We start from the raw sequence: 144,179 nt of genomic DNA on the forward strand, positions 1-144,179 counted from the left end.
ATACGCAATTCCCTTGATTCAATTCAGGACCCTGACTCTCCATGTGACCTTGAGAAAGCAGCTGAGTCTGTGAGGGGGCCCATTGGCTAGCTTTATCCAAATGCTGATTATTTCCCACGGCATTGAGTTCATGGTGTCAGACAGAACTGGATTCGAATCACTAGCTTTGGACATATTACCACTTTTTGAGACTTGGCTTCCTCCCCTGTACAATGGGGATAATGCCATTTACTTCACAAGTTTTTTGTCAAGTGAAGGACAATTTAAATCAGGTTCCTCAGAAGCAGAATGAAAGCCTAGGATTCATGGACAAGTGACTTATGAAGAAAATGCTCCCAGAGAGTCCAGCAAGGGAGTGGAGGAAGCAGGACAGGAGGGGGAGGAAGTCAAGTGAGATGCCATCTTGGGGAGAGACCTGCTAAAGGTTACCTCAGCCTGACTCCACAGAGAAGATCTGGAATATGAGTTATGTGCCAGAGTTTGTCCCCACTGGAGGCAAGGGAGCGGGACATTCCTGTTCCTGGTTCTGTCAGTCACCAGCTAAGAGCCACCACAGGGCTGGAAGGGAACCCTACACTTTCAGGCACTTCCAACTCTGCACACTCGGGCCAAGCAGGTCCCACACGGGGCACAGTCTTCCAAAGACCAGTCTGAGGGGCCCCCTGTTGGGAAGAAAACCCCCACTGAAGCTGGGGGATAGACACACGAACATGGCGGAAGGTACCCAAGGAGCCTGGGTGCAGAGCCAGTAACATCCACTTCAGTCTGTTCTTCCAGACACAATAGTTATTCAGTAAACGGCCCTTTCCCTTTTTCCCTCGAATGAGAGGGAACCATCTCCACTTTTTGCACATTGCAGTCAAGGTAAGTCCATGGCTTTCTCTTATTTGCAGCTCAGAATCATGTTTTAAGGCAATAAACGGAGATTTCCAGGGGATTTTGCAGGCCAATCCACCCAGGTCCAAGGAGAGAAAGGGAGCGTGAATCAGTGACACACTCTCGTGGGCTCTTGCCCTTCAATCCCTCAGTTTCTTCTCTGGAAATTCGCTAGTAGAACCAAAGAGTCTCTTCCATGGCTGTTTTGCCTGCAGGACAGAAAGTAGCTAATGAGGAGAGAGGGGAGGCAGCGTGGGCACAACCCAGGCACTCATGGGTTCCCTGCCCCAGGGAGAGGCGCTGGTTTGGGTTCAGCATCCTGCAGTGGCTGGGCTTCCACACGGCCAGGTGCCCTTTATCTCCCACTCCGTCCAGAGCCACTGGCTGGCCCCATCTACTTCTCGTAGGGGTAACTGCTTCCCCAAAGCGAGGCCAGACCTCTCATAACTTGGGAGGGGTTGGTGCCCAAAGGAAGGATGGCACATAGTTAGTTCAAAGGAGCCCTGTGTCCTAAACAAGGAAGGGAAGGAGGGGTCAACACAGATCAGGCTTCAGCAAAGGGGCCTGAGGAGAACCGAGGTCTACTGAGAGTCCAGATTGGGCCAGGATCTCTATTGCTTGGGGTTTGAAAACTCGTGTTAATAGCTGCAACCAAACATCTTACAAGAGAACAATTTTTGTTAGGAAAATATTTTGATAGGACCACATTGTCAGGGGAGGTTAAGACACGAAGAGCTTGGTCCATAAGAAGGCAAGGAAATTAAGAAATCATTCAGTCATTCTACCTGGGAAGTTAAGCATTTGGAGAGAAGGGACGGGAAGGATTTGAAAAAGAGAGAGAGGGGATAAGACACAAAGCTGAGTCTACTCCTCTCCAGGACTAATGTCAGTCCCTTCAGTCTCTTAACCTTCAGGCTCCTCTCACTGGGATGGTCTTGTCCCGAAGCCTGTAAGCATGACCCCTCCCAAGACACTCCTGCCCTGCCCCACCTGCAGCCACAGCCTCCTGTGTCCGATGCATTCCCATTACAGCAATCTGAGCCCATCCTGCCTGGCCAGGGCCCAAGCTGCCGATGGCTTCTAAGCAACATCAGGAACCCCACCGTCCATGGCCCCGCACAGTCAAGCGGGCTACTAGTCTTGTTTGTCATTCTGGACACCTGATGATAAACAGGGCACCTGCCTCTTGCCATTCACATCACACATCTGTAAAGGCCTGTCTTGTCTTCCTTGCAACAGTACCTTGAGAAATGACCCATGTCCAAGGCCTCCTAAAGACAAGCATCCTGTCCCTGTCTTCCTGCTCTACTACTGATATTTATTTTCTGCTCTGCCTTTGCTTGCAAAAGAGGTGTTTATAAAATGTTTCTAATCCCCAAAACTCTAGGTAATTGAAAGCATGAACTGTATTATTTTCATCTCTGCCCTGCCACAGCCTTCATGCCATCAGCCAGTGGCACTGCTCCCAGGGCAAGCCATGGTCTCTGCCCCGTTCTGAGCAAGTGGGCTCATGGATCAAATTGACATCTTCTTAAATTATAATTCCACCTGCTGGTGAGAATGTGGGGAAACGGGCACGATCATACACAACTCGTGTCAAGTACATTAATTCACCCTCTCTAGAGGTACTTGGCAATAATTATCAAGAGCCCTAGTGTACATGCCCTTTGATCTCATCATTCCACTGTGGGAAATGCCCCTACAGGAAAGCGCAAAGTTTCATGCACGAGGAAATTCTCATAGGAAATATTTATGATAGTGAAACCTGGAAATAGCCTCCAAGTCCAATGATAGATAGATAAATAAGTTGTATTATGTACAAACGAAATATTTTATAGACATTAAGAACCAATGTTTGAAGAATAATTATTATGAGAAAGAATGAAATCCTGCCATTGGCAGCAACGTGGATGGAACTGGAGGGTATTACACTAAGTGAAATAAGTCAGTCAGAGAAGGACAGATGTGGATCTTGAGAAACTTAACAGAAGACCATGGGGGAAGGGAAGGGGGAAAAAAATAGTTACAAACAGAGAGGGAGGGAGGCAAACCACAAGAGACTCTTAAATACAGAGAACAAACTGAGGGTGGATGGGGGGTGGGGGAGAGGGGAAAGTGGGTGATGGGCGTTGAGGTGGGCACCTGTGGGGATGAGCACTGGGTGTTGTATGAAAGCGATGAACCACGGGAATCTACCCCAAAACCAAGAGCACACTATATGCACTGTATGTTAGCCAATTTGACAATGAATTATATTTTTTAAAAAAGAATAATTATTAGTGTAGAAAAATGTTCATGTATATATGTAAATATTAATATATTTGTATACATGTATAATTATAATTTTATTTCTCCAAAATGACACAAATTTATAAAGATACCAAGACATGACACTGTGAACTTTTTTATTGTTTCATAATTAGAAAAAATAAATGTTATGCATTTTTGTATCAAAAAAGTAAGCCTTTGGATCAAGGTCATCAAAAGGCGGATATAGTATTTACTTGATGGCCAATTACTGAGAAGGCCCTACTTGGTCAGGCAGTGTGCTAGAAGCTGGAAACTCTACGATTAATAGAGCTCCCTTTCTTTTTTCCCCCCAGCTTTACTGAGTATAACTGACAAATAAAAAATGTATATATTTTAAGTGTACAATGTGATGATTTGATATACATGTGAAATGATTACCACATTTAAGCTAATTACTACACCAATCACCTCACATAGTGAACTGTGTGTGTGTGCGTGCGTGTGTGTGTGTGTGTGTGTGTGTGTGTGTTGAGAACACTTAAGATTACTCTCTCAGCGAATTTCAAGTGTAAGACACAGTGTTACTAACTATGGTCACTACCCCTCCCATCAGACTCCCAGAATTTACTCACCTTCCAACTGAAAGGTTGTATCCTTTGACCAATACCTGCGCTCCTTCCTCCCACCCCACTCTCAAGACCCTGGTAACCATCATTCTACTCTCTGCTTCCGTGAGTTAAAATTTTTAGATGCCACATATAAGTGATGCCATACAGTACTTGTCTTTGGCTTATTTCACTTAGCATAATGCACTCAAGTTTCATCCAGAGTGTCACAAATGACGGAATTCCCTTCTTGTTTATAGTTATTCCATGGTGAGATATATATATCTCACATTTTCTTTATTCATTCATCCTTTGATGGAAACAGGTTGTCTCTATGTCTTGGTTAGTGTGAACAATGTGGCAATGAATGTGCGAGGGCGGATGTCTCTTTGAGATTTGGTTTTCCTTGACATACACACCCAGAAGTAGAGTCGCTGCATCATATTTTTAGTTCTATTTTTAGAATTATCCACAGTCTCACCAACACTTATGTTTTACCTTTTTTTTTTAATAGAAGTTAGTTAACATATACTGTAATAATGGTTTCAGGAGTAGAACCCAGTGATTCATGACTAACATGTAACATGGAGTGTTCATCCCAACACGTGTCCTCCTTAATGCCCATCACCCATTTAGCCCTTCCCCCACCTCCATCAACCCTCAGTTTGTTCTTGTATTTAAGAGTCTCTTATGGTTCGCCTCCCTCTCTGTTTTATCATACTTTTCCTTCCTTCCCCCTATGTTCATTTGTTTTGTTTCTTAAAGTCCACATTTGAGTGAAATCATGTGATATTTGTCTTTGTCTGACTTATTTCACTTAGAATAATACATTCTAGCCTTTTTGATAATAGCCATCCTAACAGGTCTGAGGTGGTATCTCATTGTGTTTTTGATTTGCACTTACGTGATGATAAGTTGCTATTGAGTTGTATGAGTTACTTACAAATTTTAGATATTAGCCCCTTATCAGATATATGGTTTGCAAATATCTTCTTCCACTCTGCAAGGATGAAAAGGTTGCCTGTTCATTTTGAGAATTATTTCCTTTGCTATTCAGAAGCTTTTTAGTTTGACGTATTCCCACTTGTTTTTGCTTCATAGAACCCACTCTCTACTTAATAAAGTACACTCTGTGCACCAGAGGTTGATTTGTCATCTGACAATGACCATCAGGTGTGGTCAGCATGGTGGGAGCACACATGAGGGAATTCCGACTTGCTGGGGGAAGTATTAGAAAAGCTTCACAGAGGACGGATACTCCTTCAAGTATCTTCACTCACTCCTTCATTTGTTTGATCAACAGCTATGTTTCGAACATCAACAATGTCCCAGGAACTGTGCTGGATGTTGAAATACAAAGACGAGCAAGCTCATGGCTCCTCCCCTCGAGGACGTCACTATCCAGTGTAGGACTGAAGGCCTTGAAGGGTGAAGGAGCATTTACCTCCTTGCAAGTGACCTGGTGACCACCAGTACCCCTGCCCGTCCCATGATTGCAGCTTGAGCATCCAGGCTTCCTTCTTCATGTCCAAACGTCCCCTCCCCCGTGTCCCATATAGGTAACTAGTGGCTCCTGTCAATGACAGCTCTGTTCCCTCAGGTCCCATTTAAAACCCCTCATCCCTAACTCTGAACATCCCTCTGAGTCTACTCTAGAGCTTCCAGGCACGCCTTCCCTCTACCCTCATTCTACCTTCCGTGAGAGTCACTCCTCACAGTCCTGCTGAGAGCACGGTGGGCTACAAAGCCTCACCCCCGGTTATGTCTGATGGATGGGAAAGGACCCTAGAGACGAGCTGAGCCAATCAGGTTCTCCCTTCCAGGAGTCTGGAATAGAACACGCAGGCTGTGAGCAGTCTCCTTTGACTAGTCGTGGACGGCACCATCCAGCAGGGTCTGAAATGGCCTTTTTTGGCCCGAGGCACTGGGTGTTAGAGGAATCAGGCCCAGGGGAAGAGAGCAGTTGTGCCCAGAGAGCATGGCACCTTGTAGAGAACTACACAGTGAGCTGCTATGTTGCCATCTCCTGAATTTGGATTCCGGAAAATGTCTCCCCTGTTGTCCTCTGTTTTTAAAAAGCTTGTCTGAATGTGTTTCTCCTTCCTACAAAAGATGCTCTTTGATTAAAATGATCTCCAAGGTTTCCCGAAACCCTTAGAGGACCGCAGAAACTTACTGGAGAAACCCTTTAGTTGTATCAAGGCTGGGTCAGGCTCTGAGCCTTGCACAAGGCACGTGCTTAATAAATAATTGTTAGCTGAATGACTGTAGGAATGAAGACCTGCCCCAGAGGGTCTTCTCCAGCTACCTGAGAGTCCTCATTTACCTGTCTGACATCCACAGCACTATGAGGAAAGTGGTCACATGGGCTCATGCACAGCTTGGATTCTTGCCTCGAACTTATTCCAGTAATCACTGAACACCTGCTTCTTTGGCAGTCCGGGCCGCACTGAGCCATGCCAGTGGATATTAAAGTTCTTCTCTGTTCCCAGTCTCTAGTGAATGATGGCTTTTGTGACAAGGAAAATGCTCAGTGTTCTCTTGAGTCCCATCGGCAGCCAGAACTGTAAGGACTGGAGCACAGAATCAAGCACAGAGAGCCCACAAGTGAAGATTTAGCTCCTGCTTAACAGGAACAGGCTTCACAAGTAGTTTTGGAAATGAGGTCAAACCCATTTGTTTCCAGATGGTCCCAGACTAAAAAAAAAAAAAATTCAAAGGGTAATGGAAAATTTTCAGGCATCATATGGTCATTCATCATTGCTAACCAGCACCTTGATTCCCAACATGTTGGATGTATCTGTCATGGAAGCTGGCTGTCCCATAGAAGTGGACTTTATTTTTTGAAAGGAAAGTGATACATTTCTATTCGAGGATTCATAAGCCATTATCTCCATTTCCAGAGTAATTACTCCTTCCCTGTTGTTGTCAAACAATTCATTTATATATATATTCTATATCTATATATATATATATATTGGCATCCTTTTTCTGCCTCGTATTATTCATTTACAATATTTATTGAGCACCTACTATTCATCAAGCTCTTTTTCCAGACATGAAGGTAGAGGAGTGAGCAAAAGCAAAGTCCCTTATTTTCACAGAACATATATTCTAGTTGGCATCCAGAAGAAGAAAGAAGAAACAAACAACAACAAAAGAAGTAAACGTTTATGATTAGGGAGAAAAACAATTCAGAATTATGGACAAAGTTCCCCGAGTAAGAGGGAGTTGCTACCTCATATAAGGTACTCAAGGAAGACCTCGTTGAAATTGTGACAGGTGGAGGGCATCTGAAGGAAGTGTGGAAGTCGACCCTACATGTATCTGGGTAAAGAACCTCCTGGGCAGAGGCAACAGCAAGTGAGAAGGCCCTGACGCAAGAGCTGCTTGTATGTTTCAGAAAAAGGAAGGAGTGAAGAGAAGAGGATAGAACATGGAGTCGTAGATGTGTATGCAAACACAGTACCTTCTAAAGACTGTGAATTCTAAAAATCAAGGACATGTCTTGTTCATCTTTAGACCCTCCCTAGCTCTTCCTGCAGCTACTGGCACGTAAGAGTGTTTTAATAAATGTTAGTTGTGGTTATAAATGAATGCACAGTTTACTTACGCTCCGTGTCGTGTCTAGTGCACTCCTCTAATTATTAGCAAGTAAAAACGTTTAATTTAGCTTGCATTTCCTTTAATACTGAACTAGGTTTAATTCCTGAGGCAGTAGATATAGCTCTATTTAGATGATGAGTGGCTGGCTGGCTGGCTGGCTGGTTGGATGGATAGATGGACCAACAGACTTAGATATACAGATGTCAGATTTGAGCAAAACCCTGGAACCTAGGCATGATGATACAACTGTGCACATGACCACGATCCAGTGAGCTTCTCAGTTTACCCTCGACCTGCCTATTTGCAATTTTATCCATCAAGTGAAGCAGACTGAGGAGTGTGAATTGCCAACCTAAGGAGGTGAGATTATGCTTTGCTAAAAGCACCCCTATCTCAAGCTCAAGAATGTTGTGCTGATGTCACGAATATAAGCCCAGTTCTGGGCATCTTTATCTCCCTGACCTTGAAAGGTTATCACTCCGACTCAGTAATTCTGACTTGTCTCCTGATTGTATCTCTTGTCTTTATTTTCTACCTTCCTGGATGATTTATAGGTAGCTTCAGCCTGTGTGTTCCAGCATAACACTAACAGGTAAGGCTCAGCTGACTTAATCATGCATAGACCCACTCCCCCCACCCCCGCCATAAATGCATACGGATCATTGGGACCCACCAGATTCCTGACCAAGGTTTCTTCCCTTGTTTCTTTTGTCTTTGTGCTGGTCAAGCCTAAGGCCCTCCTTAACTAATATGGGACCAAATTAAGAGCCAAATAAATAAATGAATGAGCAATCTGAGGTCCTGCCAGGTCTTGCAAGGAGAAAATAGAGACGGTTAGAAATTGTTGAGACAAAGTTGAACAAGTTTTTGTTGGTTTTCACGTTTTTATTTCAATACTTCAAGAAGAAAACAGTTGGCTCTTTGTACATAAATAAAGTCATTTCCTTCTATGAAATTGGTGAACACATTTACCCATGTAGTTATTATGACAGCTCAAAGGGCATTAATTGACATGTTGTGCTAAACTGTGAGTTCTAATAAGGACGTCAGAAATGAATACGGTACACTGTCCTTCCAAGATACTCTGGAAATACTTCATCGATTTCACATAGGATAAAATCCTAATCTATATCCTTCACCAAGCCTTCACTCACGCTATGCTGTGTATCATGGAAGCTCCTTACAAACCATGACTGGTGTCCAAATACAAGACTTAAGTAAAATTTCTCTGGACTTTGAGTGCTAGGGAAGGTGTGTGTCTTCTACCTAACTGGTCTGACATTTTGTCTGACAGTGAGAACTATACAAACTACATGAACTGGATTCCATTTGGGTTTGGTTTTTGTTTTTTTTTTTTGTCTGTTTGCCTCTTGTTTGTTCACCTTGTCTTTTAAGAAGTTCAAAGCCTGAGCATTAAACTCTATTTCATTACCTCTCATCCCAGTGTCCTGGCATAATTACCCAGTCCCTGCTGACAGTACATGATTTCTGATCTTCATTTAGCTTTATTTCAGCTTTCCCATTTTTATCAGCTTTACACTCATGTTCAGGGAAGTTTGATGGCTCCATGAGAAACAGAAAAAATATGTATTTATGGTTAGGAAGCAAAGAGTTATGCGATGCATCACGCTAAAAGTCATGGAGACGCCATGAGTCATGGAGACCGGAGTTCAAATACCAACTTTAACAATTACTCAGAGTGTGAACCTGATTGAGCAGATTGCTTAAATTTTCTGAACCTTAGTTTCTTCACCTGATAAATAGGGTGATGATAGTAAAATACTGTAAGGATTAAATAAGGTTGCACACAGAAAATGCCTAGAATCCGATCCAGTGCTTTGAAAATGTCCAATAAATGATATTCTCAGGTGAACAAATAGAAGCCATTGAGAAGCAACTCTGATTTACACAATGTATGAAAGTGTTTCTTGAATGTGGAAGAAGAGCTCAAATTTCACACTTTGTAACTACTTTATATGGCTTTAAATCCCAGCTCCGTAAGCTACTATCTACAATCTCAGGTAACTTCTTTATGCCTAGTTTCCTAACATTAAATTAAAATAGAAACAATGTCCACCTCACAGGGTTATTTTAAGGAGGGAACACAGTATGGATGCTTGAAAAAGTGTCTGGCATACACTAAGCACTCAATAAATACTACTACAAGTGTTACAACTATAATAATTGAAGAGGAAGAAGAGGAAGAAGAGGAAGAAGAGGAAGAGGAAGAAGAAGAAGAAGAAGAAGAAGAAGAAGAAGAAGAAGAAGAAGAAGAAGAAGAAGAAGAAGAAGAAATTAGTAGTAGCAGTAGCAGCTGACCCCTAGAGTCAAACTAAAATTTCAGAAACATCTACTCCATTTTGGCCCCAAGAAACACTGAAAACAATAAACATAGAAAACTGACTTGGCCTGGAAACACAGAGATATTTCTCCTGGGATTGTTTTCAGTTGCACATTGGGAGCTTTTCTGATAACAACATGAGAGACAAATATTTGTGTGGAAATCCATGTGCAACCTAAGCCCAGAAAGGTGCACACTGCAATTCCTCTATGATGATGGAGATGCCTCTCTCTTCTATCTCTTCTAGAGCCAAGAACTAAGTGAACTGAAGAAACCCAAAGCTCCTTATTATCAAATCCTCGTGTTCTCATTTCACTTTCCTCCTTGCGACATGTTTTCATATTGAGCCACCATTTCTTTTGATCCTCGGGGTGAGCCAAAAATGAGAGGTGGACGGGTGCAATTATTATCTATAATAAAGTGAGTAATACAATGAATTGACTGTCTCAGAGCCACCCACCTGGTGACTGGCATGGCTTCAAAGCCAACTATCTCCTTTCCTCAAACTATGCACATTGCCCTAAGTCGGGCATCCACACCCGAGCACTTTCATCTGTAAGAAATCATTCCACAGGGATCACCGGCACATCTATAGAGAAGACTCCAGATGCTTTAGCCTCAGCTTCCGCTTTCCTCCAGAAAGGTGCCTCACTCTGCACCTCTCAGAAAAGGGGCTCTTTGGGGGAACAGGGTGCCTCTTTCCTTCTGTTCCTTGTGCATCTTGTTTCCACACACGGCCCTGCCATCCCTAGGCTGTCCACTAAGCAGCCACCACCAGCAATAAATGAGGTACATCATCACCCCGGGTACTTAAAATGGAAAACCGAATGAATTCAAAGACAGTTGAATCTAGGTACAGCTGCTGAAAAAACCCTTTAGAAGAAGTTGCCAAATCATTTTACTTTGTTGAAATCTCTTTTCTCTCTATTTAAACCCTTCTGAGTTCTAAGAGAATGTAATTAAAACCATGACTTTCTCTGTTCTAATGAACAGCTTCTGCTGTCTAAGAAAAGAGGAGAGCCTCAATAAGATGCCTGTGGCTATTCCAGCCCTTGGGAGGAGGGAAGGGCCTCTGGCGCCATCCAGACCCAGATTGTTTGGAAACTGACCACGCACGTAGGTTGGGATCTGGGCTGGTTATTAAGCTACTGTCTCTCAGTGCCACCCACCCTTCTGTTTCCTGGTTTATCATTCTGAGCTTGACTCCACAGACAAAATCCTCCTTTGCCATCTGGCTTCCTGTGAGGGTCTGCCAATAAAGGGCGTGAAAGGGAGACTGCAAGCCTGGAGGAAGAAGAAGGGATTTGCTCCTTGCCGCTTGCTTCTTGTGCCGCCAGTCACCTCAGCGATGGCTCTCCAGCCCAGGAGCAGTAGCTGGTTCCGGATCCCTGTTTTCCATATTCCTGCACATCTGATCCAAGCTTCTGGGTTTTAATAACCCCACCTCTTCTCTTTGCTCCGCCAGCCCTAAGGGTGGTAGATGGTTTCCGCAGTCGCTTCATCTTTCTTCAGTTACAGTCCTCCAAATGCCAGTTCAGCAGTTCAATTCCCTAAGTTAAATGATCTCTGTTGAAATAACTAGTATGGTTGGCTCCTCTCTTCCTGGTGAGGCACTGCATTCTGCAATGCAGCTACAGATCAAATTGGTGAAATCTAGTACCTTCCATGATTTCACTGGGGGCATCAGTAGGTGGTCCATGAATAAAGGACTCAGTAAACAACTTGGGGAAATGCTGGACTGAACAAAGATAGCTTCACTTAACTACAGGATTTCCCAGAGCTTTTGACAACCTAATAGATTTGTGAATCCCAAAGACAGAGTGACAGAATCAGGGAATAATGTAAGTGTATAAATCCCTTTCTGAGGATACAAAAATGTCCACTAAATAGTGGTCAAACAGAAAGAATGACTAATTTTGTTAAGGCAGAATCACCAGGTAGGAAGGGATAGGTACAGACTGACAAATATCTAACAACTGGCTTTCCAGGAAACGTGGAAGAGGAGGAAAGAAGCCCTGCCATGTAGCACTTGCTGATTTTTACGATGTGAATCCTCCCACCATGCTGATTTCACATTACCAACGTGCCATCACTCAATGCAGACTTGGGAGGAGACACACAATGGGCTTTCAGTGTAGCGTGCCAGGATCTGGGTAGGAGCCAGTCCCAGATCTCTGAGCTTTTATACCCTGACCCCTGAGGGGAAAGACCAAGCCACTTAGAGGGGTGATTTGGAGTGAAGTCCGCAGCTGATCCTTGGTACCAGTCTGAAGTTTCAGAAAGTATGTAATCTGCTCTCTTTGTGATCCCATTTCTTCCTAGGAATCTCATTTCACCTTGTCCTTATGCTGAAATTCCTTCAACTTCTGCCAAAGATATGCTCTTAAGAAATAAATCAAGGAGGGGCACCTGGTGGCTCAGTTGGTTGGGCATCTGACTCTTGAGGTTGGATCAAGTCATGATCCCAGGGTCATAGGATCAAGCCCACATCAGGCTCCACACTAACCATGCAGCCTGCTTAAGATTCTCTCTCTCCCTCTGCCCCTCTTCCCTACTCCTGCTCTCTGAAAGAAAGAAAAAGTAAGAAAGAAAGAAAGAAATGGGGAGGGAGGGAAGAAGGAAGGGAGGAAGGGTGGAAGTGAGGGAGGGAGGGAGGGAGGAAAGAAGGAAGGAAGGAAGGAAGGAAGGAAGGAAGAAAGGAAGGAAGGAAGGAATCAAGAACATAAACTTATCTACCCCACTGGGCCAAATGCCTGATGTCCTGGAGTCACATTTTGTTAGGAAGTGAAAAGGGAAGAAAACCTGAGGACAGTGCTACTGGGACAGGCATCAGAAAGAAGAAAGTAGAAGGAAGGGAACTAACCTCTATCAGGTGTCTGCTTTTTGCTAGATAAGAGGTTCAGAGGTCCCTGAACTTGGAAGGAATAAAATTCACCTTTTTTTTTTTTAACTATTCCTTCCTTAACTAATATCTAGCATTTTCTTCATTTCCAAATGTAGGCTGCAAACCCACAATATGGCTTTGTCAACAACAGAGGTCACAGATATTTTCTTTTTAAATAATTTTATTTTTTTAACATTTATTTATTTTTCAGACAGACAGAGACAGAGTGTGAGCAAGGGAGAAGCAGAGAGAAAGAAGGAGACACAGAATCCAAAACAGGTTCCAGGCTCTGAGCTGTCAGCACAGAGCCTGACGTGGGGCTCGAACTCGTGAACCGTGAGATCATGACCTGAGCCGAAGTTGGACGCTCAACCGACTGAGCCACCCAGGCGCCCCGACAGATATTTTCATGTATTCATTTGGTGGATACATTAAAATACTATTTATGTGTTTCACTACTAGTTATAGTACTTATAGATCGGCTTGATATTTTCATTTTTAACATTAACAAAGAAATACGTATGGTATTCTATCACAAACTTGCTTTAAAAGTTTTTTGGTAACTGTAATATAATTGGCTTCCTTTATAGTTCTATGTATTTCGTTTTACGAATTTAAAGTGATTGTCCTGAGAAGTACAGTAGGGCTTTATGAGAGCACCAAAAGTATACACAATCACAAAAGGTTGCCAAAGTATTTTAAGTATGTTATTCCACTTAAACCCCAAAATGATGCAGATAGGTTTTCTTGTTCCCCTTCCACTGATGGGAATACTGAGTGTCAGAGAGGTTAAATGACAATCCCAAGCTTATTCTGTCATTACCTGGCAGAACCGGCAACTGAACCTCACAAAAATCAAGATGAAAAAAATAAAAACAAAAAATGTGCTGTATAGTTTCTATTTTTTAACATTTGACTAGTTCCATTTGAAAAATACAAATCAATAAGGAAAAGACAAATGTCCCAATAAAACTATTTGTGATTAAAAATGACACATCACGTTGTCCTTACCTATCTGTCTGACAATGGGCACTTAACTTCTTTCCATGTCTAGACTATTGTAAATAATGGGGCAATGAACCTAGGGGTCCAGCTCTCTCTTCCAGATACTGATTTCATTTCCTTCAGATCATACCCAGAAGTGGGTCTGCTGGATCATAGGGTAGTTCAATTTTTAATTTTTTGAGGCACCCCCATATTGTTTTCCATAGTGGCTGCACCCATTTACATTCTGAATTCTGACTATTCTGAATTCTTTGCCAGACAGTTCACAGATCTCCATTTCTTAGGGTCTGTGTGTAGATCTTTATTAGTTTCCTTTGGTTGTGTCATGTTTGGTTGTCGTCGTGATTCCTGATTCCTTGCATTGGCTTCTGTGCGCTTGAGTGAGCAGTCTCCTCGTCCAGCCTTTACAGGTTCACTTTGGCAGGGACAGTCCTTCACCATAGCTCAGCTTGGGGTCTTGGACGGGTCGGCTGGTAGTGTCTGTGTGAGGGCTGGGCTTGCTGTCAGGGTTTCTAGTTGGGTGAGGCCACTGCCTGTGCTCTGAGGTTAGCTGGGGGTTCCGCTGGCTGGGCTCCCCAGTCAGGTGGGGCCACCAGCTGGGCTCTGTGATCGCCTCTGGTCAGACGAGGTCACAGGCTGTGTTCCCTAGCAGAGCGGTGCCACAGTTGGACTATGTGTTTGGGAAGTCTACGGGCTGGGCTGCACATCACTCCGGGTCAGGTGTGGTCTCAGGGTGTGCTCCCCAACTGGATGGTGCTGTTGGCTGGACTCCACATTCAGGCAGAGCTAAAGGCAGGGCTTCACAGTTGGACGCCCCGTCCAACTAGCTGTGTTCTGCAATCAGGTGGGACGACAGACTGTGCCCTGAAGTTGGTGGGGGCCACAGGCCAGGCTTTGCGATCAGACAGACCCATATCCGTGCTCTGCTTTTGGGCAAGGTTGCTGTCCGGGTGCCCCAGTCGAGAGGTGCCTCTAGCTAAGCCTGCTATTAGGTGGGACTAGAGACTTTGCTATGTAACTGAGTGGTCACTGTCTGGGCTGTCCACCCAGGGGAGGCCTCGGGCTGTGTTCAGCAATCAGGCAAGGCCATGGGCTAGGCTCTATTGTGAGGCAGAGCTGAAGGCTGGGCTCCGTGGCCAGGTGGTACCATAGGCCATGTTCACATGTGTGACCAGAGGCTACGTTCATCAGCCGGGCAGGGCTGCTGGCTTGGCTCTCCACCCAAGTGGGATTATGGGATGAGCTCTGTGGCTACCCAGGTTCCCTGTGCAGCATTCCTGGTTGGTTGGGACTTGCGTCTATACTCAGTATTTGGATGGGGTTAAGAATCTGGTTCCTTGCCCAAGTAGGACTGTAGAGCAGATTCCTTAGATGGTCAGGCTCATTGACTGGGGACCCAAGTCAGGCAGAACTGTCAAGCAAGTTCCCTGACCAGACGGGGGCACCAGCTCAGCTCTGTAGATGGGCAGAGGCACTAGATGGGATCTCTGTTCAGGTGCCATGGCAAGCAGGAATGCAGTCTGCCAACATCTGGGCACTGGTTGCTGTAAGTCCCAGCCTCCTCCTCCATCACTATCTGATCCCCGGTGGTCAAGATTCCCCCAGTGATCCTGCAGAATCTCCCAGGGACCCCCATGAGGCGAGATCCAAGTGGGCCTCTCCAGAAGTGTCCCACAATGCTGGGGTGGCTGGATGTCCACTGGGGGTCTCGTTCCCACAAAAGCTATAGGCCTGGAGAGGCCCTCTTGGTATGTGGCTGTGCTGTCCTGGGGGACGGGCAATGCAGTCAGAGTGCAGACGCTCTTCTTGTCCTCCGAATGCAGTCATTCCCATTCCCAGTCTCTGAGATCCAGGGGTTCTGGGATTTTCACAATGGTGTCTCGCCTACGGATGATGGCTACGGAGGCTTCTCATGGAAGGGACAAAGGTCAGGAATGACCTATGTTGCCATCTTGATGGTGTCACTCCTCTACAGGAAACTAAAAATCTTCCATCATGATACTGCAGTGCATCCTTCCCTGATTTATAACTGCCCGGAGATGAGGCTGTTCAGACAGTCCGATGCATTTATTCAACAAATGAATATGGACCGTGTTGGCTCGTCAATATTCTGTAACTTGCCTGTGTTAGCTGGTTATTTTCCTCATCATCCTTAAAAGAAATATCAAGAGATTGAGTCTCAGATTATTCTTCTGTGGTTTGATAAATTTTTCCAAGGAGTTACATTCAAACATGTTTGCTACTTAACATGTTACGACGTATAGTTCACACACAAACACATGTGCTCACGTATATACGATCACGTGGAAATGCTTTATGTGGCCTCATTTGAATCATTCAAGGTATTAAGCATTATGTTACAGACAGGAAATATCCACATTGGACTCTTGGTTGTGAGACTGACATTCACTGAGTAAAAATGAATTTGGGTTTTACTAAATAAAAAAATTGCTTTATAAAGAACCATAGTTAGGACATGCTTAAGCAAGACCACAAACTATTTACCACTTAAATTAGGGTTTCAAAATGACCAGAACTGTGACAGAGAAAAGCCCGCAGGAAGAGGTCATGCCTGGAGGCTTTTTGGTTTTGTTTTATTGGTTTTTAAATGGACATTTTTAAAGAGATTTAAAATACAGATTTTAGAAACGATGCGGTTACTGACGCTGACAAGGTCCAGAGTTTTCCACAGGTGCGGTGGCTGGAAAGATGAGTAAGGACTGTAAGCTACAACAGAGGAAATGACAATCGGAAGATATCCAGAAACCCAGAGGATAAGGTGTTTGAAGTTTTGCGCAGAGACTTGCTGATGTTACACATAATATTTGGGGTTAGAAGAACGGGCTCGTGGCTCCAGCTCTGCCTTTTGGCTGCTTAACCCTTTTTCTCAGCTATAAGACAGCAACAGCGGTGGTAATGACAGTGATGTCTGACAATGAAGTTGATGATACTGGCGGTGACGGCAAGGGTGATGAGTCACTCACCTACTTACAGCCCCAGGATTTACTAAAGATCATTTATGTGAGTGCATTTGAAAACTATAAAGCTCGATATAAATGTAAGGTATTGCTTTCATAGCTTGAGAAGAAGTGACTTCTGGGTCACAGTATCAGCCAGGATTCAACCAGAGAAACAGAACCAGTGGCAAATATATACTAAGAGATTTACTGCAAGAAATCACCTCACGAAATTATGGGGAACAGCCAGGAACATCCACAGATGGGGCCAGAGGAGAGGCAGGCGGCACCCTCAGGCATGAGCTGAAGAAGCCTACAGGCAGAATTTCTTCTTCTGGAAAGACTCAGGTCTGCTCTTAAGGCTGTTCCTCTGGTTGAACCAGGCCCATCCAGGTTACTTGAGTAAAGCTCCAGAACCGTTTCTTAGTGAACAGGAACAAAACTGCCCCCTACCTATCTAGCTCACTGATAGTGCACAGGAGTTGGTCACCTCCCCTGAGGCTGTGTGTGATTATAATTGGTGTGATTACACTACAGTTCCTTAAAAATAATCCTTATTTAAACACGGTTTTAAAATGTGTCACTACCTCCAGTCCGTCATCCAAGTGGACACCTTCCCGGGATCCTGGAACTAGGTTCCTTTCCCTTGCTTTCCCCTTGGCGTTCAGAGCAGAACAACTGTGTTGAGGTCTCAGGGTTTCCTGAACCAATTCAGCTTCTTAATACTGACATTTAAATCAAACACCTTCAGTACATGGCTGAGCCGTCTCCTTCATGAAGGAGAAAAATACCCAACACATATCATGAGCGTCACATAAACGAAGATTTGAAAGATTCACATCATAGGTGAACAATTTCCAAAATAAAGATTTCTTCTGCACGTAATAACGGTGCTTTGGAATTTTGTCAAAACTGTATCTTACAAGGATGTTCTCGGGGCCAAGAAAAGTAATTGCAAATTCACCACAGCAGTTTGAGACAAATTCAGTGATTCAGCCTAAGAAAATACTTTTGCTGTTTGCAGAGGATTGCATCTGGGAGGATCCTGGGTTCAGCGGTAGTTAGAGTCAGGCATTAACAGCCCTTTATAGGCAGAGCTAAAATAATGCTACAGCTGATGATAGAGACAGCTTGGTGAATTCTCGAGAATGCCAGTCTCCCCAAATAGAACTTCATTAACCTGCCCAATTTCCATTGGGTCAGATCACATCACCTATTTTCTACTCATCAACTCCCAGCCAGCCAACCTACTGAATATCATGAAATGTTTAAATATCTCCCTTGCTTGTGTCCTATAATTTAACTCCATCTTTCCCCTCTCTCTCCTTTCCTTATATACCTCATCCCCAATGAAAGAGCAGTTGGTCTTAAATATTTTAATCAACAACAGTCTTTGGATGCCGACTGTGTGCCAGGTCCTTTAATAATAGGCTGAGATTACAGCCTATATGAAAGGTCAAATAGAGCTGAGCAGGGGGTGGGAAAGCTTCATGGAGACGATGACACTCGAATTCCTCCTTGAAGCTGAGGAGGTGCCTTCCACACACAGCTGATGGTCAATGAGTATTTACTGCGTGTCCTAAACTGGGGAAGTACTTCGTGTGTTTTGGGAAAGAAGCATAATTACCCTCACTTAGAGCGACTTGTTTTTAGGTCACATCTAGTCTGGAGTGACACCGACAGTCACTAGAGTCCACGAAAGACCTCACAGTGTGGATGTAGGTAAAAGCAGGGATGAGGAGCATCGTCCAGGCCAAGCAGCAAACAGCAACCAAGAAGAAGCAGAGCACCAAAGAGCATGGTCAACTGGCAAGCAGTGCTGAACATCTTAGGAGGCCTGTTCTCTTGAAAATCAGGAGTAAAAATTCAGCAAACCTTTCAGGCCTTTCGAAACCGTGCAATGTACCTGTGATTCAACTGAGCTGATATTTCCCATTCCTGTGGTTTTTCTCAGACCTTCCAACAGCCTGGTAATCCCAGGGTAGACATATCCATATCATTTTATGGAAGCCAGCCTCCAGGAAACAATCCTTAAGAAGAGACACAGTGTTTTATGGGTATTTTGTGTCCCTTGAGTACTAAGCCCAGAGATGGAAACATAACACACTCAATACATGCTACTTAATTGATGAACTTTTTGGCCAATACTTTGCTGCTGGGATTTAACACCATATCTGACTTCCAAGGAAATGGTCACTTGGAAACATTACCTAGCCAAATGAAGATAACCAGATATTAAGTTCAATGCATAGAATTAGGATGTAGAAGAGTTAGGCTTTGATTTTAGATAATTTGCTCTTTTCCAAAAAGTGCCCTAGTGATAAAACCAAAATTCTACCTCCCAAGTCGGATTTAAATCCAACCACTAATTAAATTGATTTTCTTTATTCTTACCCCCATTTATTCGTTGGTTCCTAGCACTAAGGAGTCATGATTTAGGGATGAGCAGAGGCCATTAAGCTGATGCAAAGTCACGAAGGTTAAAGAACATTTCGGAACTACAACAGGACCAAATCTCTTCGGAGAAGTGGAAGGCAGATGAGGTAAGTAGATACTATCAAATAAAGAATCTGCTGTGAAGCTCAGAACATGACCAGCATGAAAACAGTTAAAACATTTTTTTTCCACAGTACTTAACCTTGTACCTTAATAAAGTTCAGAAATATTAGAAAATCATTTTGGTTGTGATAGGGTCTAAATAAGGGTGTGACAAAAATTTCCCCCAGAAAAACTTAGGGAGCTATATTAGTTTGCTGGGGCCGCCGTAACAAAATACTGCACACTGGGTGACTTAAATGTATTTTCTTACAGTTCTGGAGACTAGAAGTCCAAGATCAAGGTATTGGCAGTTTTGGTTTCTCATGAGGCCTTCCTCCTTGATTTGCAGGTAGCCACCTTCTCACTGTCTTCACATGGCTTCTTCCTGTGAATTCATGTGCCCCTGGTGTCTCTTTATTTTCTTACAAGGACACTAGTGCCATAAAGTCATGCCCTTCTCGGGACAGCCTGCATCTGGTGACTGAGAGAGGGAGGTGTAAAGGCCCAGCCATTTCAGCCCAACACGGGGTATTTGTGAGTAGCACTCAATCCAGAGCATCCAGCCTGCCATGTTGGCTGAGGCTTGTCAGGCCTGCAAATCATGCAAAGCAGCTTCAATTCTCAGTCAACCTAATCCTGCCCTCCGCGGTGTTGATCTTTAATAAATATCTTGCTCTCCAAACTCCATCTCCACTTCTCAAGGACCCAACCTACCACAAGTAGCTCTGCAAGAAAATACGCTTAAATAGCGATTTTATGTCCAGCCAAATTGTCACTCAAACGTGAAGGCTGAGTATTGAATCAAGCAAGATTCATAGAGTTACCTCCTCATGTCCCCTTTCTGGGAAAGAAAAATTACTAGAAAATATGCTTTAGGAGACAAAAAAAAAAAAAAAGGCCAAGAAAATGGAAACCATGAAAACAGTAGGTCCAAAGCCACAAGCACATTAAAGAGGAAAACCAGACCAGAGATACAACTGTGCAACAGGCCGTGAAAAGTAAAAGGTCCCAACCAGAACATTAAGCTAGAGTATCAGGAGAAAACTCTTCACAAAAAGGTAGATTCATATTCAACAGGTAATGCGATCAAGTGAGAAAAATCTTTGTAAAGTGGTAATGGGATTGTGTTTCAATAAGAAAAAGAAAAGAAAATTAGAAACTTTAGACACAACATCTGTATGAATAAAATACATACATAAAGCCCATTTAAAATGTCATTGTTTTGAGAAGCTGAAGTGAAAAGAAGTTCTTATTTTAACACTTTGAAAGCTTATTTTGAAAAGCCCAAATCTACACGACACAGGATTCATGTCATTTCCTCCTCCCAGAAGGCCACTCTGCTTGATCTTGGGGTGAATAATATGTAATCATAACATTGCTAATGACCCGTAGAGATGCTTGAATTTTCAATTCAATCTACGGGCAAAGCAAGGAAGGCTTAAGCATATTTATAAAATAGAATGAAAAAGTAATAAGCCTTGACGATATTTAACGATGTAGTTGGGAGATCATGAGAATTGCAAGGAGGAAAAGTGAAAGGAAGTTCAGGCTTCTAATTTCATCTTCTATCTCTCAGAATGGTGAGTCCAATTTGTGTAAATTTGATGGATCAAGATGAAGCACTTGAAGTATACTTTTAAAAATTATTCATGTGCCCACAGAAGAACCCACCCAATAACAAAAGAGTGGGTTGAGAGGAGGGAAGGTGGCGGGGAGGGGGGCAGTGACACAGGTCTTTTTTTTCTTTTTGATCATGCAGAACAGAGAGTCTGCAGCTAATGTTTAAAATTAATCATTGGAGAAATAAAAGTGTCACATTCTATTGAGAATTTTGAAGATAACTGTTGGAAGAATCAAAAGCAAGAAGAACCTACCTGCGGACGTGAGTCAGAGGAACGCAGGGACGGGTTAAGGAACGGGTGCGTTTCACTGTATGCCTCTCTGCACCGTTCGAATTTGACTCTCCACATGCAGAAATATTTCACCTGGCTTCTGCTCTCCCTCTGCCCCCTCCGTCAGCCCCTCCCTATTCATGACTGTCTACCTGAACTCTCAGGTTTCCTTCACCTTCAAAACACAGTTTCCTCTTTACGTCTACCTGTTCCACACAGCAGAACCCTCGGACTCAGGAATAAGGTGGCTCAGCCCTCCATCGTTCCATTTTCTGGGCACTGGCCTCTGCCTGATGGGAGGGGGACAGGTGGTAAAGTCTTATCTCCCCAGCTGGCTTGACTAACTTCCTCCACGTACCTAGAAATTCCAGCAGCATTGAACATGCATGGGTCAATGCAGACTTTTTGAGTGCCCTGAGCCACTCACTAGCCATGTGACCTTAAGCAGGCCACTTTACCTCCCGCGGTCTCCATTTTCTCTTCTGTGAAATGAATGCATCCAAGGCCCAAATTCTGAAAGTCAACCAGGTTTTGGAGTCTCCAAGGTTTGGAGTCTCCAACCAAGGCTGGGATTCTAGAAGGCTGCCTGGCCCAGCTCCACATCCTAACAGCCCCCAAGCTCGTGGTCCAGCAGTGCAGCCCTGGAAATCCAGGAAGGAAACCACCCGCTTCCTCCACCCCTGGCAGGTCTGACCCAAAACACACGATGACGCCTCTGGCCAGTTCTCTCCTGATCCTCACCTCATGTCCAGATTTTCTCTTTACCTGCTTCCTAGGACTCTGTTCCCCAGGCTGTCCCTCCTTCCCCGGCCACTATGTAACAAGACGTGGGTGCCAATGCATTTTTGTCCCATGCCATGGGCCAGTAACAGGGTCACCCCTAAATTAATTAAATTAAATTAAATTAAATGTATTTTTCAAGCCATGAGAACTGTAATAAAACACCCATCGAAAGAAACCCACAAGTGATGTGCTCAATGCATAATCTGTATTATCTTTAAAGGTCAAAAATCAGTTCTCGGTGAGGAAGGAACGATCCGTGTGGAACTAAATCTCCACCAGCCAATGAGGACCAGGAAAAGGGGGCTGGCATGCCATCAAGGAGTAATTTGGCCCAGAGAGCTCATTGCCCTGGCAAATGAGAATTAGAGTCTAATTATCCCATTGGCAGGTTTTAGAAACTTTTAAAATAATACTCTCTACAACTGTCACAGTGTCAAAACAATTATTTGCCTGCTTGAGCAGGTGTCAGGCATTGTAAAGTGTATACGTCCTTGTAAAATTAAATGAGAAACTTTCAGAAATTGGTGTAAGCTGGGGCCCCTAATTATAGCCTATACAGATACCTGAAGTCAGGAAGTAAAGAGAGAAGAACTCTGATTTTCCTTTCGCTTTTTCTTATCCCTAAGGCACTGAATTCTAAGCACACACACAGTAAAGGTAGAATGTGCCACTTGAACTTCAGGGAGGGATTCCGAGCCCTTTCGCCTATCATTCTTGCCTTGGAGCCGCCGTCGGTCCTTAAACATGTATCCATTTGGTCTGCACGGTCTGTAGGCTTCACCTGCATGGTCTCCCTTGGTCCTCCACAGCAGCCCTGCACGTTTAGCCAGGCAGCGTCTTTGACCCGTTTTACAGACGCAAAGCCGAGTGGTGTTTCACGTCTCCTAATCCCAAGACACCCGTTCTTTCTCCCACACGACTCCCTGTGCGACTGCCTTTCTTCCTGGCCCAGTAAGTAAACCTTCACTAGAACTACCTCAGGGCTCACCCTCCCATTGCTGTTTCTTGGACTCTGAGACTCTTAGACAGATGGGTAGGAAAGAAAACGGGCGCCACCACCGGCACGACGCCCCTTGAGCTAGTCACAAATAACAGACGCTGAATTACTGGTGAGTGATTGGTTGACTGAAATAATAACACCAGGAAGGGTAACCCCCACCCCCCCCAAACTGAAGGAGCAGTCAACTCAACCAGTGTTCATTAGTAGTCGACTACAGACGAGGCATGTGTGCATTCAGGCTTGTTGCACGTGAAATAAAGCAAGATTTCTGCCCTAGGGACTCTGGCGCTCGAAAAGACAGGAACGGTACTTTCTAAATATAATGGCGGCTCTCGCGAAGGTACGACACGCTAAAATGTCAAAGGGGAGAGGGAAATATTCACAGCTTGTTGCCAAGGGACTCCTCCTCTTCTCCATGGCCATCGAGTACCCCCCACGTTTGCGACAACCTTCGCAATTCTACAAGAACAGAAGTGACCCCCGCCCTGGGTCGCCACAACCCTCAGAGGCATCTTTAGGTTCCAAAGGCAAGGAGTGTGGATCGATCACAGATTAGTGGGTGCAGGGGGCACCCTACCAGAGCCTCTTCACCCGGCGGTACCATTATCCCCCAGCCACCGGGAGTGTCGGCTGTCAGTGAGCTCCAGCTGGCCCCTCGCGTCAGAAAATTGCCCTTGGCAGATGAGACCTCCTGGCCTGAGGAGCCATGTCATCACCCCCAGGGACGGCCCACAACAGATGACTCAGAAGGGTTCAGTCGGCTTCTTGGCCTCAAGGTGGGGACCGCTCAGTGGCGTGGTTTATGCTCCAGACTCCCCCGTGGATCGGGCCAAGGCTGAGTTTCCTGAGACCACAAACTTATTCGCCCTTCCCTTTTCCCGCCTGCCCCCCCTGCCTCCTCCAGGCTTGTCCTAATAGCCTCCCTTTCATAAATCCCAGGTATGCAAGTCACGGTCTCGGGTTCTGCTTCTTAGATCTAAGACTCCTACCTGCTCTTTTGGAGCCCCATTTCTTCACCTGTGAAACCCTGGCAATTCATCACAAGTGGTGGCGAAAACGGGGAGGTGATGTCACTCAAGTGCCTTGCAAATTCCTGGGCTCCGTAAATCACAACAAGGATTTTTCCTCTTTAGTCACATTTAAGAGAATCTCGGGTCTCCGGGATTATAGGACAAAGAGGCCCCGGGCAGCATCGGCTGGCCACAGGGACTGAAGAACCAGAAGTAACCAGAAGTTTGTAAATGTGGGAGAAGCCGGACCGTCCAGAGTACCGGGGACGGGTCAGGACTTGCTCCAGAAAAGTGCATTTTGTCCCCAGTTCACCACAACGGGGGCGGGGGGGCGGGCAGGGCACCGGTCGAGGACCTGGCGTGGGGGGAGCAGGTGGCAGGGGCGGCAGGGTGCCCCTGGAGGAGTCTCAATTCAGCACGTTGGCAGGTTAGCTGTGCCGTTCACCTTTGAGGCAGAAGGGCAAATGGATTGCGCCCCGGATGAAACGGCTTTCTCTGAAATATTGCTTCCTGACTCCACCGTTTCATCGGCCCCGGCTGCAGCCTCCCTCCACCTTCTCCTTTCAGCCTGGCTTCCCACCATCGCTGCGGGGCGAGCCCGAGCCGAGGAGGGCACCTGGCTTTTGTGGCAGCGCTTCAAAGCTGGAGGCCAGGTGTGTTTCTAGGATTTAATTAAGCTGGAAATGAAATCCAGCCCCGGAGTGGCTCGTCGCCTCTATTATCACATTTCTTACCGCTTGTCAGGCCACGGCGGCACTGGGTCTTGAAAAGGAACGGGCGGGGCTGCTTCCCAGGCACGGGCTCGGTGAATCCATTTCACGCGGCATTTCGGGTACCTTCTCCCCTTTCGGCAGGATGGCAAAAAAATCCCAGCATCCCCGGAGCCTCCTGGGGGAAAGAATTGCCTTTAAAGGAACAAAAGGAAAACGCGGTTTGAAATCACACGTTATTTCAAATATATTGTCTTATTATACTATACTATAATATGGGTCAGCCATAAAAATGTAGAGAATTAAAAACATGGAGAATTAAAAATCACACGTAACCTTGCCAGCTACGTAGATATAGCCGCCGTGAATATCATGGTCTCCTTCCTGCCAAGTGCTGGTGCGTGTTCAGGGCTTAGTGTGGAGGCAGTGAGAGACAGAAAGGAGTCCTTTCTTGAGGATGGGAAGAATCTGATCACACAGGGGTTGCGATTCACTGTATAATCCCTTTTTATTATTTATGTATATAGTCACTAACGTTAATTCATACAGGACACAGGATTCACTGAGACGAGAGCCCCCCCCTCCTTTTGCAAGCAAACTAGAACCAAGGAAAACAAACAAGAAAACACAAGACTTCAAAGAATTTCCGGGCTCAGTAATGCCACAGACTATCGCACCGCAGTCCTGTTTTCTGTGCCTAATAAAATATTCTGTAGTCGCTCAGATTAATCAAATGAGATGAGGGGATTTGCACACTGCTGAGCACTGAGAAAGGGGCTTAACGGTCTCCCAAAGTAATATCGTTTGACATCCGGAGCTGTTAGACTGCATCAGTAGAGGGTATTCACTCCGTGGCCTGATTTGTGTTCGGCGGGTGGCAGTCCCCTTGGCGTCCCCTTAGTGCGGCGAGGGCTGGCAGCTACAGGGCACTGACCTTTCTCACTCTGGAGATGTGATTGCTTTCACACTGATCACACAGAAACACTTAGCAAATCTCAGACTGTTAACTCCATCTCACATCGGCAATGCTGGCATTTTATGATTATCATCCAGCTGAAAACTCACTAAGAGGGGGAAGCCGCACCGAATTAATGACTTCCGAGGTAGCGATGTAGTCAGTTTGCATCCAACTAGTAAGCACCACTTGGGCCGAGGGCAAAAGTCACAAAATCACGGACTGTCGAGAAAAAAATGGAACGTCAAGAGCTTCTCATCCAGCACCCTCATTTTACGAGTAAAGGAAACCAGGGACCAAAGAGGAGGAGGTATTTTTTTTTTTTGCAAGGTCACAGAGCTAGCAGGGGGTAGTGGCTTTCCACCTGCATGTTAGTAGCATCAGATCGTAAATGGAATACTGCATGTATAACTACAACATGCATGAAACATCTAAGAAAGCAGCACCATGACTGAAACGGGTTGGCATCCAAAGCTTTGCCCTTCCTTTGCCATCTCAGCTATGAGATATCTTGGAAAGCCCTGAATCTCCAAGAAGCATAAATTAAAACCACCTTCCCTTAGCATTCTGGCTCCAGGAACACTTCTTGCACCTCCAAATATTCTTTATATAAACAAATAATTTGTGTTAGACTGATAAATAATTTAAATTGTAAAAGTGTGATCTCATGGTCTCATTTGCAAAAGGAAGACATTAATGATATCTGCAACAGCAAGGGAAATATCCATCAGAAGTTGAACAGACAATGAAAATGAGTAGACACTCTAGTAACCGCTCCCAGCATCAATGCTAGCCATGGTCCACTGTAGATGCTGTGTGGTTTTGGGGGAACTAGCCTCAGCCCCAGCCCCAACCCCAGGAACGGTTCGGGATTGGCCTTAAACCAATTAGCTGTGGGTAACCACTGAACTGGTAAACGTCAATAGTTGACTCAGATCCACTGAGTAAGAACAAACACTGACTTTGACTTGGGCAAAGCAAACAAAGTTTACAAATTGAAGGATACAAAAGGAAGTCAAGGTGGTAAAAACAAACGGGTGGTTGCCAGAGGAGGGGGGGGGGGGTGGGTGAAATAGATGAAGGGAATTAAGAACTACCAATTTCCAGTTATAAAATAAATAAGTCACGGAGATGAAAAGTACAGCAGAGGAAATACAGTCAATAATGTGGTAAAAATATTGTATGGAGACAGATGGTAACTATACTTATTGTGCTGAGCATTACATAATGTATAGAATTGTTGAATCACTGTGTTGTACACCTGAAATTAATATAATATTGTATGTCAACCACGCTCCAATAAAAAAAAAAATTAAACAATACAGCAGAGAGGTCGACAATATTCTCCAAAGAACTTGTAAGCTTCCAGGTTACAATAATTCTAAACAATAGCCCCAGAGTTACAGATCATAAATTTGAGAGTAAGGTCGCATCAGACATCTAGACAGCCAACTTCGCCCTCCATAAATAAGACTGGAACTGTTCTGCAGTTCACCTAGTCTGAAGAAGTTTTGGGACTTCTTCATCTGGATCAGTTACACACCATCACTTTCAAGATTATATAACTGAAGGGTATGACCCAGAGCAATGCACTTGGACGCAAATATAACTCTATTAGTAATTCTCAGTCTTCCCAGGCTAACATAACCCCATCTGCTGGATGTCTGAACCAAGGACTGGCAAATCAAAACGGGGCTCAGTAACCCTATCCTTAGGAGTCAGGACTACTTAGGAGTCAGGCCTACTCGCCATTAAACCAGTTATATTCTTGCAGTGTAATTATACCTCATGGCCGGAATGATTGGTTCAATGATAGACATGTGCCCTAATTGGTCCAATTAGAGGAATGTTCTCCTGAAGAACATTTTGTTTGACAGTTTAGGTACAGAGAGTCTTTCCCAGGGATATTCTCCAACAAGCATTAGTTGTCTCTTATCCTGTCTGCCTTCCTAGAGCCACAAAGGGATTCACCTACTCTGTGCCATGGCCTGTGTTAGGCAGTGGGCTAAACAGAATTTCTGCTCTCTAGGAAGTCACCTCTTACCAAATATTGACAGCAGCAATGAAGTTAGAGGGGTCTGCAAGTTATTTTTCAATACTTCAAAAGGTCCAAGAGAAAAAAATAATCACATCTTTAACCAGAATAAGACTACACTGTGTGTGGGGCTCTGATTACTTGTGAATGGGGTAACACTGGTTATTCCAAAATGATAAATTCTGACTGAAAGTTAGAAATGGAAAAATGTGGTGGGCACAGCATAATATACAGAACTGTCGATTCACTATGCTGCATACCTTCTGAAACTAATGTAACATTATACATCAAGGACAGATAGATAATAAATAGATAGATGATAGAGATATATACATATGTATACATCTATATATATACATATATATTCTTTAAATATTGAAAAAAGAAATGGAAAAATAAATTTAAAGCTAATTAATTGTGTTTTTATGGTAGGAAACCCTCCAATAGAGAGAGATTTTGTAGTGAAAAAAAAAAGGATAAGGAGAAAGAGGGGGAGGAGGAGGAAGGAAGGAAGGGAGGGAGGGAGGAGGGAAGGGAGGAAGGAAGGGAGGGGAGAAGGAAGGGAGGGAGGGAGGGAGGAAGGAAGGAAGGGAGGGAGGGAGGGAGGGAGGGAGGGAGGGAGGAAGGAAGGAAGGGAGCGAGGGAGGGAGGAAGGAGGGAAGGAAGGAAGGAAGGAAGCAAGGAAGGAAGGGAGAGAGGAAGGAAGGGAGGGAGGGGGGAAGGAAGGAAGGAAGGAAGGGAAGGAAGGAAGGAAGGAAGGAAAGAAGGAAGGGAGGGAGGGAGGGAGGGAGAAAGGAAGGGAGGAAGGGAGGAAGGAAGGGAGGAAGGGAGGAAGGAAGGGAGGGAGCGAGGGAGGGAGGAGGGAAGGAAGGAAGGAAGGGAGGAAGGAAGTAAGGAAGGGAGGGAGGGAGGAAGGAGGGAAGGAAGGAAGGAAGGAAGGAAGGAAGGAAGGGAAGGAGGGAAGGAAGGAAGGAAGGAAGGAAGGAAGGAAGGAAGGGAAGGAGGGAAGGAAGGAAGGAAGAGAGGAAGGAAGGAGGGAGGGGGGAAGGAAGAAAGGAAGGAAGGAAGGAAGGAAGGAAGGGAAGGAGGGAAGGAAGGAAGGAAGGAAGGAAGGAAGGAAGGAAGGAAGGAAGGGAGGAAGGAAGGAGGGAGGGAGGAAGGAAGGAAGGAAGGAAGGAAAGAAGGAAGGAAGGAAGGAAAGAAGGAAGGGAGGGAGGGAGGGAGAAAGGAAGTGAGGAAGGAATTACATGGGACAGGGTGGTACATCAACCTATAAATCAATCACTTGTACACTTGCTCAGGTGTCCTAAACTTCACTCTTCTGAACTACTTCATTCTCACCTCTCCTGACTTGCCAGAAAAGCCACCTTGAAAATACCCAGAAACGGGATGCTAATAAACGTGAATAAATAGCTCCATTTTCCCTCTACATCACAAGAACAACATCATTTGAAATGTATATATTGAGCTCTCAGAGGAGGTGCTGCATTAGTTTCCTGGAGCTGCCATAATAAATTATCGCAAACTGGGTGACTTAAAACAACAGAAGTTTCTTCTCACGCTTCAGGAGGCCCGAAGTCTGAAATCAAGGTGTCAGTGGGGCTCACCTGCAGTGAAGGCTCCTGTGGGGAATCCTTCAGGGCCCTCCAGCTCCTGGGGGCTCCTAGAGTTCCTTGGCCCGTGGCAGCCTAACCCCACTCTCTCTATGTGTCCTCACACGGCCTTCTCTGTGTATCTCTCTGTGTCAAATCTCCCTGTCTTTTCTCTTGCAAGAATACTTGTAAGACATAATCACTCTAAATCCAGGATGGTTTCATCTGAAGGTCTTTAACTCAATTGCACCTTCAAAGATGCTTTTTCAGATAAGGTCACACCACAAGTACCAGGGCTTCGGACTTGGATATACCTTTTTAAGGGACACTACTCAAGGTACCAGGTTGGTGAACGCGTACTCCTGATGCTTTGACATCCATATTTCTGACTGCATGAGGAAATCATCACCCAAACCGACACCAGCCCCTCCACAGCAGTACAACTGAAACTAAACTCATTCTTTTTCCTCCCCCAATGTGTTTAGCTCCCTGAATCTCATTGAATCGGTTGCTATGCTCCATTTCACTCCTTCAATTTCTCTCGCATCCACTTCCTTCATCGTCCTACAGCCACCATTTCAGGTGTTGGTGTCCCTTCCGTGCACCAACCTGAGAGTTGGCCTCCCTGACTTTGGCTTCACCATCCCCTGCCCCTACTCCAACTTCCTCACCGCTAAGGATTAATTTCCTAAAATAACAACCTGTTCAAAACCCAACAGTGGCTTTCCCCATTCATCGCTTCTCAAACATCCCAGGTGCCACAAGGAGCATTTAAGCTGCTCAGATGCCACCCCACTGCAAGAAACACTCTGTAATCCCCCCATGTAGAAGTTACCTCTTCTCTGAATTCCCATAGTTGCTACTCTTCGCCTGATGTTATTTTAATAATTGGTCATTTGGGGCAGCAATCTACAGTTCTTTCCATCAGAGACTCACCTTTGCATCCCTAGCAATGGCCACATATCGAGTCATTTGTTGGCCACTTCCTGGATTTATCTCCATCCCTGCTGCTCTAAGAACTAATGCTCACTCTTGGATTGGGCCCTGGCATGATTCTGCTTTCTCCACCCCACCATAGTTGACCAGACATGGACAAAGTTGGGAGAATCAGATGTTCTTCCTTGGACTAAAAATTGAGGCTGAGACATTATAGTTCCTCCAGGAATTGCTTATTTAAACAAAAGAGGAATTTCTTTTCATTCACGTTCACACCAGTGTGGTCAGTGGACCTGTTTGTCACCGGTCCACCACAAAATGAGTACAGAAATTGAGAGTACGCATTTAAATTGTAAGAATTTGACAGTCATTGGATATCTTTGACTTTAATAACTTAAAATGTAAGAACTGTGTATTTTGCATTTATTTTTATTTTCTAATAATTGATCCTTAATGACATTGTTGAAATAAGTTGACTCACAAAAACTTACCGAAAAGTCAGTGTTTCCATATACCCTGTGTCCCGCATCCCCCAATTATAGCATCTTATTTAACCATAGTACATTGTCCAAACCAGGAAATCAACTCTACTGTTTCATTTGTATTATATTCTACAAATACCCACGTTTGACACATTAGAATGTTTAAAAAACAAAACAAAACTGGCTATTCACCACAGATAATTTGGAGGAAGCTTGTTTACATAACCTTTTACAAAAATAATTAAAGGTAGCAACAGAAAATGCCAAAAAGAGTGGAAATGCCACAGGCTTGAAACCAACCGATTTGATCAAGCCCCCACCTACCCCCAGTGTAGCTGTGGAAAAATTCCATACCTAGAAAGGGGGTTAATAATTACTAACTAGAATACGGAGATAGTAGATATTCTGTATCACAGAACTACAAGGATCAGAGGCATTTTAAAAATATTTTCAAACATAAGCCAGTGTTGTTTCTACACTACTAAAATTATATTTATGTCCAACTTATGTGTGCATCGTATTAATTCATAGATTGTGTCCCAATGTAGCACAATGATTAAGAACCCTTTATTTTACAAGTTCTAGATAATTTTCAAACCCCTTCCACATGCATTATAAACCTCTTTCATTTTTATAAAGGTGGTTTTCCCAGTTTTACCCATGAAGCTTAGGACTGTGGAGAGGCCTGTGCTGAGTCAAACAGCCAGGATGAGAGTCGAGGGAGGAACTCAGGCCCTCCTTCCCAGAACAAGCTACTTTTCACTCCACCCCTGATGCCCTCTCAACCCTTCAGTAACCCGATAACCCGAGGGAAGAAAAAGATAATTTGTGCAGATCTTACGAGTTACATTGCTAACTTCAAGAGCTAGTTACAAAAAAATACTCAGTGTTTTATGATAGTCGGCCTATGTCACATATGCTTTCTTTTCATTTATATGTAACTGTGTCCTTTCTTTCCCTTTCCCAAAAGTGGCACCATAGAGGTTGCTAAGCAATTGTCCCTGACAGGGTCTCAGCGCCTGTCAATAAAATGGAATATTCTCCCATTCTCTCTTCCATTTTAGTGCTGAGGAGGGTGTCAATCAAAGAACATCAGTAAATGCTGGCTTTTGAGAGAAGGCAGAGAGGCCCTGACAGGCAGGGAATAAAAGATGACTATTTTTAAACTAACTAACAAGTCCTTTCTTAAAGTAAGGCAGTTGAGTAAGAGGCAGACAAGTTTCACTACTCCACTTTTCTGGGAGGCGAAAGGGCTTCTTCAGGTCAGGCCACCATCTTGATTTGAGAGGGGTGTCTTGTTTGTCTGGAGAGCAATTTTCAAAAAACAAAGTGCCACCTCCCTTTGTAAGTAAATCAAAGAGAAAATACCACCCAACACCTGCGTATCTGAAAATAACATTTTTGACAAAGGCTCAGAGATTCAGAAGATTCTCAAAAGCTTGGCCATAAAATTTAACTAAAGAAGACCTTCAGAGAACAGAGAATTGAAATGTGGTGTGAGTGTGATTAAATGGGATCCCGTGTGTCAATCTATATTTGTATGCAATATATTTCTATATCCAACTCATTGTGTATATTCCCCCACAATGGCTACCATCTAGGTACACGCCATCGCACTATACAAAGACAAATACACAGAGATTAAGATAAAGGGGCACTGGCTCCCCTACAATACGTCCAACTACTCCGACACAGAATGGACACCGCAGATAGACGCGCAAGGTAGAGCATCTAGGTAAGCCAGAGAAAATGTGTCTTGTATTCAAGATTGAAATAACCAATCAAACCACCGTACTATCTGCCACCTCCCTAAAAAAGGAGCCTTCAAATGGTCTTACCCAACTGACCTAAGGTCAGAACATATAGCTCTATTACTTTAGAATGTGTCAGCTTGCTCTCGAGCCCCTACCTGAATCATCTTTCTGAACAGACTCATTAACCTTTGCTCAAACGTATGCATATGTTCCTAGCAGGTGGCAGAATTCTTTAATCCCTGGTAATATCAAGATAATTCTAGCACAAATACAGAAATGTCAGTGTTGCTAACCTTTTTAATTACACAGCCATAGTATCTTCCTGTCATGTGGGGAATGACACGCTGCAAAGTTCTACTTCAAACAGCCTGTGCTGAAAGCAAACGCATGTAAGGAAGATACTAGCAGTGAACTCAACGCAAAAGCCCATGACAGTAAAATGGTGAGATAATTGACTTGGTAAGTCCTTGAGAACAGACGTGGTAGGAAAGAGCGAACCCAGTGACAAGTGTTGAATTCCCTGCCAAAGTAGCACAGAAAAGCTTCTGATTTCCCACACTGGACCAAGCCAGGAAGTGTGACACCAGCCCCTGGGAACAAGAAGCACAGAACACACTTTTATAATCTTTCCCTTGAGATGTTTAGGAGACCTGCTGGCTTACAGATTTTTCTGAATGAGAAACAATGCGTTCTCTATAACAGTTGTGGCTGGTTATTAGTTTTTAATCTTCCTGGCAGTAAGCACACCGAAAGTGCTTAATCCCTTAAACCCCAATTCCCTTCCAGCCTATTCTCCAGGCTCTTGATTCAGAAAGAAATTCAAAGAAGAGCCATAATCTTGGGACCTAGGTTTAGATGGCACCTTGGCCTTAAATTAGGACTTAAATTGGGAACCCCGAGGCTACCCGGTTTGATTGCCAGTCCCTTCCCATCCCCTCCATGTCAGAGAATTGTAGTCATGCCTGTTCTCTCTCCTGAAATGTAATCAGTGCGAAGCAGTAGAAGAAGTCATCAATCCAAGTCTGGGCTCTATCCCTTCACTGAGCCTCAGACATCTCCTCTGTAAGACGGGGCTAATAACACCCACATACTAGAGTTGTTTAATTAAAGAAATTAATAATAAAAAGAAAAGAATAAAAAAATAAAATGCCTGGCCCTATATTTGCCACATAATAGGTATTTAACAAATGCTGGCCTACTGCCCTCCATTATCATCTTTGTATCCACAATACCGACATTTATATACCGGAAAGTGCTCTTAATTTTAAAAAATTATCTTCATATGGGGCGCCCGGGTGGCTCAGTTGGTCAAGCATCCAACTTCAGCTTGGGTCATGATCTCAGGTTCGTGAGTTTGAGCCCCATGTCGGGCCCTGTGTTGACAGCTCAGAGCCTGGAGCCTGCTTCGGATTCTATGTCTCCCTCTCTCTCTGGCCCTCCCCTGCTCTCTGTCGTGCGCTCTTTCTCTCTCTCAATAAATAATAAACGTTAAAAAATTTTTTTTAAGTTTCTTCCTATTTATTCTCATCACTATTCAACCCATCCCCCAACCATTTCTGCCTTCAGCATGGCAGACAATAACCCAGAAAATGTACTAGAGTGTTGCTAAGCAGCTAGGTGACACTGGAAGATAATAATAAAAGGAATACATAAATAACCTTGTCCTTGACATTCAAAGACGGTGAAAGTGATGGTATAATGTCATGTGAGTGAAAAATATCAAATCTCGTGGAATGCTTATACCTTCCAGGCTACCCCCAAATAAAGACGATTCTCCGTGTCGTGGCTTAGCCGTTCTCTGCAATCACCACTGACCCTGTATCATGACTTGCGGTTTTAAAAAGGGCCAGCCTATTACCCACACTTATTCACCAGCACTCCGTGGCTATGTCCATGGATAAGCAAGTGGAGACATCAAGATGGCTGAAACGGTGGGGGCAAGGCCATCCCCACATACCACGCCACACGGAATGTCAAAGCACCTGCCTCACTGTCCCTCACGGCAACTGTATCGTCTGAGCAACGTAGACTTAGAAACATAGCCCTACCTGTGTGACAGAGATGCCTAGACTTCGGGTGTCAGAAGCAGCAGCCAGAATTTAAGGTGAAGATTACGTAAGCTTTCTCACACCTCCTCACATTTTCAATTGCTCCTAAGTGTGTGGGTGAAACGGTGTATTTTAAAAATTGCAGCTCTGTTTCCCTTTGCCCCTGACCTACGCTTCTGAAGGACTGGTGTGCCTACCCTGTCTCAAAATTAAGTCAGAATTCTGGTATACATACCTCTTGTGCAAATCTTACAAAAGTGAGAATTAATGAGGCTGCACAAATTCCATCGTCAGTGCGATCAGGACACATATAATCTATAGACTCAAAAATCTACGAAAGGGCTCCCAAAGCAGTCGGGACGAGGCAGCGGCTGTGCCAGAGGTAACAGGGAGAAGCGTGCGGGGCAGTATAAAGGCCCAGCCACCAGAGCTCAGAAAACACCAGCCAAGGATAGGCTTCCTGAAGATGGGGAGCTCATCCTGAAGTAGGCCAGCTCTCTTGTTCATAAAATGAGTATAGGAACCGGGGTAAAGCGGGCAGCAGGGAAAAGTTTTCCAGGACTCAATTTGATTTGGAAAGAGGAAATAAGGTGACACTCCAAAAAAAGAAGCAACGCAGAGACGAGCTCTAATTTCCGGAAGTAGTCGGTCTCTGGGAGCAAAAGCCAGCAAGCCCCTTTGAGGGTGAAATCTGGAAGGCTTCTCTGGGCATACTGCTCCCCTTCCCACCGTCACCAAAGAACAACCCCTTAAGGAGCTCATCCAGGAGAATGAAACCGATTAAAGTACGAGCAATAAAGAGATATAGGAAAATATTGATGCAAATTTAATAGAAGAAAAACAGAAATTCTTACCAGAAAAAGGGTGCCAGGGGGGCAGATTGAAATCGAAACCAAGCGTCTTGCCAGGAATTATCTTCAATATGAATGACATAAATACCTCCTGGAATGAGGACCGCAATGCAGAAATGCAGAAGTTCAAGGGAAAGGTGGTGAAGCAACAGGAACATTGCTGTTCCTGGGAATTCTTGCTAACGACAAGAGGACCAAAAGACTAATTGCTAAGACATAAACAAACCAGGGGTCACCATATTAATACTAGGTACGTTAGAACTAAGGCTCCAAAGCATTTAATGAAACAAAGAAGGGTGCTTGGTAAGGCTAAATTTCCTGTTCAAATTGAAAATTTTCAATTTATGAACATCTACAGACCCAATAATTTATCAGCAATATTCATAAAGCAGAAATCTCATAAGCCAAAGCAGAAATCTCATCAGCCATGAAAAGAAATAGAGATACTTTAGTGATTAGAGACAAAGTCATTTTTCTTAGCCCTTGACATCAGCCATTAGACAAAACAAACAAACAAAATACAGAACAAGGGCAAGGATACAGAAGATCTAAATAACATCGGCCCAAAGCTGATGAAGTGGAAATCGTCCTGGTCCTGATTGACATATATCAAATTTATTCCTCTGACATAAAGAGCACATTTTATTTCAGTTCCCATGAAATAGTCATAAAAATTGGCCATGTATTAGGCCACAAATAAAACCTCACTAGATTCCAAAGATAAAAATGGAACACATAGCGTTTTCCCATCACAATGGAATGAAACTAGAATCGGATTACAAAAGAAGACAAAATGGCCGTTCCACCCCTAAATATTATTTCTTTTCTTAAGCAGTTCTGGAATCAAAGATTCCAGATGCATTGATGCATTGATGAGGAAAACTATAGTCATCAAAAATTAATAAAAATCGGCTAAAACAGTTTCAGACAATAAATTAATAACCTTAACCATCTATTCAGCCAAAAATAGAATAAAATCATTAATCATATATTCCATTTTTATATGATAGTAAAAAAAAGGGGAGCCTGGGTGGCTCAGTCATTTAGGCATCAGGGTCTTGGTTTCAGCTCCGGTCATGATCTTGAGGTTTATGGGACTGAGCCCCACGTCAGCTCTGTGCTGACAGCATGAAGTCTGCTTGGGATTCTCTCCCTCTTTCTCTGCCCCTCCCCTGCTTGCTCTCTGTCTCTCTCTCTGTCTCTGTCTCTGTCTCTCTCCCCAAATAAACATTAAAAAAAAAAAAGAAAAGGAAATGATAGTAAAATAAACCAAAGGAAAAAATAAGAAAGCTAATAATAGAAATCAATGAATTAAAAACTAGGAAAAATTTTGAACCAATAAAGTAAAAGATGATTCTTTGGCAGGGAGGGGAGGATAGTAAAAACATATAAATAATTCTCTATTTTATTTTTTTAAGGAGGTATAAATATAAAAAGGAAAAATGACAAGATGCATAGAAAATTAAAGAATCACAGAGAGTGCCTTATTAAATTCCATACAAACAAACTTGAAAATCTACATAAAATAATTTTCTAGGGAAATAGAATTTACCAAAACTGACCCCAGAAAAAAATCAAAAATTTAAACATATTGATTTCCATAAAGGAAATAGAAAAGTTGAACTCAGGGGCACTTGGGTGGCTCAGGTGGTTAAGCGCCGACTTTGGCTCGGGTCATGATCTCAAGGTTCTTGAGTTTGAGGCCTACATCAGGCTCTCTCCTGTGAGCACGGATTCCTCTTTGGAACCTCTGTCTGTTTCCCTCTCTCTGCCCCTCCCCCGCTCGTGCATGCGCGCTCGCTCTCTCTCTCTCTCTCTCTCTCTCTCTCTCAAAAATAAACATTAAAAAATTTTTTAAAAAAAGAAAAATTGAACTCACTCTATGGGCAAAAATCCAGAAGTTTAGTAACGTCCTCAAACACTGTTGTACATTACTGGTGGGACTGTAACCCTGGTGTTAGACAACATTACAACATATTTCAAAAATAAAAATACATATACACTTTGACCCTCATATTCCTTTTCTCAAAAATTACCTCACAGATATACCTACACAATGTTTGAATTGAAATATGCATAAGGTTAATAATGAAGGTTTGGAGACAACAAATGTCCTTCAATAGAGATTGACTGGGTAGTTCATCCTAAGGATGGAATATCCTATAGTGGTAAAAAAAAAAAAAAAAAAAAAAAAATTAGAAAGTTCTCTATGTATTGATATGGAAACATTACTTAGATATGTTGCTCAATAAGAAAATAAGATAAAGAGAAGTAGTAAAAATCTACGTGTAAAAAGGTAAGGTGTGTTTTTGTTTCCTTGCATATGGATAAGAAAATTCTTAAAGAGAACAGGAGAAACTAATAAGAGTCATAACGCATGAGTAACTGAAAAGAGAAAATGGGGAATAAATTTCACTGTTTGTCTTTATTATTTTTAATAAAAAATATTTTAAACAAAAAAATAAATTTGGCTCATTTCGTAAAATTGGATTGTATACTTGAAGCCCCAGATCCTTATAACAAATCACTCCAATAAAATAATTTTCCTAATATTGTGTAAATCTGGGTTTTCTTTATAGTATCCCATCATAGACCAAAATTTGTTCTAAAACAAAGAGCAATTTTCCAACCAAGCTACGGAAGTAAATTATATTTGAGACAGTTATGTAGGCATTCACACATTCACATCATTTTCTCAAAGGCAATGTTTTTTCAAAAATCATAGAAATTTGCAATTTGGTACTTTAACCTTGATATATCTTCATTAAAAACTTTTCATTTTTTAAAGTGTTTGTCACTAATGCTTGTTTATATTTTTAAACTCTGAGTTGTCTAATGAGAGTTCTCTGCAAAAGAAATCTGAAATTGTACAGAATACTTGCCAAGTTAAGAGGGTGAAACTATGGAAATCACTAGATTTGGAATCAGAAAATATGGGCTTGAATCTCAATATAAATTCTTAACTTTCCTTTCAGAGCCAACAGCCTAAGTGAACTGAGCTATTGCAGCTTCCCTAGAGTCTTTATTGCCTCTCCTTCCAAGCCAAACCTCACCCTCGCACATGCTATTGTCCTCGAGACCTAGGGGACAAGAGGTCTGCTGTCCATTGGCTTGTTTACCTCAAAGCAAGATGTCTCCACCTTGTCACTACCGATATTTTGAGTCTGATCATTCATTATTGAGGGAGCTGGCCTGTGCACTGTACGATGTTTAGCAGAATCCCTGGCTTCTACTCACTACATCTCCAGTTGGGATAACAAAAAATGTCACCAGATATTATCAAACATGTCCAGTGTAATGAAAGAGATTCTCATGAGTAAAGTCTCTCCCCAAACCTCTCACTAACACAGATGAAGAGCCAGAATCAAGTCCTAGTTCTGCCACTTACTGGCTAAATGACCTTGGACAAATCATTTCATCTCTCTGAACCTCAGTTTACTCAACTGTAAAAACCCTGTAGCAATATCTGCTCCCCGGAGTGAGAAGTAAATGACATATGTCATGCCAACACCTAGAAAGTACCCGTCCCTAAATAATCTACCAAGAAATATAGTGACATCTACCCCTGCAGCTTATTCTTCTTTGTCTTAACACCATCTGAAAAGCGAACCTCCGGTATAGCTCCCCCCACCCCAAGTAATTGCTGTCTGAACAACTGCGTTACTTAAACTGGGTAACGGGCATTTTGTTTGCATTCTATTTGTTTAACCATACAAGTATATATGGTTCACATTAAATCACTAGAGAGTAGTGACATATGCAGCTTTGTTGAGGTTCACCCTAAACTTCTGCCCACTTAAAAGAGCAGAATACCAAAATTTGAAAGGAGAGAACAGAAAATGCAGCAGCTTTAATGAGGAGTCGGAGACAATATAACCACACTGAAGTAACTTGCTGTCCTAGTTCACTCCTCTCACCCCTTCCCCCACATGTTAAAAAAGCAAATTAAAGGGGCGCCTGGGTGGCTCAGTTGGTTGAGCGTCCGACTTCGGCTCAGGTCATGATCTCACAGTTTGTGAGTTCAAGCCCTGCATCAGGCTCTGTGCTGACTGCTTGCTCAGAGCCTGGAGCCTGCTTCAGATTCTGTGGCTCCTTCTCTCTCTGCCCCTCCCCCGCTCATGCTTTGTCTCACTCTGTTTCTCAAAAATAAATCAATGTAAAAAAACTCTCTAAAAAAAGCAAATTAAAGACCCAAATAAAATCATCCCCACTGAAAAACGAGAAATCATTAGAAATGAAACAGCATTGGCCATTGCTTAATATTCCGATAAAAATTTGAAGGCAGAAAACAGGTATAATACAATTCAGAAAAAGAATCACTTTAGAAAACCTTTCAAACACATTGCTCTTTATTTCTAAATAAAGAGAACAAAAACTCCTCAAATAAAAAAATTGAAGAGAGAAGAAAATATAAGAACAAAAAGAGAGAGCTGTCAGGTCTCAGGAAAGAAAGAGATAATGGCTTAGCACTTGATAGAATGGAACATTCATGATCCTTCCAGTAAGGTAGTTTCATTGACTCTCAGTACTACCATCTACTAGTTGTGTGAACCCCGAGCAAAGTGAAATCCCTCTCTGACCTGTTTCCTGGATATAAAATAAAAACAAAATCTACTTCACTGGGTTATTATACGAATTAAGAAACAATAACCTAGCCTAGTAATAGGCTCACAGGGCGCACTCAATAAGTGTCCCTCCTTGTATTCCTCTGTTCATCTCTGTTGGTCCCTTCCTTTGTCCCTCTCCATCTGTCTGTCAGACTCTCATTTTTTTTCTTTGTTGCTCATAAAAATATATACCTAACTCTTGGTTACCTGTGATAATAAGAAGACAAATAAGAAAAATTGAAATCTACAAATTATTCAAAAGATTCCCTGAACCATTAATTTCAATCAACTTTCCCAACCAGAATTTTTCCACAGTTCATAATAGAATCTATACTACTGTACCAAATTCAGATATTCTACAAAGCCAATAAGAGAGGGAAGCAAAGAAAGTATATAATATACAAATGTAAGCCCATACATTTGGCTAATGGGGAAAATCTCCCTTATTCTAAAATAATTGAGCAAACATGATATGTTTGTACTGGCTCAATCAAAACTAATAATATAATGGGATAAGTAAAGCCAAGAATGGAATAGAAAACATCCTGATACATCACTCTGGAAAATGGTGACTCTTGACTTCATTGTTTGGGTCATTCCCTCTTTGTTATGCTCTAGACCAGGACTATCCTGCAATCTAGGAAATCCTACTGATTCTGCAAGGAAGGAAATGTTCTATATCTGGGTTGTCCATTATGGTGACCCAATAACCACATGTGGTTACTGAGCACCAGAAATGTTACTAGTATAACTAAGGAACTGGGTTTTTAAAATTTCATTTAATTTTGATTAATGCAGATGCAAATGTAAATAGCCTCATGGGGCTACTGGCTACCATATTGAAAGGGTAGGTCTAGGCTAATTAAGTCACATAATCTGGTAAGTGGAAATAATTTCATTTAGACTTATTTGGGGGGGCACCTGGCTGGCTCAGTCAGTAGAGCAAGTGATTAAGAATCTCAGGGTCATGAGTTCAACCCCCACACTGGGCATGGAGCCTACTTAAAAAAAATAGACCCATTTTCTTCATCTTAACAAGACTCTTCTCATTAATGGTGATTCTCCTTCTGATAGTGACCAGGTTGTAATGGTGGAAGATCTCATTTTCCATTACTCTCTCTGCTCCAGCACTTACTACCATAGGGGGATAAATACACTCAAATGTCCAAAGAGGGAGTTATTGTCAATAAGCAAGTCTAGACTATTGACTGAGCAACTTGCCCAATAAATTTAAATACCTCTCCATGCTTTGTACCATATGATAGAAGATATTCTCAGGCACTTTCTCTCCACAGCCCCAACAGGGGGTGTCCCAGGCTGTCTCTCATACTGTTCCTCAGCATAGGCTCATGACTCACCCCAGAATACAAATCTTGAGGGAGGCATTATTATCCCATCCAAGTTCATAGGTTTTGGGGTCTAGAAAGAAATATTTGGGGGTCACCTGGGTGGCTTAGTTGGTTAAACATCCGATTTCAGCTCAGGTCATGATCTCGTGGTTTATGAGTTCGAGCCCCACATCAGGCTCTGTGCTGACAGCTCAGAGCCTGAAGCCTGCTTCGGATTCTGTGTCTCCTTCTCTCTATGCCCCTCCCCTGCTCACGCTCTGTCTTTCTCTCTCTCTCTCTCAAAAATAAATCAAAACATTAAAAATTTTTTTTAAAAAAAGAAAGAAAGATTTGGATTTCAAAAGAAGAAATTAACTGCAATCTTTTTTTTTTGCATTATATCTTTATTTCTCAGCTATGATTTTAATAACTATTGGACAGCTGTAGATTCTAGAACGTTCTCCTGGAAAGTACTTGAACACAGGCGTCTATGCTTCCATATAAGTGTAGAGCTGTAACCCTGCAAAGGCAGCCAAATTAAAAATAAGAACAATACCTTCTTGGGAATCTTGAGGACTCTTCCAAGGACTCATGCCTAAAGGGAACATCTTACCTCTCCTAGAGGGTAAATAACACTGATGAACTTCCCTAACCTAAGTTAATGCTACCCTACACAGCTCTTGACCTCCAAGATGTTACCACAATACTTCTAAATAGTAGATGTGCCGCCCCCTGGGCACAGAGCACATATGGCTCTCGGTTGTCATCACTCTGTGTTAGAGTATTTCATCATGGGATTTAAAGCAAATGTCCCTTAAAGCAAGAAACCATCTTATTATGTTTATTCATAATGCCTAGCAGTCACCTCATACATAGTTAGTGCTCATTAGGTATCTGTCAGTTATATAAAGATAAACACACCATAATTGGGATATATGGAACTCCAACCATGCCATATTACCCTTGAATCATTTGAAAAAACAAATTTTTAAATATGCTTAAAAATAGTGATGCTTAATTTACATGAGCCCTTCAAATTATTGTCATCCTTAAATGAAAATATTTCAGAACCATAGCTTCTCTCCCAGGAAATATTTCTTTTAGTGAGTTCTCTTGCTCAAAATAAACCTCAATAGCCATCCCTTCCTATGTACTTCATTTCTTCTTTGATTAATTCGTATTTACAGAAATCTTTTCCCAAATTCATCTAATATTAATTTTCTCTCCCTATAATCCAATCGCTAGCTAATGATTTTCCTAATTCCACTTCATTGCTGAATGTCAGATCAGACTAAGTCAGCTCTATTGAGAAGGGTTTTATGTGCCTGTAGCCAGTCTATAAGGTGGCTATAGGAAGTTAACTTCAAACCTTGGAATAAGTGTGACATCAGAGATTTACACTGATGGAAGAGATTGGCCTTGGGTTTCCCACATTCAGAGCAGTCAAGTTCAGGGCTTCATGGGGATCCAATTAAGGTAACTAGAGTACATAATTTTTAACTCTTATTTAAACAACTTAATTAGTGAATCTAAAAAAAGGAATAAGATCTATATGGAGTCTAGGAAAAGTGGCACTAATGAACAAGAATCTAGCAGATGAGAATGTTCTGGTCACTAAACATAGAATAATCTCATTTGTAGCCTAGAGAAAATACTCCCCTATGGTCATTCAATTTCATTCCTTCTGAGTCTACTCACTATTACACCCCCCAGTTACAAAGATATATAGCCATTATCTCAGCGCCAAGAAAAACGTTCTTGGGCATCAGGCACCATTCTACGGTCACAGGAAATGAAATCTTACTTTGTAAAGTAATAAATAGTATAGAGTCAGTTCCCTGAACCTCATCAAATCTGAGGGAGTGGCAAGTTTGGTTTCTGGGATCGCCCACTACTGTTCTGACTCTGCAAACCCTCTGTAGGAAGTCAGCCAGCCCCTCTTGAGTATCTTCAACCCACCATCTCTGTTCTCAACATTCTATCTGAAAACACCTTGGAAAGTCCCATTCTTTTCACCACACTTGCAAATATTTTCTTGTCTCTCCAAGATGCTAGAAAAACAATGAAAGATGGCCATTTTCCAACTGCCAATAAATACAATGCTGAAACTCCTCATGTCTTATTTTGGGGATAACTGTTCTATATTCAAATAACTCTCCATTTGACTTTGAAGCAAAACATCTTCTGAATCGAATGCATAAGCCCTACAGACACCTGCCTGATGGAAAGTGAATACATTCCGGGGCTAAACAGATATGGTTTGAATTCTAGAGCCATTTGCATTCACTTGCTATATGAGATGAGACGAATCCTTAATCTCTCCTTTCCTCAATGTCTTAATCTGTAAAAATAATAATACTTACATCATAAAATTATGATAAGTATTCAAGGAGAGAACTTATATTTAAATACCTGGAACATGATGGTTATTATTCATTTCCGTTTCCTCAAGCAATCTTCTCTGGCCGATTGCTTCAGTCTCCAGTACCATCTGCAGAACCTGTAACATCTTACTGAAAGGAGTTCCATTCTAAAATTCTGTTCTAGAATTATTATTCTAGCAGTTTTTCCTGGAACTGCAAGCCATAAGTTGATTGTCTGGTGTCTAATCTTAGTGATATCCTTATTATCAGCTGGCACTCCAAAAACATGGGTTTTATTTTTTTTATCGTTTATTCATTTTTTGATAGAGAGAGACAGAGCATGCGTGGGGGAGAGGCAGAGAGAGAGGGAGACACAGAATCTGAAGCAGGTTCCAGGCTCCGAGCTGCCAGCACAGAGCCCGACGCGGGACTTGAACCCACGGATCGTGAGATCATGACCTGAGCTGAAGTCGGACACTTAACCAACTGAGCCACCTAGGCGCCCCTATTTTTATTTATAACTAAAGCTTTCTTCTACATTCCTTTAAGAGCACTTAAATTTATTACATGCATAGCCTATATTTACACATCTAATTCAGGGCCTAGCATAAAGCTAATTTTCCTCCTTTCCAATAATTACTTATCATAAGGTTGTTAATATCAAGAACAGTTGTAATTTGTGTTATATATATACATAGTGAGGTCCAAGAGGAAGCAGCAAATTTGACCATCCATCTCTATGTATTAGAATACTTCCCCTAGTGGCTGCTCCACCTGAAATCTGTTCTCTAGCTCCAATCCTGGATGGTCTATGCCCAGGCTTTGGAATCCAACTCTCGCTCTTGACTTATAGCCTGTGTCCTTGAACAGAAAAGATCGCAGACTGTAAAATGCATAATAATGCAGACTTGCAGATAAGCACACAAGTCTAAGATCTGGAGGAAAACTGGGACAGAATGGAAAGAAATTATATTCTGGGAAAACAAGCACATTTCTTGCATTAATTTTAGATTTCATCCAGCTTTGACCTATCCCTGCTGCCAGCTATGTTATTTCTGAGCAAAGCACCAGGATTTGTGCGGAAGGCCACTAAATATTTTATAAGGCAATAACAATGTTAGAAGTCCAAAGTATTCTTTTAGAAATCTGGGGGGGGTGGGCAGAAGAGTCAGACCTAAAGATTATATTTCACAGTAATTTGGTTAAATCAATCTTGTTCCAATATCTGAAACAGATTATAAATAGAAACAATCACAAATAATGCACAAGAGACTCGGCTGAACTTGTCCAGACTCCCAGTTCCACTGTCCATAACGATAAATATGCCTCTCCACAACGTCTGCAAACTCAAAAGTCCATTTTCTCCTGTTTCTGTTGCCTCTGAATCCCTTGCTGTCTTGAAATCCATAGCACCGTGACCTCCTTTACCAGTTTCCAAAGCAAAGCCTGGTGGTAGACTCGGGCTACACATGGAGACCCATTACCTCCCAGAGCTCACAGATTCCTGGTTTCACTCGCAAGCACGTCTAGAACAACCAATGAAACGATGTCTGCCATTAAGCACACGAAACAGATTTAGGACACACCCTGGCCCCTTGGGGTACAGGAAGAAGGGGTAACTAGTTCTGCCCTAAGCTCTTGTAAACATGCTTTCCCTTAAAGATACCTTTCATTTTCTCAGGAGAATTCCAGTGAATTTTATTTCCCCAGTTCATTACACTATGACATTCAAAATGGCAGTCTTGGACAGAGTTGGAAACTAACATTTGTGAGCGTTTATCGTGTGCCAATCACTTTGTGTTTATCTTCTACACTCCTCACAAAGCCAACCCTGTGCAGTCTGCATCATACAAAATAGGAAACTTAGGTTCAAAGAGTTTCCATCACACTCCAGTTCTCAACATAAGTAAGTGATGGAACTGGAGTCTAACTCAACTCAGACTGATGGCAAAACCCAACTTGCCCCTAAAGTCCAACTGCCTTCATACCTAATCTCCTATCAAAAACCATCCACTCAACCAGTTCCAGATTAACACCTCAAGTTGTGGAAATACACCAAGGAGTAGGAAAGGTAGCAGGGGAGGTCCAACCCATATCACGAGATAGCTCCATTCACTCTTCTTTTCTTTCCCAGTAAAGAAACCTCATCTTCCAAGTGCTTCCTCTGAGCAACATTGCTACTGTCCTGTGAAAAGTTTCCAGGTGACTCCAGCAAGCAATGTCAAGAAAAGAGAAGCCTATATTTTACTGATCTGCAGTTAGCAAAAAGCAAGGGAGTCTTTTTGGATCTTCTTAGAGAAAAAGAAGGAGAAGTAGAGGAAGGGGAGGAGGAAGAGGAAGAATGAGGAAGAGGAGGAGGAGGAGGAAGAGGAGGAGGAGGAGGAAAAGGAGAAGAAGGAGAAGGAGGCTGGAGGGGGGAGAAGGGGGAGGGGAGAGGGGGAGGAGGGGAGGAGGAGGGGAAGATGGAGAGGAGGGGGAGGAGTAGATGCAGGACAAAAGAGAAGGGGGAGGGAAGAAGAAAGAGAGGAAGAAGGAAGAGAGCTTTATCTATGTAAATACCCTTTTACGTCCTCCATTTTAGAAAATCTAACTGGGGCGCCTAGGTGGCTCAGTTGGTTAAGCATCCGACTTCGGCTCAGGTCATGATCTCAGCTCAGGTCATGATCTCGCAGTTCGTGAGTTCGAGCCCCACATCGGGCTCTGTGCTGACAGCTCAGAGCCTGTAGCCTGCTTCAAATTCTGTGTCTCCCTCTCTCTCTGCGCCTCCCCTGCTCACGGTCTGTCTCTCTCTGTCTCTCAATAATAAATAAATGTTTAAAAAAAAATTTTTTTAAAGAAAAAAAGAAAATCTAACCAACTAGCCGCCCAGACCATTTTTATTTCACATCTATGCTGACATTTCCTAATTGCAAAAACCATAGGGGATATATTTACAAATACAACAGCAAGGGAAGGCAAAACCTTTCATGTCTGGCATAATCTACTTTCCATAGCATCTTTAAACGTTTCTTTCCTGGAGGAGATGTTTGCTTTAACCCTGTACAATGTCTGAGAAAGAAAAACCCTAACTTCCTTTTGAAAGCATCAAATCTCAAGATCCCATTTTTTGTGGAATTTCCCTGTGTGTTATGCATATTTTCCCTGTGTGTGTGTGTGTTTATGGATCTGTTGGGGGCAGGCAGAACAGACCTAGAGAATAAGGGACAACCTGTTAGCAAAGTCCCTGGGATGTACAAAACAAGAAAAACATCAACCAACAGCCAGCTTAAATCACTTAAGCACTATCCTCAGGTGATACAGTATGATTTGTACAATAAACGTATGTAAAAGTATAAACACCCATCAACAAGGGAAGCAATAAATTACAGTGCAATCACACAGTGAATCTTGTGCAATCAGTACAAATAAATTAGAGCTATATATAGGCATGGAACAGTGTCAACGATATTTTGGTAAAAAGAAAAATACATATATGATGTGACAGTATGATACAGATGTCTATGAGTTTTATTATAATTAAACATTTATAACTGGGTCATGTGATTCATGCTCAATAAAGGAGGTTTGGGAGGTGTTAGCAGCAATTGTCTCTGATGTCTGGGACTATAGATGTCTTGGTTTCTTCCATTGGCTCATCTGTATTTTCAGTTCCTACTGTAATGAATATGCATTGTTCCTTTAAAAATATATATTGTGTTGCTGGAAGGGAGGTAGGGGGATGGGCTAAATGGGTGACGGGTAGTGAGGAGTGGACTTGTGATGAGCACTGGGTGTTCTACATAAGTGATGAATCACTAAATTCTGCTCCGGAAACAAATACTGCGCTATAACCTAACTAATGAATTTAACATCGTGGATGATGAAAAATTTTTAAATACAACAAGAGATGTTTCTGGCAAGCCCAAGTGTCTGCGGACTGAGATCCCCACAGTAGGCAGAAGCCCTCCTCAGGGTTGTCAGATCAAGCCCGTTGGGGGCAGTGTCACCTTGACACGCATGGCTTATGCTCCTACACAGCCAATGACAAGCATGAGCTCCAATGGGCAGGGGAGCAGCGGGCTGGAACTCACATTATCTTAGGGGCTCCCATGGCAGTTTTGTAACCAGAATGAAGCTTGACTCCCCGGACAAGAAGAAGTACACATCCTTTCAGCAGTATTCGGGTACCTAGTGCCGACTAGCAAACATCCTGCAAATTTAGTGACTTAAACAGCAGGCATGTTATTAGGCTCATGGATGCTGTGGGTCAGGAGTTCGAGCAGAATAGAGCAGGGATGGTTTGTCTCTGCTGTGCCGTGTCCAGAGTCTCAGCTGAGAAGACTCAAATGGCCGGGGACCGACTCATCTGGAGTTTCCTTCACTTACACGTCTGGTACCTGAACCAGAATGGCTCAAAGTCTGGGCTCCACGTGCACACCCACACGTGGAAGCACCCACATGTGGCCTCTCCGTATGACTTGGGCTTCTTAGAGCAGGGTGACCAGGCTGCACAGAGGAGTGTCACAAGAATGTGCCTCCCCAGAGAGCCAGCAAAATCCGCATGGCCTTTTATGACCTAGCCTTGGGGCTCACGTGGTGTCATTTCCATCATACTGTTGGTCAAACTAATGGCAAGACTATCTAGATTCAAGGCGGAAGGACATGGATGCCACCTATTGATGGGAAGAGGGTCAACAAATTTGTGGCCGTTTTTCAAAACCCACACGTGGATTAATCACACTTCTGCTCTGTAACAGCCACTGGAACTGGAGCTGGAAATAGGAAAAATAGACACAGCGCTATACTGGGAATCCGAAGGGCTAGGTACCTCCCTACCCTGTCTCTCCAATGACTCACCATCACAGTAAGAAATTCCATTTCTCCCTCAGCAAGATGGGAATAGTAGGGTTAGGGTGAGCCATATAAAATTACCTACACTCAACTATTTCTGACCTAAAAGATATTTCAATCAGTTCTGCCTGATGCTTGACCTAATGCTACATTGAAATGTAAGACCAAACCATGATAAAATATGTTCCTGAAGGAGAATGATTTCATGCTTATTTGTTTAGCTTTCTTGCACAGGATTTTGTAATATTTCTACTAAATTTAAAAAGAAATTGATATCCCCTGCTGGCATATTTCTTAATGTTGTTTTTTTAATGTGTATTAGTTTTTGAGAGACAGAGAGAGAGAGAGAGAGAGAGAGAGAGAAAATAAGTGGGGGAGGGGCAGAGAGAGAGGGGGACAGAGGATCCAAAGCAGGGTCTGTGATGACAGCAAGGAGCCTGACATGGGGCTCAAACTCACAAACCATGAGATCATGACCTGAGCCAAGGTTGGGTGAATAACCAACTGAGCCACCCAGGCGCCCCTTTGCTGGCTTATTTTTTTTTTTTATTAAAAATTAATGCCTAGGGGTGCCTGGGTGGCTCAGTCGGTTAAGCGTCCGACTTCAGCTCAGGTCACGATCTCGCAGTCTATGAGTTCAAGCCCTGCGTCGGGCTCTGTGCTGACTGCTCAGAGCCTGGAGCCTGTTTTGGATTCTGTGTCTCCCTCTCTCTCTAACCCTCCCCTGTTCATGCTCTGTCTCTGTCTCAAAAATAAATAAACATTAAAAAAAATTCTTAAAAATTAATGCCTAGTCCATTACCAGAGTATATGTCCTGTGAATATGGTTCTACTCTAATACATCCTGGTAACTATCTTTTCTAAAACCTTCTCAGGGTTTCATCTATGGTATTATAATTGATACTTACCTTTTTATTAACAAAATTCTGGATCCTTACCAATTTTACATCATATTTGAGGGGTTTTTTAATTTTTTTAATGTTTATTTATTTTTGAGAGAGAGAGAGAGAGAGAGACAGAACATGAGCAGGGGAGGGGCAGAGAGAGAAGGAGACACAGAATCTGAAGCAGGCTCCAGGCTGTGAGCTGTCAGCACACAGCCCGACGCGGGGCTGGAACCCACGAACCATGAGATCATGACCTGAGCCAAGTCGGATGCCCAACCAACTGCGGCCCCAACACTGTCTTCATTTTAAAACTGAAAGTCCCATGACCTCCCTCAATCCCAAGAAAATAAAGCCCGTTCATCACCCACTGACTAGTCAACCTTGGGTGAATCATTTCTCCTTTATAAAATGCAATTTCTTCAACTACAAAATGATTTAAAACAATTTTTTTTAAAAAAAATCTGATTTGTATACTTGCTGTGAGAACAATGGAAATAATGTTTCAAAGCACACCATTTCATGTCTACAGGCCTTTTGTCACCTGACCCAAGGGCATCCAGACAGCTGCCCGGCCCTCGGTCTTGGTCAATAGCCTTTGTTATAAAAATTCCATAAATAATTCCGTGAGCGATGTTGTTTTCCCTTCTTTTCCAAAAGGGCTCTGTATGTCCACCGAAAGGCAGAGGAATCCAGAAGACCCCTGTATCTCAGGAAAGGTGACCCAGAAAAGGTGAGTTGGAGGAGCCCCACATTTAAAAAATGTTTCCAGTGAGGACTTACTGTGCATTTCTCTTGCCAGAGAAGAGTCTCATTAGCCATCCTTTTATTATTAGAACTGAATCCCCCTTTCGCCCACCCCAAACGAAAAAGCAATAGCTGGAGAGGAAGGGGGGGAGGGAAAGTAGGAAAGCTCTGTTTTCAGCAAATTTTGAAAATATTTTCCTTGCAAAGAGTATCAGACACTTTGCCTTTCCCTAATGCAAATTAGCAATGGAGAAAAAAAGAAAATGCTTTCAGACTATTACACTAATAAAGAAGACATCAAGCCTCTGCAGTCGGAAAGCTGAGCAAGAATAATAATGAAATTTTTCCAGCCTATCGTCTAATTAAAAGTTGCCAAAATTAGCATATGTGCCCCTCCTCCCTCCCTGTCCTCCAGCTCCCACTGGCCCCTCTCCTTCCTGCGCCCCACGCGCTGCCCCACCTTCTCTCTCTCTCTCTCTCTCTCTCTCTCTCTCTCTCTCTCTCTCTCGCACCTGGAGACAGTAGCCATATGCGGCCCCGGTGAACGGAGAAAATGAAAATTACCTTCCTAGAGGAAGGAAAGTGCATTTGACATCCCCCTCGTTCCAGGACGCGAGGGATTCTGATACAATTACCTCCAAGAGGCTGCGGGCAGATGGCGCGCTCGGCAGCCCCGTGTCCTCGGCCAGCGGGACACTGCCGAGATGCTCTCCGTGACATTTTGCTCAAGATGTTTCCAGCACGCGAAGCCCGGAGCTGGCAACCGGCAAAGGAGCCTGCGGAGCGTTCGTGAGCCTGAAACGATGGCCAGCTCACACCCGTGCTCCGGGGGCCGTGCCCCCATCCCGGGGCCCGGCCCACAGGCAGAGATCGGGGAGGTGATCGATGGCCCTGCACCGTATGGAGAAGCTCAAGAGCGAGCGTATGGCGGGAGGGGACGCCGAGGAGGAGTGGGTGAAGAGTGTGCCGGGCCTGACTCTGGCCCTGGCGGAGCCACTTTTTCGTCTGCGGGAGCCATGGAAGGAAGTCAGTGCGAGCTGCTGACTGCCAGACAGGTGCCGGGGTTATTAGCAAAGGAGAAGCGGGGCCGGAAGGCAGTGTGGCCCCGCCAGGGAGAGATGACTCTCCCTCTTGACTTCCCATCTGGGCAACAACCACTTTCCAGGAATTTCTGTCTACAGCCACCAGGGTAGCACATTAGCTGCTGTAACAAACAGCCCCAAATCCCGGTGGCCTCTGGTGATAGGGGTCCATTTCGCTCCCCTGGGTTTATCTCAGTCCCCGCTGCCCTGGGTGCCTCTTTTCAGAGAGGATCCTGCCTCTGTCTCTCAAACACACGGCCTCTGAGAACAGCCTGGGAGGGAAAGCAAGAGCACGGACAACTGCACAGAAGGATTCGCGGCCAGGCCCGGAAGCGTCCTTTGAATGTGAGGACACTGGGAATTTGCTGACCTTGGTGAGGGTAAATGAGGTCGAGCATGAGAAGCCAGATAGAAGTGTGCTTAGTCTCCGTGATTAGTGCTCTAAAAAGACAACTAAGACTTCATTAATGTGTCCCTACTAATGAGGAATTTCCGATAATTGAAGCAAAACCGAACTTACTTTTTGTCAGCACGTCTCACAGATGCAATTAGAGTGTAAATTATGCAGAATGGGGGTGCTGGCATATCTAAAAGGCTGTGCCATTTTTAGCCAACCTCAGGATTCCCCCCCAACAGGAGATCCTCTGAGCCCAGGTCCAAGTCATGGTGTACAATGCTTGCATGTGGGGAGAGTTAAGTTAGGTCGAGCCTGGGCTCAAGGATGGCCTTAAAGGGGCAGCAAGCCCCGGAAGGGAGAGCTCAGCCACAGAGGAAGGGAGGAAGGAGGATGGGCAGAGGCGTGGCCCGTTGGGCTGACAACTGCCATGGCAAGCATCAGTGGGCCATCTTCACTCATGTGTCCACCGATTTAGCGACCACAGCCCAGGGACCTCATTCTCTCCCACAAGCTGCCTCCAAGGGTCTCTACCTGGCACTTGGAGTTGCTGAGGGAAGTAAAGAGTCAGAGGCCAAGGGTGGCAACTGACTGGGGCAAAGGGCAGATTAGATCTGACTTCCGCCATCTCAGAAGCTTATCTATATACCAGAAATTAATAAATCTACTTAAAATCTTGGGGCACCTGGGTGGCTCAGTTGGCTAAGCATCCAACTCTTGGTTTGGACTCAGGTCATGATCTCATGGTTCATGAGTTCAGGCCCTGGATTGGGCTCTGCACCCTGCTTGGGATTCTCTCTCTCTTCCCCACTCACATTCATTCTCTCTCTCTCTCTCTCTCTCTCAAAATAAATAAACTTTTAAAAATCTATTTAAAATCTCTTCTAGATATAAATTATGTAAGTCATATGTAAATTATATAAAGTGATTTCCTTTAATGTCTTTATACATTCAACCAACATTCATTAAGCACAAACCAACCATGTGTCTCACTCTGTGACAGGTGCCAAGTAAATATTCCCCTGGTTTCTTCCAAGAGTTCACAGCCTGGGACCTTATTGCAGGCTGCACTGAGTCATGTCATTTAACTAAAGAAGGAGTAAAACAGGGAAATGTGTGCTGCCTCTCACTGCAATAGGAGATAAACCACTATTAATCACTGTGTCAAGAGAAGCAAAGCAAATTTCTCAAGGTCACACAGCTAGGAAATGGCAGAGGCAAAATTCACATGGAAAGTAGAAGTGAACTTCCTGAAATCCATTTCACCTTAGACTTCATGCCTCATCAGACACGCCTCCCCACTGTTAAGTTGGCTGCATTTTATTTTTGGTTTCTGGAGTTTTTCAGTCCATACGTACTCCACACAGGGCCATAATTTGAAAAGTTCACTCTCTTTGCCAGAATGTCATAAAAGCTAACAAGATCATGTCTTTCAGTGCTTTGATCATACAGAAGACAAACTCAAGCAGAAGTTCATATTGTTATAGTGATTATAGTGATTATAATTAATACGAGACAAACTAATGATAAGAACATGATGTATTTATAATGTCTAATTAGAGCCATTTTATCATTATTTTCTTCCTATGCCTAATGATCATGATCATCATTATTAATAATGATCATAACCGCAGGAAGACAATAACAACAATGCCGACGAACGGTTCAGTGCCAGCTCGGTGTTCTCAGAGAACAGTACTCCTCCAACAGTCTCTTGCCGGTCAGAATGACTTTGTTAGTTATGTTTAATTATAAATGACAAGCAGCATTATTCTTACAGAAGGAAGAAAAGGCAACTTGGGCCACCATCACAACACTGGGATGGCACCTCCCTCTTCTCCGGCACAACTGATATGCAAACACATACTCAGCCATAAACCCCAACCCAACCTCTAAGCTGGCACCAAGGTTCCTCCATCAAGAAGCTATATGGGAGGAAGGGCTGTGTCCCCGCTTGCCCAGTGGGTCTGGTTCCTGGGACCACGAAGAAGGTACTATTCTGTTTTCATCCGGACTTACAGTAGGACCCAGTTTGGTGGATAAATTTTTAGTTTAGACACTCTAGTGTGAACTTGACAGGGCTAAGGGATGCCTGGACAGTAGCTGTATACACACACACACACACACACACACACACACACATATGTATATCATTCGTTCTGTTCCTCTGGAGAATGCTGGATAATATACCTGGCATACCTTGGACACCCAAAGGAAGAGATGCTTCAGGTTTCAATCCACCTATGGCTGAGATGTGTCCAAATATGTCAGATCCCGGAAAATACTAGGTAAGGCTTGGGTATATTTGCCAAGTTCTACCTGAACCCCACAATGGAAGTTCACAGCACACTCCCAAAGAGAAATATGGTGCTTCTTTCACTGGCAGATGCTACATGCATTGTCCACCTTGGGCAACACCAAGGCCACGGTGCTCTAGCTGAAGAATTCCCTAGCGCGTATCACTTATGAAAGATGGGCATCCCTTCTTATTCCTGCCCTCCTCTACAGCTGCCCCACTTGTGCTGCTGGAAGCCATTCTCTCTCCCTTTGCTGAACAGCTACCCCCACCCCACACCTCCCACCAAAAAGACAGAACAAGTGTGAACATTAAAATAATCGCTAGCCTCTAGCTCTCCAATGACATGGTCACCAAAAAGCAGGCTACAGAGAAGGACAGTAAGACCATCTATGACAGGAGAGGGCAGCAGAGGGTGGAGAGAGAGAGAGAGAAAATGGCAGCCACATCCACAAGAGGAGGAGTGTCAACACAAACACCCAGAGAGGCCCTTATTCCTGTGGTCCAAACATACTAAACAGAACACAGTGACCTTACAAATCCTGGAGGTATACAGACATGAAACCGTACGTATTCATGGACTCAGAAAGGTGCCATTGAAATTCATTCATTCATTCATCCCTTCAGCAAATATGCATTGAAAGTACCAGGCTGGGGGCGCCTGGGTGGCTCAGTCGGTTGAGCATCCGACTTCGGCTCAGGTCATGATTTCACAGTTTGTGGGTTCAAGCCCCGCATCAGGCTCTGTGCTGACTGCTTGCTCAGAGCCTGGAGCCTGCTTCAGATTCTGTCGCCTTCTCTCTCTGCCCTCCCCCGCTCACGCTTTGTCTCACTCTGTTTCTCAAAAATAAATTTAAAAAAAAATGTAAAAAAAAAAAAAAAGAAAGTACCAGGCTGTGGGCTAGACTGAATATAAAGCAGTAGACGAGACACACAGCCCAGTCCCCAAGAAACTCACAGCCTAGACAAGACAGGCAATAAATAAACAAGTTATAAACTGTGGTCATCCCTCTGAGGGAAGGGGGTTGAGACTCAACCATATAGAACAACAAACGATCTGGGTGTTAAGAGTTTAACTGGTTCAGGTCCATCGGGCATCGTGACAGACATTTGAGTCCTGTTTGTGTCGTTCCCAAATAGCAAGACTCTTAAGTACAACGTTTGGAGCAAACATCAAGTGATGCTCAGGGTACAAAACCAGCATCAGTATCAGCCAAGGTAAGCACCAAACTGACTCTAACACTTTGGACTTTGTGGGGACTTTGCCGGTGCTCTCTAGCAGAACTGGTTTGAAGAAACAGGGAGCTGTCACAGTTCTCACTCCTCCCAGAATCTTCTTATGCTGATGAGGAGGCCAAAACTGCCACATGCCTCATGCAATTTTAACCTCAAATTAACCCCAGAGCTTTGTTAACAGTGTAGAAGAGATGCACAGGTAGAGGCCATAATGGGGAATAAGTAGGCAGCCATAAACAATCCCGGGATTCAGGAGGTGGGCAAAGCATGGCTCTATTTTCCCTCCAATTTGCTCTTCATCCCCCACATAATTCACCTTATATGAACACCCAAGATGTCCTCTCTCTAATGTCCCTTCTCCTTCCTGTTTCCGTTTCTACCCTCCAGCCCTCTATTCTCACCCCCAGGGTCTTAGGTTTACCCTTATAGACCACAGGGCAATGCATACTGTCATTTGTAAGAGGAGGCTTAAAGCTTCCAGAGTCTTCAAACTGGAAAACCTACAAGCTCTTTCTCATACTGTTGACCCTCTCCTTCGACAGAACTTGTATGTACTCCTAGGGGTCACTGCCTCTTTGCCAAGAACGGGGTGAGGGGAGAAGAAACTTACCCTGCCACACTTGATTCTGCAGAACTATCTACGATTTTTTTTAATGAAATTCATCACTAATGGGCGCTTCCACACCTAAGACTGTGCACCTTCCCATTCCCCAAAGGCTGGGGCCCACATATTCTTAAGTTTGCTTCCTTTTTTTGTTTTTTCATTATGGTTCAAGATTAGAGATTTAATACTCAGTTTTGTTTTAGGTCTAGAAATACACTTTTGAATATGCGTATTTACATGAAGATGATTCCAGAGTACCTAGAATGAGGAAGTCTTTGATAGATTAGCAGGGGAAATATTTTTAGCCCAGAAATATTATACCCCAGTTACTGCCACTAAATTTTAAGCTACCTTGAGAGCAGGAATTTGATTCCTCTTCTTTTTTTTTTTTTTTTTAATATAATTTATGTCAAATTGGCTAACATACAGTGTGTAAAGTGTGCTCTTGGTTTTGGGGGTAGATTCCCATGGTTCATCACTTACATACAATACGCAGTGCTCATCCCAACAAGTGCCCTCCTCAATGACCCCACCCATTTTCCCCTCTCCCCCACCCCCCATCCACCCTCAGTTTATTCTCTGTATTTAAGAGTCTCTTATGGTTTGCCTCTCTCCCTCTCTGTAACTATTTTTCCCCCTTCCCTTCCCCCATGGTCTTCTGTTAAGCTTCTTAAGATCCACATATGAGTGAAAACATGATATCTGTCCTTCTCTGACTTATTTCACTCAGCATAATACCTTTCTAAGCAGGCCCTTCCCAGAACGCTCTGAAAAGTGTGGACCAGCCATATACTGTCCTTATTCTCCCGAGTGTCAGGGTTCAACTCCCAGATACAGTCAGAAAGAAAAGTAAACTTAATGGGGACTTGGAAACCAGCATCTATGCCATTCTGAAATCCAAGTGCTATTCTGAAAGAAAGAAACTGTTGAGTTCTTTCAAAGAAAGTAAGGAAGATATGATAGAAAGATACAGGAAGCCACTGTCCATCCAACTCGCCATTGACTTTCCAACTCATCATTGACAAAGACCTTCTGCTTGGAACCTTCCCATATCTTCCCCCATTAAATACCTAGCAATAACTTTAGGCTTAGCTAAAAGGTTGTTTTGTACAGGAAGCCTTCCCTTATTTATTTTCTTCATTAACAATAATATAATAGTAACATATATTGAGTGTTTACTCTAATGCCAGGATTGTGTGTATTTTTCCCCATACAATTCTCAAAAACATATTATCAATATTATTATCTTTATCATTATCCTTATGTTTTATTTTTGTTGCCATTATTATTAAACTCATTTTTCAGATGAAGCCTATGAAGATAATTTTTGTAAGGTCGCACAATCTGAGAATTATGGAGCCACAACCCTTTGCTATCCATTATAACACTTGACCATCTGCCATCTGTAATAGCTACTTGAGTAGATGGTTATTGAAATTTCTATAGGACTCTATGCCCTCGACTTTGATTCTGCCCCCCATTCTATTATCCAATTAACAACACCCCCACTTCCTGTCCCTACCCCAAGGGAAGCCTGTAATACAGTAAATGCTCAACCAGTATGGTTTTGACTTGAACTAAACTAGTTAAGGGGCACCTAGGTGGCTCAGTCGGTTGAGCGTCCGACTTCGGCTCAGGTCATGATCTCACAGTCTGTGAGTTCGAGCCCCGTGTCGGGCTCTGTGCTAACAGCTCAGAGCCCAGAGCCTGCTTCTGATTCTGTGTCTCCCTCTCTCTCTGCCCCTCCCCCGCTCATGCTCTGTCTCTGTCAAAAATAAATAAACATTAAAAAAAATTAAACTAGTTGAGCAACAAGAGGCAGGATAAAGAGATGGACACAATCCTAACGTAAGTTTAGTCATTACTTTGAAAGTGTGGTCTTGGGTGAGTCACATCGTTTGTCATTCCACTGAAAAGGAAAAGAAGCCTGCTGGCTAAACAGGTGGTAATTCCAGGATCAGAAATGAGACATACTAGCCACACAGCCCTGAGGAGACATCCTCAAACAGATAAGAAAAGCCTAGAATGGCATCTGACTGGCTGCAGAAAAGTGTACGTGACACCATTGGCGTCGGTTCCATTGTCCCGCTCTCCCACCAGAAAGGCTGCCGTGCACAGCAGATCTCCAGCTGCCGTATTTAAGAATAAATTTCTACATCTGTTTTCTGTTGCTATGGAATAAACCACATAAACTTTAAACAACAGTCATTTTATTATCTCAGTTTCTGTGGGTCAGGAGTCCACGCATGGCTTAGCTGGATTCTCTGATCAAGGTCTCAAGGTTGAAATCAAGATGTGGACCAGGGCTGTGATCTCATCTGGGAGCTCAACAAGGTACGAATCTGCTTCCAGATTCCCTTTGGGTTGTTGACGGAAGCCGTTTCCTTGAGGCTTTCGTGGCGGTTGGTTCAAAGCCAACAATGGAGAGAGAGACTCTCTTGCTTGGAGCCTCTGACTTCAAAGAAGGCCTAAGCCCTGTTTTGAGAGGCCCACGCAGTGAGGTCAGGCTCACCCGTAATAATCTTTCCCACGATAAACTCAGTCGGCTGACAGGACCTCAATCACCCCTGCAGAATTCCTTCACCCTTGCCATTTATACGGCTACTTTGTAGTCGCACAATTATGGGAGGGATTCCATTGGAAGTGAGACACAAGTTCTGCCCACACTCAAAAGGAAGAAATCATATAGGGCATAACACCAGGAGATCATAAGGGCTATCTTGGAATTTTGCCTACCACGACTTAACCTCCATCTTCCCCCAGAATAACTTCTGTTGCCTCAGAATTAAAGAATTCAGGCTTAAGTTTGAGACAGGCTAATATAACCTTATTTCCCTCAGGAAGTTCAACTTCCAAGTTAAGGTGCCTTCTAAATGATTGACTCTATCACCCACATACTAATTCTCCCCTATGTTAACCATCGAGACACAAAAATGTGTATTTGGAGTCCTTACGTTCTTTTCTTTAACTTTTCTTTTTAGATGTTCCCATTATTTCTCAATAATGATTTGGGTCATACTCCAGATTTCCTTTCCCTCCCTCCTGTTGTCTCCAACGCAATAACAATAATGACAATGACAGCAGTGGTAGTGACAGGGTCAGACAGTTCTGACAGAAGGGAATCGCCCCCCCCCCCCCCCACCTCAAGACTTCCACAATCACACATCTGTCAGGGGCTGATGGGAAAACAAACCAAATTAAGTTTAATGTCAAGTTGTATCACCTCCTACTTGTGAACTCTCTATTTCTTTGTCTCCGAATCCCTTGAACGTGATGGACAACAGCGAGCCTCTGATTAGCATATTTACCATTGCCATTGCAGGTAAATGAATCTTCCCTCACCAGGATTTCAGATTCCAGTCAGATTCTCAATTCCATCTGGCGAGTCGTTCTCATTATTATGCAAATGTCAGCTTTACCTGAAGGCAAGAGCTTTCTTCTTAATATTTAAATTTCATCTCATTTTCATTGATCTCTAAACAACAGCTCAGCTTGTCTTTAAACTTTCCTTGGAAAACTTTTTAGGGGTGAGATGTCCCTGGATTGCTCGGTTCCCTTTTTAAAATAGATTGGCATGATTTGGAAAGAGGTGGATGGAAGTGGCCAGGAGGACTATTGCCCCTTCTCTGCTTCCAGAACAGGGGTTTTGAGTGACTTTGGATGAAGTTTCATACAGGGTGCCCTGCGGCTAGGGCAAGGCACTCCGGGAGAAATCAACTGGCAGAGATGAGACAAAGTCGACACGCCAGGCCCGCCTCTACTTTAAAGAAGACACGGGAACCAACAACAGAAAGCAACACAGTAGGCAAACAGTCCACATCAGACAAGTAAGAGGAACCAAGGGCCTGGCAGTCAATGGACTAAACCCTGGGAATTCAGGCCAGCAGGTGAGCAGGCTCTGGGAACTGGGGAACTGGGGGCAGGACGACGGATGCTGGTTTCCTCCGGCACTGAGACCCTGGCGTTCAGAGTTCATTGCCACATCAGGTACCAGTTACCAGACTGGGGCCTGACATGGCAATTGAGCGGCTAAGAGATCCCAATCATTCTCTCCACCAATTATTTTCTCCTTTGTCCAAGTCCTCCTCGGAAGGGTGGTACCCTCAGCAAGTACGTCATCAACGTGGCAACCTTTAGTTGTACCATGTGGACACCTGACCAAAGCCAAACCTGTCAGTTTCTCCAGCAGGAAATGTGGAATTAGGATTCAGAGACTAATTGGTGTCCCTCCCTCCCTCCCTCTGTCTACCTACCTTTCTTTCTTTTTTCTTTCTTTCTTTCTTTCTTTCTTTCTATCTATCTATCTATCTATCCCTTTCTCCCCTTCTCTTCTCTTTCTCAGTGTTTAAAGGGGAAGTCAGTCCAGACGCAGACCAACGAGTCCATTTTATAGTCTGTGCCCCTGCTCCACGAAAAAAATCTGCAGAATGAGAGCAAAGTAAACACAGGGAGAAAAACACGAAGGGTGGGAAAGGTGACTTGCAAACACGGGTCACTAACTCTCCAGTTTCTGACCGATTCTAATATTTGAAAGCCAGAGGTGGAAACCACGAAGAGGTAAGGAGACAGTGCTCGCCGCTGCGGACGATAGCCAGGATCCTCTCCACACAAGAAAAGGACACCCAACACCGCTCCCCCTTTCCCCTTTCACATACGAACTGGCCTGGGCATCACGTCCCAGTGCCTCAGAGAGGTTCAGTGGCCGCTTCCAAAAGTCATCAGTCATCGGTTCCTTCCCTTCTACTTTGTCCATAGCTCTTGAAAACACTGATGTGTTTTTGAAAACTGGCCCAAAGACTAAAAGATAAAGCTTCCTTATCATTTCCTCATGTATCTCGAATACAAAGGTCCATATTTTAAGCTTTTCTTCAGAAGAAAGAAGCGTTTTCAAACGCTCGGCCTATGCTGGACATTTTTGTCAAACAAAATGCCAAACCCTCACTTTCTCCTACGTATCACTAAAAAGTATGAGTACAGGAAGGAGGAGGAGACGGACGAGAAGTAGGATGATATGGGGGCACCTGGGTGGCTTAGCAGGTTAAGCGTCCAGCTTTTGATTTTGACTCAGGTCACGACCCCACGGTTCAGGGGATTCAGCCTCGTGTGTCACTCCATCTGACAGCACAGAGCCGGCTTGGGATTCTCTCTCTCTCTGCCCCTCCCCTGCTTGTGCACACGCATGCGCTTTCTCTGTCTCTAAAAAATAAACAAACTTAAAAAAAAAAAGACAAGGCAAGAAACAGGAAGCTATGGCGTAGAGAGGAAAAGGAAAAACTTCTCACTTTCCACACGCACTGCTTTTGATACTTGAGGTGCGTTGTCATCTTAATCCTCTCAGCGGCCTCATGAGGTAAGTACCGAACTCCAGAAGGATTATCGTGAGGCAGACAACACAGGTTCTGGAACCAGATGGCCTAGGTTTGATTCACGGCTCTGCCATCTATTTAACAATCTTTGTTTCCGTTTCCTCATCTGTAAAATGGGATGACGATAACAGGTGAGACTTTCGTGGGCTAGTACGCAAGAGTGGGCGCCCTACGACACCTTTGATGATCGCTATCACTGCCACTTTACAGATGAAGACAGAAGGGTTGAGTTCCTCGCCCAGAGTCACGCAGCTAGTAAGTGACAGAGTCCAAAGTCCGCTGTATAACCATTCTGTTCCATAACTTCCATATGGCTTTTGCTCTCTCGGTGCTCTGTTTTAGGAAAGTGGGAGGCCATCAAGCTGCTCAAAAAAGAAAAGGAGAAGAGAACTGAGGTAAATACGACCACCCCGACTCCCACTGTGAGGCCCTGCCTCATTTTCCCTAGGAAGTCACCCCGACATCACCGAGAATGGAAAACAGAAGCCCAAAGTCTACCTTCAACAAACTAGAATAGACTTTTGAAACTCTGAATCGTGCTAAGAGAGAAGGAGCTGTCAAATCCAGCCAAGGAGTTCACGAGGACGTAAGCAGGTACAGATCTCAGACGAAACTGGCAGGGCGCAGTTGTCCACACAAGATGGCTCCTCCAGACAGAAAAACAATCTCTCATCTGGAGCTCCACGAAAGGACCAGTGAGCTGTCAGAGGACATTTTCTAGGACCCATTTAGCACCAAGTGTTGCACGGGAAAGGAGCCCAGTGAAGACACACACAGACTCTGCAGCAGGCAGACTGTGACCAATACAGATAGACTCACAATTGCAAACAGCTATGCATCGCTTCTTTTTTCTGGAGATAACGAAAAGCTAAAATAACTCATCGGCTCTCAGGTGCCTACAACCCTGTATCATAACGTCCTTCCTCATCCAAACCTAATGGAAAAAAATAGGCCCGCGATTCATTTGTTTTATTCAAAGATGACCTAATAAAAAAGAATCAACACAGATGTGTATAAAAAAAGACCATACGAAAATAAAAAGATACAAATTTTTTTAAAATGAAATAAAACATCGACCAGAAAAAAAAAATACAAAAACTGTTGACAAATAACAGGGAAAAAATTACTAATATCACTAAGCGTTTAAACATTAGGAACAACAAAAAGCAGGAGGAGAAAAGATAGGGGGAAATCTTCATGACATTGAATTTGGCAAGGTTTTCTTCAGCATGACACTGAATAGCACAGGCAACAAAAGAAAAGTAGAAAAATTGGACTACATCAAAATTTAAAACTTAGGTGCATCAAAGAAAACAACCTGCAAAAGACAATCCATGAAATGGGAGAAAATATTTGCAAATCATCCATCTGATGATGTGTTAATATCCAGAATATACAAAGAACTTCTACAGGCTTTTGGCAGGATGTGCCATCTTACCATAATTAGCTGAGATGACCAACACAACGGGAAAGAAGAAAGACGCCTTCTCTATGTTCCACAGGCCCTTTAGGAAATATGGCGTTGTTCCATTGGCCACATACGTGTGAATCTACAATAAAGGTGATATTGCAGACATCTACGGAATAAGCACCGTTCAAAAAGGAATGCCCCATAAATGTCATCATAGCAAAATTGGAAATGTCTACAATGTCACCCAGCATGTTGTTGGCATTGTTGTAAACAGAAAAATGAAGGGCAAGATTCTTGCCAAGAGAATTAATGTATGTATTAAGCATATTAAGCAGTCTGAGAGCCAAGATAGCTCCCTGAAGTGTGAGGGGAAATGATCCAAAAAAGAAGGAAGTCAAAGAGAAAGGTACTTGGGTTCGACTGAGGTGCCAGCCTGCTCCACCCAGAGAAGCGGTTTGCAGGAACAAATGGAAAGGAGCCTGAGCTATTGGAACCCATCCCGTATGAATTCATGGCATGACAGATGTCAAGTAAATAGTCTCCAAACTATTAAAGAGAGAGGAAGAGAGAGAGAGGGAGAGACAACCCCTATAATTCAACAACAACAAAACAACCTGATTACAAAATGGGCAAAGGACTTGAACAGACATTTCTACAAAGAGGATACACAAACAGGCAAGAGACACACGAAGGATCAACATCACCAATCACAGGGAAAAATACCTCAAGAGACAACATTCGCACCCATGAGATAACAATAAGGTAACATTTTGTACCCATTAGGATAGCTGCAGTTTAAAAAAAAAAAAAAGTGTTGACAAGGGTGTGGAGAAATTGGAACCTTGTTGGTAGGAATGTAAAATGGTGCAGCAGCTTTGGAAAATGATACGGCAGGGCCTCAAAAATTTAAAAATAGAATTACTATATGATCCATCAATTCAATTTCCGGGTATGTACCCAAAAGAAACAAAAGCAAGGTCCCAAAGACATGTTTGCACAGCACACCCGTGTTCACAGCAACGTCATTCCCAAGAGCCACAAAGTGGAAGCCGCTAAAGGGTCCATCAGTGGATGAGCGGGCAAGCGAAATGTGGTCTGTACACGTGGAATATTCATCCTTTAAACGGAAGGAAATTCTGACACGTGCTACAACATGCGTGAACCTTCAGGACATTATGTTCTGTGAAATAAGCCAGTCGCAAAAGGACAAATACCGTATGATTCCACTTAAATAAAGTACCAAAAGTAATAAAAGTCAGGGACAGAATGTAGAATGGTAGCTGCCAGGAGCTGGGGCTGGGGGCGGGGGGGGGGGGGGGCGGGAAGATGGGGAGTTGTTTAATGGATATACAGATTCAATTTTATGAGATAAAAAGAGTTTTGGAGATTGGTAGGATCACAATGTGAATGTACTTAGCACTACTGAACTGTATACTTAACAATTATTAAAATGTTAATTTTTTTGTTACATGTATTTTACCACAACTAAAAATAATTCAATTAGAAAAATCTTTTTATAATCTTAAAGCTCAGAGCTGAGTGACAATGTTTCTGCCATGATATGTAATAGCAGATAGCAGGAAACACAGCATGTGGTAAGAGAGCCCAGGGAATACGTGGAAAGTGATCACAAATATGAAGTCTATGTTGAAAGGGCCACAAAGGAGAAATGATACGCAACACAGAAAGCAACAAGCAGGACAAGATGACAAGAATGACCAAAACAAACAAAATTTTAAAGGATTCAAGAAAAAGGTGATATGGAAGACATAATGGCAACCCAACGCATGTGTAATTACAATATTTACTCTGATGCAGAGAGCCAAGTAACTGGAAATCAAAAAAATTAAAGATCTATTTTTAGAAAATTTAACACCAATAAAAGAAGAATGAACTTACGTATTGAAAGTACCACTATTGGGGCGCCTGGGTGGCTGAGTCGGTTGAGCGTCCGACTTCGGCTCAGGTCATGATCTCGCGGTTCGTGAGTTCAAGCGCCGCGTTGGGCTCTGTGCTGACCGCTCAGAGCCTGGAGCCTGCTTCGGATTCTGTGCCTCCCTCTCTCTCTGCCCCAACCCACTCGCATTCTGTCTCTGTCTCTCTCAAAAACAAATAAACATTAAAAAAAATTAAAAAACAAAAGAAAGTACCCACTATGTCCATGAGAAAATTATTCCAGAACGGCCTACACCAAGACATCTCCTGGTATAGCTACTACACTTGAAAAAAAATAAAAGATATTTTGAGCAGCTAGGCCAAAGTGCCAGCCACCTTAAAGTTAAGAAAAATTCTGATGCTTCAAACTACCAACACAAAATAAAGACAGACCATGGGAAAATGAATTTGATCAAGTCCTCAGAGAAAGTCCGACCCAGGAATGCTATATCCAGCCTTACTGCTGTGTAAGGATAGAGGCAACAACAAGTATTTCTCAAACGTACAAGAACTCAAGGAATGAATTCCCATGAACCTCCTGGAGAAACTACAAGAGGTCAGAGTTCAACCAGCCAAGAGATGACAAGAGAAACTACTGTAAAAGGGCTGACAACAGACATTGATCCGTTTCGCGAAGCTCTGAGAACGATGGGGACTAAAATGGAATGTACGTGTTATACAATACTGTCGAAATCATGCTACCAGCAAAAATTGGGAGGAGTTGGGGGAAGACAAAGGTGGAAGGTCATGCAGGGAACCTGACTTTGTCATCTTTTCTAGGCTGGGGTCAAAATACAACATTCCAGTCTGATAAAGCAATTGGGAGTAAGATACGTATATCGAAGGGTATGAATGTGAGCCCTGGAAATTTCACAAGAAAGAGAAACTGGGTACAGGATGGGGGAAGGGTGGAGAGAGAAGAGAAACGAAAGCAAAAGCGATTGCAGCTCAAAGCCAGCAGGTTTCTCTGAATGAAGACAAGTGTGAAATTACCAACGAAACACTAGAAGAAATTCAAACGGACCACAACCTTTCCAAATCATCAGAAGGTACACACGGACCACCACCCCCCACCACACACATACAAGCAAAACTGATCATACAGCCCAATATTATGAAAAAGCAAACAAAATTTGAAGGCCTAATGCCAAATATGATAACAGAAGTAGCATGCAACTTCTTTTTAACAATGAACGTGAAGTATCTAAAAATCTATTAAAAGACGATATTCGTGTATTGGGTCACAAAATAAAAAAACAACCACAATAATGCCAGAGACGCATCTGCGACAACCTAACCGAGAAAGGTTGAAACTGCAAGGCTGCCCAGAGCTTTGCAGGCAAATGCAAACCACAAGACAGTGGAGGCTCTGAAACTCACTCTCAGGCCATAGGAGGAGGCATCACAAACAAGGAAAAATAAACAGAAGCACATTAACAGGAGACCTTATTCCACGTCTGTCAACCCGTGACTTAAAGCGAAAAAGATATAGGCAAGATATTTAAAAACCCTAAAGACAAATCAATCATACAGGACGAATCGATAGGCTAAACTCTATACTTTAAGAGAGAAAAGTGCACAACATTTGCAGGCATTTGATGGGCTCAAACCAAACGCTTTGTGAACAACTGATCTTTGCAGCCTTGGAACAGACTAAGGAATTAGGTCTGGAAGATGCTGGCGGCAGATATCTGAATCCCACTTGTGGGTCCCTCAGCAAAGAGGAATAGAGTGGGAGAAGCCCCTCCCGGGACATGTGCCCGCCTCCACCCTTCACCTGCTGCTATTCCGTCTGGCCCTAGTAGCCTCTTGACCCCATAGACGCTACCAGTTCACCCACAGCCCCGGCCACTCCAGACAGTGCCCAAGTTAGTGGGTACACCACAGCCCTTCCCAGAATGGTTCAGCCTGCTATAGACACCACACCCTAGTGCCCGTACTTCGGGTCAGAGCCAGACAGGATTCCACAGTCAGTTTGTTTGTTTGTTTGTTTCCTTGCTGGTCTTTTTTTTAAAACATTTATTTATTTTGAGAGAGAGAGGGAGAGAGAGAGAGCAAGCAGGGGAGGGGCAGAGAGAGACAGGGAGACAAAGAGTCAGGCTCCACACTGCCGGCACAGAGCCTGACGCGGGACTCAAACTCACGAACCGTGAGATCATGACCTGAGCTGAAATCAAGAGTCTGACACTTAACGGACTGAGCCACCTAGGCACCCCTTTCCTTGCTTGTTTTTTGTTTGTTTGGTTTTGGCTTTTTTTTTTTATGTTTATTATTTATTTTTGAGAGAGAGAGACAGAGTGCAAGCGGGGAGGGGCAGAGAGAGAGGGAGACACGGAATCCGAAGCAGAGCCCAACGCGGGGTTCAAAGCCACGAACCATGAGATCATGACCTCAGCCGAAGTCAGAAGCTTACCCGACTGAGCCGTTCAGGAGCCCCTCCTTGCTCGTCTTTGATGAGGGAAGCAGTTACGGGGGTAGACGACAGACTTTGGATTTGGACCACAGTGTTTAAACCACAGCTCGGTCACTTATAAGCTTTGGGAGCTTGAGTAAGTGTCACGGCCTCTCTCGACTTCAGTTTCAGAAGTCACCAGGCAAAGAGACGGGTCATAAGATGGGGGTGCTTAGCAGGGCCGCTGTCAAGGTTGAGGATAATGAGCGTCAAGTATCTGCTACAGCACCTGACGAGTGGCACCTGGTCAGCGAGTGGTGGCTGCTTCGTCATTACCATTCCCCTCAAAGCTTGCCCCGGGAGCCCTCCTGCTAGACGCAGGGCATGAACCCATGTCCTCTCGGGTCATAATAATGCCCGTTGGCATCAGAGAAGGATGAGAAGTGATGAAATGGCAAGTCTTCTCTGCCCCTCCATGGTTTATACCACAGCCCAGACAGCGCATGCTACCAACAGAGGCTTCACATACATGCACATACACACACAGACACACACACACACACAGACACACACACACACACACCTTTCTAGGGCACTTTGGCCCAGGAAACGCTGAAACCTTTCTTTGTTCATTTAATGTGTGTGACCAGGGCCTCTCATGACTATGTGGATGCATCTCTGAGCACAGAATATGGGGGGGGGGGGGGTCTCTCTTGGGAGTCTCTCATCATTAAATCTCCCCCCCCCCACCATCTTTTGTGCTTTTTACCAGCCCAACTCCATGAGGCGTTATTATCTCCATCTGCCCTTGCAAACTTCCATCTCAAGAAGCCTGTCTGATGGTTGGCCATGCAGCTTGGCTGATAGCCTGGCAAATAAACACAAGCAGAAAATTTTACCCGACAAACTAGAGGTTACTCAAATGCTCACTATCTGCAAAAGTCAATTATATCCTTTTACAGTTTCTTGGTCTGTTTGCGAAGGGATAGAAATATGGATGGATAAGGACATTGTATCTGGGACATGAACGACAAGAGCAATGAACGTTTAGTGATCACCTACTATACCTTAAGTGCTCTACATAAGTTGTCCCAGTGACTCCTCCCGTTAACCCTAGAGACTATGAGAAATTTCATCCCAGCAAGTACAGATGGGGAAACTGAGGCTCAGAGAAGCTATATAATATGCGCAGTTAGTTGTTGGGCAGCGGGCAGCAAAGCTTGCCTTCTGTTGACCACAGAGCCCAGCTCCTCAATGCCAGGCCTTGGGCACCGTAGTCATCTGTTGGAGTCTGAGTCCCTACCCCCTAAAACAAGGTTAGGTGCTGTTATGAACCATGTAAATGTGTCCCCTGAAAATTCCTGTTGGAATCCTACCCCGCAATGGGATGGTCCTCAGAGCTGGGGCTTTGGGAAGGTGTTTAGACTGAGAAGTCATGAGGGCAGAGTCCCCACGATGGGAACGGCGTCATGAGAAAAGGAAGAGATTATAGCTCCATCTCTCCCGGCCACGTGTGGATACAGTGCAAGGCAGCTGCCTACAAGCCGGGAAGTGAGCTCTCACGAGGACCCGGCCGTGCTGACGCCTTGCTCTCAGACTTCCCAGCCTCCAGAACTGCGGGAGAACAACGCCTGTTGGGTCAACCACCCAGTCTGTGGTATTTTGTTACAGCGGCCCGAGCTAAGACAGCCGTCTACTTCAGTGTCTGCATCTCCAGGTACAGAGTATAAGCTGTGTTCCTGGTCACAGGCAAGGTCTGGGACAGGTGGGGAACAAACTCTAGGGCAAAAGTGGGCATGCTCCTCCCTACATGGGAGGGTTATTCCAAAACAGAGGAAGACTAAGCAAGCCAATTCCCGAGAAAAGACAGAGTCATCTGCAAGACGTCAGGGAATTGAGGCAAACGCCAGAGTGACTTTATAATGAAAGAGACCTGTTCCCAATTCTCGTCCTCAGAGGCAATTACTTTCCTCCAACTTCCACTTAGGTAAGTTGTTGTCCCACGCAGATCTTTAGACCCTCATTTCTACCACCACCATCTTCTTTATTTTTTTTTATTTTTTTTTAATGTTTTCATGTATTTTTGAGACAGGGAGAGACAGAGCATGAACGGGGGAGGGGCAGAGAGAGAGGGAGACACAGAATCGGAAGCAGGCTCCAGGCTCTGAGCCATCAGCCCAGAGACCGACGCGGGGCTCCAACTCACAGACCGCGAGATCGTGACCTGAGTGAAGTCGGACGCTTAACCCACTGAGCCACCCAGGCGCCCCTATTTTTTTATTATTTTTTTTAATGTTTTTATTTATTTTTGAGACAGAGAGAGACAGAGCATGAGCAGGGGAGGGGCAGAGAGAGGGGGAGACACAGAATCCGAAGCAGGCTCCAGGCTCTGAGCTGTCGGCACAGAGCCCGACGCGGGGCTTGAACTCACAGAGTGTGGGATCATGACCTGAGCCGAAGTCGGACGCTCCACTGACTGAGCCACCCAGGTGCCCCCACCATCTTCTTTTAAAAAAAAAAATGCTTTTACGGGAGTCCTTTGCTCACGCCCGTATTCCTACCTGCAGTTTCACGCTGCTATGTAAGGAAGCAGAAAGCCCGATCCACCCATGTCCACAGCTTGGGAGGAAGGCAGGCAGCCTGCTGGCACCACCGTCTGCTACATCCAGTATCTCTGAATTCCGATCTGGCCTGGCAGCTGAGGCCCCTCTCTCCGGCCCTCTGGTCCTCAGATTGAGTTCACGTTCTGCGCCCGCAGGCTACAAGGCAGTCTTTCTTCAAAAGCCAACGTTGTACAACAGCACCAAGTTTTCCCGTTTCTTCTCCACCGACTCTGGGGATTCCCTCCTCTGAAGTGCAGTCCTGAGGGCTTCCCTTTCCTCCAGGCCTCACTGCACTCCGGGCTGCAGGCCAGGGTACCCACCGGCCGAGGGCCTCAGTCCTCCCTCTGAAGTTGAGGGTTTCTCTGTGACCATGCCACCTTTGGGTTTCCGGACTTGCCATAACCCTTGGGATGGCTCTCTGTAACGGTTCCCGCCACTGAATAACGTCCAACTGGATTGTCAGTCTCAGGTTCATAATAACAGTTCCCTTTGTTACATCACTCTGATTTTCCAACAGTAACAATAATAGCATTAATGAGAGCTGATGTGTAAGTGCCAGACAAGTAGCTAAGATCGCCATGTGCATTAGCTCAGTGAATCTTCACTGAGAAAATGAAGTTCAGAGACATTAAGAAACTTCTCCAGGACCACAAAGGTAGTAAGAGAGTAAGAGAGCTAGAATCCTAAATTAAATCTGCCTGGCCCCCAATTTTTTTTTAATGTTTATTTATTTTTGAGACAGAGAGACAGAGTGCAAGCGAGGGTGGGGCAGAGAGAGAGGAAGACCGAGAATCCAAGCAAGCTCTGAGCTGTCAGCACAGAGTCCGACGCGGGGCTCAAACTCATGAAACTGTGAGATCATGACCTGAGCTGAAGTCGCACGCTTAACCAACTGAGCCACGCAGGCACTCAGCCTGGCTCCCAATTTTTAAATACAAGTAATAAAATAGTATAGTTATATAATGTTAAAAAAGAAAGAAAGGAGGAAAACCTTTTCCCCCATTAAATTCTCCATGAAACCTTCAAAAGAGAATACCACACAAGTTGTGGTTTTCCCAATCTTTGGGGCTTCTCTTAATCACTAGCCTCCCAGAAATTCATTTCTCAACCCAGCAAGTCCACAGCAAGGTGTGTGCCCTATTGTTATCATTTGTATCACCATACTGGAATCAACTGTTCCTATGTCTGGATTCCAAACAAGACTCTGGGCTCTTCAAGATGAGCCTCCACACCCACAGGGTCTGGTTTATAAAGGCCCTCAATAAGGTCTATAAAATTGCCATAGCTGCAAGTTCTGCCATGCTATCTGTGCTATGACATGGTTCCCAGGACTTTAAGGTTCATGGTCCACTCCCTTGCTCAACCCAGGAAAGGGTTAGGGATGACCAGGATGCCTCTGCCGACAGCAAGTTATAACCTCGATAAGGGAAGTCAGCTGTCACCTCCCGCAGCTGTGTGGAAACTTAAAACAGACGACGACCATCTCGGGCATGAGGGAGGAAGGAAACCTCGAGTTCAAAGAAGGCCCACTGACACCAACGCTTTGCCGGCCCTCCAGGTGGGACTGGGCCTCAGCCACCAGGCTTTACACAGAGAGCACTGACACTAAGTAGAAGACAGGCCACAGGCAGAATTTCAGGGAAAAGTACTGTGATCTGTTAAGTTTGGAGCTGAAACCACGGCTTCTCCAAGCCACCCTCTGGATCTTGTTGGCCATCAGAGTCCCTGATCTGCAGAGGAGGGAACAGTAGCTGGTGAAGAGGCAAAATATCAAGACTTGTCAGTGCATAAAACAGAGGGGGAGGGGATCATTTCAACAGGATCCACAAGGGAGTATTTCCTGAAGGAGCCAAAGCATCGGACTTTATCTGAATCTTGAAGACAAGCCTGTGAGGTTTCTCCTTCTGGCCTCCACAGCAAGCCTTCCTGTGGAACGCACCCAGGGAGATCCAGTGTCAGGAGGCCAATGCGTTTTGAATCCTGTATGCCTACCATTTAGAAGGGGTGTCAGGGCCCATCGTCACTACTTAGAGAATTCTGAGGCTGCTTATGAGCTCGGGGGCTGAGATGAGAATTAGCTCACAAGGTCAGAGACGTTTCTAGAGTGAAGGGTCAAAAAGAACTTTGACATCCTCAGTGTTACTCCAGAGTCAACGTAGAGGGGGGAAAACGTGGGAATTGAAATAACTGGTGCTTTGTTCCTTCTTCAAATGCAATTGGCCTTCTTTCAAGTCTCCATGAGTTTATAAGCTGAAAGATCTAGTCCAACTCCCCATATCACAAATAAGAGACCTGATCCCCTGAGGAATCACATCACCTCTTCGCCACCCTATGGCTCAGCCCAGCTCTCCACTGAGGCTGGAACCAGGCCTATTTCCCAATTCAAAGACCCTTCTTCCACATCACAAGTCTCCTTCCAACATGAATATCAAACTCAGAAGGAGGTGGTCACAAGCTGCAACCTGCCTAGGTAGAAATTAATCAATCGTTTGGAGACAGGGGCTGTGCAGGGTCCCTAGGCAAGGCCTCGCCTCTCCACCCCAGGCTCATATGCCACTTCCTTTTGCCAGGGCAGCTCCTGGACTGCTGGGTGTCCTTCTGCTCGGGACACTGAGCAAACTAGGTCGAGTATCCAGCAACCTTTCTTAAGCTTTGACGGTCATCTCAACGCTCAGCATTTTCTCATCTTTTCAAGTAAGTGGTGAAAATGGAGATTTTTCAGTATGGCATCCTGGGCTGATTCCCTGGGAGCCGCATCCGCACAGCCCCATGTATTGCCAGCGTGTGTTTCTCCTTGTAGAGTGGATGCCAAATTAAGATTACATTTGGGAATCAATTTTCACAAAGAATTAAGGACGTCAAGCAGTAGCTTGTTAGAAAAATGTACTAGGGAGGAATATGGGCAGAAGTCCTGCTCACGATAGCGCCACACAAACTAGAAGTTTAAGGAGCACCTGTCCTGCTGGCACGAGAGCACAGGAGTTTAAGGAGTGCAATTAAGGAGAAAGGGTCTTCAAAAACCACTAAAGGAATCCTGCAAATGTCACCAGGTGATCACTTACTGATGGATGGGAAAGTGAAATACTGCATAAATACCAAATTCATTTAGCATATATTTAACATAATCCCCTTAAAAATTCCGATGTTACTTTTTGTGGGCAAATTATGTTTTTAGAGATAGAGGGAGCGAGCAGGGGAAGGGCAGAGAGAGAAGGAGAGAGGGAAAATCCCAAACAGGCACCACACTGTCAGCGCAGAGCCTGACGTGGGGCTTGAACTCACAAACCGTGAGATCGTGACCTGAGCCGAAATCAAGAGTCAAGACGATTAACCGACAGAGCCACTCAGGTGCCCCCGTGGGCAAATTTCATACCCCACGGACGTGTCTACATTTTACATCTCAGTACCTATGAATATGTTGCCTTACATGGGAAAAGAGACTTTGCGGAGGTGACCAAGGGCGAATACCCTGCAATGGGGGGGAAACTATCCTGGATTATCCAGAGCCTGATCGATTCCCCAGGGTTGTTAAAATTGGAGAGTATAGGCGCCTGGGTGGCTTGGTCGGTTGAGCGTCCGACTTCGGCTCAGGTCACGATCTCGCGGTCCGTGAGTTCGAGCCCCGCGTCCGGCTCTGTGCTGACAGCTCAGAGCCTGGAGCCTGCTTCCAATTCTGTGTCTCCCTCTCTCTCTGCCCCTCCCCTGTTCATGCTCTGTCTCTCTCTGTCTCAAAAATAAATAAATGTTAAAAAAAAAATTTATAAAATTGGAGAGTATTTTCTGGCTCCTCAAAGGGAAAAACAGAGGGAAACAACATTTGTTGCCTTTGACGATGGAAGAGGGGCCCATGAGCCAAGGAATACAGGTAAGCCCTAGAAGCTGGAAAGGACAAGGAAGTGAATTCTCTCCTGAGAGCCTCCACAAAGGAATCACAGCCCTACTGCACTCTGATTTTGATCAGGTGAGCCCAGCATCAGACTTCTACCCTGCAGAACTATAAGGTAACTAATCTGCGTGGAGGTAAGCGATTAAGTTTGGGGTGCTATTTTATAGCAGCAAAAGAAAACTGATATACTATTTTTAAATCTAACCAAATTATGAAATTGTAAAATGGTATTAAATTGGCCTAAGTTGAAAAATATAGGGGCGCCTGGGTGGCTCAGTCGGTTGGGTGTCCAACTTTGGCTCAGGTCATGATCTCACAGTTCATGAGTTCGAGCCCCACGTCGGGCTCTGTGCTGACAGCTCAGAGCCTGGGGTCTGCTTCAGATTCTGTCTCTCCCTCTCTCTCTGCCCCTCCCCTGTTCACACTGTGTCTCTCTGTCTCTTGAAAATAAATAAACATTTAAAAAATTAAAAAAAAAGAAAAATATAGGGGTAAAAATGGGGGGGGGGGATTTTAAATGTTCTCAAATTATAAAAATTGAAAGTGAGTGGAGGAGACCATCCTGTCAGGTATTGAAATACATCTGGCACCACAAAAAAAAAAAAAAAAAAAGTGAAAACCAAATAAATGCTCCAGATAAAGACTCTAACACATTAAATATTTTTATACACTTAAAGGAAACATTTCTATGCAATGGAGAAAGGAAAACAAATTTAAGAAATAGCTTAGAGATATCTGATCAGCAAATTTAAAAAAAATTAGTTTATATCTGCAACTTATACCATAAGTCAAAATAAATTCTGCATCACTAAAAAAGTAAATATTTTAAAATCCTATAAAATATGGCAAAAATAAAATATAATATAAAATTTAAATATATACAGGAATTAAAACTTTCAAAGCTTTCATCAATGGGAAAAATTCAGATATAATGCAATAAAAGATTTATCTTATAACTTCTAAAATAATATAATAAAACTTAAGAGAAAAAGGATTAAAATGTGTTTAAAGGAAGATAAAGGGTTACTATCTATGTTATATCAGATGCACATGATCATCAAGTAAGATGCCCGATAGATGCATGAGCAAAGAATATGATCTGATCATCTATGCAGGAGGAATTGAAATTAGTAAACAAACATTTGAAAATGCTCTACCTTGCTGTGATCAAAGACAAACAAATTAAAATATTCATCAAGTACCATTTTATACCTATTATATTATCAAAAATAATGATAATACCCAAGGCTAAGCAGGTCCTGATGAAGTTAGTACACTTATACACTGTTGATTGCAATTTAAATAGATTCTGTCTGTAAATTTAGCTATATATATCAAAGGATAAAATACTAATTTTCTTGAATCCAGTAATTTCCATCACTAGGAATTTATGCTGAGGAAATAATCCAGAGAGGGAAATATTTGTGTAGGAAGGCATTTGCTTACTCCAGTAAAGAGCAAAGGTTAACTCAAATAGTTAAGAGAACTTACACTTTATGGAACATCAGACATTGGATGACAAGAAGGCTATGTAGCAATATGGGGGGAAAAAGGCTAATGCAAAGTACTGAATTAAAGGTGAAAAAAATATTAGGTTGAATCACATCAATTACCATTTTCATTGGAAAACTGTAAAATATTGAAAACTCCACATGGTTCAACCTAATAGTTCTATCATGGGTACAGATAGGTAAACATAGTGCTTTCTAGAGACCGGAGCTATGAGGAAACACAAAAAGAAAAACAGGTGAAGGGGTGGTAGTTATCAAGGACAAACGTTTTAGCCTCTGTTGGTTTTCATGCTGTGGTAATATTATTTGAAAAATCAATTTTAATGTTAAAACATTAAAGACACGATTCCAATACAGATGGAGATATCTCCGGAAATAAGTTAAAAGACATCATTCCAATATATCTTCCATTTCAAATTCTTTAATTTGCTGTACAAGAATCGAGGTATTAAGTGTTCAACTAAGGTAAGAATTTGTTTTGAAAAACCCTGGTGAAAAGATGTCAGCATTAGTCATAAGGCAACATAGGAGAGCACCAGGTTTTAGAGTGAAACCCCATTTATTACCCATAAGACGTTGGAAAAATTACTTTACCTCATTTAACCTCAGTTCCCTTACCTGTCAAATGGGGACAGTAATGGTATTTACGGAAGGTTGTCATAAAGATTGCTTGAGATGATGAATATCAAATGCCTCTTTGAGTCTCTGGCAAATAGTAAGCATTCAACAAATCTGAGCGAGTACATCATTATTAATGAACCAGCATACATCTTTAAACAACGACTAAAGTTAGACAAGAATATTCACAGGAGGGTACTTCTATATACATTAGGTTGGAAATTATTCCGACCTAATTTTTTTTTTCTCTTGTCTTTTCTAAACACATTCTTAATCAAAACGGACCAGCCCACACTATGCTATATGTAGAGTTATCTCCAAAATTAAAATGTAGAATACAGATTTGGGAGTGAGCGCAAATGTAAGCTAGAAACAAGGTTTCCTTCTCTACCTTAACCTGTAAAAAAAGAAGACAAAGTGGTCCCAGGCCGTAAAAGTACTCGTAATCATCACCTGTGGATGTGCTTTCTCGTTCTCTGGTGCAGTAAGATCCTGAAGGCCATACGTGACACTGGTCCTTCTCTGTCTGTGCAGCATGTATTCCTTTGGGGGACTGCCCCTCCCACATATGGGGGGAATCTGTCAACCACATGACATCCACCTCCTCCCTCACAGGGGCAGTAGGCACCCAAGCTGAACAGCGAAATTCCCTCTTTGCAAACATCTCCTGAAAAGAAAGTCTCTCTCCTGAAATACTGAGTGAGAAGGTTCTAGGGTTCGGCCTTGAACTGGCAGGACCATGTCGGCTGACTTCAATGGGCCTGTACTACTCTGTCCAGCTACCCCTTCCGGGGCCGACACACTCCTCTCCCCAGCTGCCAGAAGTGTTGGTGGCCGGTGACTCAGAACTGGGTCTTTCACTGGGACTTGCTTTCTGCCACAAGGAAATACATCATCAAGTTACGCTCCCTCCCAGAGAGCGACCCTAGCCACTACCATGGAGTTGGTGCTGTGACCTCTGATGGAGGAATAGAAAGCCATAGACTCTTTGCTTCCATGTGGCCGCAACTCTGACGGGTTCCAGAGCTTCTTACAGAATTAGCTGTAATTAGCTAATTACAGAATTAGCTCAGGATTAGCTGAGGCTTCGGATGCAACCACTTCAGGGTTCATGCTCAATCACATCCTTCTCACTTCCCCACAGGTGTAATACCCAAGGGCTCTCCCCAGTAAACTCCTCATTCAAGAGTCTGTTTCCCGGGAACCCAACCTAAGGCATTTGGCACTTGAACAGAGCCTGTCCCATAATGGTACCAAGAAGAGACAAGAAATAGAGAAATTCGCCAACGTCACTCAACCTTGTTGAATGTGCATTCAGCTATGAACACCTCGACAGTGCTACACCTAAAGCTAGCCCGCTTCTTGGTCTTCCAAGATACGTGAGTCAAAATACTCCACGTTTCAGTTTAACTGGCTAAAACTGGGTCTAAATCTCATATGACTGAAGGAGTCCTGACTAGTCTCATTACCTGCAATACTTAACACAGTCCTACATACATGCACAGCGAGGAACAGTGTTTGTTGAATTTAACTTCTGCACGGCTTTACAGGGTTTCGTATAATGATGGCCTCATAAGATGTTCTACCGAAAAGAAAAGTGGGAAAAGGGATCGTATCATAAAACAAGCTTGGTAAGGGGCACCTGGGTGGCTCAGTGGGTGAAGCATCCGACTTCAGCTCAGGTCATGGTCTCAGGGTCGGTTGAGTTCAAGCCCCGCGTCAGGCTCTGTGCTGATGGCTCAGAACCTGGAGCCTACCTTGGATTCCGTGGCCTCCTTCTCTCTGTGCCCCTCCTCCACTCATGCTCTGTCTCACTCTGCCTCTCAAAAGTAAATAAATGTTTAAAAAAATTTAAAACAAGCTTGGTGCTACATACCATATGTACCTCCAGATTATATATATATATATATATATATATATATATATATATATGTGTGTGTGTGTGTGTGTGTGTGCGCATATTAAACATTCTGACCAATGTTGCAATAAGTTCTTTAAATTATAAATAAAACCTTTTAAACTTCCTTTTAGGCAGAGTTTACTTGGCCACAGAACATCGTGAGCACAGGTAGAGCACCCAAATAGGCTTAGTTTGGCTTACAGTTTGGAGACCACCAAATTTCAAACTTCCTCAGCTTGTTCACCGGCCCTCTTGTGTCCTGGGAAGTAGCACAACTTGCACAATATTTATTACCAGTGACAGAGGAAGAGAGCAGCCTTAACCTTCTTCAACTGATTGTTTATTCCAGCGACCGTATCCAAGACTCTGACAAGCCTTACTCCTCCTACAGTACATTCCTTACAGTCTATAATTCATACAAAAGGAGACTGAGCCTGGAGGTTTGATCATTTTCCCCCAAAAAACTTCTTTTAAGCCTGGTTCTCCTGCCTCCAGATGCCCAAATAATGTCAAACATGCCATTCCTTGACAATTCCTTAAAGCCCTACACCCAGATGTCCAAATAGAAACGTCAGTCTTGACGACATCGCTCTCGTTGCCTCTGAACCTCAAACGCAAATCATTTCTTTTATCGGATGGCCCAGAGACTCAGGGTGCCCTGAGTTGGAAGATATACTACTTCACTGGTGGGAAGCAATAAACGAGGTATCCCTGGGCTTGTTTGCATCATAAGCCCAAAACGAGCCTAGGACACTCAACTCTATACATGTGCCCCCTGGGAAATTACTCTGGGTTATCGGAGAAGGAAAGACAGAAGCATGCAAAGATCAAAGGTGAAAATGAAACACAAGCCTGTCTGACTTCACAACTGTGGTCTTTCTACTTCACGCTACTTCTCAGATACCTGCAAATCCACGAAAGCAACGCCCTGGGGAAGAATTGGAGAACAGAAGACCCAGCCAGGGTCTAAAGCCCAATCTCTAATGCGTGGGGCTAGAGCTACTCCCTCCAGAAATGCCAGTTCAGGACAAAGCACTTTATTGGCCCAGAATTGCTGTCATAAAAGTCAGCCTGTGTTAAACACCCGAAGGCTGAGCCATACCCTCGCTGAGTGATCAGTTGGCTTCCGTTTGATATCCTAGGCGTGAGGCTGGTTTGCCAGACTGAAAGACACCAAGGCTGGAGACGGGATGAAGAATCTGGAGTTGACGCAGGGCCGAGGTGGACAGAAGGCTCTCTGGGGCACTGAAAGCTTGGAGAAATGACTGTCCATGGCTTCAGCTATTCACATCACTCCCAGCTGCAGTGGTTCTGATAAGCAAATTTACAAAACTGTGATTCTGTCCCTTCTCTGGTAATCTATCAATTTACCTGCCCTTTCGACATCCCATGTCAGATACTCCTTTCTAACCAACAGCTTCAGGCCAAGTCACTTTTCCCCCTTAGCGACAGTGAATGGAATCAATTCAAAGGTAGCCATCCCATTGGCTGGCCACGAACCGATAAATTTCCTAGATAATGTGAACCGAGACACAGGGACTGTTGCAAGTCAGGTGTCGGCACTGCAGCGTGTGCTGAGGGCAGACGCGTGACGCAAAGCTGGATGCCAGCCAAAGCTACGGAGCTTCAGAGAGTGAGGGCCTCACAGAGAAAGCGGGTATAGAAGAGGAGGACGGAGAAGATGTGCAGATAGGAGCAGACAAGAAAGAATGAAGCCCCAGAGAAAGACAAAGAGAACGACTGCCTGACAGCTCTCTGATATTCTGCAGAGCCTGCCTGTACTGCATACGGTTTGGGTATCATTTCCCAGAAGCCTCAACATAAATCCTGTTTACACAAATTAGCCCAAGTGGGGGGGGTTCCTGTGGCTGACAAACGATTACCTCACTCGATGTAAACATATCCATGTGTCTAAAAACCGTTGGTTGAGTGCCAGCCAGGCATGATCGTGCTAAGCGTTGTAGCTCCCCAGGTGAGGCAGTGGGCCCCCTCTCCTGGGAATCCAAGCTCAAAAATAGGTCCTTACTTTAGAACAAGTGTAGACCATGTGTGCTGGGGACCTAAGAGAAGCAGTGTGCAATCTGCCTTAAGGGAGGGGAGCAAGAAAGGCTTCCCAGAAGAAGGACATGATGTCGGGCTGCTGAGCCAGGACAGGAAAACATTTGCTAGGTGGGCAAGGAGAGCATCCCAGGAAGAATGAAGAACATCAACAAACAAGGGCACAAGCAAGTCCGGCCACACATGAGCACTATGGGAAGGGCCTTTGTTGTGTCGGGAACAAAGAGAGGAAGGAGACGGGACAAACAGGAAGAGAGGACTCTGAACCTGTTAGCAACAATCAGCAAGAAAAGAATGCAAAGGAGTTTACGTTTTTATCTTTCACCCAAACAGGAGACTGTTGAAACTTTGAGAAGGAAACGATATGCGTACAAGTATTTTAGAGCAACGACTCCAGTAGTGAAAGGGAATTAGGAGGCAGTGTTGGTGGTGTCAGAAGCACAAATTCGGAGCTGTTACAGTATTTTGGGCAAAAGAATTCCTTTACTAAGATGGGGAAGGTGGGGTTCAAGAGAAGGGTGCACATACGTGCAATATTGAGATAGAAGCTATAGGACTTTAGTGCCTAAGTGTGGTGGGAAATGAAACAATCAAGGATGATTCTCAGATTCCTAGTGGAGTGACTGGGTGGACACAGAAAGCATCACTAGATTTAGTGAGATGGAGGTCCCTGGGGATCCCAGCCAGACCTATTATGGTGGGGACCAGATTAGTCGGCTGAGAAGTGTGGGTGGGAGGTGGAAAATGGAGACAGCAAGCACCCAAAATGCCCCAGAGAAGTTCGTACACGAAGGAGAGAGGAGAAATGGGTCTGTGGTTGCAGACAGAAGTGGGTTCGAAGATCATTTGAGGAAGCTTGTTTCTTGTTTTCATTTTTTAGTGGGAGACATCTGAGCATTTTCAATGTTACTAAGAAGGATTCGCAGGAGAGGGAGAATTTAGGGTTCAGGAGCAGGAAGGGACAAAGGCCAGTGTGTGACTCCAGAGACAAAGAGAAAGGGTGAGATTTGTGAGTCAAGATACCGTCCCTAAATGGATCTGGATGTGGGAGTGAGTGTGGCTACAGATGCGAATTTAGAAACGACGGCAAAAGCCTGGGGGAGAGGGGCAGGTGTCACCCATGGGAGCACGAAGAGCGAGAAGAGGATAGAGACCATGGCCAAACACGGAGAGGTGTCCATGTCTAAGGAGTGGACAAAAGAAAGGAGGCCCCTTGGGAGACTGCGAAACAATGCCCAGAGGGGTCCTGGAAAAGAGGGAGGATCTGTAGTCATGAACCCTGCCCCCCTTGTGTCTGGGTCACCAAAATAGCCTTCCGACTGATTTCCCAACTGCTTAATCCCTGACCCAGTGTCCCTGCCAGGACCACGGCAGGGGTGATCAGAGCAAACGTCAGGAGCAGTAGACACGGAACGTATCTTTGATGGGTAAAAACATAACAAGCCACCTGGGCCCCCATTTACCCCACCAGCTGCCTGCTGTGTGACTTTGGGCAAGCCTTCTTTTTCTTTCCATTTCACCTCTCCCATGTGTAAAATAAGGACAACAACATTTTCTTTAACAACCTCATGGGTTGTCCTAAAAATTGCATGAGTTACTGGCTGTGAGAATGTTCTAAGCTCTGCTAAATCACAACACAGGCACGAAGAGTTATTATTAATCTTGCTTCACGGCTCATCTTTTCTCAAATAGTTCTACTGGCTCCCTGTCTTGGCTTCCAGCAGTGTAATGGATGGTTCTGTCACCACCCAAACACTATTGCCCTTTCCTTTTTGGGTCGTTCCAAATCTGAGTCACAGTTAAGCAAATGCAATGCGTTTTGCAGGTAGAGTTGGCAAGATGTGCTCCATTTGCTTTTGGCCCAGGCCTTTAATTGCGCTTGGAAGTAAACAGCAGATTACAGAAGGAAGAGAACAGTGTGATTTGGAAAAAGAGAGAAAAACGGAAACTGAAGTGGGTTTGGCTGGGAAGTAGGGAGTACGTCACACAAACTTAAAATAATTGGGAATATGTGCAGTTGCCTAAAGGCATTCAGAGCTGAAGCCTCCCTGCTAAGGACACTCCTGTGCCTAGGTTCCACTGCCTTCCATGATGTGACCCCATCATGGGTCACCGTTGCTTTCCTGCACATCATTATAAGTCTCCCCACTGTCCACCAACATGTCTATTTCTGCCTCCACACGTTTCCCCACTAGATGCCTCCCAAGAACAGCCTCTCAGCCTGCCCCAACCATGCCAGCCCAAGCCTCTCCTTACTCAGGAAACCTGACCTCCTTTCCCGAATTTTTCCAGAACCTAGAATCCAAACCACATTTTAGTGCATCGCTGGAGCCTCCCTGACGGCCAGTATCTCATGCGCACTGGTCTTTTCTAACATGGACATTAAACAACCATTATGTTCGGGCTGCTTTTCTTCAAGATGCATACATTTCCCAGTTTATACATAAGGAAATGAAGTCTCACGGAGCTAAACTGCCCAAAGTTGGCAGGTGTTGAGGCCTCCTGGGTATGACAGTAAAGTTCAGCCTCGTATTTCTCCTGACTTTGTCTTCCCCGTGGTGCCTCCCACAGCACCGGTTCCTGAGGAGCTCTGGGCATCTGGGAAAGAAGATGCCAACGTATAAAAAGCTGCTGAGAGGGAGATAAGAGGACCCTACAAATCGATACCTTGTTTCCCCAACATTTCTTGATTACAGAGGATACCAACCACATTGCAGTCCCTCACGCCATAATACTAAACCAGAGTCCCAAATAGCTTTGGGGGAAATGAGGATGTCCTTGTCCCATTCACCATTAAGTAATGTTTGATTTTCTATATTTCTCATGTGGCTTTAATCAGAGCGTGCAAATGTATGCAGACTGTGATTTTCACAACGTTTTAAACAGAATAATACTTTCCGTATCCCAGCACCTTAGCCCACCGGAGTGTTGTTTGTGTTACTGTGAACTAAGATGCAGATTCGCCACAATTGCCATCACCGTGGTAATTTTATGCCTTTTGTGTTCAGTTTCTGTTGCACATGCTCATCAAGGAGATTGAAGCTTTACTGATGAAGCAAAATTCATGACCTGCCTTTGGATGTGAGTGCATCAGATTTAAAGAAATGTTTTCAAATCCTGATGGCATCCTGTGTCTGGCTTACTTTTGAGAGAGAATTAAAATGTGCTGTCTCTTACTCCTTCATCTTTGAGCTGGGACTGGCAGATTCTCTGGCAAAAACATCATGGTTTCAGGGGGAACATAAGCCCCTAAGAGCTTTCCAACCCTCCAGGGGATCCCTTCCGTTTGCGTGAATGATCGCAATTACCACAAGGTTCAACTGAACCTCGTTTCTTACATCAAGGATGAGGACAAGGGTGCAGCTGGCATAGAGCATCTGCAGTGATGACACCCCAGTATACATGTGCCACTCCTCCCTGCAAGGAATCGATTTCCCTTACCCTTACATCTGGCCCCGGGACTTGTCTCGACTAATAGAATGTGGCAAACACGATGTTGTACAAATTCGAATGTCAAGGCCCTAGGAGACCTGACAGTTCCCACTTTTATTCTTGTAGAACCCAGCAGCCATGAAGAAATATGATGAGGGCCCATCTGGAGATGGAGTCCCAGCCAGTCATTCTAGACACCTGAACCGAGGCAAGAAACATGTCAGGGAAGCTATTTTGGACATCCTAGCCCCAGCCAAACTCCCAGATGAATGCAGACACAGGAGTGACCCCCGCCAACATCATGTAGAGCAGGAAAACCTCCCAGCTGAGCTCAGCCAGGCCACAAAATCATAAGAATTGTTAAATAGAATGGTGGTTGCCAGAGGATGGGGGAAGGGGGATATGGGGACTTGTTCAATGGGTATAAAGTTACAGTTGGGCAAGATAAATGAATTAGAGACTTGCCATACAACAAAGGGCCTATGATTAACAATACGGTGTCGTGCACTTAAAAAATCGTTAGCATGGTAGACCCACGTTAAGTGTTTCCACAACAACAAAAAGCAAAGAGATACAAGGAAACTGAACTTTTGGATATATTTATCACCTTGATTGTGGTAGTGATGGTATCTCGGGTGTATTTATGCTGGAACTCATCGAATCATATCATTCAATATGTGTAGTTTTTTGATGTATCAATTATACCTTAATAAAGCTGAGAAAGAAAGAAAGAAAGAAAGAAAGAAAGAAAGAAAGAAAGAAAGAAAGGAAGGAAGGAAGGAAGGAAGGGGAAGGGGAAGGGGAAGGGGAAGGGGAAGGGGAAGGGGAAGGGGAAGGGGAAGGGAAGGGAAGGGAAGGGAAGGAGGAAGGGGAAGGGGAAGGGGAAGGGGAAGGGGAAGGGGAAGGGGAAGGGGAAGGGGAAGGGGAAGGGAAGGGAAGGGAAGGGAAGGGAAGGGAAGGGAAGGGAAGGGAAGGGAAGGAAGGAAAGGTGGTGTTTTAAGCCACTTCATTTGGGGGTGGTTTGTTACACAGCAACAGCTAACTGATACAGCAGCTAAGGGAAGGAAGATGCAACAAGATCCCTGATCATCACTGTTACTGGGCAGAGCATGTACAGCCCCCACTTCTTCCTTGCACAAAACTTTCCCCTCCAACCAGACTCACCCACTGCCTCCATAATCTGCTTTGTTCAGCCTGCAAGATACATCTTGGATCTCACTCGTGTGGTTTTCTCTGTGTTGTTGTTGTTTACCCCTTTGCTCCCTCTCTCCTCTGTCCAGTGGGATTAACCCCTCTCCTCCTTTAAGCTCCTTTTAAGCTCTGTAGCTATCTTAATTATTTCTTGGGTCAGTATATGGTCAAGCTCTGTGTGCACCCATCTGCCTCTTCCATTTGTCCACACTGTTACTTTTAGTTCCACATTTTCAGTTTAAGAGCTGGTGTAGAGTCAGTTCTCAATCATGATTGCTGAATGAACGAATCAGGGCTTCCCACCTCTGTACCCTTTCCCTCACCTGGCCTCCCTTTGCTTATCAGCATCTTACATTTAATTTCCTCCACGAGATCTTTCCTGGACCCTCTTGCCTCAGTGACCTCTTATCCTGGAGCTTATTTTATACATGTGTAAGACTCATTTATTTCAAGTCGTCATGGGAGTATTGGGAAAAGTGTTCAATTAGCAACAATTGCGCCTCGGATAAACCTCGTTGGCTACGATACTGTCACTGCGCAAAGCTATGTAAGACTTCTTCAAAAATTCAACGTTAAAATACCGTTTAACACACCTGGTCCAGTCGCATAACGCTGCCACTTAGCCTTCACAGCCACCGGCCACAGGGCTCAGCCCTTCTTCCTACAAGGCCGCCTCTGCTCTTCCACTGCAGGGAACCCTACCGTGTAAGGGAGTTGCTGACCTAACCGATCAGAGGCCACATCATTCATTCAGCGTGTCACCATGTTGCCAGTGTGGGATCCCAGGCTCAATCCTTTCCTCCTGCCTTAGGCCTGGCCCCTGGAGTAAGTCTGCCCCATCCACCTTTTCCTTCCACCAAATAAGCCAGCGATGGATAAGCAGACCGCTTGAAGGCTCACACCCCCCTCTCCGGGTACACCTCGGCGAATGGATCCCAAGATTTAGATTTTATAGAGTGGGTAAGGGAGAGAGATGTGGGAGTCCCCACTGTAGACCCAAGTCCCAGTCATATTCTTTATCCAGCTTGCATCCAAGAGCCCTATTGCGGTAAGCAGCTTCTGAGAGGCCCTCGGTGATCTCCACCACTTGGCGTTTGCACTCCGATGTGATCCCCTCCCAGTGAGGACGGTTGCCCCAATGGTGACTTGGTTCCAGCCAGCAGCACATGGCAGAGGTGAGAAGATGCCCCTGATGAGGCTGCGTAAAAGTGTTACATCATCTTGCTAACGGACTCTGCCCTTTGCTGGCTTTGATGACGTAAGCTGCCCTATTGCAGGGGTCCCTGTGACGAGGAACTGAGGGTGACCTCGGGCCAACAGCCGGCAAGGAGCTGAGGCTCTCGGTGTAACCTCATGTGAGTAGCTGAATTCTGCCATCGGCCACGTGAATGAGCCACGCAGACCCTTGCCAGCCAAACCTTCAGATGGGAATTGCAGCCCTTTGATCGCAGCCTCACGAAAGACCGTGAAACAGGGGACCCAGGTAAACCATGCCCCAAATCCTGACCCATAGACACCGTGAGATAATAAACGGGTGCTGTATTAGGCCATGAAGCAATATAAAATCAATGCAACCACACTGAGGGTTTGAGGTACCTGCTGAGAAATCGATAAAGCTCTACATTGATTCCCATTGCATTACTTTGGGTATACTTTCCTTAAGATGGTAAGAGGGATACCCTGATGGATATGAGGGATGATAGGGAAGGGAGAATTTGGCCATGCATGGATCCTAATATTTTCAAAACCACTCCCCAGTCTAGGACAGTATTATTAGTATCCCCATTTTAAAGTTAAGCAAACTCAGGATCACACAGGTTGGTATTTGCTCACGTTTCTCACTCCTACCAGTCCCCTAACTCCGGATACAGTGCTCCTTCCCCTCCGACATAGCTGCAGCCTGGTACTTCCTGTTGCTGCAGGATCTTTAAGCAAAGCTCTGCTTTCATTAATTACGCTGGAAGCAGTCCGAGAGCGGGCACTCCCTCGGGCATGTTTCTGTTCTCGGTGGCAGCACACGGGTGGCGTGGGGGGTGACACTAAGGCAGAAAGATGCCTGGAGCTGCCCTGGAAGTACCCAACCCGGGCAAGCCTCTCCCGTGCCACCCAGCAGCATCTTTTCTGGGAATATACTTCAGTAGCCATCCAAATAAAGCAGTTCAGAGCTGAGATGTCTGCGAATATGCAGTGACCCAGCTATTTAACATGGATCGTTTTATGGTATGAATAAAATTGAGTGTTCTGGGAAGTGCCTTTTAAGTGAACCAGGTCTAAGTCCAAGGTTCTAGAAAGCTTTTAGTTTCAATGCAAACTCACGGGAAGGGGGAGGGACACCAGCGTTAAGGAGATGCCCCGCAGAAGGTGAAGGAGCCAGACAGCCATAGACAAAGTTCAAAGCCCAGGGGCCAAGGGCAGGGCAGGCATGGTGGCAAGCCAACAGGAAAACGGTAGGTAACTACAGCTGGCCGGCAGGTGCATTCAACTCAAGACAGGCCGCAGGGGAAAGAGGAAGAACCGGGGCGACAAACGTGAACTTGAAACCAGCTGTGTGTGACTCACTAGGACCGCGGGCAAGTCCCTCTGCCTCTCTGGATGCCGAGGCGCGGCTAGTACAGGCCGCACAGAGCCGCCGTGGGGACGGGCGAGAAGGGGTGGCCTGCGTGTTTCGGGAACCGAAAGGGCTGTTACCTTCCTAGAATATTGGTAATGAGATAACCGAGGTTAGGGAGGGAGGGCAGGGAGCAGGTGACGCACCTGCCCGATCGGCCCGGGGCTGCTCAGGGAGCCGGGCAATCGCGTTTTGGGTACCCCGAACACCAGGGCGAGGTGAAACCCCCGGGGTTGGGGCAACGCTGGAGGAATGCTGGGACCGTTAGGATGCCGAAGTTGGGGGGAGGGCCCCCGCAGAGACGGGGCCCAGGCTTCCGGGGGAGGGGACGTCCCCTGGCCGGCGCTGGTGTCTCCGAGGGGAGCAGCGAGGCTGGCCCTGAGCACTGACACAGCCACGCTGGGCATTCGGCTGCTGCCGCGGCCCGAGAGGGCACTGCCGGCGGGGGGAGGCATTGCTGGGGTGCTGCCCCCTGCCCATCGGCAGGGAAACGGCAGCGAGCAGACCCTTCCTCCCTCTTGCGCCCCCTGCTGGCAAATCCTGGCAGGGAGCCAGCGGGCAAGGCAGATCCGGGGTTCCAACGCCCAGCATGGCCCCGCCGAGCGCGGCATACCGGGTTCAGGGCTGGGAGTTGGTGGCTTAGTACCTGGCACAGCGGCTGTCGAGCAAAGGTGGGGAAGAGAATGTCTGTGGTAACACATTTCGTCGAAGGACTTGCCTGTAAGACCAGAATTCTTCCCAAGCTCCAAAGTCCACCTGGGCGCGCGGGAGGAAGAGAATTCCTGCAGGGCCCTATTCTCTTGGCTCCTGCCCTGTGACCCAAGAGGCGGGCAGAGCCATTTCTGTCCCCTCCCCGGCACGGTGACGGCACCCAGGAGCCAGCCGGGGTGCCGGCAGCCACGGCAGCCAAGCCGACCCTGGGGCGAGTCTCGGGGCCTCCTCCCGCGGGGCCACGTTGCCAGCTTTGCAAACGTTTAGACAGCTGGGCTGTGAAGAGCACTGGGCAGCTTTAAAAATGGATGTGGGTCATTATTCTTTCATGAGCCACCACAGCCCAACAGCACAAGGCCAAAGGCATGCACGCGGGAGCCGCTGCATGGGTGGGTCTGCTCTGCTCCAGCGCATTTGAGTCTCTGAAAGAAGGTTTAGGGATGGTCCCGCAAACGCTACACACGGCCGGCCACCAGAGCAGGTGCCATGGTGCAACAACGACCGCGGAGGAGGGTCAGAGAGAGAGGGAGCCAGAGAGCCAAAGCGGGCTCTGCCCTGCTGATGTGGGGCTCAGACTCACCAACCAGGAGATCGTGTCCTGAGTCCCCACCACGCTCAGCCGCTCAACAACTGGACCACGCAGGCTCCCGCCTTCCAGGGCTTCTTATTCACCTGCTTTCCCGTTAGCACATTCCAGAGCCTTACTTTCCGCTTTCCAGTCTCCCGCCTTCCATTCTTTTCTCTCTTCTTTTTCCTTGTCGTGCATTCCTGCTTCCCTCAACCCCCTTTTCCCTTTCTTGTGGGTCCAGTCCCTCTCAGTCTGTCTGTTATTCTTCCTCTATCTTTTCTCTATCTGCGTGTGGACCTGTCTGTCCACATTTCTCTGCACGTGCATGCACAAGTGCGTGTGTGTCTGTGCGTGCGTGCACACGCGTGTGCGTTTCCCTAGTGCCTTCTACGTCCTCCGGCTTCTCCGCCTCCCTGTGGTCACCACTTTCAGCTCCAGTCTCTCTGGATGGAAGAACGAAGTGCATTTTCCCCCTGGTAGAGGGGCAGGGGATGGGGGGGTAGGGGTCTCAGTTTTATTTCCTTGCTCCCTCTGCCAATGAGAAGAGAGTGGGGCAAAGACGCGTTCAAGTCAGGACCCGAGTCTAGAGTCCCAAGCATGTGCTTCACAATGAAACACAGATGCATAATTCAGTGCAACACACATTTACCATGTGCCAGGACACACGCTCACTCATTACTAGGGACTTGAAGATGATCACATGGGGAGTATGTGCCACGGATCCCACGGTCTGGGGAGGGAAACAGCTCGGCGAAAGATGTTGCAAAGGGGCATCTGAGTCGGGCTGGGGAAGGGGTTAGTCAAGAAAGGCTTCCTGGAGGAGGTCAGGCTGAAGTTTGAAACATGTGTAGACGTTAACCAGATGGAGAAATGAGAAAAGGGCATCCAAGACAGATGGCATATCGCAAGCAAGAGCATAGGGGCAACCAACCAACACACAAGCAAACGACCGGGCCAGGGTGTGCAGGGCCCGGCACGCAGCACGGGGGCTACTGGAGCCCAAGAACTGGTGCAGGCAGAAGAGGTGGGGGGTGGCTGCCTCGCGCGAGGTCTCACGAGCCGGGCTGTGGGGATCCCGCCAGCGCCCCTCCCGCTGCCCTTGGCGCTCGGTGCTCCACAGACAGCTGCTTCTTGCACGTGCCTGCACCCTGCCTGGGGGCAGCCTCTGGCCGATGCAGCCCGCTGGCCCCTACGCAGGGCAGACCACGGTGTCAGATAATTAACACTCCCGGGAGCAAACTCAGCCAAGGACCAGTGGGAGCCTTGGAGAAGAGCTGGGTTCGTCACCCCGTTCGTGGCAATTCTGAGGCCCGTTCTCGGCGTCTCGGGGCCCCTGCGGGATCCCATCCTCCACGGTGGTCGTCTGCTCACTGGCACACCCCGTATCAGCTGCCTGCCCTTCCCCATGTCGCATCCACAGCCCCTCCATCTCTCCAGTAAACCCCTGACTCAGACTGGTGCAGTCCCCATGGGCACGAGGGAACCCACTAAGGCCTCTGAGAGGAACGGCAGTCACACGTGCATTCTCGGAGGACACCCTGGTGACCGGTTTGGAGAGTAGGTAACAGGCCGCTACAACAACCCGTCCTAGGGATGAGGAGGACCGCCCGGGGGCACCCAGGGCAGGGAGTAAGGAAGGGTCAGGTGCAGAACACAGAGAAGAGCTAGGGTTGACGTGTCACGGCCTCTCCTTCGAAGAAGTCAACACGCTTTCATAATGCAGGGTGACGGAAACCGAGAAGGCAAGGTCTGCACCAAGGAGCCCCAGAGCGAGCTGCCTTGCATAGAGGGGGCCGGGAAGGAGGAAGCACAACCATCCTAGGGGCGGTTAATTCCCAGAAGAGCTGTGAAGAATGAGCTAGATCCCTGCAGGAGGCAGGGGTCGGAGGAGTGTGGGGCCAGGCGGCGTGACCGCTCAGCATCCACGAGCGGCCAGGATGGTTGGGGCATAGAGCAAAGAGTGGGGCGCCCCCGGCGAGGGCAGGAGGCACGTGCCACAGAACCCACTCCCCGGCTGCTCTCGTTCATCTGAGCCCAAACCCGCCCTGGGCCCTACCTGGGCACAAGCAGGGCTGAGTGAGGGGTGAGAGGCAGGAAGCCACAGGCCCGACCCCCAGAGAGGCCTAGGAGACGCCACCGGCTGTGCGTGGGAAGGTGTGTACGTGGCTGGGATGCCAAACCCTCCCCACATCAGACCTCCCACCTAGCCGGTGGGGCCAACTCCGTCCCCCGGTTTGTGGGGATACGGCTGTCAACGGATGTCAGGGAAGCTCCCAGAGCTCTCGATGGAGGTGAGGGCAGCATTCCCAGGAGGAAACCCACAGAGTTTAAAAAGTTCAAGCAAACGTACACAACTCCTATCCGCCAAACCCTCCCGCAGGGTGGCTAAAATAGAGCAACGCTGATTTATCGATTGGCCTCCCATCATTCCTCCGCTCACCTTCTATGGAGGTGACGTAACGGACCGAGATGGCCAGGAAAGGGAAAAGCAAAGAGAAAGCTAGGTGTCAGGTCGATAGGGGTACAGAAAGCATCCCCTGAAAGAAACTCTGTGGGTTCATGGTCTGTCCGCCGTTGGTGTTCTGGCAAACGGCTCCTCATGTTTTCACCCGACTTGGAAGGTCTGCTTCTGAGAAGCAAGGAATTCTGAGGAAGGAGGGAACCAGCATCTGTCGACACCTCACTGCCCCACACGGTTGCCAGCTCTACAAACTGGGGCTCATTCCTTTGGTCTCGTAGATAAAGAAACCGTCCCAGAGATTTCAAGAACTTACTTTCGACCAGTGGCGGCCAGAATTCACACTCACACCTGGCTGATTCAAGTATTCAATATTGTTGTTTACCTAGAAGGCCATATTTGACTTACTCTGGGGTTGAACAGTCTTGACGGTCTTTCCCACCCTGTTCAAAATGGCCTGTGTAAGGGGGAGCCAAGAAGGCAGAAGAGCAGGAAGATTTATTTTTTTTTACCTCTCGTGTCCATGAAATACAGCCAGACCAACCCTAAACCATCCTGCACGCCCAGAAAACTGATCTGAGGATTAACACAACAATCTGCACAACCTGAACCACAGAATTCAGCAGATATGCGGCACGGAGAGGTGAAATGGGGGAGAGAGAAGCCCCAGAGGGCAGGGAGCTGTTTGGGGGGGGTGGAGATGGGGGGGTGGATATGGGGGCAGGGGGGGCGGTGGAGAGTACGGGGAAAGCACTCCTCCCCAAAAGCAGCTGGAGAGAAGGTGGAAAAGTGGAAACAGCTGCAGGGACTGAACTTAAAAGGGAGAAAGGAGACAGGAGAGGGTTTAAGTTCCACTCAGACTCTAAAAACAGGGGATCGCAGAGTCTGAAACTCCGCGGCTCGATACCTGGCGGTGCTCTGGTGGGAAGGGCGAGTCCCCAGGAGCAGAGTCGAGTCCGGGGGTCTTCGGCCCCGCGGGAGAGGCGGTTCCCCTGCCGGGAGGACACCTGGTAGAGGCTGTGTGCCCTCCCGGCCACAGGCAAAGGTGTCGGCGACCCCAGAGAACAACCGCACCCGCTGGTGCTGGAACAAGGCCGCTGGGGGTGAAGCCTGGCGCCACGTGTGTCGTGATTTTCCAGAATCCCTGAGGCGCTGCTGCTACGCGATCGCGTCGGCTTTTTCTGGGGCGGCTGCAGTCTCTGGGCAGCGGCGCCAGCCCGGTCCCGCGACGATTCCTGGGTGCGGCCGGCACCGGCCATTGCTCGGCGAGACCCTCCCGCAGAGGATCTGGGAGGGACAAAGCCGCAATCCCTCAGGAGTGAGGGGTCGGGAGACACAGCCGCGTCTGAGAGCAAACTCAGCAGGGAGGTGCCGCCTGGCAACCTGACGGCTTGGTCACGGACAGTATAAAAGTGGGGAGTGGACGGAAGCCGGAGACAAATGACGCGTGCACGATTGCAGGTCGCAGAGAGCACAGAGTTCCGCTGCTAGAGGCTTGAGTAGCTGGGCGACACCATTTTCACCGCTCCCGCGCATGCGCGTACACACCTACAAGCGCCACAACAACCCACCGGAGTAAATGAAGCAGCGCCATCTAGTGGAGAACGGAGCTGTTACACTAAGCCCCGCCCAACAGGGCCAACTTGGCGCTTCAGGAACACAAGTCTCTCCACCTGCTTGGTGCGCGGACTATAAAGCGCTTCATAGTTTGACTTCTAGAGGAAAACAATGTAATCTCAATCGTATTTCAGTCTATTCACTGATCCATCTATTCAATTTTTTTTCTTTTTCCTTTCTTTTCTTTTTCTTGAATACGAAAGAGAAAAATTTTATTTTTATTTTCCATTTTTATTAAAAATATTCATCTTTATTGTTTCTACTATATTTTTTACTTTTTTGTAACTTTTTCAAATTCCATTTGACCCCCATCATGTGGTTTTATTCTATTTCATTGTATTCATTTTCTCAAATTTTCAAATGTTATCTGTTTTCCCCCTTTTTTGTCTAATCTATCAAGCTCCTTTCAATAACCAGACCAAAACACACCTAGAATCTAGCATCATTTATTTCATTTTTGTGTGTGTGTGTGTGTTGGTTTTAATTTTTTAATTTTAATTTTTTTACCTTATCAATTCCTTTTCTCCCTTCAAAATGATGAAATGAAGGAATTTACCCCAAAAGAAAGAGCAGGAAGAAACAACAGCCAGGGACTTAACCAACACAGATACAAGCAAGATGTCTGAACCACAATTTAGAATCACAATAATAAGAATACTAGCTGTGGTTCAAAATAGATTAGAATCCCTCTCTGCAGAGATAAAAGAAGTTAAAAACTAGTCAGGATTAAATAAAAAATGCTATAACTGAGCCACAATCTCGAATGGATGCCACGGTGGCAAGGATTGATGAGGCAGAACAGTGAATCAGCAATATAGGGGACAAACTTATGGAGAATAATGAAGCAGAAAAAAAGAGGCAGACTAAGGCAAAAGAGCACAATTTAAAAATTAGAGAAATCAGTGACTCATTAAAAAAGAACAACATTAGAATCAGAGGTCCCAGGAGATGAAGAGAGAGAAAAAGCAGTAGAAGGGTTATGTGAGCAAATCATAGCAGAAAACGTTCCTAACCTGGGGAAAGACACAGACATCAGAATCCAGGAAGCACAGAGGACTCCCACAAGATTCAACAAGAACAGACGATCAGCAAGGCATATCGTAGTCATCTTCACAAAACACTCAGGCAAGGAAAGAATCCTGAAAGCAGCAAGGGAAAAAAAGTCATTAACCTACAAGGGAAGACAGATCCGGTTTGCAACAGACGTATCCACAGAAACTTGGCAGGCCAGAAAGGAATGGCAGGATATAGTCGATGCGCTGAATTGGAAAAATATGCAGCCAGGCTCTCATTCAAAATGGAAGGAGATATTAAAAGTTTCCCAAACAAAAATTAAAGGACTTTGTGACCACTAAACCAGCCCTGCAAGAAATTTTAAGGGGGACTCTCTGAGGGGAGAAAAAACGAAAAACAACAACAACCAAAAGTCCACAGGCAACAAAGACTAGAAAGGACTAGAGAACACCACCAGAAACTCCAACTCTACAAGAAACGTAATGACAATAAACTCCTATCTTTCAGTACTCACTCAAACGTCAATGGACTAAATGTTCCAATCAAAAGACACAGGGTAACAGAATGGATTAGAAAACAAGATCCATCTATATGCTGTTTACAAGAGACCCACCTTAGACCTAAAGACACCTTCAGATTGAAAGTAAGGGGATGAAGAACCATCTATCATGCTAATGGTTGACATAAGAAAGCCGGAGGGAGTAGCCATACTTATATCAGACAATCTAGACTTTAAAATAAAGACTGTAACAAGAGATGAAGAAGGGCACTATATCACAATTAAGGGGTCTATCCACCAAGAAGACCTAACAATTGTGAACATTTTATGCTCCAAATGTGGTTGCACCCAACTATGTAAATCAATTAATCACAAACATAAAGAAACTCATTGACAAGAATATCATAATAGTAGGGGACTTCAACACCCACTTACAGCAATGGAGAGATTATCTAAACAGAAGATCGACAAGGAAACAATGGCTTTGAATGACACACTGGACCAGGTGGACTTAACAGATATATTCAGAACATTTCATCCTAAAGCAGTGGAATACACATTCATCTTCAGTGCACATGGAACGTTCCCCAGAATAGATCACATACTGGGACACAAATCAGCCCTTAACAAGTACAAGAAGACTGAGATCATATCGTGCATATTTTCAGACCACAATGCTATGTAACTCCAAATCAACCACAAGAAAAAAATTTGGAAAGATAGCAAATACTTGGAGAATAAAGAACATCCTACTAAATAATGAATGGGTTAACCAAGAAGTTAAAGAGAAAATTAAAAAGTACATGGAAGCCAATGAAAATGACAACACCACAGCCCAAAAGCTCTGGGAAGCAGCAAAGGCAGTCATAAGAGGGAAGTATATAGCAATCCAGGCCTTCCTAAAGAAGGAAGAAAGGTCTCAGATACACAACCTAACCTTACACCTTAAAGAGCTGGAAAAAGAACAGCAAATAACCCAAAACCAGCAGAAGACAGGAAATAATAAAGATTAGAGCAGAAATCAATGTTATCAAAACCAAAAAAAAAAAAAAAAAGTAGAACAGACCAATGAAACCAGAAGCTGATTCTTTGAAAGAATTAACAAAATTGATAAACCTCTAGCCAGTTTGATCAAAAAGAAAAGGAAAAGACCCAAATAAATAAAATCAAGAATGAAAGAGGAGAGATCCCAACCAACACAGCAGAAATACAAACAATAATAAGAGACTATTACGAGTGATTATACACCAATAAAATGGGCAATCTGGAAGAAATGGACAAATTCCTAGAAATATATACACTGCCAAAACTGAAACAGGAAGAAATAGAAAATTTGAACAGACCCATAACCAGTAAAGAAATCGAATTAGTAATCAAAAATCTCCCAAAAAAAACTAGAGTCCAAAGCCAGATGGCTTTCCAGGGGAATTCTACCAAACATTTAAGAAGAGTTAACACCTATTTTCTTGAAACTGTTCCAAAAAATAGAAATGGAAGGAAGACTTCCAAACTCTTTCTATGAAGCTAGCATTACCTTGATTCCAAAACCAGACAAAGACCTCACTAAAAAGGAGAACTATAGACCAATTTCCCTGATGAACATGGATGCAAAAGTCCTCAACAAGATATTAGCCAACCAGATCCAACAATACATTAAAAAAATTATTCACCACGACCAAGTGGGATTTATATCTGGGATGCAGGGCTGGTTCAATATCCGCAAAACAATTAATGTGATTCATCACATCAATAAAAGAAAGGACAAGAACCATATGATCCTCTCAATAGATGCAGAGAAAGCATTTGACAAAATACAACAACATTTCTTGATAAAAACTCTCAAGAAAGTAGGGATAGAAGGATCATACCTCGAGATCATAAAAGCCATATATGAACGACCCAATGCTAATTATCATCCTCAATGGGGAAAAACTGAGAGCTTCCCCACTAAGGTCAGGAACAAGACAGGGATGTCCACTCTCGCCACTGTTATTCAACATGGTATTCAAAGTCTTAGCCTCTGCAATCAGACAACATAAAGAAATAAAAGGCATCCAAATCGGCCAGGAGGAGGTCAAATTTTCACTCTTTGCAGATGACGTGATACTCTATATGGAAAACCCAAAAGATTCCACCAAAAAACTGCTAGAACTGATTCATGAATTCTGCAAAGTTCCAGGATATAAAATCAATGTACAGAAATCGGTTGCATTCCTATACACCAACAATGAAGTGACAGAAAGAGAAATCAAGGAATTGATCCCATCTACAGTTGCACAAAAAAACCATAAAATACCTAGGAATAAATCTAACCAAAGAGGTGAAATATCTATACACTGAAAACTATAGAAAGCTTATGAAAGAAATTGAAGAAGACAAAGAAATGGAAAAAGATTCTACACTCCTGGATAGGAAGAACAAATATTGTTAAAATGTCGATACTACCCAAAGCAATCTACATATTCAATGCAATCCCTACCAAAGGAACACCAGCATTTTTCACAGAGCTAGAACAAATAACCCTAAAATTTGTATGGAACCAGAAAAGACCCCAAATAGCCAAAGCAATCTTGAAAATGAAAACCAAAGCAGGAGGCATCACAATCCCAGACTTCAAGCTATACTACAAAGTTGTAATCATCAAGACAGGATGGTACTGGCACAAGAACAGACACTCAGATCTATGGAACAGAACAGAGAACCCAGAAATGGACCCACAAACGTATGGCCAACTAATCTTTGACAAAGCAGGAAAGAATATCCCATGGAATAAAGACAGTCCCTTCGGCAAGTGGTGCTGGGAACACTGGACAGCAACATGCAGAAGAATGAACCTGGACCACTTTCTTACACCATACACAAAAATAAACTCAGAATGGATGAAAGACCTCAATGTAAGACAGGAAGCCATCAAAATCCTCAAGGAGAAAGGAGGCAAAAACCTCTTTGATCTTGGCCTCAGCAACTTCTTACTCAACACGTCTCTGGAGGCAAGGGAAACAAAAGCAAAAATGAACTACTGGGACCTCATCAAAATAAAAAGCTTCTGCACAGTGAAGGAAACAATCAGCAAAACTAAAAGCAACCGACAGAATGGGAGAAGATATTTGCAAATGACATATCAGATAAAGGGTTAGTATCCAAAATCTATAAAGAACTTATCAAATGCAACATCCAAAAAACAAATAATCCAGTGAAGAAATGGGCAAAAGACATGAATAGACACTTCTCCAAAGAAGACATCCAGATGGCGAACCAACACATGAAAAAATGCTCAACATCACTCATCATCAAGAAAATACAAATCAAAACCACAATGAAATATCACCTCACACCTGTCAGAATGACTAACAATAACTCAGGCAACAACAGATGTTGGTGAGGATGCGGAGAAAGAGGATCTCTTTTGCACTGCTGGTGGGAATGCAAACCGGGGCAGTCACTCTGGAAAACAGTATGGAGGTTCCTCAAAAATTTTAAAATAAAAATACCCTACGACCCAGCAATTGCACTACTAGGTATTTATCCAAGGGATACAGGTGTGCTGTTTCGAAGGGGCACATGCACCCCAATGTTTATAGTATCACTATCGACAATAGCCAAAGTATGGAAAGAGCCCAAATGTCCATCGATGGATAAATGGTGAAAGAAAGATGTGGTGTATGTATGTGTGTGTGTGTATACATGTATATACATGTACATATACACATATGTGTGTGTGTGTGTATATATACACACACATACACACACACACATATACATACAATGGAGTATTACTCGGCAATCAAAAAGAATGAAATCTTGCCATTCGCAACTATGTGGATGGAACTAGGGGGTATTATGCTAAGTGAAAGTAGTCAGAGAAAGACAAATATCATATGACTTCACTCATATGAGGATTTGAAAATACAAAACAGATGAACATAAGGGAAGGGAAGCAAAAATAGTAGAAAAACAGGGAGGGGGACAAAAACATAAGACTCTTAAATATGGAGAACAGAGGGTTACTAGAGGGGTTGTGGGAGGGAATGGGCCAAATGGGTAAGGGACATTAAGGAATCTACTCCTGAATTCATTATTGCACTGTATGCTAACTTAGATGTAAATTAGAAAAATAAATTAAAATTAAAAAAAATAGAACCACCCTGTGATCCAATAATTTCACCACTTGGCATTTACCCAAAAAATACAAAAACACTAATCCAAAGGGATACATGCACCCCTATGTTTATAGCAGCATTATCTACAGTAACGAAGCTATGGAAACAGCCCAAGTGCCCAACAATAGATGAATGGATAAAGAAGATAAGGTATATACATACACACACAATGGAATAATATTCAGCCATAAAAAGGAGTGAAGTCTTGCCATTTGAAATGACATGGTCGGAGCTAGAGAGTATTATGCTGAGTGAAATAAGTCAGTCACAGAAAGACAAATACCGTCTGATTTCACTCATATGTGAAGTTTAAGAAACCAAACAAGCACTCAAAAGAAAAGAGAGAGAGACAGAGAGGGGCAAACCAGAAACAGACTCAACTACAGAGAACAAGCAGATGGTTCCCAGAGGGGCAGGGGTGGGGAGGTGGGGAAAAGAGGTGATGGGGAGTAAACAGTGCACTTGTTGTGATGAGCACCGGGTGATTATAACAAAAACTTTTTTAAAAAAGGAGTAATGGAAAAGGCAATGTAAAGACATTTGATAAACCTTAAAATATAACATAAAAAATAAATAAATAAACTGGCTTGTGCAAGGGAGACAGGAGTGCTGATGCACAGGGGCACTTGTACCCCAGTGTTTATAGCAGCACTTTCAACAATAGCCAAATCATGGAAAGAGCCTAAATGCCCATCAACTGATGAATGGATAAAGAAGATGTGGTTTATATATACAATGGAATACTACTTGGCAGTGATAAAGAATAAAATCATTCCATTTGCAACAACTTGGATGTAACTGGAGGGTATTATGCTAAGTGAAATAAGTCAGGCAGAGAAAGACAGATACTATATGTTTTCGCTCATATGTGGATCTTGAGAAACTTAACAGAAGACCATCGGGGAGGGGAAGAGGAAAAACATAGTTACAAACCAAGAGGGAGGAAGGAAAACCATAAGAGACTCTTAAATACAGAGAACAAACTGAGGGTTGATGGGGGGGAAGGGGGAAAGTGGGTGATGGGCATTGAGGAGGGCACTCGTTGGGATGAACACTGGGTGTTGTATGTAAGTGATGAACCACGGGAATCTACCCCCAAAACCAAGAGCGCATTGTACACACTGTATGTTAGCCGATTTGACAATGAATTAGATCAAAAAAATATAAAACACAATGGCCTCTGGAAACCAGCTAATTGTTTAGTGGATATTTACAATTTCAAAAAGTCTTTTGTTTCTGAAAATAAATTTTAAGTCCCTCAAGTGGTATTCCCTCCTTTGGAAGGAAAAACCGATGAGAGATACAGTTAGATATGTGGGTATCTCCTAAAGTCCCCCAGTAGTCGAATCCTCTAGGAATTTGTCCTAAACTCCTAAGAAAAGTGTGGGCTTTGGACTCAGACTTGGAGGAGGTATTGACTCTGCTGCTTGATAAGTGCTTGAGACATGGACAAGTCACACACCAGTCACATGTAAACCTAGTACTTCAGAAGGTTTGCTATGAGATTGAAATTCAGGCGCCCAGGGGGCTCAGTCGGTTGAGTATCCAACTTCAGCCCAGGTCACGATCTCGTGGTGCCTGATTTCGAGCCCCGCGTCGGGCTCTGGGCTGACAGCTCAGAGCCTGGACCCTGCTTCGGATTCTGTGTCTCCCTCTCTCTCTGCCCCTCCCCTGCTCACGCTCTGTCTCTCTTTCAAAAAATCAATAAAAATGTTAAAAATAATAATAATGAAATTAAAATGTTTTAAAAAAAATACAATGGTCTAATAAGTATGGTGCCTGGCACATAGGTGAAAATCCATCAATGCCGTCCTGGCCTCCTCCTTCCTCCCACACAACTTCGCCCTCCCTGGAAAACGTTACCACTTCCGTGAGCCAGCGCAACATACCTATTTGTTAGCCTGTCCATGAATTTAGGCTCTTGGCTCAATCCTCTGTTCCACTCTGTGCCTAAATGTGTCTAGAAGGTGTTCCCTTAAATTCTCTTTGAGCTGCCTAATATTGGCTGGGTGGCAGAAGGGAAAAGCAAGTGTCAGCCTGGGTGGGCGGGAGGGAGAATACTCCTTTGCAGAGAATTGTTGTGTGTCCCTGGGGCCACACGAAAGCACACGATCAGGCAATAAGCTCGCTTTGGCTTCCGATAGAAAATGAATCACATAACTTTGCACCCAACAGTAAAATCTAATAGAGAAAGTTTAATTTAAGTAATTGGTCAAATCCTGCTTAAGTAATATAAATAAGCTGCATCAAAGAAGATGAAGTTGTCCACAGAGGTACCCTAGCCATGGGGCGGGGTGGGGCAGGATGCTGGCTGTGCCCTGGCGAACTGGAGCATTGGGGTGCACTCCAGAGGGCTGAGCATCCCCCTGGCAGGGGGGGCTGCTCAAGGACACAACAAACTCGTCGGGGGAAGCTTTGAGACCCACTGGAACCCAGACAACTTCTTCCCAAAACTAGCCAAAAATTAGGAACCTAGCAGCTCACGGGCCGTAGTCCAAAAGGGTCACTGTGTCACATGTGTGGCTGGCTACCCCGCTTTCTCAAACCTCAGACACTCCCAGATTGACTCAAGATCAGGAGATGAGGAAGAGCACTCTATCTTCTATCCCTCCCTTTTCATCAGCAGTACCTAAAGAAATGGGATTTCCCGTCCTCAGCATAAGTCAGGCAGACGGCGCAGGGAGGCTGAGGGGCTGAGGGCCCCTCTGAGGCCATCTGCAAATCAAGCTGACCCCAGGCTGCCCCCCACCTTCTCCCGCCACGCCCCAGAGGCAACTCTGGCACCCACGCCTTAGGCTTCCAAGCCTATCCCTCAAAATACCTTCTAAATTGTTCTAAACGAACACCTAGGAAAAGCCAACAACAGAGAGCCAGAAGGACACCACCTGGGAACCAGAGAGACCTGAGTTCAGATCTCAGCCCTGGCTTATAACCTGAGGCAGATCACTTCACTTTTGGGTGACGGACTGTCCCTGTTTCCCTGGGACTGATGGGGTTCCTGGGACGTAGGACTTTCGGGGCCAAAACCAGAGGAGTCCTCGGAAAACCAGGATGAGTTAGTCACCGTACTTAAACTCAGAGCTTCCGTTTGCTCGTCCTTGAACATGGAATGAGGTCACCTAACCTTCAGGTCGACCGTGAAGACTGGGGCCTCGTGTGTGCCAACAGCACTCTCGGTAAATCCTACCACCTCTTCCAAAAGACGAGGTCTTGCTTGAAATAGCAAATCAAGAACCATGAAAGAAAAGCCAAATGAGCCGGAAGGCAATAGAGGTGGTGGGGCAGGGAGGAACAGCGCGGACCAGAGAAGAGCAGAGGGGTCGCTGGCAGCCAGAAGGGCCCGTCGTGGCCAGGCCTTCCTCAGCTCTGCGGACCCTGCCACGTGGGGATTCCCGCTGCTTCCTTTTGAAAGAGACTTAATTGTTGCTGCCACCTGAGTGTGGAGTGCGTCTGTGCTTGGAGGGCCACTGGGGAAACTGCCCTTGTTCAGTCGTGAACGGGTCCCAGCTAAATGAGGTGCAGGGTCTCAGCGATCAGGAAGGCAGTTTGGTTACCAACACAAGGGGGTGGAGAGGCCCCCTGACCTGGGCTCGGGATGTCAAGAATTTCAGCAGCAATGCTAGCAGGGATCTGGGAAAGGTCACTGGACCAGCTGTCAAGAGACCAAAGTTATCGTCCTAGCTCTGTCCCCACCATGGCTGTGGGACCTTAAGGAAGTCCTTGGCACTCCCTATGAAGGTTCCCCATCTATACAATGAAGAGGAGGATACAAAACCGTATCCTATAGAGCGTGCAGGCTTTTTGTGGGAAAGGGGTATTGAATCAGTTTACAGACGCTGAGATAGTTTTGATAACATAAAATAGCCAAAAATCAGAAGCAATCCGGTAAGAGGAGAATAGACCAATCGCGATTGTGGTCTATTCACACAATGGAATACCGAACAGAAATTTTTAAAGGACAAACTGATGGGACATACAGTTGCATGGAGGAATTTTCCTGACGAAATAAGAGATCAAAGAAGTCTAATACAGAAGGCTGGAGATTGTACGATTCCATTTACATAAAGTTCAAGAGCAGGAAAAGGAATGTATGGCGACAGAAGTAAGAACAGCGGTTACTCAGGGTAGGGATGAGGATTGACAGGGAGGTGGCACCAGGGAACGTTCTAGGCCGTCAAAAATGCCCTGTGCCTTGATCCGGGTAGCGGCCACAGGGACATCCACGCATGTCAGAATGGCTGCAGCTGTATACGTAACACCAGGGCACTTCAGTCTGTAATACTTCAATTTAAAAGAAAAGTAGAAAAGATCCAACAGATACCTGAATCACTCTGCTGGGCAGAATTCACAGAACTTTGCTCACTGCCCATTCATCCTTCTCCATGACCTCCATTCTTCTTGAAAATCAATGTGCGAGACAAGACAGCATCTCAAAGGAGGAGGCCGCGCCGTCTACTATGTAAAAGCAAAATGCACACGTGTAGTCACACGCCAGTTCAAAAGATGCTGCCAACCCTTGGCTACTAATAGAGATGAAAATCTCTAAATGATCTACTGCCAGGCTTCATCATGCTGATTTGTCCCTGATCCGAGGGGAAGGGAAGCAGAGACTCTGCAGCAAGATGGAAAGCGCTGCTAGGGTTGACAGAGGGAAATATGATTAGAATGCACCGAGGCGGAAATAATGACTCGCCTCCCCCAAGGACCAGCCGGCCCTCCCGCCTGTACCCACAACAAGCCTTGCATTGCTAACGACAGGGTGTTGGGAGGCCGGTGGCATCACAAATCCATCCCGACTCATCGCGCAGTCAGATAACAGGCAACCTGAAAAGCCCAGAGACTTCCAGAAGAATGGCTCGCACAGGCACGGAGCACACACATCCCCACACTCCGGGAGCTTCAAGGAATTGTCTTGTTAGATGAAGTGCCCTAGAAAAGCCCAGGGGAGAGAGTGGGGGCGGGGGGTGGCTTCTTGAGAGGGTGCTCTCAGAAGAAACCTGTAGGGAGTGAGGAGCAGAGGGGTCGGGGGAAGAAAGGATGTCGCGGTCTCAGCTTGAGACAAGGTCCAGCCTGACCGCATGGAAAGCTCTAGAGCATGAATCGTGTGCAGCTGGTTAACCATTCACTGCAGACCATGCCATGGCAGGGCTGGGGTGGATGGGTTCCTCCTCTACCAGGTGAGATGGCCACATCAGCAGAGGGAAGTTCTCCAGAAGAGGGGAAGCCGCAACACTCACAGAAGCTGGGAAGGTGTGCACCTGTCCAGCGAGGGGATCCACGTGGCATGCCTGCCGACGTTAATTACCCCCTCTGTGCTGACAACCCCAAGTGCACATCTGTAGCCAGGTCTCTCCCCCCAGCTCCAGACTCGTACATCCAATCACCCGTCTAACTGGCATGGCACAACCCGTCTGTCCTACACTGAGCTCCCAGGATTCGCTACAAAGCCAACTCCCTTTGCCATCTCTCCTTGTCCGTAAATGCCTGATTCTACGCTTCCAGCTGCTTGCTCTCGATTTCTCTCTTTCCCTCATTCTCCAGTCCAGCAGAAAATCCTTCTGAATCCACCTTCAAAATGGAATCCAGAACGAAACTACTTCTCAGTATTCCCGCCACTGCCATCCTGGTCCAAACCACTATCGTGTCTTGCCTGGAATACTGCAGTAGCTTCCTGGATCTCCTTGATCTAACCTTTGTCCCCCTAAGATCTACCTTCAACGCAGCTGCTACAGTGGTTCCTGTTAAGGAAATCGAATAATGGAACGGTACCACTCCTCTGTTCCACTGGTCCCCACCTCATGCAGAGGAAAGCCAAAGCCCTCACTATGACCCCTAAGGACCTGTGTGATCTGATGCCTTACCCCACAGCCTGCTCCCCAACTGCTGCCCACCCAGCCACCCTGCACTCCTGCTTTCCTCAGATACTCCAGGTGGAGCCCCCCACTCCAGGCCTTTGCCCTGCCTAGAATCTTCTCTTACCCAGTGGCCTAACCTCCTACAGGCCTCAACTTAAAAGTCACCTTCTCAGAAACAAATTCCCTCATCATCCCAAACTCTCTACACATTTCATATCTCCCTTTCCTGAATTCTTTTATCCTTAGTATTTATCTCTACCTAAAATATTACATATTTTACTTATATCGTTGCGTATGGTCTGTTTCTCCCAAGAGAATGTAGGCTCCATGAGGGTGGAGATCTTGGGGGCTTTTCCCCCATTACTACCACCCCAGTGCCCAGGGCAGCGCCTGGAGCACAGCAGGCACTCACTAAATGTTGGTTGAGCAGGTGTATGAATGAATAAATGAATGAAATATAGAAATACATGTATACATAAATATATAAAATATCTGAGGAACTATACCAGAATTATAAATAATTTTTATGTCACTTTAACTATCTCTTTCAGGATTTTTCTAAATGTTCTGCAATCAACTTTGATTACATGATATAACCGTAATGTTTATTTATAAGATTTTTAAAATTTCTTTTCCCAAAAAGACTTCCCTTCTAATACTTCCACGAGTTAACAAGGAAATCCTACTCCCAAAATAGCCCTGGGAGCTGCCACATATCAGATTACCCCATTTCACCCTCAGCTCTAGGGAATCCAGAGGGAGAAACGTGAAATGAACATGTCAGAGATGTCACTGGGGTAGAGAGAGTGATTGCTCTCCTGGGACCTTAAAGGAACCCCAACCTACATTGGTCTCATCTGGGAACACGTTAGAAAAGCAACTTCTTGGGCGCCTGGGTGGCGCAGTCGGTTAAGCGTCCGACTTCAGCCAGGTCACGATCTCGCGGTCCGTGAGTTCGAGCCCCGCATCAGGCTCTGGGCTGATGGCTCGGAGCCTGGAGCCTGTTTCCGATTCTGTGTCTCCCTCTCTCTCTGCCCCTCCCCGTTCATGCTCTGTCTCTCTCTGTCCCAAAAATAAATAAAAAACGTTGAAAAAAAAAAAATAAAAAAAAATAAAAAAAAAAAAAAAAAGAAAAGCAACTTCTTGGTCTCCACCCCATGGTTTAACCTCCAGGTGATTCTGATCTACCCGAAGCTTTGAGGTCAGTACATCCAAGCCATTCAAAGCAGGATCACTGGCGGGAGCAGGGCCGTGGAAAACAATGTGGGGTCAGTAAGAGTGGAGGAGGTTGAGGCGACAGAAAGTAAGTGTCTTCCTAGGTGCAGGCACAGAAAATAGGACAACCGCCAAAAATGTGATAGATCTGTCAAAGTGTGTGATAACACCTCAAGAATTGGACCCGATTCTGTGTTTGCTCACGTTGTATACGCATTGCCCGGCAAGGAGCCCAGAGGCATATTAAATATTTGTTGACTGAATTAAAAGTGAATATATGAATGAATTAGCCATATAAATTATGTAACATAACATGGTTTCATTTGTGCTATGATAGTAAAAATTGCAGATTTTCCCTCAGGATTGGAAATGAGAACCTCAGAAAACCTCCAGTGCCTATCTTACCAAGCAGCTCCCCACTGGGACCCCCAAGGCCTTGGGATCCCCTCGAACTCTCCAGCCCCAAGACGCCTGTAGCCCAGACTGCCAGATCAAAGACAGGCTACTCTGTTAAATTTGAATTTCAGATAAGTAGCCTATCTTCTTGTATAGTATATCCCGAATATTGCATAGGTCATACTTATATTTGAAAAATTATTTGTTGTTCATCTAGAATTCAAATTTAACTGGGAAATTTGCATTTTTATTTGCTAGGTCTGGCAACTTCACTGTGGGCTTACCTCTGTCCTTGGAGCAGGCCAAGAAAAACCTCTTTATACCTGTGATCTGTGCAGAACAGTGAAGGGTTACAGGCTCCCACTGCTCCTACTTTACCCCCAGAAACACACAGCCTTGTCTTCAAAGGCTCAAGGCTTTGCTCATTTGAACAATGTGTGCATGCACTCCCCCGTGCACATTTGGTCTATTCCCTTTGCTTTGGCTCTTCGTTCCATCCCTACCTCGAGCCTTCCGTCTTCCTTTTAACTCCATCTCGTGCTTTGAGATTCATTAACTCTCCAGGGAAAGCTTTCCTGGAAAACACACAGACACACACACACACGGAGTCCAAACGAAACTCTTCCCTTCGCCTGTGCACACATCTGTCCCAGCAGTTAGCACCCTCAAGAGGGAAACTCCGGTACGTGTGCCTGTCTCCCCGACCAGGCACCCAGAGCCCTGGGGCAGGACTGTGCTTGTTCGTGGCTCTGGGGCCAGCACTCTGTCCAATACCCGGCTTCCAAACAGCGTTTGATAAATAAAGGAACAGGTGGGTACACAGCAGCTTCTCAGGAAAAACAAAAATGTCCAGCTTTTTGGAGAGCAATGAAGAACTCGTGGGGAAGGGGGGCGTCCTTGCAGGTGTCTGCCTTAGATAATCCAGGGGCCTCGCGGCCAGGGAGAGCATACCTGTCCCGGAGCGGCAGCCCTGGGCCCAGCAAAGCACTTGGCACACAGGTAAGACTCGGGTCGTTCTCCCCACCCGGTCCGCCTGTGGACGGGAGACCTGACAACCAAACGTGGCCACGCTCATTGGCCGGCAGCTTTGTTGGGTTCAGCACTGGTCGTGAACTCCACGTGGCTTTCCTCCCCCCATTTCATACATTCTCCAGCTCACTCTACTAAGTTTAGCCTAAGTTGGCGCCCATTAAACTAGGAACCAAGTTCTCCTCACTCCGCCTCTTCTCATCTCTCAGCCCGAGAGACCATTTCTTTGCTGGAGGGTAACTTGGATTTCCCTCCTAATTGATGCACGGGTCCCGAACACCTGCACCTTACGCTATCCCATGAAGCATCCCCCAATTAGAGCCGAGGAGGACAATGAAAATCAAAGCCCATCTGTACATGGAGAATTACACATTCAATGACAACAACAATACTGGGTCATGGGCTGGGTTGTTAAATCACTGAACATATCCATCCCATGCAGAAAAACAAGAACACACTGCTGAGACATTTATGCTGAGATTTCAAATGGCTGGAGCTGAAATAGCCAGAGGCAAGTGTCCCAGGACACCTTTCACCCTGGCTCCAGTGCCTCAACTCAGAGCCAGGAAAGGCGGCTTTTCTTTTCTTTTTTACATTTATTTTTGAGAGGGAGAGAGAGAGAGAGAGAGAGAGAGCTCTCAGCACAAGGTCCAGCATGGGGCTCGAACCCATGCAATGTGAGATTATGACCTAAGCCAAAGTGGGATACTTAACCAACTGAGCCACCCGGGTGCCCCTAAGGGAAGGAGCTTTCGGCACTTGCCAGGTAATACCCAGGGCAAAAATTTGTCCCAAGAGATGATAGAGCGATCTGTGTGGCTTCAGTATGAGGCTAGAGAATGCAGGGGAAATTTGCTTCTTCTTCTAAACTTTGAGTATTAATTCTAGCCTATAGGGAAGAGGAAGGCTCTGGTTATATCAGGAAACAGAAACAAGCTTAACTTCTTTTGCATCCACCCTGTGCTTCGAACTTGGTGTCGATGGGTCTCGCTGCTGAGGGCGGCTCCCATTGGGACTGAGGGAAACTATTCTGCACTCTTTTTAGATGACAAGTTGGTCCGGAGATTTAAGCGACCTGACAGCCGCTTCTGAGTCACCATTTCTTCATGGCCAGAACCACCTGGCGAGGTCCACCACCTCTCCTGCCCTGGCACTGTCTGCCTTTATCTTTTCCACCAGCTGACGGGTGCAAACCATGCAAGTCCAAAAGTCACTTGATCTACGCTGCAGGACAAGAGGAGGTGAATCTGAGCCACGCCATCGGCGGCAAGATGCCTAGCACACAGCCCTCATGGCTCAAGGGTGCCATAAACAGATGAGCTCACGGAGGGGGACCAAAAGGGACCTCAAGGCCTCTGGCTGCCAGACAAAAGCTTCTGCCTCTCACCGTTCTCCCATAGATTCTCAAGGATGGGCAGGGTCTAAAATGAGGAGGGACCCACCCAACAGAGGAACTTACAGAAGTCTCCTTCTCTTCCTTACCCAAGTCTTGTTCAGAATGGGCAATGGGGGAGGCTGGGTAAGAGCAGTGCATTTCCTGACTCCCCACATCGGTCAGTCAAGAGGACCCCGGTAGAACTCCTCAAGATCCTTTGGTTTTATGAGTTCTTCCTTTTTCTCTTCTCCTATGGCTTTAAGTCCCCAAAAGGCCACAGCTGCTTAAGAGCATTGCACATAACACATCCTTATTTGTGGGTCTTGAGAGAGAGAACTCTCTCAAGCCGTGCCCTGCTCTAAAATTGGAAGTCTGTTGCCATTCTGGAGTGCTCCAAAGCAGGCACAGGCCAAGGGCCTTCTCATAGAGGCTTCCTCTTCCAGTGGGAACAAAATAGAAGATAGGGAAAACTAGCTGAGAACTGTAAGCCTCCACGAATGACTCAACCCCCCAAAGACAATTCAGGCAGAGACACTTTTTTCATCCCTAATGAACCATAAAATTGCTTCACATCTCCATTCCACTCTCACTCAGAGGACATGTTCTCCTTTTGTTCCAGATATGGGGGAGGTAGGGTCAGTCTTCTCACAAAACCAGGCTGTAGACTTCAGATGTCAAAGTTTCTGGAGAAGAGAAATGGCCACTGTCTCCTCCTCCGCAGACAACCTCCAGTATCCCTACTCTTAGTCACACTCAGCAGAGTACAAGGTACACGGCCCATTGCCCTCACCCCACCCCTAGTCCGCCATAATGGTATCCTGCAACTCCCTACAGAGAGTGCGAGAGGAGGCAATGCTTGCCGAGCATTAACCATGTGCCAAGCAGTGTGCCGTTGCCTTTAGCCCTTTACCTTACTAAACACCACAACAATGCCAAGAAGTAGGACTTCTTGTCCCCTTTTATGATGAGGAAGGTGAGCCAGTGAGGTCCAGCTGCCTCCAGCTCACAGCAGTGGAGCCAGAAGGTAGTCTGAGGGGACGTAAAGAGACCTCTTTCTGGATGGCTCAAGACTTGTTTTGTGATTTTTGTAAAACTCACTTAAACTCCATGTTGGAGCTATTGATATTATTAGTCCTCCTAAATTGGAATAATCTTGGCTGTTCATCCTCTCCCCATCTCCTGTTCCCTCATGCTGTGGTGCTTCTGAATTACATAATGTCTACAAGGCTCCCCAAGTTCCTTGAAGGGGAGTTTTTGATAAACACGAGTTATTAACCTTCAAAGCACCCAGAGTTTTGGGTGAAGAAGTTATAAAAATTATCATAAAGGCCTGCTGGGGTTTGATCATGAACAGAAGCTTTACTGAGGCTTCAAATACTTCCTTTTCTTCCAACGGCAAAGGTGAACCCCCCACCCCAGCTCGAATGGACACTCATTCCAACACTAGTCCCTGGCTCTTCCCTCTTCCGATCTAAGGGAAGGTCAAGTGCCTCTCTCCACAGCCTTCTGCAGGGGATTCATGGAGACTCTGAGCAGCAGGTGGCCGAGGCCCCTGTGCAACACAGCTCCATCATCCTCTGGCTCTGTCTCCTGAGGTGCAGTGGCAGTGACGCTGTGACTGCCTGGCGGGAGAGAAGATGCCACCGCTGAGAAGTCGAGACCCAGAAATTTCAGTATTTGAAAGGTGTCTCATTTCTCACCGCTCTGCCCTCCTCACGCTGACAGTGTGATTATCACGGGCAAGCAGGACTCAAGCTGTGCCTCTCCTCTGAGACCGCGCCATGCTCGGGAGAGGCGGGAGAGAAGGGAGGAGGGAACGAATGGAAACGGCCCACCTCCTTGGCTGGATGTAGACAGCGTGACTGTTCCGGATTATTCCAATGCTGGGCCAGGAGCGGGAATGGAAGGAAAGGTGTGAGGCCCAATGGCAAAGTAGCCATCCCACTAGCGATGACCCCCTACCACAACGCATAGCTCAGCCTTTGGCTTTGCTCTGGGTTCACGGTGCACCAACGTGGACGACACGGGGCCGATGACATCTCCGTGGACCGCCCGGTGCTCAGGGCTGTGGTGGCTACAAAAGAGCCCAGCTACCACTCCCACTTTCAAGGTTCTGTCGAGCCGAACGACAATAAACTTGAGGTGAGGGTAGGACAGAAGGCACCTAACCATCACACCAAGAGTTGATAGGTTTGGACTGCCTGCACTAGCTGCCACAAATCTTATTTGCATAAAACCTATGCCCTCCCAGGAAGAATGGCAAAGGGCAATTTGGGGGAGTGGGGCATGAACTCCAGAATTCCAGAATGAAAACTCTTGAAAAAAGAGAAAGAATAAAAATGTCTCCTGTCTTTGGAAGAAATATAAATAAGGGGCTCCTGGGTGGCTCAGTCGGTTGAGCGTCTGACTTCGGCTCAGGTCGTGATCTCACCGTCTGTGAGTTCAGGCCCCGCATCGGGCTCTGTGCTGACAGCTCAGAGCCTGGAGCCTGTTTCAGATTCTGTGTCTGCCTCTCTCTCTGCCCCTCCCCCACTCATGCTTGCTCTCTCTCTCTCTCTGTCAAAAATAAATACACATTTAAAAAAACATTTTTTTAAAGAAATATAAATAAGAGAGGGGAATTTGTCTAGAGGGAAGAGAAATCCAAGTTGAGGGTCCTGGGCTCTTTCCAAATCAGTGGTTTAAGGTTAGCAGAAAGGACCACTTTTGAGGGAAGTATTTGGTTGGGTTGTTTTTTACTTTTAAGTTTATTTATTTATTTTTGAGAGAAAGAGACAAATACAGAGAGAGAATCCCAAGTCAGCAAACTCACAAACCATGAGATCATGACCTAAGCCGAAATCAAGAGTTGGATGCTCAACCAACTGAGCCTCCCGGGTGCCCTGAAGGCAGTATTTGTAAATGTCCCCCAATCCCATCCCAGAGCAACTTCACCCAAGTTCCTTGAGCAAGAGAACACTGTAAGAAAATCTAGTGATCCAAGGCTTTCCCTTTAAAAGCTACAACACAGAAGGAGAGCAAATTCTTTGCCGACTATAGCCCACCCGGGCCTTCTATGGTCCCCACCAAATGAGGTCCCCGGGCCCTGTCCGGGAGATCTGTGTTCACAGTGGCTACAGGAGAGCTGTTCTGGCCTTCAGTGCACGTGCTGGTGCTTTAGAGACAGAGGAAATGGGTGCCCAAGTCATTCTACCTGAGAAGGTTCCAGCGAGGAGAGGTTCACAAATCACGGTCGCTAAGCTGTGTGTCGTGCTCCCTTGATTGTGCCGTGTGGCTGCAAAAACAAATAGCACATTTTCGTTACCATTATGATTACTATCCATCTTTGACTAGGCGTGTGAAAACCTAAGAATTCTGCAATCACACACATGTGGACCCAAATACCTATATGCCTTGAGCGAGGTAATTAGCCTCAGTTTCCTCATTAATAAAATGGGGTGGCAACTGCATCGACTTCAAGGTACCATGGTGAGGTCTGACTTTGTGCATGGCCGGTAAAGCACCCGGCATGGTGCCTGGCACAGGGTGAGCAGTCAATACAGACGAGTAGCTCTAATTGGTGACTAAGCAGTAAGCAAGATAATATTAACGGTATAAAAGGAATCTAGAAGAAGGAGAAAGGGGGTAGTTGAAACATCTTCCTTTTCTCAGCTGAGGGCAGCTTTTGCAGGTAAAAAGAAAAGGAGAACCCCAAATCAGAAAGCCTGATAGCCCAGCTACGTGGAAGATGGGCCAGGTTAGAATAGAAAGCGTTAAGCGGCAGGAGAAATGGAGCTGCCTTGCAAAAACAACCTTGGACTTCGGGCAGGATTGGATCAGCTACAAAGGCCACGGGAGGCCCCTGCTGATGTCCAGGCTCTGGGCCCTCTGGATTCATCAGTGGGTGGTGGTGCACATCCTGGGATGGAGAAGTTCACTTCTGGGCCACCACCCATTAAAATATATATATATTTTATATTTATATTATTTATATTACATATATTAAAAAAAAGAAATATATATATATATATATATATATATATATATATTTAATTTTAGAGAGAAAGATAGAGAAAGAGACAAATACAGAGAGAGAGTCCCAAGTCAGCACGGAACCCGACATGGGCTCAAACTCACAAACCATGAGATCGTGACCTGAGCCGAAATCAAGAGTTGGATGCTCAACCAACTGAGCCCCCCTGAAGGTGCCCTGAAGGCAGTATTTGTAAGTGTCCCCCGGTCCCATCCCAGAGCAACTTCACCCAAGTTCCTTGAGCGAGAGAACCACCCCTCCAGCCCCACTCCGGTCCTCCTGACCGTGGCTGGAGCCCTCAGAACACAGTGCTACGCAAGCTCCAACTCATCCGGGGACAGGAGGACCCCCCCCCCCCAGAGATCTGAAAATCCTCAAGTCATCGCCTGACCCCCAAAATAATTACCAAACTGCCTTTTCTAGAGCACCAGGCCAGGGAGCGGGCCGTGTGTCTTCTTCATTCACTGCACGGCTCACCTTGAAACCCCACTCCTGGAGAAACAGCTCATTTTTCTCCACCTCCAATAAAGGAAGCCTCCGCATATTAAGAGAAATGTCCTGCGGATGGGGGGTGCTCGGGAGGGGGCCGTCTTGATTAAAGCAAGTTGTTCTGCCAAGAAGTCTTGAATATGCTCTCTTGGTCTGGGGCCGTTAGTGCAGTGCGGAGGCAGCAGGCGACATGAATTGCCTTTTATCTAATTGGAAAACTCCCACCGCGTTTAGAAGTGCTCATTTAGACAGGCAGATCAATAAAAGAAATGGGGAGCGGATGGCCGTGGAGATGTTATGGAGACAAGCCGGTCCTCCATACATCTGCCTAATAAAGATGAACTCATCCTGGTTGCAGCAGAAACAGGAACACCCTCGCGGCTCCAGACTGCAGCCGGTCCGTTCGTTTTCAGTGAGCAGACCCTTCTCACGAGCAGCGGGCAAGAGACCTCTTTCCCTTGTCTCTCTATCGGGATTCGAGAGCTCTGGTGGGAGGGAAGGGAGAGGAAGGAAGAGGGAATCTGACTAGGATTTTTCTAGCATCTACCCCAAAGGGCATTCCCTCGACCCGGACGACAGCGGAAGGGAACAGAAGTCAGAGATCCAAGGAAAAGGACAGAAAGAGAGACAAGCGAGGAGGGGGATCGGGCTCCCTGGCCATCGCCTATCATTTCATTGCATTCAGGTCTCACTGCACAATAATGTGCACTTATGAGCTTCTGTGTCAGGAACTCCCCGGTTGAAAGAAACCTCTGTTCCCCATGTCTCTCTTGTTCATCGTTGGGTCAGGGGCTCTGAGATCTCTTCCTCGTTCCCACACCACCACCCTCATGACCTCCGAACTGTCCCTGCCTTTGCTCTTGTCCCCACTCTCTCCCCCACCCCCCGTCCCATACACAGGAGGCTTAACTGCTGAGCCCTTGTCTCATTTCAAACCCCAGCCTTTGTTCCAGGCCACAGCATCGAAGCTGATTCCCTTCAAAGGAGTCAAACTGCTCTGTGGCTGAAGGGCCAGAAATAGAAGTGGAGTGTGTGTGTGTGTGTGTGTGTGTGTGTGTGTGTGTGTACACACGCACGCACGTGTGCCGGGCTGTAGGTATTTCATTTACACTGGGGAAATTTGAGCAAACTGGGAACCCCGCTTTTGATTCCTGTGTCCCTCCTCTGGCTCCTGCAGAAGTTTCTCTCTGGCCGAGGGCTGTGGGAGGAAACCCGCTGACACTCCGCTTTCATAATGGCCTTTTCTCTTGCACAGCCCTATGGCGAAGGCACAGACTCGTACCTGGGCCATGGGTCGGTTGCCATGGAAATCACTGCAGAGTCACAAATAAGGGGGTATTATGTTCTCTCAGCAGGACCAGAAGAGAACCAGAAGCTAGAGAGAGAAAAAGGAAGAGGGGGACAGAGCTGGAGAGAGAGTGAGAGAGAGAGAGAGAGAGAATAGAAATGCTTGCTGTCAATAGCAAGCCCGAAAGGAAACAAATAAAGCAACGGGGTGCTGTTTGGGAGAAAGCAGGCTTCGGACAGGGTGGGACAAGAATAGGGGAATGACATTGTTTTCTGTAAGGGAAGTCTTTCATTTTCGGGGAGAGGGAGGGAAGCCCATTCTAAGTGAGCCTCCTATACTGTCCTCTCTTCCGCTGGCTTTATGCTCTCCCTCCTCCTTGGGTGATGGTGGAAAAAGCCTGCAGACGAATGGCTGGGGGGAAGGAGCAGGAGGCAGAAGGGAGGGAGGTGAGTCAAGCCATTTCTCTTTCCCTCTCTGCCCTCAGCAGAAACCCTGAGGCCTGGCAGTCCCTAGGTCTCTAATACGTTCCATGCCAAGTTTCCACCCTTCCTAAAACCTTAAGCCCTCCAAGACCTCAGCACCCTTAAGATTTTTCTCCCAATAGGGGTGCCTGGGTGGCTCTGTCAGTTGAGCGTCCGACTTCAGCTCAGGTCATGATCTCACAGTCTGTGAGTTCGAGCCCTGCGTCGGGCTCTGTGCTGACAGCTCAGAGCCTGGAGCCTGCTTCAGATTCTTCCCCTCCCCTGCTCATGCTCTGTCTCTGTCTCAAAAATAAATTTAAAAAAAACAAAAAACAAAGATTTTTCTCCCAATAGAGTGCCTCTGGAGGGAGAGAGGCCACATTGTCTTCCTAAGGTCACTTTTCATTCAAAGCTACGTTGGTTTCCTCCCTGTTGACAAAAATCTGAGAATCAAGACCTTGATCCAGACTCGACAAGCAAATAAAAAGCACCAAGCTTATTTCGACCAAGCCATGAGACTTGATATAGGGCAAGGAATTCTAAAATTCTGTCTTTTCCATTCTTGGTTTTTTTTTTCAATAGATGAATATACAGTAAAGCCTTGGTTTGTGAGCATAATTCGTTCCGGAAACATGCTTGTAATCCAAAGCACTTGTGTATCAAAGCAAGTTTCCCCGCAAGAAATAATGGAAACTCAGATGATTCGTTCCACAACCCCAAAATATCCATATAAAAATGATTACAATACAATACCATAATATAATACAAAACAATAAAGAAAATACAAAATATAAAGAAAAATAAACATTCACCTGCACTTACCTTTGAAAAACTTCATGGCTGGTGTGAGAGAGACCAGGGAGAGAAGGGTTATTGTGTAGGATGACATTCACCATCATCAACGGATGTTGACTGCCGTAGAGTATCAATAAACTCTTGTCATAGACTGTATTTAATGTAACTGGCAATAAGGCAGCTGAGGAAAGGGGCTATATCCGCAGGCAGCCTGACCTAGAATGAAGCAAAGCATTCCTAAGGTTACTCGTGTCTGGAAAAGCAAAGGACTGTCCGTAGGTGCTTTGAAGTGACAAAAATACATGAGTGGGCACCTTCCAACCTCCTGAAAAATCACTGATTCCTGCCAAACACCATGGCCTGAGACCGAGCATCCGGGTATGGGAGATGATCACCCACAATCCCCCAGAGAAAGGGGGAGGGGGGTGAGAAGACCCGTTGGCTCAGCTGTGATCATGTGACATTTGGTGTCACGTACTACTCGTATCGCAGGACATCGCTTGTTTATCAAGCGAAAATTGTTTAGAGATATTTGCTCGTCTTGCCGAACACTCTCAGAACAAGTTACTTGCAATCCAAGGTTTTACTGTATATAGATTTCAGTGGACACAATGCTTCTGGAGAACACGTAAAAAGTTTCCCATGATCTCCCAGCCCATTATCAAGATAACCAGATTTTCAAAATCATTGCAATTATACCTGCTTCCTCTGAGCCTCACATCTTATATGGCGGCCACCACCGCTAGCTCTGCATGGTCTGGTGTCTATGCAAAGCTTCTTTTTAATACAGTTTGGGTAGCACTAAACGTCTTGCCATCTTGCCAGTCTAGAATTTTCTCCCCCATCAAGTAACATCAATGCCTAAAATCCCACCTTCGTGTTATCCCTTTCTCTATTCAAAAAATCTGTCTATTCAAAAACCAAATGTGAGGACAATCTTCCCTAACTTCTCAGTATGAACGTGTTTGCAGATTAGCTGAATAAGTGAAACTTGGGATCAATACATACTGGCACGCAGTGGGGGCAAGATAGTCATGTCTGTCTCCTTAATAATGGGAAATATTTGATGTGGAACCCAAATGCATGACTTATTGAAAACATGACCCAATCACATGACCCCCAGACACTTGAGGATTACCATAGGTGCTTGAGGGAAAGAGGAGGAGAAAATATCCTGGGTGAATGTTTTCAGCCTTGGACCCCCATCTTGATGAGTTGAGCTAGACCACATGTCCCCATGTCACTCAAAGGTCTTCTTCAGTGCCCTAGATGTAGATTCATGGCTGATCTGTCCCTTAATCTTCAACCACCAACTCATCTTGACCTTGACAAAGTCAGGGAAATGATACTCTTCCTCCCTATGGTCTTTCCAAGATGGGTATAGTCTCCAACCGGGAGCAGCCTCAGACTCCCCTCACGGTATTATCACCATGGAAGTCCCAAGAGTCGCCAAACAGGTGAAAGAGGTTAAAGGCCTTCCCCCATCTCTCTGAATATTTCCTGATGTGCACAATGGCTCCAGACTAGCCATGGTCCTCACCCAAACCTATACTTCTTGTCCTCCAGTGTGGAGTGGGAGATAGAGGGGTGGGCCTTGAACTAACTCAAGAGGCTAACTGCAGAGTCCAGGGGATCATCCTGGGAAGGCAGCCAACAGCCAGTCATCCAAGGCCTCCCCAGGTCCCTGGAGTAATGGAAGAGTAGAGAAACCACCTTTTTGATTGGGACTGGTAATAATTTGGTTAATCAAAAACGTGGCTACAGCAGGGAGTCATAAAAAAATAAAAGCGACGCATAACACTCATAAATAGTTTATTGTAGCTTCAAATACAAATATGTTCATTCTGCTAACTTTTTATGTAGGGCCAAGATATTTCCTCTGAATATCAAAACATTGGTAAAAGTTCTGCCTCGGGGCGCCTGGGTGGCTCAGTCGGTTGGGAGTCCGACTTCAGCTCAGGTCATGATCTCGTGGTCCATGAGTTGGAGCCCCACGTCGGGCTCTGTGCTGACAGCTCAGAGCCTGGAGCCTGCTTCCGATTCTGTGTCTCCCTCTCTCTGGCCCTCCTCCTCTCACACTCTGTCTCACTCCCTCTCTCAAAAATAAATGAACATTTAAAAAAAAAAAGTTCTGCCTCATCTTTCTTCAAAAGCCACATTCGTAACTCATCAGGTACAATTTCTAGCTTCTATTTCTTTAAAGCAAAGTAACAATTCAAAAACAATTATGAGGTGACCTGAATGCAAAAATCCTTCCATGTCTTTCTATTTCTCTGCAATCATCGATGGCCATCTTGCCCATACCTAGTTCAATAGCAATTTTTTAACAACTCACATTTATTGAGTCTTTGCAACACATGCAATGTTGTTTTCATGGAAACAGCCCTCTTTTCGTGCTCAACGTTTATTGGTTTACATAGCACTTGATTAAATTATACAATTACATTAGTTAATGTAGTGGATTGATTTAGTAGGGGTCGGTTAAGAGAGGTTTAACTGCTATTTTTTCTCTGAAGGCAAACTATCAACCTAAGATGTTTGCCTGGAATTGACCTTTAAAGCAAATCACATTTTAAATGTAGAGGTCAATTATCATAGATTGAAAAGTGTGTAATGAATAAGAAAATAGTTTCTAGACACAAAAACCAATTAAGGTAAGGTGGGACCTCTGGCGTGACAGAAGGAGGAGGTCACCAAATCCCCTCGCTGGAAGCAAATGAAATACTGGACAATATTACCAAAACAGCTCTTTCAGAATTCTGGAAATCAACCAAAGACATCCAACAAACTGGCAAGATTTATTCGTAAAAAAAAAAAATCTGGGGGCACCTGGCTGACACAGTCAATTAAGTTTCTGACTCCTGACTTCGGCTTGGGTCATGATCTCGCAGTTCATGAGTTCAAGCCCGCATCGGGCTCTGCGTAGAGCCTGCTTGTAATTCTCTCTCTCCCTCTCTTTCTGCCCCTGCCCCACTCGTTCTCTCTCTCTCTCTCTCTCTCTCTCTCTCTCTCTCAGTAAATAAATAAATATTTTTTGAATGACTTTGGGTAAGAACGGTAGGAATCCACAGCTCTGTCTGCCTGTGGCTGATCCCATCAACCCACCGTCCCCGCTAGGATCAGTTAGGACAGGAATTCTAATAAGAGGAACAGGCTGTGTGTGACCAGCAGCTCACTGCCAAAAAGGGGTGACCTGACTTGGAGCTAGAGGGGAAAATCTGGTACTCAGTGTGTGACAAGTGTCAACCTCAGTGATGAACAAACAAAGAAGATCAGTCATCACAATAGTCTGAGGTGGGGGTCCTATTTGGAGCAAACATCAGACTAGAGAACCAGCCACAAATTTAATAGGGACACACAAGAAATGAGACACTCCTGGAAGAACCTGACAATCTTTCCACCTACGTCTCTGGCTGACCTGGAGCGGGCATATGCATGTGCAGGAGAGACCAGAAGGTGCCTATGGAAAGTGTGCGTATATACATATATATGTAAGTGTGCATATATATACGTACATATTTTTTAAGTGAACAAAGACATTAGCAGCCACACACTACAAGGAAGACCTATTTCGTGGGAAAGCTGCTGAAGGCAAACAAAAACCCTCTGGGCGTTAAAATCAGAATCCACACTTGCTACTATATCATACCTACAATTTCAAGTTTTGGACAAAAAATTGCGAGATATAAAAAAATAAAATGAAAAAGTGTGACCCATGTGCAGGAAAAAAGCAGACGAGAGACGTTGTCTCTGAGTGTCCCCAGATGCTGGATGTAGCAGGCAAAAAGTGCAAAGTAGTTATTATAAGCACATCAAAGAATGAAAGGAAATGGTGTTTTAAAATGAAGAAAAACTTGATGACAGTAATCCAAAAATCGAGAATCTCAATAAGTGGATAGAAAATATTATTTAAAAGAACCAAAAAAGTTCTGGAGGTAAACACACACACACACACACACACACACACACACACAATAAATAAGAGTAAAAATTCCCTAGAAGGGTAAGCAGCAGTTATGAGACGGAAGAGGAAAGAATTGGTAAATTTGAAGAGAGAGAGATAGCAATTAATCAACCTAAAGAATCTAAAGAAGATGGATAAGAAAGACAAAAGAAAAATGAAGTCTCAGACAGCCATGGGACAACATCAAGGACAACAGCACAGGTGTGAAAGGAGCTCCTTTAAAAAGGAGTTCCTTAAACTCAATAAAATAAAACAGAAGCAAAAAGGAAGAGGAAGAAGGAAGAAAAGCAGGAGAAAATAGAGAAATGGGTAGAAAATGTTTTTGACAAAATACTGTCCAAAACTTCACAAATGTAATTAAGAGCATTAACCTATAGATCTAAGAAAAATTTAGGAGAAACTCTTCATGACCTTCAGTTAGGCAATGAGTTCTTGGCTATGATATCAAACACACTCTCAAAAAAGGGGAAAAAATGATAAATTAGACTTCATTAAAATTTAAAATTTGTCACTTCAAAAAACACCCCTAAGTGAATGAAAAGACAAGGCCGGGAGAAAATGTTTGCAAAGCATGCATCCAGATACATAAAGTACTCTTAAAGCTCAATAACAAGAAGACAATCCAGTTTAAAAAGCAGGGAAAAGATTTTAAAATACTTCGCCAAAGATACGCAAATCGCTAATAATCACATGAAAAAATGCTGGATATTTTTACTCATTGAGTAAATGGAAATTAAAACCACAGTTAAATACCACTACGGGCTCGCTAGAATTTCTACAATCAGAAAAAACAAACAGAGGCGCCTGGGTGACTCAGTCAGTTAAGCGTCTTCCGCTCAGGTCGCGATCTCACGGTTTGTGGGTTCAAGCCCCGGACAGGCCCTGCACGGATAGTTCGGAGCCTGCTTCAGATCTGATCTCTCTCCCTCTTCCACTCGCTCTTTCTCGCTCTCTCAAACATAAATAAATAAATCTTTGAAAACCAAACAAACAGACAATACCAAGCGTTAGTGAGGACGTGCTGGGACAAGCATCCTCCGGTGATGCTGGTGGTGATGTAAAACGGTACAGCAGTCCTACTCCTAGGAATCTACCCGAGAAAAATAAAAACACGTGTCCACACAAAGACTTACACACAAATGTTCTCAACAGCTAACAAACTGGAAGCATTTCAAATATCCATCAACTAGTAAATAAATAAATTGTGACATATCCGTACCCTGGGATTGTATTCAGAAATAAAAAGGACCAAACTATTGACTTATCCTAATATATGGATAAACCTCAAAATCCTTATGCTGAGTGAAAGCAGCCCGACACAGAAGAAATCTTATCACATGTTTCCATTTATATGAAATGTCCAGGGGCACCTGGGTGGCTCAGTCGGTTAAGCACCTGACTCTTGGTTTCGACCCAGGTCGTGATCTCGCGGTTCATGGGTTCCAGCCCCATGTCAGTCTCTGTGCTGGCAGTGTGGAGCCTGCTTGGGATTCTCTCTCTCCTTTACTCTCTGCCCCTTCCTGACTCATGCTGTCTCTCTCTCTCTCTCTCTCAAAATAAATAGAATAAAAACTTTAAAAAAGATGGGACATGAGCTATTTCCCTGTGAATGGTGTGCAGACAGGAACAGTAAAGAGCCAAACACTCTAAGTCCACGGCAGTGCTACAACAATGGCTCCGGGGACACCGAGGAAAAGGGGGAGGGAGCAGGAAGAGGTAGATTAGAAAGCATTACCAAAAAAAGTCATACAGAAGCTGAGGCTCCAAAGGCACCCTTAGTTTTCATTTTATTTATATTTTTTATTTATTTCATTTTATTACACCAGGCTCAAGTAGGGTTTATTCCAGGCATAAGAGGACAGTTCAACACTAGAGACACCAGCAATGAAACTGACCTCCCTAATAGACTGAAAGGGACAGAATAACATACAATTGACTCCGTCGACATAGGAAAAGAATTTGATAAAGTTCAGCAACTATTTCTGGAAAACGAAGTCTCTTAGCAAACCAGAAAGAGGAGAGACCTCAGAGTAGACCAAAATGCATTTCCCTGAAGACGGGACAAAGAAGAGTCCCAAGTATGCTCGCTATCTCTATTAATGCTTCACATAATACTGGAAGTCTTGAAATACTGGAAGTCAAGGCAGGGAGGAAGTAAGATGTTAAGATCAGCATGAAAGAGACAAAAGCTAAATTCTCTGTGGATGATGTGGTCGCCCGTATAGAAAAAGCAACAGTAACACACTTGACCAAGGTTGCGGGACACAAGGTCAACCTAAAAAAGTAAAAATCAGGGGCGCATTGGTGTCTCAGTCAATACAGCACGCAACTCTTGATCTCTGAGTTGTGAGTTCAAGCCCCATGTTGGGGGTACGGTTTACTTTTTTCAAAAGGTTTAAAAAATTGTTTACAAAGCCAAAATCATTTCTTTTTTAAATGTTTATATATTTATTGTGAGAGAGAGAGAACAAGTGAGAGAGAGAGAGAGAGAGAAAACAAGTGGGGAAGGGCAGGGGGAGAGAGAGAATCCCAAGCTGACTCCATGCTCAGTGTGGGACGGTAAGACCATGACCTGAGGCAAAATCAAGAGTCAGATGCTTCACTGACTGAGCCACTCAGGCGCCCCTAAAATCATTTCTTTCTAACTAGCAATCAACTAGACAATAAAATAAAACGTAAGGTAACCTTCACAATAGCAACAAAAAGCATAAAACATCTAGAGAGTTTAACAATTCAATACAGAGGAAACTTTCAAGTTTTCATGAAAAATAAAGAGTTACAGAAAAGGAGTGGCATTCCATAGTTTTAAATAGTCTCACATTAGAAGCATGTCAATTCTCTACCAAACAATCTCTAAACTCTCTATACTCACAATAAAAACTTGACTTGGTTTTTTAAGATACTTACTCCATGAGAACTCTAAATCAACTTTGAAAAAGAAGAAAAAAGAAAAAAATATTGAGAATTTACCAAAGCTATAATGACCAAATACAGATTAACATTAGAGAAAAAGTAGACAAATAGAAATGGAACAAGTATATCTCAGGGATGTGTGTGTGTGTGTGTGTGTGTGTGTGTGTGTGTGTGTGTGTGGGTGTGTGTGTATCACTTAATAAAGGTGATATCACACATCAGTGAGAAAAGAAGAGATTGCTTAGGAGGTGGTACTGGTAAAATTGACTTACTATTTTAGAAAAGAAAACTGGGACTCTATATAACACCACACAAAGGTAGATTCTATGTGGATAAGTACCTAATTGTTAAGACAAAATTATGAAATGAATTGACGAAAATTAGTAGAATGTCTCTGTCACCTAAAAGATAAGCACTTTTGGATGAGCACTGGATGTTGTGTGCAAACCAATTTGACAATAAATTTCATATTTAAAAAAAAAGATAAGGTCTTCTTAAATAACACCCCAAGTGTACAAACCACAAGGTGAAAAAAAAATCATGAATTTGCTTACTTTAAACATTAATTCTCTCTGGTCAACAAAGACCACCGTGGATAAAGTAGACAGCAGATTGGGAGAAGAAACCTGTACTATCCAAACTGATCAGAAACTAATATATAAAGTATACAGGGAACACTGGCAAGAAAATCAAAAAGTGGGGCACTTGGGTGGCTCAGTCAGTTGAGCGTCCAACTTGGGCTCAGGTCATGATCTCACGGTCCGTGAGTTCGAGCCCTGCGTCGGGCTCTGTGCTGACGGCTCAGAGCCTGGAGCCTGCTTCCGATTCTGTGTCTCCCTCTCTCTCTGGCCCTCCCCCACTCACATTCTGTCTCTGTCTCTCTCTCTCTCAAGAATAAATAAGCATTAAAACAATTTTTTTAAAACGTCAAGAAGAAACAAAGGAAGGAAGAAAACGATAGCAATCCCAGCAGAGAAATGGACAGAAATATGAATTCAGTGATTTATACGAAAGGAAACTCAAAATACTGTTGTTGAAGTGACGCTCACACTCAGTCATCAGAGAAAACAATTAAAACAACGATAAAATACCATTTTACCTCAGTTGAGATGGGAAAAACCAGAAATCTGGGTACATTCTCTCACAAAGGTCCTTAATATCAAAATTCTTCGGGGAGTTGGAGGCCATCTGAATGTGCGTCGTCGCAAAAGCCAGTAAGGAAAGCAAAGGAAAACATCCCACAAAGTAAAATACAGCAGTGGCAGCGACAGGTAGAATGTAAAATGGCAAACATGGGTGGGTTTTTTAAAAATGGCCTTAGTGGGAAAAAAGTGAAAGACAGAAGGAGATGTATTCCAAAATGCCACTTACATTAACTTAAATACAAGCGTACGAAACAATAATACAGAGAATATAGGGCTCGGCTCCACACGAGAGGATACACTGTAAAATCTTAGAATGGTTTCTTATGGACCAAAAATTAGAAAAGGCTGAAGAGAATAAAATAAATAAGTGAATGAACGAGAGAGAATGTCTCCAAATAATCTGGGATTTTGCTGTCTTTCCTTCCCGTTAAGTGACTTCACAGGCCACTCGTAACTTCCCAGGAAAAATTTTACATCTTTGAGTCATTACATCATGGATGATGAGCCTGTGCCGAGCGAGGCATCGCCAAATAACAAAACATAAACTTTCATTGAAATGTAATTTTCAGGGGTGCCTGGGTGGTTCATTCGGTTAAGCGTTCGGCTCGATTTCTGTTCATGGCATGATGTCATGGCTCGTGAGATCGAACCCCGAGTCAGGCTCTGTGCTGACAGCTCACAGCCTGCTTGGATTGTCTCTCTCTCCCTCTCTCTCTCTGCCCCTTCCCCACTTACTCACACTCTCTCAAAAATAAAAGTAAACATTAAAAAAGAGAGAAAGAGAGGCACCTGGATGGCTTTGCCAGTTAAGCATCCACCTTCGGCTCAGGTCATGATCTGGCGGTCCGTGGGTTCGAGCCCCGCATCGGGCTCTGTTCTGACAGCTCAGCCCGGAGCCTGCTTCGGATTCTGCGTCTCCCTCTCTCTTTGCCCCTCCCCCACTCACACTCTGTCTCTCTGTCTCTCAAAAGCAAATAAACATTTTAAAAAAAGGTTTTTTTAAAGACAGAAATGTAATTTTCAGCGTCATGTGAAATAGAATGACGTCTGTCCCTATAGTCTTCACTTAACCTGGAGAATACTTTGAGTTAGGCCTTGAGAATTCTACGAACTTTATGAGAAAATTAAAAGGAAACCAACACTTTCTTTCCTCATGAGTTTGTTACCCTGATTTTTTTTTCAAGTATTTTTATGCCTATATTTTCAAACTCTGGACCTAGATTTTTTTTTTATAGCTCGTCTGCAAGTCGAAGATACACATGTACTCCCTACAGTGTGCCTCCCTTGGAATATGCAAAAAGATTAAACAGATTGCAAAATAAAAAACCCCATGTGTGCCAAACACGTGGGTGTACCCACTTCTTGGTTCTGCGTAACCAACGTGATTTTGTCTAAGACACAGTTTCTAACGTGGAGAAAATACAAATGAGAACTTCAAGGACTCCCTGTAAATGTTCATCAGTTTACTAGTAGTGAATATTTCTTATGCCTTCTGCTGCCTAGAACGGGAAGACTTTGACTTCTGTGTAGTGCGTGTCAGTAAGGAAGAAAATATACTCTGACCCCATGTGTTAGAAGCTTTGTGACCAGAGGTGGACATCCAGAGATCACCAGGGGGCCCAGAGCAGAGCCCGGGCCACCCGGCCCTGAGAGTCCCTCAAGCCCACGGTAGCAGGCCGGCCCGCTTCTGTTTACTGACAGCCTCTGCTTGTGTCCTGCCGGGCCCGACTCCCACCCTGTTCGCTTCCCCGGGCATCCCTGCAGCGAAACGATCCCACCAGCTCTTGGCACAGGCACGAGGGTCCCCAGCTGGGGGCAGCTCTCTGATCTCCCCAGAAGCCTCCCAGCCTCTGCAACTATTGATAGTTCAACCAGGGCGCTCTTCTGTGATTTAGGATAATTTATGAGGAGCGTTCTAACACGTAAAGTTGCCAGACAAATGTTTAAGGACTTACTCATCTGTAAGCAGATGAAGAACATCGTCTGAATCCAAAAGGTAAATGTACTTGTGTTGAATGAGGTCTACGCTATCACGAAAGGAAGCTGGGCTGCTCTTGACCAATTATGGGAAAGGCTCCCAAGCTAGCAATTCCAACTCTCGGGGCGCCTGGGTGGCTCAGTCGGTGTAGTGTCTCTCGGTTTCAGCTCAGGTCATGATCCCACAGTTCAAGAGTTCAAGCCCCGCCTCAGGCTCCGTGTGGATGACGTCGAGCCTGCTCGGGATTCTCTCTGCCCCTCCCCTGCTCACTCGTTCGCTCTCTCTGCCTCTCTGTCTCTCAAAATAAATACGTACACTTAAAAAAGAAGAAGAAGAAAGCTCAACTTTTTACAGCATGTCTCATGGTTCAAAGCGTTCCCCAAGGTGGGCCCTTCCCCCAGCCCTCCTTCCAGCACACAGCCGCCAAAGTTGGGCGAGTCGACCACCTCTGGGGGCACAGAGCCCCCAGCGTGAACGAATCTACCAGGCTGCCAGGCAGACAGCCTTCCCCAGCCTCCCTCACGGATGCTCTGTCCAGCCTTCCACTTGCCAATGTGGTAGAACACTCATGTCAGCTAAACCCAGAGAATTCTCAGACCTCAGGAAAGCCGCCAGCTCGGAAAGGAGAAGAGCTGACTATGCAATCTAGATACGGGTTTTATTTCAATCCCAGGGTTCTGCTCAGAGCCTGCCTGTTCCCCTGGGCCCTCCCGGGGCCAATCGAAACAAATCCCAGGACAGCAATGCCCTGGGCCACTCACCAGAGTTACTGCCTCCTTCACCGAGTCCACAAACCTTGGGGGTGAGGCGAATTTCCCAGGGCATCAGGGGTGGAAAAAAAAAACAAGTTCTTTACACTTTCAGATGTCCTTGCCACTCTCCTTCCGAACACTCTCTTTGGGAACGAATCTCGTTCATTTGCAAGTGGAAGTTGTGAAAAGCTTGAACTCTTTAAATTGATGGGGCTCCTAGGAAGGAAGGGCAGCAGGCCTGTCTCCCCACCCCCCGGCCCCTCCAGGCTGGCTGTCACAGGACCACTGGCCTCTCCCACCTCTCTCATTTTGTGATTTATGCAAGCATGGAAATTGTTCCAAACTAAAGAAAGAAAAGCCACCCATATACCTACCGTCTAACAATAACTGTCATTAATATTAATAATGATTAATTCAACAACTATTCCTACTATATGTAATATTCATTCCATGTGCATATTTGCATTTTCATATACTCTATAATATAGATAACCTACTGTGTTGTTTTGGGGGTTTTGGGGGTTTTTTTTTGTTTTACTATAAGTGTAGGGGTACCTGGGTGGCTCAGTTGGTTAAGCACCCAACTTCGGCTGAGGTCGTGATCTCGTGGTTCATGAGTTCAAGCCCTGTATCAGGCTCTCTGCTGTCAGTGCAGGGCCTGCTTCGGATCCTCTGATCCTCTGTCCCACTCTCTCTCTCTCTCTCTCTCTCTGCCCCTTCCCTGTTCACACTGTCTTCAAAAATAAACATTTAAAAAAATCTACTCTAAGTATACTCTGTCACCACACCACGTTATCACATTGTTGAGTATATTTCCTATGCTGTACTTGTCATTTCCGTGACTTACTTACTGTATAACTAGAAATTTGTGCCCTTAATCCCCATTACCTACTTGCGTCCCGCTTTGTTTTATGTCAATATTATTTTCTAAGCATCGTGTATTCTTCAGAATCAGAGATTTTAATAGCCACAAAAACCTCATTCTATGCATACAGCATAATAATTAACTTCATTCAATTATACAAACAATATGTGAGTACAGATCTTCAAAACAAGAAGTAAGAATCACCCACCTTGTCAACACCAAGTTAACATATTGGCATTTGCCTCGCTAATTTGTTTTTAAGAATACGTAAATAAAAATAAGTAAAGACCATATCTCTTACTTTGTCATCTAACTTTGGTGAAAAATTACATCAAACATTTTTAATTTTGGTGACTACCTTTCTGCTATTATTTTAATCATTATATTTCTCTATATGGCTATACCATGATTTTCTTATTTAGACATTTAACGTGTCAGTGACTAGCCATTATTAATAATGCTTTGTCTTAACACATAAAACTTTATATACATACCCAATCAGTTCAGTAATAAAAACTCTGAGAACTGATAGGGCCAAAGCAGACTTTATACTGGTTCATTCATACTGACCAATTTTCCTTGCAAAAAATTACTCTCAGAACCACCATCAACAGTTTTTAAAGAATGCTCATATCCCACATTTGAAACAACCCTTGACATAACATATTTAACTTTGTCAATCTCAGCCAAAATAAAGTATTTCACTATTGAATTTGCATTTGCTTGATTACCATAAAGATTAAGTTTTTTCATACCTCTATTATTGAATTCATCCAATTTGTTATTGTATTGTTCACCTTTTCTCATTGACTTATAGGTTTCTTTTTTCTGTTAAGGATATTCATATCCTGGGGCACCTGGGTGGCTCAGTCAGTTAAGTATACAACTCTTGGTTTCAACTCAGGTCATGATCTCATAGTTTATGGGATTGAGTCCCACATCAGGTTCCATGCTGACAACATGGAGTCTGCTTGAGATTCTCTCTCTCTCTCTCTCTCTCTACCCCTCCTCTGCTCACATCCTCTCAAACTAAATAAAATGTTTAAAAAGGTACTAATATTCTACATTATGTATATGATATTTCTTTAATGTTTATTTATTTTTGAGAGAGAGAAACACAGAGTATGAGCAAGGGAAGTGCAGAGAGAGAGAGAGAGAGAGGGAGGCACGGAATCCGAAGCAGGCTCCAGGTTCTAAGCTGTCAGCACAGAGCCCGATGCGGGGCTCAAACTCACAAACCGTGAGATCATGACCTGAGCCAAAGTCAGACACTTAACCAGCTGAGTCAGCCAGGCACCCCATGTGTACTGTAACTATTTAATTTGCCATTTGTCCTCTGATTTTTTTATTATTTCTATTTTTTAATATTTCCATACTAAAAAATAAATTTCATTACTTGGATTCTAGAAATATGGTAGACTGAGCTAGCATCGTCTCCCACCTCCAACCAATACAACCACATGGAAATGACAGAGCAAAAGAAAAAAATTAAATACCTCACTTAGATTAAAGGAAAAGAGAAATGCCTTGGAGACAAAAAACAAAGGGGCAGAATAAAATCATGTGCCGATATCTTGACACTCCAGATGAATGTCAGAATGAACACAGGCGCAACAGAGCTGTGTCTTAATAGCTCCATAGGAATGGCAGATGTCACTCTGGATCCAAAGAAGGTGTGGAGCAAAAATAGAAATCACTCCCTAATACCAGCCCCTGGAAAAGCTATCATCTTCATAAAACAGAAGACTAGCTCAATCAAGGGAAATTCCACTCGGTAATAACTCTTTCAAAATCCAGCACTCAAGGATTTCCCGCAGGAAAAAGGAAAGGAAAAGTAAGAAAAATCTGCTGAAGATGAGCTCACAATCCAAAATCACAAACCACACTCACTACTCACTGGGACAGTGACCTCACGAATACCAAAACTGGGCATCATAGAGCTTGTGAAAAAGACAATCTTAGAAGACTCCTAGATGATTATCCTTAAAATGATTGAAGAGATAAACAAAACTGTATGGAAAACAACAGAAAAATGTGGGAAAAGAATTGGCAAATAAACTTCAGAAATTAGCATTTCACTGTGCAAGATCAACAAAACATTAAACATAACTGAAAAGGTAATTAATTGGAGAAGAGAGATAAAATGAATGAGACAAAGAGATGGAAAATGTCAAATAGAACTTTTAAAAAGGAAAAAAGAAAAGTAAAATTTTAAGAGATAATGGATGAGCCTCTTCTAGAATTAATGAAAGACGTGAATCTTCAGTTAAAGTATCATGAGCTCTAAAAAGTATACATTTTAAACCTCTACCCCTAGGCCCTACAGTGAAACTCTGGAGCATCAAAGTCAAAAGGGAACATCATAAAAGGGGGTTGTGGAAAAAATAGGTTATCTCTAACAACAACCATGAAACTGACAGCTAACTTCTCACCAGTGACAACAGAAGACAGAACACAAAAGACCAATAGCTTTAAAGGACTAAGGGGAAATACATACCATCCCAGAGTTCCATATGCAGCTCATACGTGACTCAGGGGGAGGGGGAAATAGTCATTATCAGGCAAAGGATGAGGAAGTAAAAATTCACTGTCACAACAGAAGTGTCTATTAAAGGTAATAATGCAGGAAAAGGAAAGAGTGGACCCTGGGTCAGGGGTGGGACGTAAGAAGCAAGGAAACCAGCAAATATGTAGGTAAAGCTGTGCAAACATTGAATGAAAAATAAAATTAATAACAGCAATAATGACTTACTTGCTTGTGTTTAAGACGCGTAGAATTAATGGGGCGCCTGGGCGGCTCAGTCAGTTGAGTATCTGACTTCGGCTCGTTTCATCATCTCACCGTTCATGGGTTCAAGCCCCGCGTCAGGCTCTGTGCCGACAGCTCAGAGCCCGGAGCCTGTTTCGGACTCTGTGTCTCCCTCTCTCTCTGCCCCTCCCCTGCTCACCCTCTGTCTTTGTCTCAAAAATAAATAAACATTAAAAAAAATTTTTTTAATAATAAAAAAAAAAAGTATGGTTTAGGGGCACCTGGGTGGTTCAGTTGGCTAGGCGTCTGACTCCAGCTCAGGTCATGCTCTCACGGTTTGTGGGTTCGAGCCCCACGTCCAGCTCTGTGCTGACAGCTCAGAGCCTGGAGCCTGCTTCACATTCTGTATCTCCCTCTCTCTCTGCCCCTCCCCCACTTGTGCTCTGTCTCTCAAAAATAAATAAACGAAAACAAAATTTAAAAAAAAAAACATAGAACTAAAATACTATAAAAAAGAAACATAGGTATGAGAATAGCAAAGATCAGAATTAAACTGTTCTAAAGACCTTGAATTATTCAAGATAAGGCTACTGTTGTGGTTAACCATGCATCTTAAAAATTAAAATCTAACCAATAAAAGAATAGAAATAGAATGAATAAATTTCAAATGCAGCTGAAGCTAAAAAGGGCAATAAAGAATATTTTATTAACCTAAGAGAAAGTAGGAAAGAAAAAAGAGCGCAAAAAAAAGCATGGTAAATAGGAACCATCACATAAGATGGCAGCTAGAACTTCAAACCCATTCATAATCATGTAAATTATTGGACTTAATGTATTACTTCAGAGAAAACACAGAAATTCTCAGATCGCGTATTTACAAATGTAGCCATATGTTATTTATCAAAGATTCACCTGAAACATGATGACGTATAAACGTTAGAATCACATGGATGAAAAACGATATTCTGGGCATATCCAACGATATGCTACACACTGTGTAGCAGTGTGAATATCATAAACGGAAGACTAAACCAAAAAATACTGATACAGAGATACATCCTTGCAGACAGAGATCTATAACCATTATATAAGAATAAAAGCAGCCACTCACCAGTAAGAACAGTAACTCATATTCACGAAGCACTCAGCGTGTGTCAGACACGATTCTAGGTGCTTTTTATACATATTAATTTATTTAATCCTGAGTGATCTTCACAGCATAGCCCATTTTACAGATAAGAATACTGAACTACACGACATAAATCACGTTCCGAAGGTCCAGAGCTAGTAAATGGCATAGCCGCGATTCAAACCCAGGCAGTCTAGCTCCGGTGTCTAAACTCTGTATTTTTTGCTAGCAACACAGCTCCAAAATATATGAAGCACACATTTACAGAATTGCAAAGAAAAATTAGCAAATCCACAATCATAATAGGAATTTTAATATGCATGCCTCAGTATCAAATTAAGCAAATAAAAAATTGGTGAAGATATAGAACGCAATTAAAATACTTGATCTAATGACTCTATATAAAATGCTATTTCCAACAATTAGAATACACATAGTCTTTTTAAGCAGCATGAAACATTTATAAAAATAGATCACATAAAAGGTTGTTAAGCAGTTTGCTATAAACTGCAGAGAATGAAAGGCATAGAGGTCATGATCTCTGACTGCAAGGAAATTAAATTAGAAATCAATAACAAAAAGATAACCCCAAATAACCCACGTACTTGGATTTTTAAAACACGTTAAGTATGTGAAGGGCCAAGGACAAATCATGATGCACATAATAACATCTTTAGATGGGGCACTTGGGTGGCTCAGTCGGTTAAGCATCCGACTTCGATTCAGGTCATGATCTCATGGCTCGTGAGTTGGAGCCCGACGTCCAGCCCTGTGCTGACAGCTCGGAGCCTGGAGCCTGCTTCAGGTTCTGTCTCCCTCTCTCTCTGCCCCTCCCCCTGCTCACGCTCGCTCACTCACTCTCGCGCTCTCTCTCTCTCTCTCTGTGTCAAGAATAAACATTTAAAAAAATAAATAAAATTTTTTTAAATCTTTAGAAAAAATGATGACAAAAATACTGCATGTCAAAACACCATTATGGAAGTTGGTTCAAGTAGTATGTAAAAGAGAATTTTATATTCTTAAATGTGTCTGTTAGAAATGAAGGAAGATTCCAAATAAATAAGCTTCATTTTGCAACTACAGACAGAAAAAGAACGACTCTAGAAGATATAAAGAACAGAGAGGGGCATCTGCAAGGCTCAGTGGGTTAAGCGTCCACTCTTGATTTCATTAGGGTCATGATCTCAAGGTCATGAGATCCAGTCCCACGTCAGGTGTGGAGCCTGCTTGGGATTCTCTCTGTCCCTATGCTACTCTCCTACTCGTGTTTGCCCCATTCTCACATTCTCTCAAAAAAAAAAAATGTGGGGGGAGGGTGGGTTGGAAATGATAAAGAAAAACTAATAAAAATAGAAAAACTAGTAAGTTGTTGTTTCTAGAAGTTTCTGTAAAATGAATTCTAAGAAAGAAGAGTGCAGACGCCGTCATACACAGGGCTGGGAGACTTCATCTCCGTCCCCCACTGTGTGATCTTCAGCAGGGTTCCTAGCCTCTCTGGGCTGCAGTTTGCTCATCTATAAAGTCAGTCAGTCAGATCAGCTCAGAAACCTCGCCGTTCCAGGACTCAGTGTCTCCTCTTTCAGAAACAATTTACCACGAGTAATGTATATGGAATTGTAAAGCAAGTGACAGCCAAGGTGTTGCTGAGAGGAGAAATGTTTTTGGTCTCGATGCAGTAACTTCACAATATTGCCAGGAAGTGAGGCGACACATTCTGAGGACCGTTCCTCTCTTGTGCCACCTGAGATTGGGCAAGGAAAATGCTAGAAAATTCCCAGCTGAGCAGGGAAACCATTGTTATTCAAAAACCTGTTCCCGGGGAATTTATAACCAGCAGCTGTAGAGCTTCTAAGACTACTGGATGCCATGTGAGTCTGAAGTCCCAAGTGTATGGCAAGTTCAACACATAGGCAGTAAATAGCAGGCATCCAACACTATTTTTTGAATACGTGAATTAAGATGAAAATGCAACGTGATGCATGAAAGGAAATACTAATCTAGATTTTAGGATAATGCTGGTTTAATTAATCACTGAGTTCATTAAAAAAAAAAAAAAAAAAGTTGAACTAAGCACATAGAAGCCTAAGTCTTTAAATTCGATTAAATCATGACTGACAATGATGGATACTCTGAGTAACTAGAAAAATAGACTCCATCCTTTCTCATGTGCCTGCGGGTAACAAGGCAGGAAGGAACCACAGAAATTACAGGTGTGGTCAACGCAGTCCCAAATTTCTTGTGACATCTCTCCCTAGAGAATACCTAAAGCATACTAATAGCCCTAAAGGTACCCGGTGCCCCCCCGTTTCGCACATCAGTGCACAGGAGGGTAAAGAGCTCTAAAAAGGCAAATCTATAACCCTGAACTCCTAAAGTAATGTTAGCAAGAATCGAAAATGTAGGCACCTACACAGACACAAAGCTGGCCTTCCTGCCCCTTTCAAAAGCACGAGGAGGCTCAAGTCGGCGGGAAATTCTTCGGCTAATGGGGCCCTTACCCAGCATGACTTGCACACGTGTGCTTCTCCAGAGCGGACCGCCCTCCAGCTGCCGGTACCCACCGTGGAGGGCAAGAGAAGCCAAGCTCCTTGTACCCTGAACGTCACTTTCCCCGGGTCCCCTCGTTACGAGCCAACTAATATTATAATGGAACACTTGGGGTAGGGCCAGAAGAATAAATCTGAGCAACAGTTCTTAGTTTCCTGTTTCAGGCCCAAACCGGAAAGTCAGAAAAATTCTCTCAGGGAGGGAAGGCGGTCTAATTGTGCTGAAGACAGTGTGGCAAGCCTCCCAGAGACTTCACTGTTGAAAAGAACATCTCCAACAGGCCTTGGCCATGCTGAGCTTTCCTGAGCTTTCCCGAGCGCTTCCTTTTTCCTGAGCTTTCCTGAGCGCTCCAGGTGCAAATGAGTCAACTCCTCTGGAATATTAAGCCAAGGCCAAAGCCTTTGCAGGCGCCCCACGGTACGCTGCCCTTTCCGGAAGCCCCAGGACCACCTGCTGCTTGGTGACATGGGTCTTGGCTAAGAAACCTGAGAGGATTCTTCTCCCCTGGTCCCTTTTTCTTTGCCAGCTCCCCAAGAGAGGGGCTCCCCACAGCCAGTGGCGAGCCACCTGCATTTAAACATCGCCGAGCCAACCAACGAAAACAAGATCCAAGATCCAAAGGACCAGGAGAGGACAAGAAAACCCCCTACGTGTTCTTCTCCAATAAAAGCCCGTGAGTCCCCCCTTACCTTCAATTCCCTCAATATCCCTTCAAAATGCCAGAAACTAACTTGAAATCATTTTTACACGGCTCATGTTCTCATGCCAAAAAAAAAAAAAAAGTTAAGTGTGAAAACATAAAAGAAGAATGTTTCTTTGTGCCTCTCTTACCTCTTTTGAGGCTTTCCGCCCCCCTCCTCACCCCTTTTATATCCAGATGTGTGTTGGGCAGCTAGAACAGCTCCAGATTCCACAGTCATGTATTTTTAAAATGTCAGTCTTTAAAGGGAGCTACTGCCAATGGTTGAGTCACGTTGCAGGGATTTAAAATGAAGTGCACTCAAAGAAACGCATGTCGGAGGTTTTTTTCTTTCCACAACTCCAATTTGTATTTTTCCCCTTCTAATTGAAATTAATTTCCCTTGCTGTTTTGTGTTACAAAACACCTGGATGGGGTTATTATTCTGGAAAGGTAATTATAAAATTAGAAGGCTAACCACGAAGCAGATTTCCTAAATCGCAGGTGGCAATGGTACCAAGCACCGACAACAGGGAAAATACTCGCAAATGTAAGCTCAATTCGCTTGCAGAGAAAACCCCACAGGCCTAGCACCCCAAACCAGGTGACGCCTAAAGGCTTGCATTGTCGAGGAGAATGTGCTGGACACTGTGATACAGCGTCCAGATCCCCCTGTAGGCCTAACCAATGCATTTCTCCCCCCGCTTGGAGTGATCTCGGCAGGCCACCCTCAGCAGTCAGCCCCTCTGGCCATGGCCTTGCCCAAGGTCACGCCTGCTTCTGTGAGCAGCTAGCTCCATTGACTGATTCTCCGGGGTCTTTTCACCCCACTTCGGGACAACTTTAAAGGGTCAGCCCAGCTTCAGAGCTCCCTGTGGAACCATCTTGAGGATTCCATCAAGAATACATCAGGCCCAGCTTTTCCCTCTCCCCAGTCCTGCCTCCTTCCCTTCCATTCCCTTCCATAGGTATGGATCCCAAGAGCGCATCCTAAGAAGCCTGCTGCATGCTTAGTCTCAGGGTTGGCTTCCAAGGGAATCCAACCTGCCACACAGGGTAAAAGAAGTTGGATTTAAAAAAAAAAATTGGCCTTGGGTGGCTCAGTCGGTTAAGTGTCTGACTTTGGCTCAGGTCATGATCTCTGAAAGTTAATTTGGCAGCATTTATTAATAGCCTCAAAAACATTCACATTTTTGACCCAATAAATTATATTTTTATTTATAGGATGTGCCTATATCTCATCTAATTCCCAAAATTACTGGAGGTGGCTTACAAAACTGCTTACTATTCAGCAAACCAAACTACATAAATAACGTGTGACAAAATAAAGGCAATATAAAGGCACAGCTAAGGTGAGTCCAAAAGAGTGGCCATAGGTCAAACAAGATTAAGGCCTTTAAAGGTACCCATCCCCATGTAAGCAATTTAACAAAAGCAATGAGACCAATCACAAAATATGCATCTGCACTGAAATTAAAATATCTTTTTCCCTAGATTTCCCCAAGCAAAACTCTCCATAGGTATATTAAAAATGAAAAAGTATAGCAATAAAAGTTTGGGACACCTAATTGTGTATTTGAACTGCCTGTTGGGTAATCCAGACTGCAGAGATATTATACCATTGCTGAAGATGAGCTGACTGTTGGCTTTGGGAAGAACTCTGGTTAGTTAAGCAACACTGTCCATAATCAATGAAAAACAAGATGGCGCCTGAGAAGTGGAGCTGCTCGTGGGACTGTGCCAGAGAAGAAGCCTCATGAAGAGCTCTGTGTGAGGTGGTATGGGAGAGCTACGGAGAACATACTCCTGTCCTGCCACCTTCTAGAGCATCCCCTCCCCCGGGAGGCTGAGAGTTGTATTCCAAATCCAATTCATAAAAAGGCATTTTTAAAAGCCCAGAACAAGTTGGTCTAAGCGCTGGTGGATCTGGTCCAGCGAGATCCAAGGATAAAATGGAGGTCTAAAGGAGCAGAAGGCCTATATACGCTACTTTAACAAAATACCAAGACTGGGTGACTTAAACAACAAACATTTATTTCTCACAGCTCTAGAGGCTGGAAAGTCTGAGATCAAGGTGCTGACACATTTGGTTCTTGGGAAGGGCCCTCTTCCTGGCTTGCAGATGGCTGCCTTCTCACTGTGTCCCCACATGGCAGAGATAAAGGGGTCCGGTTTCTCTTTCCCTTCTTATACAGGCACTGAACCCATCATGGGGACCCCACTCCCATAACCTCATCTAATTATAACAACCTCCCGAAGGCCCCACCTCCAAATACCATCGCATTGGGAGTTAGGATTTCCATATATGAATTTTGGAGGGACACAAACATTCAGCCCATAACAATACGCTTCAAGCAATCCTCTGAACGTTATTCTCCACACCAGACCTTTGACAGGAGTTGGGCTGCAGAATTTGTGATTATATTCTCTGCCAAATAGCTGGGGGCAAAATGCTGTCTGTTTAGACAGAGCCTTGTGCATTGACATCTACTGACATGCAGGAGGGCTTGGGGATTCCAAGGGGCAGAGCCACCTGGCCAAGAAAAGGTACTCTGCGGAAGGAATTTTTCTGGCACGAGGATGAATGGACAATCAAGGTCTTTATATATTTGGTCATGGAGTTCCACGTCACTGTGATTCTCAGTCTAAAAAAAACTTTCCAAGCAGGAATTACAAATTTTTAAACATAGACTTTAAAAAAAAAATGTTTAAAGCATCACTAAAGCACCTATAACGTCTAGAATATCAAATTTTTAGCTCTAGAGATAGATCCTTCTAAAAATCATCCTAAATGTCATAAAATGGTGGACATAAAGATATCCACTACAGGTTCTTTATAATAACAGAAGCTACGTGAATGACCTCCGGTAGAGGAACACTTCACTAAGTAAAGTACTGCCACATAATGACTGGTAAATCAAGAATAGTCAATAACAAATATCGATTAGTAATTATGTTCTAATGTTTAGTAAAAAAGTTACAATGAAAATTGCACTTACTTCAGGGAATATAATTGTGTTTTGAAAGCTGACAAAAAGCCACACACATAAAAATGACTAGAAGGAGGGCACCTTGATGGCTCAGTTGTTTAAGCATCAGATTCTTGATTTTGGCTCAGGTCATGATCTCACAGTTCATGGGTTTGAGCCCCGTGTCAGGCTCTGGGCTGACATTGCAGAGCCTGCTTGGGATTCTCTCTCTCTCTCTCTCTCTCTGTCCCTCCTCTTCACTCTCTCTCAAAATAAATAAATAAATAAACATTTAAAAAATGACTAGAAGGATATATATAAAAAAGATGATCGTGTTTGATAACAATAATTGTATCATTATTTTGATTTCTTTTTTGGCAAAAAATTATATTATCTTTCTCAAACTTTTGTTGTAAAAATATTTATATGATCAATTTACAAAGGAGAAAACCAAACAAGATGCGGAGAATATCCAAAAGTCCTGACGGATTCACAGAATTTCCAAAATGGCACCCAAAGAGGAACACATGGCAGAAATCAGGAATGGATCTGCTGATAGACCAAGGTCAGCCCCGGTGCCTGGACAGGCCACCACCACCAGAGAACCCACACTCAAGTGAGAGCTGGCATACTGACCAAGACAGGAAGCTTCCTTCCCAAGGAAATTTCATCCAAACTCAGCTGATCCAGGAATCTTATTTCATTTCTTAAGTCAGCGTCTGAATGGAACCACTACTGCACGGCAGGCTCACCAAAGCCCCCATCCTTCGGGGACAAAAGTGCAGTAACTCTAGAAGAAAAAATAATGGGGGCTCAGGCTTGGATCTTTCTTGTGATGTAAATCCTGGGTATGGTACTAGCTTAAGATGTCACTAGCCCCTGTGTTGTGTGTGCTCCAGAAGCTTCCAGAATCAAGCTTTGTGAGAGGGGAAGAGGAGATAAAATGCGGGCACTGATGGCCTGAGAGTATGGTGGAGAGAGAATCGCGAGGCAGATACAGGGTCCTCCCGAGGGGCAGGTGGGTCAGGCCCAGGCTGCTGGGTTCCATCACCCACCTCCTTCCCTCATCACCAGCAGGGGAAGGACAGCAGGGCTCCATCACCCACCTCTGCAAAGGCTCTGGCTGCTCCCTTCAAACCTGGAGGAACGTCTACATCAGGAGCAAAGTAAACAGAGGACAACTAAGAAAACCTCTTGTGATTCTGGAGTGGGTCAGTGAAGGTGACAAGGACCCCTTCCCCAAAGGATTGAGCTGGGCAGGACTAGATCGGGGGGAGGGGAGCACAGCCTTTCCTGGGATCCTACTGTCACAGGCCCACATCCCCACAGTCAAGCATGAGGACACGTGTAAACTAAGCGGCCATAAACTCAACTGCCCGTGAGGACAGGCATCACACTCATTCACTCACCACTGTATCCCCATCGCAGGGCCCAGTGTGGAGTAGGAGCTCTATAACGACTTGTTGGAGAAAAGAATAAGCCTTCAGGGTTGATTATGATGTCCCTGTTGTCCCCTATGGCCCCTATCTTCCCTCCAGAAGCTGTTAGTGTTGGAGAAAATAGGTGATCTTTGCAGAACGTAATTCTGCCTTTTTGCCCCCAAGGAGAAACCAAGTCTTGGCAAGGGGGGGGGGGGTGCATTAGAGAAACTATGGTACTAAAATGTAGAGTTACCGGGGCAGGCTGATAGCACGGACCCTGCCCCAAGCCCAGCATGGGGCCTGCAGCCATCAGAAGACAGCCCCACTCTCAGGGCTGCCCCAGAAAGTGTCCTCGAGGCTCCAGTCTCCCACCATCTCCCGGGTCATCCCCATAGCCACCAACCAGCACCCCAATGATGCTCTGTAAAGTTCAGTCAACAAGACTTTGCCTTTTTTTGTGTTTTCCCAATTTTCTGTAATAGGCCAACACCGGTTTTATAATGGGAAAGGCCCACTCTATTTTAAATTGTTTAAAATAAATTCAGGTTTTCTAAGGTGAAAGAGAAACTTTGCTCCAGCCTTGCTGCTCAGAGCTGTGAAACCATGGGTTTATTCTGGCACCATGAACACCCACTCCAAAGTCCCATATGGCTTGTGCGGAAGTAAATGCATTCGACTTCTTTAAAGGGCTGTACACGGTTTCACTCTGCATTTCAAACAGAAATATAAACTTGTCACTCTTTGTGAGGAAAAAAAAAAAACACAACCATCTACCCAGGATCCATGGAGCTAACCTTCCCTTTCCCCTGTGTTTCATCCTTGGGACATGGAAATCATTTTTTAAGGAATGGGCCATCGATTTTCTGAACTCCTTCAATCTTACCCCACAGGGCCATTTACAAACTTGTAAAATGCCTGAGGCTGGCTCTGCGTGTTCCCCTTCTGCACCTGTCGCCCTTAGGATGCCTGCTGCAGTCTTACATTGAGCAGGTGCCATTTGCCAACCACCAGACTAGGCTCTGGGGATGCAGCAGGGAAGAAACCAACCAGAAATTTCCCAGTCCTGATGGAATCTGTGTTAGAAACTAAGGAAATTTCCCAGAGATAAATCCTCTGGCATATTCAAATATGGTCAGCAGGCAGCTGGGCAAGACCCAGATCCGGCCAAGGAGGTTGGGGGCTTCGTGGAAATCCTCACCCAGAAGACTGTGTCTGCAAGGGAGGAATCTCGGGGCCGGCGGCTTCCACCAGGGCTAGTTTTGGGGGCAGCCGGTCTTGCACACACTGCCAGGCGCCTTTCCAGGCCAACTAAGCCCAGATATTAAGTCTCCCCCAAAGCAAGGGCACCAAGACTTCACTTCTGAAAACAGTCACAATTTCTATTTCAAAAGAAGGATCAAAGCATTATGGGAAAAACCAGACCCTTGCTTGACCTCTTAACACTAATTTTATAATTTACTTTTTTTCTTTTTTTTATGTTTACTTATCTTGACAGAGAGAGAATCCCAAGCAGGCTCTACGCCGTCAGCATGGCATCCAACCGGGATCAGAGTCGACCGCTTAACCAACTGACCCACCCAGGTGCTCCTAAGTTTTTTTTTCTTTTTAATAAACCACATGGGGTTAAGAGCCATAAACATTTTCATTCTCAGGGCCTCCAAGACTACTCTGGCTGGGGCCTTGGCTTCCTATGGCCCTGGCTGCGTGATACCCTCTGCTCTGAAGTATACAGCTGGCACCCCCAACCGCTGACATGGAAAACATAACACTTCCGTCTCCACATGTCCAGACCCCCTCCCAGCTTAAGCTTTGTCCTTAGCCTGGCAGGGGAGGCTGCGTGTTTTCCAGACTGCGGTGGGGACTATAAGCCCTTCTCCTCTTCGAAGTCCCTCTTCTAAGGAGCTTATATCCCGGTTGTTTTCATTTGCATGCAAATCTTAAATAAACAGCTTGCCTAGAATAAATTTGGCCTTTAAAATACACACACACACACCCACACGTTTTCTCTCGGTCTCTCTGCCTCACCCCCTCTTCCTCCTCCAAACACCTTTCTCTCCCTCTTTTTGTCCATCACACACACACACGTCTCCCCACTCTGTGCCACCCCCACACCTGAGCCATCCCCCTGGGAGAACAGTCCTCGGGATGGCCTTGTTGGCCCTCTCCCCTGCCCACCCTCAACTAGTCCAATTTCTGTCTTCCTGAGGTTGAACTTCTCAAGCCCGTGTGCTGCTCTCCTTGAGTCACCACCCCCTCACTCCTTACCTCCCGCACACAGGCTGCCTCCACCGACCCCCCCACCCAAAATCGAGGCCCCCCACTGTCTCTACAAAATCACCTTGGTTCAATCCCTAATCTCTCTCTGATGATTCCTATTTTTTTAAGTTTATTTATTTATTTGAGAGAGAGTGTGTGAGCATGAGCAGGAGAGGGGCAGAGAGTGGGGGGGGGGGAGAGGAGGGGAGGAGAGAATCTCAAACAGGCTTCCAACTGTCAGCACAGAGCCCGACATGGGGGTTCAAAGCCACGAACGACGAGATCCTGACCTGAGCTGAGATCAAGAGTCAGACGCTCACTGACTGAGCCACCCAGGTGCCCCTCTCTCTCTGATAACTCTGACACTGCCTGTAATAAAGACAATATTAAGGTCCTATATATGGGACTCTTAAGATGTGCCAGGTGGTATGCTAAGGCTTTCGTGTTCATCATCTTATCTAATCTCCAACAGTTCCATGAACTAGCAGTTAAAGGGGCCCACTGCACTGAGAGGTGGGGGGTCCTTCCCCTGAATCTAGAAGCTCCTTGAGCAGTAGAAAACCGAGGAAGCACAGCTGTGCCAGCCTCCAGGCCTCGGCCGTCACAGCCCAGCAGTCTCAACTTTCCGTCGCCTGGAACGCTGGCTCTCGGAAGCGTGAACTGCACGATGGAGAAGAAAGTCTGGGGAGACGACACGGAGGGGCCCCGAGACGCCATGCAGAGAGGGATGCCCCGCCGCTCGCAGCCCACCCAGCTATCCCAATGGGTCCCAGGCCTCCCGGAACACAGACGAGCTGTCCCCACTTGGTCCTGCCCAAGTGGCAGATTCGCGAGTAGAACCAGTGAGGATTAGCCTCTGGGGACGTAAGCTCTGAGTAGTTTGTCACACAGCGATGAATGACAGAACACAGGGATTTCCGTTATCATCCTTATTTTGGCTGAGAAAACGGAGCCTCGGAGAGGCGAAGTTAGTGGCCCGAGTCACCCAGCTCGTCCTCTCGCGGAGCCCCGTCCCTGGGCACACACTCTCCGGGCTGACCCTTCCCCCCTCATCAGCCTCTCCTCTGCCAGTGGTCTGGGTGCAGACGAAGCAGGATAGTGCCTGCAAAGTACTTATCCATTGATAAGCGATGGACAGAAGACCTGCGAATAAATGCTGTTCCGGCCCTTTCCGATTGCACACTGGCCCCTGGCAATCTGAGGTCACGGTGCAGGTGCCTGTGCTGACCGCGGCCCCACAGCTACCTCCAGTCCCACTCTCAGCTAGATCCCCGCCCTCTCCTGCCAACAGATCCCTCCGAGGGTGGTCAGGTCTCAGCGCACAGACAAGACTCCACGCTGAAGTCAGGAGCCCCCATTCCCAACAGACGGGAGCCCTTCTGTCTGGCCCGTGTCTCCAAGCAGCAGTACCAATCTTCCCATTCCCGTGCCCAAAAAGGAAGGAAGTGAACTCTCATACGTGGCCCTGACACCAGCCCCAGGTCTCTTTCGTACCTTCTGTGGGGAAGTCCATCCCTCCCTGTCTGTCCGTCCACGGCTACCACACTGCCCAGGCCACCTTCACGCCATCGAGGGTGCCCGGGTCTCCATGCTCCTCTCTCCGCCTGGTCCAATCCAGACCCCGCACGGTGCCACCCAACTAATCCCCCTAAAGTGTAAGGTTTCAACCTTCTGGCTGTCCTCTAAAACCCCTAAGGCCACACCCATCGACTGTAGGTTCAAGTTCACAGTCCACAGATTGGCACTGAAGTGACTCCAACATGTGAGCCCCTCCTATCTCACTGCCCACCGTAGCCCCCACCACTCCTACCTCATCCACGAGGCCTGCTATCCACTCTGTACCTCCCCGGTCAACCTACCTTATGACCTCGGGGAACATCTAATGCCTGAAGTCACTCATTTTGCCGTTTGGCTTACACCGTCTTACGTTTTTAATTAACCGGGCCGCATGCTCGTGTCTCATCTCTCTGGACAGACTGCAACCCGTGGGTTTCTCAACACAGCATCAGCATCTCCAACAAAAGGACTATGTGGACAGCAGATGGTCAACATTAAATGACACAAAAATGGAACAGTCCGTTCCTAGTCTTGCCCTGACCCTTAGTCTTTCTTACTTAGGGATGTGAAATAAGCTTGCGAACGCACGTGCATCTGGTCCAGACTGGCAATTTCTCAGGTGTTTTGCTGGAGGTGCTGGGTTAATAGCGAAGCATGTTTTGGAAAGAAGGATGGTGTGCTTTTGTTTTTCAACCACTGTGTCATCTCAAGGGTAAAGGGGTCATCATCGGGAACCAAAACGCATCAAAAGGCAAACAGAACAGTAGTCAAGGGAACCTCTGTAAGATGCGTTGTAGGTAAGGATCCTCAAAGGCAATTTTGGCCAAATCTCCTACGTCCAGAGTATGTGAGCTTGCTGTGTCTCTTCCTAACTCCTTGTTCAGTGTTACAGGGCCGAGAGCTTGAAGTCAGCCACAGTGGGAGTATTTATAGAACAGAAATCGGCAAATGCCCCAAATCAGGACCATTCCGTTCAGAAAGCCAGTTGTTAAACAATTACCAACACAACATCGACAGCCCAGCATCACTATATGGCACAGCACGGGTGCTCCATAATAATGACTGAATGAACGATTCGAAAACAGAATGAATGTGTGAATGAGGGAGGAGGAATATCCTTCCAAGGCAGAGACAACACCTGCAAGTAACTCTATTCCCGGTGGGGTTCCGGTGCACTTGGCCCTTTTGAGGGCAATCACTTCATCCAACGATCAAACCGTCAAAAACCCAAGTCCTCAATTCCACACACAGATACAATATAATCTCATATCCCAGTGAAAACACAGCTACCTGGCGTAACTGTGGAGTAGGCAATCCAGATTCTTTTTAGCAGCCCTTTGGAGGCTGAGGATGGATCCTTGGGTGAAATTTCAAATACAGGGGGCCAGGTAAATAAGGCAAATGTGTGGAGGGGCCCCCTGAGAGCCCACTGGAGCCCACATGACCCACACAGAGGCATTCGAAGTCAGACCAGTATTATTAAGTTGATCACTGCACTGACCAAACAGGAAGCATCCATGGGCCTTCCTGAGCCAGCCAGAAACCCCTGGAGCCTTGGCGGGAACTTCAGGCTCTTTGCCTAACACTGTCATTTCACTTTCTTCAAAGCCCTGCTCTTCCGCAGCCATCACGGCACTGGAGCCTTGCCATATCAGGTCTCCAGGCTTTTCTTCACTTCTTGTTCCTCCACTTTTCTCTCTCTCCTTTTCCCTTGTCTCCCATTGTCTTTTTCATATTCCTCAGCACTTAAGAAAATGAAATCAGAGCCACAGAGCTCTCCCCACTGGTTGGAAACAAGGCGAAGATCCTTGCCACTCCATTTCTATTCAAGATTGTCCTGGGGATTTTAATTAGCTCAAAAGTATAAGAGAGAAAAATAAAAGGCATAAATATTAAGATGGAAGGAATAATACCGTATTTAATATGCATTGTTCACAAGTGCTATGATTGTGTACCTGAAAAATAATCTATGGACTTTAGAATTACTAAATGAATTTAGCCAGATTACTAGGTTAAAGGTCAATATTCAATTTATTTATTTATGCTAACAAACAATTAAAAAACAAAATTTTCAAAGATACCATTTTTAATAGTACCAAAAAAACACTACATATCTAGTAACAAATCAAAAGAAATTTGTGATACCTTTAACAGAAAAGTACAAACATTACTGAGAGAAATTAAAGAAGCCCTAAAGAAATGAAGGCAAATGCCATGCTCATGGATTAGTAGCTTCAATATTATAAAAATCTCAATTTCCTCCAAAATGGTCTATGGATCAATACAATCCTTATCAGAATCTCAGTGTGTGTGTGTGTGCGTGTGTGTGTGCGTGTGTGTGTGTGTGTGTGTGTGTGTGTGTGTGAAAACTGACAAACTGATTCTAAAATTTATGTGAAAAAACAAAGGACCAAAAATTGCCAGGCTAGTCTTGAAGAACAAAGATAGAGAAGGTATACACTAGATATCAAGATTTATCATAAAGCTACAATAATGAAGATAGAGAGGTATTTGTCCAAGGATAGAAAACAGACCAATGGAACTAGAAACAAACAACAATAAATAGTCTAGAAACAGGTCTATGACAGGTGTGATAGGAGAACAGTGGGGAAAAAACATTTCAATAAATGGTGCTGGGTCAGATGGATATTCATATGGGGAACAAAATAAATCTTGACCCTTATCATAGAGAAAATCTCAGCTGGATTAGAGATGCAAAGGTAAAAGGTAAAACAATGTACATTGATATCCTCTCCATAAAGGATCCCCACACTGGCCTCCATGAGTTAGATGTTCTCCTTCAGTTTCCTTTCCATGCAGCCAACCAAGTGACCCCATGTCATAAACTGAATTATATTGGGCTATGTACAACAGTTCCCCAATGCTCTAGAAATAAAGACGAAAAGACTGAGAATGGCTTA

General features: G+C 44.8%; 1 long non-coding RNA gene and 1 pseudogene across 2 annotated transcripts; both read right to left on the reverse strand.

The window, feature by feature from the left end:
- Window positions 1-12,748: 12,748 nt before the first annotated feature.
- LOC128777355 (uncharacterized) lies at window positions 12,749-114,545 on the reverse strand. Of its 2 annotated transcripts, XR_008422655.1 has the most exons (4): window positions 114,362-114,545; window positions 110,483-110,563; window positions 24,482-24,652; window positions 12,749-15,718 (listed from the first exon to the last, which is right to left on the reverse strand). It is a non-coding gene; the product is annotated as an uncharacterized LOC128777355 (long non-coding RNA). The 2 variants fall into 2 exon arrangements; XR_008422654.1 differs by lacking the exon at window positions 12,749-15,718 and having other exon boundaries at window positions 24,437-24,652.
- On the reverse strand, window positions 84,209-84,329 carry LOC128777559 (U4 spliceosomal RNA; annotated as a pseudogene).
- Window positions 114,546-144,179: the final 29,634 nt, after the last annotated feature.

This window comes from Panthera pardus, unplaced genomic scaffold (assembly GCF_024362965.1).
Source record: "Panthera pardus isolate Hobbes unplaced genomic scaffold, ASM2436296v1 HiC_scaffold_16, whole genome shotgun sequence".
In the NCBI taxonomy this organism is placed as follows: Eukaryota; Metazoa; Chordata; class Mammalia; order Carnivora; family Felidae; genus Panthera; species Panthera pardus.